Source organism: Lycium barbarum, chromosome 9 (genome assembly GCF_019175385.1).
Source record: "Lycium barbarum isolate Lr01 chromosome 9, ASM1917538v2, whole genome shotgun sequence".
Lineage (NCBI taxonomy): Eukaryota > Viridiplantae > Streptophyta > Magnoliopsida > Solanales > Solanaceae > Lycium > Lycium barbarum.
In genome coordinates this window covers 17,432,727-17,566,598 of record NC_083345.1, presented here as the reverse complement: position 1 = coordinate 17,566,598, position 133,872 = coordinate 17,432,727, and the positions used below count along the sequence as shown (strand labels likewise).

The following is a 133,872-nucleotide window of genomic DNA, read 5'->3' as shown; positions in this document are numbered from 1 at the left end:
GAATGTTGAAGTTGGGTTGTGTGTTTGGCATGTTGGCCGTGTAAGTGGGGGTGTGTTGTGTGGTATTGGATTGATAAATTTATTCTTGTATCATGTTAAATTGTTGTAGAATGGAGAACTTTGTGCATTGGACGAAATTCGTATATATAGGAATCCTTAACATATGTATATATGTGTGTTGTGGACGAATGTGAGTTTTATAATGGTGTCGAAGACCGCATTACTACCGCTTAGTAGGTTGGTTGTCGTCGTCATGAATTCTAGTCTTGAAATGAACATTTAATGACTTATGAGTGATGGGAGATTTCGCGGGCTGTTTTGAGGCTATCGTGCGTTAATGTAATTGGTATATTATATGAGAATAAGAACGTGATATTGTGGATTGTTGAGACGAAATATGACTTGAAAAATGAGAAATAAAAAAAAGGGGACTGTTTCGGCCAAACAGTGGAAAAAAAATGTTCGGGTCGTTGGAAATATTATGTGGGTTGTTTAGGATGCTCTTGAAGGTTGTTAGTATGGGTTCGGGTTAATAATCGAATGTATGAGCGATAGTGTGGCTTGAATATAAGCCGTCGAAACAAATAATTGGAAAGTTGTGGGAAGATGTAAAAGAAAGCTATAAATGTTGTTTTGCCTTTCGAATTGGTTATCGATGTTACTAGGATGGTTATTGTGGTTGTTGTTGTTGATTTTGAGCGAGATTAATTCTCGGGATGTCCTAATTGCAGGGGAAGTGCTGCCGAATTTTCTGTAGAATTTAATAATTAGCTGGAATGAATGGCTAAATGCCCTTATCTAATGTTGGTATTCGTTGGCGTATTTGTAGACCTTGGGGAGCCCGAGGCGTAGATTGGATATTTACTTAAGATTGGCTATCTTGAGTGCGCTCGAGGTATGTAAGGCAACTTCCTTTCTTTTTGGCATGTCTTAGTTTTTATAGGCTAAATTAGAGCCTTAAGGAAACTTCCAAATCCGAAATCCGAGCATGTTATGATCCGTGTACGTTCTTTGGCACTCTTATGTATGATCTGATGAAATATGAACCTTTATGTATTTGAAAAATCGCTTTTCGAACTTTGCGCAAAAAGGTTTCACTTTAAGGATTTTTCGTAATTCTTGAATGCCATTTCTTGCACATAAATGCTCGGATTACCTCAATACTTTTGTAGGAGCCTATATGGCATATGATATGTATGTTTTCTATAGGCGGGCCCGACTCGGGTAAATGACCATCCGTGGGCCCGCGACTTTCCTTTATGAAATTCGGAAACTTTTGAAAGAATTTGTTAAGACTATTATTTCGATTTCCAAATATGATCATTTTACTTATGTTTGAATGTATGATAATGATTTTATGCATATGACTACTCACAACTCTATTCGTGCATTCTGTTATTCTTTTCGCCGAGTCCCGGGCCGGTTATGTTATCGTGCGCATTTTGATATACTCCGGAGTTATGCTGTGTTTATGGTTCACCGAGCTACTCGCAAAAGAGGGTCGGGTTCCATCTATATTTGGTGTTATGCTGTGTATGGCGTTATGTTGTGATGTGATATGTGACGGGGATACGGAGATTTGAAATCTTTCTGGTGTTATGCTGTGTTATGGCGCTATCGACAGGCGGGCGACCATATTCTTCTGTACCCTATGCATGATTTACATATTTGAAACTGAATAATTTGATAAGATTGAATTTGCACTTATGTTTGATACTCCCATTTCGTTATGTCTCAGATTTGCTTTCTGTACATTCTGCTTTGCATACTCAGTACATATTTCGTACTGACCCCCTTTCTTCGGGGGGCTGCGTTTCATGCCCGCAGGTACAGACGCACAGTTCGGTGATCCCCCAGTGTAGGATACCCCTTTTGCTGTTGGAGTGCTCCCCTCCCTTCAGAGTACATCTTTTGGTATACACTTTTGTTCGCTATGTTGTATATATTCGTTCATGGGTACGGCGGGGCCCTGTTCCGCCATATGATTCGTTTGGTCTGCTTAGAGGTCTGTAGACTTATTTGTGGGTGTGTGTGCCTACTTCTGTACAGTTGTGTCCATATGACCTCCTTCGTTATGGCAGCCTTGTCGGCATGCATTTTGTATATGTTTATGGCAGCCTTGTCGGCTCGCACATGTATATGTTGTTCTGTTGGCCCTGTGTGGCCTTTGTTGGTATTTGTTGTGTACAGGGTATTTTGGATAGTCCGAAAAACAAAGGAGACTCTGCCGAAATTTTTCTGGAAATTGTCTAAATTTGAAATATAGCCTTGATGGCTTCTGCTATATACTTGAATGGTTTGATAAAAAAATTTGAGATAGCATTTGATAGATGTGTTTGGGTGCCCAGATCGGGTACTAGTCACGGCCTACGGGGTTGGGTCGTGACATGCTGAAACTGATATGAAATATAAGAGTTACATCCTCATCAAAGTTTATATTGGTTCATGAAATAATTTACTCTAGATATGAAAAGAACAAGAGCAACACCCCCCCCCCCCCCCCCGCCCCACCCCACGCACGCACGCACACCCACACAGGGGATTATGCTCTTATCTGGTACTCAGATCTGGTGGAATCTAATCCATAAGAGCACCAGCTGGAAAAAATATTCTTGTTCCAGTAAAAGTACTTTTCCTCCAGCTTTGTTATCTGGAATCCAATATCTTAAACAACTGGACAATTAAATTACCCAAATTGAGAGTTCGAACTTTACTATTTTGCCCAAACAGGCTAATATGACTAGTGATACGAGCAAGCTGATAAATACAGCATCCACATCCACAAACAAAAGGAATATATGCTTAATAAGTGGACTTATCGATCATAAATGCTTTCTGTAATGCTTCTCATTTCATGGATCTTTTTCTATAAATTTTGCTTGCACTTTGTCCTCAATTTATAAGAAGCTTCAATATAATAGGCAAGCTAAGAGAAGTATATAAATATTTCAACAGACCAAGTTATACAATGAAGCCTCACTATTTCCCTGAAGATGATAACTCTTTGATTCAAAAATCAAAGAGAACGAGGAATGAAAAGCTCTCGAGAGCTTGTGAAGTAGCTATGAAAGCAATTAATTCAAAAAAAACTTCCAAGGAATTAGGGAGTAGTGCAGCTGAGTGCTATAATATTTGCAGAGATAATCGAAGAAGAAAGAGTTCAAACATGGAAGATCCCATCAGAACTATCATGTTCTTGGGGTCTTGGAGCCATTCTTAACCCCCTACTCCCACCGAAAATTCCTATCCCCTGTACTTAAATCAGTTGTTCCACTTTCCCCTATTCCTATTTGAAGAATCAACCAAAATAGCCACCTACTCAACTGCTTAAAGAATGAATAGCCGACGGATGTATACTGTATGTATAATATGTGCATAATCTATGTATACCGTCTAAGAAATAAACCGTGAATCCGGCCAGCTATTTGTTAAAGAACCCTTCTATTTTGGCCGGGGTAGGTGAGAACTCTGTCCACTTCTTAAAAGAGAAACTCCTTCTCTATAGCTTTAAATACTTTTTATGTTTGAAAGTGGGTCTGCTGTATATATATTTTTATTGAAAGCTTCTTGAGTTTGCTTTTTCTGAAATAACTTCTATATGTAACTTCTATGTCACATGTTATGTACTCTTTCCAGTTCTCACAAGTTCAAAACAATGCAACGGCTATGTGGTGGAATCATACAACTAATTAAGAAACAAAAATTAGTCTTGTACTCGACAATAATTCTAAGTTTTCGACAAATGAAGTTACTATCTTGAAAACAATATGCTATTAACTCTGCTGTTTATAAAATAGGGAGTTTCCTGGACAAAACTCCAAGCTTGGACATGTAATCTTCCAGTTCTTTTACCACTTAAGCTTATTATGAACCCTCAACAATCATCCAAAGGCAAAGTATATTAGTAAGATTTTGCCCTCAAACACATACGTCTTCCGTAATGATAACACTGATAAAAGTAAATAAAATGTGCTAGTCATTTATTCTGGAATTGAAGAAACACAAAACCATCTCGAAGTTGCATAGTGCAATCACATGTACCAAGATGCATCTCAGACCCAAATTTCTATCTCAAACAAGTGAAAGAGCGTATAAAATCAGGAAGCACCAAAAAATCAATAGTGGGGATGGAATATACATAGCTCAGAAGATATCAACAGATAAAAAATAGAGCAACTAAAAGAGGGTAAGAAACCTTTGATTTTGCTAACACAAGTCAAAAACTAATACAAAAACATAATTATTCCACAAAACTAATGCAATACCACAAAAAGTATAACAATAAAATTGTCGCATGCTGTTGGCTTTTCATTGTATCAATTAAAGACTACCTGTTTCATTCTGATCACCATTGCAGTCATTTGCTCTGGGATCCTTTTGTCAACTTGTAGATCCATGCATGTGCGCTCCTTTACTAGCTTCCTTTGCAACTCAGCAGCCATTTGTTCTTCTTGCATTTGACACATACTTTCCACTGCACAAGTTATACTTGCCTCTAGGTCTACCTGTTGCACAAGTCTCTTTTTTGTGAAACTCTCTCTGTACCCTTTTCCATGAACATAGCCAGTTTGTTCGCCCAATACGATAGTTGATATCTCATCTATACTCACTGGATGCTCAGTTTCTTCGGATTGTTGTTGAACCACAATTTCCTCGAGCTTGCCCTATGATTAATCGATTATGCATAACAAATTTTTAAAACAAAATAGGAAACATGTAACAAAATAATAAAAATAATTTCAAGAAATTACATGAATTTGTTGCGATTGTGGATCCGACCACACCAATTCTCCTTTATCATCTTACCTCCAATATAACAAGAATGATAAAGGAGAATTGGTGTGGTCGGATCCACAATCGCAACAAATTCATGTAATTTTGTTGAAGTCATCTTTTTGGTACAAGTCTCCTATTTGATATTATAAATTGTTATTCATAATTGTAGGGCAAACTCCAAGAAATTGTGGCTCAACAACAATCGCAAGAAAATAAGCATCCAATGAGTGAAGATGAGATATCAACTAGTGTATTTGGAGAACAAACTGGCTATGTTCATGGAAAAGGGTACGGAAAGAGATCCACAAAAAAGAGTCGCGTGCAGCAGGTAGACTTAGAGGCAAGTATGGCTTCCGCAATGGTAAGTATGTGTCAAGATATTCGTCAATGCATCCATTGATTAGTTTCTCCAATGATTAAGGCAGACATAGCTGGCTTCTAAGCTCAAACAGTCTGCACAGTTCATGAAAGACTATCATATGTAAGTTAAACCAACATCACTGATACAATACTTTGCTCCAGAAAAACAGCCTGATTTAACATTTTCATCATGAATAGGATATTAGTCATGAGTAGGATGGTAAAAGAATATGGTTAGCCCTCCAATCTGACCCATTAGATATGGGTTGGATAACTAACTCTTTAAAAGTTGATCAAATATTGATATTATCCACTAAAAAACTGGATATCCAAATGGATAATATGGATATCAATACCCATTTGTATTCTTGTTATTTTTCTTGAGTTCTTGCTTTCTGGGAGCCTAAGCTTTTTAATTTTTCTTTTTTTTCTTTTCTGGGAGTCCATACTTATCTTGGATTTTAGCATGTGTTCTCACCTGACTATTCCTGAAGCCACGGATAATCTGTATAAAATATGGGTCGACTGGATTTATCCTTTTTTGTTTAACCCATTTTCAATCCGTCCATACCAGATCCGACCCGCCATGAGAAAGAAAATAGCCATACATCTATACTAGTAAAATCTCTTTCAACACTAGTTATAACTTATAACTGTAGTAATCATTATTTTGGACTAGTAAAATCTCTTTCAACAGTTACAGTTAGTCATAAACAATCAAACTATTCCCAATTTCCTTAGGAAGAAAATCTTGAACAGAGTACTGAAAAACTAGTCAAGAATATAAACCAATTAATCTGATGGATGTTTAGGCTATAAACTTCTGATGAAAGAACACAATCAATAAGAAAAACACTCCATGGATCGAATCTTCTCATTTTTTTTTTTGGATTTAGGGCTTTGTTTGTACTTGTTCATTGGTTGAATTTCCTTTATTTTTTTTTATTTTTAAACAGATGTTTTATAAATTATGCAATGCTTTAATACGCCAAATCAAACAGTGGATAAGAAATATTCCTAGCAGAACTAATACCAGTATTAGTTATACACCCTATTCAACATCATCAGGGCTGTTAATCACGCTCTATTCTAGTGGCCACGATTCATCCACCAGTTTCCTGTCTCCTTAGAACTCAAGGATTCAGTGAGCCTAGTTCAATTTTCAACTCACATATCATTCATAGATGGCTAGTTAAAAATAAACCCATAAAACAACACTAAGATCCGCCCTTTTGTTTGGGGTAGGTTTAAGATAGTTCAAGTGTGCTATGAACAGTTCCGGTCTTTTTAAGTTTATCAAAAGTGAGCATTTCTTGTTTCAATCAAATATTTAATAGATTCTGTTTGCTAATTTGAAGAGAATTGTGGAAAAAAAACAATTAAATCGTAAACATAAGGCCTAGAAACTACAACGGAAGAAATGTACTTACTAGGCATTAAAAACTAGACCAAAATAGCAAAAATTGCAAATAGAAAAGTTGTACCGAACTTTAGAAGTAAAACAAAAATAGCTAAAACTCCAAAAACCATACCTCCAAATATAAGTTTCCGCTAAATCATTTTTTTCTAGAGTTTCTGTCAAATCTAACGAGCAGAGTTTGTTAACTAATTGATGGAAATAACTGTCTAATTTAAAGAATTAAAACTATTCAAAATATATTTTAGGGACTATTTTGAACCTACCCAAAACATAAAGGACAATTTTTGTAGCGTACCTATGTCCATTTATGGCGGTAATGGAGGCATCATCTAATGCTACAACCAAAAAGCTGATTTCTTGCAGCGAATGAAGAACAGTCCCTCATTTCATCAAAAGTTAATTGTTGTTCAATCCTAGCAAAAGTTTTTGCTTTTCTTTAAAATAGAGTTGTTGATAAATTATATATTCAACAAAAAATATTTATATCGAGTAATTTTTATTAAAAAAATAATCAATTGTATCCATTGACCGTGCAATTATTTTGTATATAATTAGATTACTTATAGCGTAATTACAGATATAATGACATTCAGAAAATACTAAACTTTCATGCGCATCGGAGTTACTGAGTTATGCATCCAAATGTGGCAGTATATATTGGTTCATTCAAAATTTTAATAATTTATGCAATACCCTATATTTAAAATATTAATGGCAAATCCAACATGGATGTACATTTATGCTGATATATTTAATTTTTAATTATCTAGGTATTTACTACTAACTTAATTTAGTCTAAAATGATTAATATTAACTCTGAATGAAAAGAGAAATAGATAACCTAACTTGTACATTTGGGCAAAACTTTAAAAGAAGCAATATTGTCACTATAATCCTCTAGCGGGTTCATAAACTCACCATAGATTGATATAGCAACACTCTGCCTTTAATATTTAAAACGTCAGAAAATTTAGAAAAGATTTAGGACATCTAACCTGGTTAAAATAAAGAATAATTTAATAGCTTTCTTTAGATTTTTTTTTTCAAACTTATAAATATTAGGAAAATAATTGAATAACTATATCTAAATATTAGGGAAGTAATTGACTAACTATTCCTATATATTAGGAGAATAATTAAATTACTATTTTGTCTATTGTAAACTCTATTTTCAAAGAACAAAAAAGGCAAATGACATTCCGCTAATGAAAATTTGTAAATATTAGGAAAATAATTAAATGACTATTCATAAATATTAGGGAAGTAATTGACTAACTATTCCTATATATTAGGAAAAAAAAATTAAATTACTATTTTTCCAGTGTGAACTCTATTTTCAAAGGATAAAAAAGGCGAATGACATTTCGCTAAGGGAAATTTGTAAATATAAGGAAAATAATCAAATGATTATTCGTATATAATAGGGAAGTAATTGATTAACTATTCCTATATATTAGGAAAATAATTAAATTACTATTTTGTCTAGTGTGAACTCTTTTTCAAAGGATAGAAAATGTGAATGACATTTCGTTAGGGGCCTCCGTGCTTTTAATATAATATAGATAGATAATGAGATTTGATAAATAATGGTTGCTCACTAGGAAAAAAAAAGAAGAAAGCTAATAATTAAACTATTTATCGCACAATTTGATTGTGGGAAAAATATTTCAAGTTGCTAATTTTTTTCTTATAATTTTTCCCCCATCAAGTTTTACAAATTTAATTTATCCTTTCAACTGTTCAAATTTTGCCTATTGAATGACTCCTAAAGTACTCATATATATGACCAAAAGACTAATGTTAAAATGACAATTTGCATGGTTTAAACCTAAAATCATGTAAGGATGGAATTGTCCCTATCTCAACGGGGGGACACTGTGTGAATTCTTTTCGCCTGATTAAAGTTTATGCGGTTGAGTTATTCAATATTTATACTAGTAAAAAAGTTTGAGTACCCAATACACTAGACAAGGTCTGAAAAAATTAAACTCAACATAGTTATAAAAAATATTATTTATATCCGCAATATTGAGAAAGAAATTGTCATATGGTATGAGATATAATGTGAAAATGAAATACGAATTGTGAAAAAGAAAACAAAACTCTCCAAATAGAAGAAAAACATGTCAAGGACTTTCAAATTTGTTTGCAGAGCTGTCACTCCTAGTATCCAACGGTATAATTTATTCGTTACCATATACGTTTGGGATCCGTAAGTGAAGTTAATGGCGCCTATAAATTTTTCACGAAATTTATAGTATTGATGTGCAGAATTCAATATCATCCTCCTCGTGTTGAACAAGTCGGATAGGTAAACTAAATTTTCTTTTAGAAAAAGTTTCATGTTTTGCTTGATATCAAATATTTTTGTGTTTGACTTTGATCTCTTTTTTTCTTCTTCAGAATGCCGAGCTCTTACCCTATACCACTTTGATGCCGTATTCAAATCAATTGCACTTATAATGAGTTCATAAATCATGTTCTATCTCACCCAATACAACTACAACTAGAGATAAACATAACATTTCATAAGAGGTAACGGTGGTGGCCGGCGCGTGCAACCAAATCGTGAGAGACAAATGCCTCTGCCAACAAGAAGAAATCGTGTCCAAGTTTCAAATCCAACAATTATAAATTTGAATGAAATTCCTTCTGAACTCACAAGACCTTTCATAGATCAATTGGATGTTCCTATTCGACCTATATTTTACGATGATAATGAAAACAATGAGTTGGACCTAACTTTGAGGCTTTGAGGCCAAGAGTATCCATCTCTGGAGAGGAGTTCATTTGTTCTTCATATTATTTCTATATTGGACCAAACTGATAAATAGTGTAAATATGTAGTAAAAGAATATTTTGTAAATCTTCTATTTTAGGTTAGTATAGTTTGTATCCTAATAGAACATTGTAACTATGGTATATTTACCAACTCAATCAATGAGAATAATCACGGAATTAATCTCTTTCATGGTATCAGATACTAGGGTTTCTTTTCCTTCTCTTTCGCTGCCCTAATTCTCCGACGTCCTCTACCCACTTTTCCGACGTCTTCTTCTTCTTCTTCTTCTTCGATTTCCGTCCATTTTTTCTTGCCTTCCATCAATGGCAGACACCAAGTTCCATCCTGCTTTGGCTGTCTCCAACATCAAGAATCACATCCCAATCATTCTTGAGATGGAAACGGATCATTATTCGGCTTGGGCCGAATTATTCAAACTTCATGCCCGGTCTCACCGTGTCCTTTCCCACATTCTGCCAACCGGAAAGGAGAAGGCTCCTACCACTGACGACGAAAAGGAGTTGTGGTCCACTTTGGATGCCATGGTACTTCAATGGGTATATGCAACCATCTTCACGGACTTATTGCATACAATCATCGAAGAAGACCTATCGGCAAAGGAGGCCTGGGATCGCCTCCATAATCTTTTTCAAGACAACAAAAACTCCCGTGCCGTTGCTTTGGAACATGATTTCTCTCATGTCAAGATGCGGGATTTTCCAAACGCTTCGGCGTATTGCCAACGTCTCAAGACCTTGGCCGATCAACTTAAGAGTGTGGGGGCTCCGGTGACCGACAACCGCCTCGTTCTCCAGCTGGTGGCTGGACTCCCAGAGGCATACATGAATTTGGGTACCTACATCCGCCAAAGTAAGCCTCTTCCACCATTCTCCGAAGCTCGATCAAGTTTGTGCCTTGAGGAAAAGGCGTTGGCTGAAATGCACGATGACTCGCCCGCGGCTATGGTGGCTAATTCCAAACGTGATTTTGATGACTCTTCTCATCTGGAAAATTCTGGTCGTTCTCACCATCATCGGGGCAAAAATAACAACAAAACCCGCGACTCTAGCGGCGGGAATAATAACGGCGGTGGCCGTGGTTCGGGCGGCGGCAGTGGTAGCCGACGCCGTGGAGGACGCCCCTCGGGTGACCAGCAGCAGTGGCAACAGCCCTCCTCACCGTGGTAGTGGGGTTGGATGCCTCAGTGGCCCCCCCCCCCCCCCTTGCCCGTATCCTACCACGCAGTGGGCTCGGCCACAGCAGCAGTGGCAGCCGCCATCTTCTTCGTCTGGCCCGAGGTCGCTGGCCCAGCCTGGCATTTTGGGCTCGCGACCACAGCAACAGGCATATGCAGCCGCGGGCCCCCCGACGCAATGGACTCCGACGGATATTGAATCGGCCATGCACACGATGATGTTGAACCAACCCGATTCGAATTGGTATATGGATACCGGCGCCACGTCCCATATGACATCCACAAAAGGTACTCTCTCGTCTTATTTTAATTTGAGCAATCGTAATACTGGCATTGTTGTTGGTAATGGTAATTAAATTCCAATTCGAGGTTGTGGTCATGCTAAATTGCCTCCCCCGAACCCTCCTTTATTGTTAAACAATGTCCTTCATGCGCCAAAACTCATAAAGAATTTGATATCGGTTCGTAAATTTACTACTGATAACTATGTGAGTGTTGAATTTGATCCTTATGGGCTTTCTGTGAAGGATTTCCGGACGGGGATGGCTCTCATGAGATGTAATAGTAGGGGTGCTCTCTATCCATTGTCCACCTTCAAATTTTCCACCAATTCACCGTCGACTTTTGCTGCCTTGTCTTCTACCTGTTGGCATGATCGTTTGGGCCACTCGGAAGCTTCTATTTTGGATTTTCTTAGGCGTAATAAAAGCATTGAATGTAATAGTTCTAGTTCATCTAGTATTTGTCATTATTGCGTTCTTGGTAAACATGTTAAGTTGCCATTTGCTAGTTCTATTTTCGAAACTTTGTTTCCATTTGACATTATTCATAGTGATTTGTGGACTTCTCCAATTTTGAGTTCTATGGGCCATCGTTATTATGTTCTGTTTTTGGATGATTTTACCAACTATTTGTGGACTTTCCCTTTGGCTAGAAAATCTGATGTTTACTCAAAATTCATGGATTTTAAGACCCATACTCTTACTCAATTTGAACGTTCTATCAAGAATGTCCAATGTGATAATGGGAGGGAATATACTAATAGTCAATTCGGAAAATTTTGTGCATCCAATGGGATGTCTTTCCGTCTTTCGTGTCCTCATACATCCTCTCAAAATGGGAAAGCAGAAAGAAAAATTCGTTCACTAAATAATGTCATCCGGACTCTTCTTGCTCATGCCTCCATTCCTCCGTCTTTTTGGCATCATGCATTGCAAATGGTGACGTATCTCATTAATATTTTACCAAGTAAGCTATTGGGTCACAAATCACCTTTAGAGGTCTTTTACCAACGAAAACCATCTTATTCTCATCTCCGAGTCTTTGGGTGTTTATGTTATCCCCTTTTTCCGTCTACTACTATTCACAAGTTGCACCCTCGGTCAACTCCATGTGTCTTTTTAGGATATCCACCAAACCATCGTGGCTACAAATGTTTTGATTTATCCTCAAATAAAATCATTATTTGTCGTCACGTTTTATTTGATGAGACTCAATTTCCGTTTTCCAAAATCCATACTTCGGTTCCCATCTCTTATGACTTCCTTCATGATGGCCTCTCTCCTTACTTGATCCATCATATAGCCGACAGCCCTCCACCGCTGCCCTGTCCCCCTCCGTCGCTGCCCGTGACTCAGGACCACGCCGACCCCTCCCTACTTGGGCAGTAGCCTCCATCGTCCTCTACGCAGGACCAGTCCGCCCCTCTCCCCCACCAGCTTCCCACCACCCCGCAAAACTCGACCATTTCTCCACCTGTCCAGCCCAATACCCACACACGCATGGTCACTCGTAGTCAGCGCGGGATTTTCAAACCCAAGCACCCATTTAATCTACATGCGGCGGTTACCAAGTCCCCCATACCTCGTAAACCGTTGGATGCGCTACGTGACCCGAATTGAAAATTGGCCATGGATGATGAATATGATGCTCTTATTAAAAATAAGACGTGGGATTTGGTACCCCGTCCACCTAATGTGAATGTTATTCGGTCTATGTGGATTTTTACTCATAAAGAAAAGTCTAATGGTGATTTTGAGAGGCATAAAACCCGTCTTATAGGTGATGGCAAAACACAACAGGTTGGCATTGATTGTGGTGAGACTTTCAGTCCGGTCGTGAAGCCAGCAACGATCCGCACTGTCTTAAGTTTAGCTCTATCTAAACATTGGCCCATTCATCAGTTGGATGTCAAAAATGCATTTTTTCATGGCGAGCTCAAGGAGACGGTTTATATGCATCAGCCTATGGGTTTTAGATACCCATCACGTCCCGATTATGTGTGTTTTTTGCGCAAGTCCTTATATGGGCTTAAACAGGCACCGAGAGCTTGGTATAAAAGATTTGCTGACTTTGTTTCTTCCATTGGTTTTGCTAATAGCAGGTCTGACCACTCCTTGTTCATCTATCGCAAAGGGCACCACTTGGCTTACATTTTACTATATGTGGATGATATTATTCTTACTGCTTCTTCAAATGCTCTCCGCTATTCTATTATGGGCCTTCTTGGCTCAGAATTTGCTATGAAGGACTTAGGTCCTTTGAACTATTTTCTTGGCATTGCGGTGACCCGTCACAAGGGTGGTATGTTTCTATCACAATGAAGTTATGCTACGGACATTATTGAACGTGCAGGAATGTCCTCGTGTAAGCCTTCTTCTACTCCGGTTGACACTAAACCGAAGGTCAGTTCCTCTTCTGGCGATCTGTGTGACGATCCCACTCATTTTCGGAGCCTTGCAGGTGCTCTTCAGTATCTTACCTTCACCAGACCGGATATTTCTTATGCCGTACAACAGATTTGTCTTCATATGCATGCTCCACGAGATACGCATATGCTTGCTCTTAAGCGGATTATTCGGTATATTCAGGGTACTCTTGATCATGGTTTGCATCTCTACTCATCTTCAGTTACTGATTTGGTTTTATACACTGATGCTGATTGGGGGGGATGTCCAGACACCAGACGCTCGACGTCGGGTTATTGCGTGTTTTTGGGAGATAATTTGATATCCTGGTCATCTAAGCGCCAACCTACTCTTTCCCGCTCTAGTGCGGAAGCAGAATATAGGGGGGTTGCTAATGTTGTCTCTGAATCATGCTGGATACGTAACCTCTTCTTGGAACTACATTGTCCGATCCCTAAGGCTACTTTAGTTTATTGTGATAATGTCAGTGCCATTTACCTGTCAGGAAATCCAGTCCAACATCAGCGCACCAAGCACATTGAGATGGATATACATTTTGTTCGTGAAAAGGTGGCGCGCGGCCACGTCCGTGTCCTTCATGTTTCGTCCGATATCAGCTCGCCGATATTTTCACTAAAGGACTGCCACTGGTCTTATTTGAAGATTTTCGGGACAGTCTCAGCGTTCGTAAACCTCCCGTTTCGACTGCGGGGGTGTGATAAATAGTGTAAATATGTAGTAAAAGAATTTTTTGTAAATATTCTATTTTAGGTTAGTATAGTTTGTATCCTAATAGGACATTGTAACTATGGTATATTTACCAACTCAATCAATGAGAATAATCACGGAATTAATCTCTTTCACAAACGACAATTGTTTGAATACTTTTTTGGACAGTCTTTGTCATGCCCCGAACCATGGCCTAGGCGTAACACGATACTCGGTGCCTAACTACATGTGATCGAGTGAACCCATAGGCTGGCTGAATCAACATGTAATATCAAAACAAGCTAAAATAAGGAAATAAGACTAAAACATGCTGACCTACTAAAAAGTTTGGCTGAAATATATAAAATGCGAAAATATTGTTCAAGTCTAAAACATCTTAAATCAATGCCAACAAGGCTAAGTCTGCTAATATATGACTGACTAGACTATGTCTATGAAGCCTCCAATGGATACTAAAAAGATAACTATCTAAAACTGGAAAGACTGAAAGTAGGATATCGCCCCAAAGGAACTGGGCTCACCAAGCAGTTGATACGAGCAGTCCTAGCTAGCTGGATCGTCAACCAGGCCCCCAAGCAAATAAAAAGGGACATCAGCACATTTGAATTGTACTGGTATGTAAAGCAAACTGAAAGAAAGAACCGTAAGTACTGAAACTGAAACTGATAACCGAACTGAACATGTGAAGCAAAGATACGAATACTTCATGTTTCTGAATGAAGGATCACATGTATGACTGTAAATATAAACTGTGGCCTAGGGCCCAAGTAATGTGCACAAAAACTGTGGCCACAGGCCCAAGCAATACGTATGTATAAATTGTGGTCTAGGGCCCAAAAATACAGATATAGGTGATCAACGTTAAGCAATTTATGATACTGAGATTGAGCTATGCCAGATAGCATGATAACTGTTTCTGATTATGGAACTTAAGCCAATAACTGATTATACACTGACTGGGACTCAAATGATATCAATACACGAGTCTATAATGATTACGTACTGAGTTCATGATATTCAAAATGGTAACCGTGAACGAATTATAAAACTATAACCCTAGAAGATAACAGTTCTACAACTATTCAAGAAACTAGGGCTAAACTGTATTCTGAGTCAAATTACTGATAATCATGTAGAATGAGGCGTAGGAAAAATCACGAACATTCCCTAACGTAGTTAGTTAGCCCCACATACCTGAATATGCTTCAAAATTTGCAAGAAATGTTTGAACTTTGAGAAGAATCCCAAAAGCCTAAGTCTTGAACCCTTTAGATGGGTTTTCTTGAAAACCCTAGGTTAAGAACAATGAGTTCTTGCTTAATGTTCATAAATATATGTTAGAATCCATTTGGAATAGGTTAGGATTGCTTACTTTAGTGTTCTTGGTGATGGAGGAGGAGAGCAGGTCGTTCTAGGGTTCAAGGACTTGAAAATAAGAAAATAAAGCCAAGTCTGCATATTTATACTATTCACTGAAGCGGACGAAGTACGGGCACCAAGTACGTCTCGCACTTGGATTCCGTACTTTGAAGTACGGCCCGCACTTTACCCGCGAATTCCAATTTCCCGCTCCAACACTTCTGTCTGATTTTTTCTAAGTCTAGAATCATGGTCAAAGCTTAAGTTAAAGGTCTGAGGTATTACAATATCTCCCGCTTGGGATCATTCGTCCTCGAATGATGGGTTCTGGTAAGGAGTGACTACTGAGACATGTGTACACTAACTAACATGAACACATGAAAACTGAACCGAAAGCGATACTAAACTGATTAGCTTGTTGAACTGGATAGCTATGGAACTGACTGAATAAACGCTGGGCTGAGTCACTAATAAACTGACTGAATACTTGAAACAGGGAAACCATGAAAGGAAATCTGAATGGGATGATAAATTACCTTCAACGCTTTTTGCTAACTCTTCAAAGAGATGGGGATATCTGGACTTCATGTCCTCTTCTACTTCCCACGTAGCCTCCTCAACTTTCTGACTCACCTAAAGGACTTTCACTGAAGCAACTTCTTTCGTTCTCAACTTGCGAACCTGACGATCAAGGATTTTCACTGCGACTTCTTCGTAAGTCAAACTATCATTGACTGTTATGTGATTAGTTAGGACAACCAATGAGGGGTCTCCCACACACTTTCTCAACAAGGACACATGAAATACTGGGTGCACAGCAACCAAGTCTTGCGGCAACTCAAGTTCATAAGCCACTTGACCAACCCTCGCAGGATTCCGTATGGTCCAATATAGTGGGGACTAAGCTTCCCCTTCTAACCAAACCTCATAACTCCCTTCATAGGCGAAACTTTAAGAAATACCCAGTCGTTAACTTGAAACTCTAAATCCCTTCATCTCATATCTGTGCAAGACTTCTGGCGACTCTGAGCCGTTTTCAAACACTCTTGAATTAACTTGACTTTCTCCAAAGCCTGATAGACCAAGTCTGGTCCTAACAACTCTGCTTCACCAACCTCAAACCACCCAATGGGTGATCTACACCTTCGCCCATAAAGAGCTTCAAACGACGCCATTCCAATACTAGTATGATAATTGTTATTATAAGCAAACTCAATAAGAGGCAAGCGATCATCCCAATTACCTTTGAAATCAAAGACACATGCCCTCAACATATTCTCAAGGGTCTGAATAGTACGCTCTGCCTGGCCATCTATCTGAGGGTGAAAAATTGTATTGAGATTAACTTTTGTACCCAATCCTTTCTGAAAGGATCTCCAAAAATTTGCTGTGAACTGGACACCACGATCTGAAATAATGGACACTGGGTCCTATGAAGTCTAATAATTTCACGAATATACAACTTGGCATAGTCCTCCGCTGAATCTGTTGTCTTAACTTGCAAGAAGTGTGTTGACTTCGTAAGTCTGTCCACAATCACCCAAATCGAGTCAAGCCTCCTCGCTGAATAAGGTAGACCTGTTATGAAATACATGTTTATCATCTCCCACTTCCAAACAGGAATATCAATATTCTGAGCCAAGCTACCAGACCTCTGGTGTTCGGCTTTCACTTGCTGACAATTCGGACACTTAGCTACAAAATCTGTTACATTCTTTTTCATATAGTTCCACTAATAAATATCCTTAAGATCATGATACATTTTCGTGGAACTCAGGTGAATGGAATACCTGGAATGGTGGGCTTCTGACATAATTCGCTCTCTGAGCCCATCTACATCTGGAACGCATAATCTGCCTCTGTAGCTCAAGGTACCGCCATCTCCCCTTGTTCAAAAGCCGTCGTCTTATGCTTGTGAATCACCTCTTTCAGCTGCAACAAGTAGGGATCATTATACTTCTTCTTCTTAACTTCAACGACTAAGGAGGAAAGAGTTCTATTCTGAACAACCACACCGCCTCCTCGGAATCCAAAAGTCGAACTCCAAGACTGGCTAAGTGGTGAACTTCCTTGGTCATAACTCTCTTATCTGCATCAATGTGAGCTATACTTCCCATAGAATGTCGACTAAGATCATTGATACGCTCAAATTACACCTATTTATGGCGTAAAGCGGACGTTGTCAAATATAGTAACCCAAACAAGGTTGGGGTCGAATCCCACAGGGAATATGGAGAGAAAAGAGTACTAATTGTATGCGATACTAGTCTTTAAAGACTTTAATCCTATTTCGAATAATTTGAAATATTTGTTGAGTAATGTAATTGAATACTTTGACTTGAATTGTACTTAATGTGAGAGAGAGAATAAGGTTGTGTTCCCCATTTTGATTAGATATTATGCTTCAGGTTTCAATGTGATATACTTCTAATGGTTGTTCTAAGAGTATGCACTTGATCTCTTAAGGACTTCCTAATGTTTCCCAACAGTTAGGTCATATTTCCTCTTTATGATTTTTCCAAATGTAAAAGAGTTGAAATCGAAGAGCGACTAATAATGCCAATTAGACTTGTTCTTATCCCTAAGTTAGTCTATTAAATGAGGGTTAACGTCCCGAGTCATTTTTATTTAATCTTACCAATACTAACTCTCTTTTTCAAGAAAAGTTAGTATAATGGCTTAGGCTAATGCTTGCAATCATTACCCAACGCTAACGCACAAAGATAGAATAAATACCAACAACCATTATGCATATATCAACAGTAGAAACCCATTCACATAATACCCATCATGGGATCCACAACCTTAGAATTAAAATTAGCTACTCATCATTTTGGTTAACAAAGAAAGCTTAAAAGTTAACATAATATACTTACAATGCTAATACAATATGGAATGAAGGTGAAGTTGGTGCTTTAAATGCTCCAACCACTTCACAAATATTCAAGACTTAAAGTTAATGCTCCCAAAGAAAATCAGAATCTCAATTAAAACCCTAACTTTAAGTATTTATAGGGCCAAAATTCGCGCCAAATTTCTGGACAAAAACACCCTTTCGCGGCATCGTTACAGATCGTAACCCGTCCTTCGGTTTCATCCTTTGTCAGCTTGATATAGGTCAACCGTTACGGCTTCTTGCGATGGACCGTAACCCAGGTTACGGTCCGTATCTTCCAGCGGATCATGGCCTCAGTATTCAGCGGCCAATGCGTTACGCCATGACGTTACGCTCCGTAACCTGAGTTACGGACCGTCCTTCTAGGCATAATATGTGACACTGCTTAGGCTTCTTACTGGAAATTTACTTCAGCTTACAGTACACGTTACGGCCCGTAACATGAGTTACGGACCGTCCTTTATAGCGGCACGTATCTGGATCTTCCTCTCTGGTATGGATCACGTTACGGTCCGTAACTCGAGTTACGGATCGTCTTTTTGCTCCAAGTTGTCCGTTTTTCAGCAATTCTTATCATTTCCGTTCCTTAGTCAACCAACCCTACAAAACACCAAAATAGCATAAGAAACGATGTAAAAACACTTAAAAACAAACAACACTTCTAGTGACAAAGGCATAAAATGTGCCGAAATTCACGGCACATTAAGCATCAACCACTACATTCGCCTTTCCTGGATGATAGAGAATATCCACATCATAGTCCTTAAGCAATTCAAGCCATCTTCTCTGTCTAAGATTCAATTCGCGCTGCTTGAAAATATACTGCAGTCTTTTGCGGTCAATGAAAATATCCATATGCACTCCATATAAATAATGTCGCCATATCTTCGGTGCAAAAATGTCACATCCCAACCTTGGTGAGGCGTGACTGGCACCCGACACCTACTTAGGGCCAAGCGAACCAACTATGACTCGTATCATTTATGTCCCGAAAGACAAACAAGGCCAACCTGTGTACATGATGCTATCATATATAACAAACACTGGGCCATCTAGGCCAACATACGTTTCCATAACCAACAGCCCAAAGGCATACATATGTGTAAGTAGGAGGGCCTACGAGGCCAACATTACAACTGACACGATATAACTCACTGTGTGCATGACTTTGTCTGCAAAGCCTCTAAGAATACATAATTGTAGTATATACATATATAAGTTGGGACAGGGCCCTGATGTACCCATAACCTGAAATACATATACGACATACTGACTCAGCAATGCTGCAGAAAGAAGTGGAGCTCACCAATCCAATCTGATACTTGGAAAACCTCATCGGTACAATCCTCATGTCAACCTGTCTGAACCTGCGAGCATGAACGCAGCGTCCCCAGGCAAAGGGACATCAGTACAAAATAATATACCGAGTATGTAAGGCGGAATGAAACATAATAATAACAATATCATACTGTTGAATAAGAGGGATAAGAATCAACTTGTGAACCTTTGACTTACCACTGAGGACTGAAACCTGTGTGATACTATAACCTTTTAAGCACGATCATATGCATCTTTATGTATCTATAATATTACTCTACTGGTGAGAATCTAGCGTGTATGCCCCTCTACGACTCTCTTATGCATAACCACATCTGGATAACTGTGCACCTATGCGTATCATAGTCCATCCATAGGGCATACAACCTTTCTGAATACAATGAACGCGATGCAAATGCAATGCAATGTATGAATATAATATATGGATATATATATATATATATATATATATATATATATATATATATATATATATATGCCTTTACCCATTTGCTCCGTTGAGCATCATATCATATCAGCCCCTTCTGGCATCATAATCATCATATACCAGCTGATCAGGTGGTGGTGCGTATATAACGCCATAGCCCTTCCCATGCCCCATAATATCATGACGCATAAGTATATAAATATGTATGTATAGATGATGCATGACAAGACTTATGAAACTCGGAACTCCCTTCGGAGTAACTTTCTAGTCGTTACCTTCCTACCTTGTTAAGAACATCTTCTTATCATCATACGCCTCCTTCCGGACTTAGAATCCTTATGAAAATGTATACAAAATATGAAACCTTATATATATGCCCTTCGGGACTTAGGAACTCAAGACATGATCAATATCATCATATGGGAAACAAAGACATAAGCTCTTAACACTTCTAGGAATAGAAACATTATGAGGAACATTTGGTTACATTTTGTTTCCATATAGGCCATGCCAAAAGAATGAAGGAAAGGTTAGCCTTAACATACCTCTTGTCTCCAATACACACTCAATAATGAATTCGCCTCAATCAGCCCTTCAATCTAAACAATGAGAATACATCCATTAACTCAATGAATACTAATATACTTATACGAGGTATATCAATTATAACTAGTCTCTAAAAAAGAGTCGGAAAACATTTCCCGTATTTCATAACCATCCCCAACTCAATAAATAACATCAACAACAACCTCCATTTACCTCCTTCTAACTTCCAAACACAAACAACACAATTATAAACTCAAACCAGCCCAATATACATACGTATACCAATGCTTATATACACTTCTTTATTTTCGTATATACATAGTACGATAGCAACAATAACAACTATAACCACAGCCAATTCTCATGATATTCAAGCCCACAAAATAACTCATAACAATCACCAAACAACCCACATGATACCAACAACAACAACTTATTCGATTTCTGTCATTAATTCTGTAGCTCTCATCTCACAATTTAGCTATGACCTGGACGAACTTTAAACATATCTAGGAGAGAAGAATTCTTACCTTATATGCCAACAACAAGTCTTTCTCCACCTTACTTCACTACGAAGGAATCTCCAATTTGCTATCATCCGGAGAAAACCGATGTGAGTATAACATTTATGTCGTTTTTCATGTTTACCTCAATTGTAGAACTTAATACCCTTTTTGTTGAGAAGGAATATAAGTCATGGGCCTTTACACACAAAAGTGAAAGTCACGTTGATGTCTCCATCCAAGACCTTTGTACCAATTATCAAGAATAATAATCCTCCGATCCTAAAATTGTAATACACAATTGCTACCTAGCTGAATTGTTGCTGCCCCTCATGATAACTAAAGTAGTATCTCACTTAAATGAGATAAAGAATTGTACTCCACCATAATGGACTGTGGGTCCCTATTAGTAATTTATTTACTATAAATCACTCATCTCCCAAATGTGCCACCTAAAGGCATTTATGCCTCAGTCACTAAATTGTGCCACCACGTGGAAGAGCCAACATTAGTGATTATCCACAATTCATTAATTATATTTATTACTCTCCGACTAAAATCAAGAACTTAACCGATTATCCACATATAATAAATTTTTTCATCTCAATTCACTTAAATATTAGCTACTTTTAACACTCATTATCATAATCACGTCATATAACACTAGTCCATAGCCTTTTTTGGCAGACACAACAATATTATTTCCATCACCGTCCTCCCACTTTCAAGTCCTAAATAATTTTGAGACTTCGTCCTTTTATATACCGAGTTTTTGATCTGCATACATGAATATGACCAAAATTTCATACAGTCTGTATAACTTGTTCAACATTCCAAACTTTGACGAAACTTATTTTCTCCGATTCATTTGATCTCTAATCTCCACGACACTTACTTATCACTTGCTAAACATAGCATAATTACTTATAACCTCAAAAATAATCTTGTCCTTGAACTTATGTCGATTAACTTATAACAAATCCAACGTACAAAAGTACGAGATGTAACAAAAAACCACAGCTTCCAATTCTAGATCATGAGTCAGGTAGTTCTTTTCATGAGCCTTAAGCTGCCTGGATGCATGAGTTATGACTTTCCCGTGCTGCATTAGGACACATCCGAGACCAACTCCCGAAGCATCACAATAAACCATGAACCTTTCGGTTCCTTCTGGTAGCGTCAAAACTGGAGCAGAAGTCAATCTCTTCTTCAACTCTGTTCGCATGCATCAGACCATTGAAACTTAACCTTTTTCTGAGTCAACTTCGTCAATGGAGCTGAGATAGAGGAAAATCCCTCCATGAACCGCCTGTAATAGCCTGTCAAACCCAAGAAACTTCTGATATTTGATGTTGAGGTGGGTTTGGGCTAATTCTTAATAGCATCAATTTTCTGAAAATCAACTTTAACACCTTCGCCTGAAATCACATGGCCTAAGAATACCACTGCCTTGAGATAAAACTCACACTTGGAGAATTTAGCGAAAAGTTTGCGATCCTTAAGTGTCTGCAACACTATTATGAGATATTCTGCATGATCAACCTCACTACGAGAATACACCAATATGTCATTAATAAACACAATGACAAATAAGTTTAGATAAGGCTTGAAGACTCTGTTCATAAGGTCCATGAAGGTTGCTGGTGCATTCGTCAACCCAAACGACATGACAAGAAATTCAAAATGGCCATAGTGGGTTCTGAAAGATGTTTTAGGAACATCAACTTCCTTAACCTTTAACTGATGGTAGCATGATCTGAGGTCAATCTTGGAGTAACACTGAGCACCCTGAAGTTGGTCAAATAGATCATCAATTCTGGGAAGAGGGTATTTATTCTTAATAGTGACCTTATTCAACTGGCGATAATCTATACACATACGCAAAGATCCATCCTTCTTTCGGACAAACAAGACCAGTGCGCCCCAAGGTGAGATACTTAACCTTATAAATCTTGTCAAGAAGATCTTTCAACTAAACTTTTAACTCTTTCAATTCTGTCGGGGCCATTCTATACTGCGAAATATATATCGGCTTAGTGTCCGGAAGTAGGTCAATCCCAAAGTCAATTTTCCTATCGGGAGGAACTCCGGGTAGATCATCTGGAAATACTTCTGGAAACACACTGACAACTAGTACTGACTGGAGAGTTGGAGGCTGGATATCTATATTTCTGACTCGAACTAAGTGGTAATTATACCCCTTGGAAATCATCTTTCTGGCTCTAAAATAGGAAATAAATCTACCCCTAGGTATTGCCGAATTACCTTCCATTTTATAAGCTCATCGGGAAAATCAAAGGTTACTGTTTTGGTTCTACAACTCACTGAGGCATAGCGGGACTATAACCAATTCATACCCATGATTACATCGAAGTCTACCATCTCTAATTCTACTAAGCTTACTGTGGTAATGCGGTGGTAGATTAACACTAGACAACCCCTATAGATATGTCTAGATATAAGTGATTACCCAACTGGTGTGGCTACTTCAAAGGGTTCATGAAACTTTTCGGGTTCTATCCCATATTTCTTAGCAATATAAGGGGTTACATAAAATAGAGTAGATTCTGGGTCCATAAGAGAAAAACATCGAAGGTGAAGACTGTTAGCATACATGTGACAATATCTCCACGGGTATCTGTATCCTGACGTCCTGACAGTGCATACAAACGGTATTGACCACCGCCCGTATTTCTAAACTTTGCTGCCCCACGCCCCTGCAGGGCTTGAGAATTTTGAGGAGCTGCTGAATTGGTGGATTGAGCTACATTACCTCCGATATTCTGCCTTGCTAACGAACAATCCCGCAGAAAGTGACCTGGCTGACCACACCCAAAACAACCATCAATGCCCGAATGGCATACTCCTGAGTGCTTCTTACCATAAGTGTTGCAAGTAGGGTGTTGGAAACCACGGTCGGTCATGCTGGCATGTGACTGTGAGCCTGCTGTTCTGAAGTTTCGTCCTTTCTGATTAAACTTGGACCTCTGAGATGGAGCGCTAGCTGTAGAGAGAGTAGGTCCTGATGACCTATTCTTAAAGAACTGACGGTTTCCACCTCCTTGAGATCCTCCGTGACTGAAATTACCGGTAGACTTGGCTCTTTTGTTGAATTCCTTATCATCTGTTTCTGCAGGGCTTCTTCTTCCTTCAACCTAGTCTCGTTACCTTGGACAAATGCCAGTATCTTGGAAATAGTCATCTTGTCATTCTGAACTGCTGTATTGGCATCCCTATGCAGTTCGGGTTTAAGCCCAAGCACAAACCTTCTAACCACGACCCTCATATCAGGAACCATGTGAGGAGCATGTCTGGACAATGACACGAACTTGAGATAGTAATCCTGGACAGTCATGTCATTCTGCCTAAGGTTCTCAAACTCAGTAGCCTTTGCTTCCCTGACTTCGATTGGCATGAAGTGCTCAATGAAAGCGTCTGCAAATTCCACCCAAGTAGCAGAAAGTGCATCCTTCCTTCGGGACTGTTCCCATGTCTCATACCAAATATGGGCCATATCTTGCAACTGGAAAGCTCCAAATTCCGTTGCCTCTGTATTAGTAGCATGCATCACACGAAATAATTTCTGGAGTCCATCAACGAAATTCCTCGGGTCCTTATCCTTCTTAGACCCTGTGAACACTGACGGCTTCATCCGCAGAAACTCTTGAGTCCTAGAACTGTTCGACCCTCTACTAGCACCTGTGCTAGGGGCCGTTTCTTGTCGCTGGGCCTGGTTTGCCAAAATCTGAGACAAGTGATCAACATTAAGCAATTTATGATATTGAGACTAAGCTATAACTGATAGCATGATAACTGTTTCTGATTATGGAGCTTAAGACAATAACTGATTATACACTGATTGAGACTCATGTGATGTCAATACATGAGTCTATAATGATTACGTACTGAGTTCATGATATTCAAAATGGTAACCATGAACGAATTATGAAACTATAAACCTAAAAGATAATAGTTATACAACTATTCAAGAAACTAGGGCTAAACTGTATTCTGAGTCAAATTATTGATAAACATGTCTAATGAGGCGTAGGGAGAATCATGAACATTCCCTAACGTAGTTAGTTAGCCCCACATACCTGAATATGCTCCAAAATTTGCATGAAAGGTTTGAACTTTGAGAAGAATCCCAAAAGCCTAAGTCTTGAACCCTTTAGATGGGTTTTCTTGAAAACCCTAGGTTAAGAACAATGAATTCTTGCTTAATGATCATAAATATATGTTAGAATTCATTTGGAATAGGTTAGGATTGCTTACCTTAGTGTTCTTGGTGATGGAGGAAGAGAGCAGGTCATTCTAGGGTTCAAGAACTTGAAAATAAGAAAATAAAGCTGAGTCTGCATATTTATACTGTTCACTGAAGCGGATGAAGTATGGTTGCCAAGTACGTCCCGTACTTTGAAGTACGGGCCGCACCTTGTGGCCCGTACCTGGAATGTCAAATTCCAGTGAGTAACTAATTTTCCTGGCAAAGTATGGGACAGAAGTACGTCCCGTCCTTCCAAGTGCATCCCGCACTTGGATTCCGTACTTTGAAGTACGGCCCACACTTTACCCGCGAATTCCAATTTCCCACTCCAACACTTCTGTCTGATTTTTTCTAAGTCTAGAATCATGATCAAAGCTTAAGTTAAAGGTCTGAGGTGTTATAGTCTTATTTTTCTTGAGGTGTTACAGTCTTATATTTCTTCTTCATTTCAGTTTTACTTTATTTTTAGAGTGTTATTCACATGGCAATCGAAAGTTCAGATTTTAATTTAATCTTTCTTACAATAATAAAATTTCTTGTTTATCATCAGAAACTCATATAATAATATATGAATAAACTAAAAATTAGTACAAACACATTGGTACTTATCATCCAATAAATACTTCCACGCGTTACATTTTTGCCTAAAATAATTAAATTACATTTCATTCGGTGTAAGTCGCCGGAGAGTCAAAATTCTTGACAAAGATTAATCTAAAACTGATTCTGCAAATTTGATCGAATATTTACTCGATTCTGATGAACAACCAGTTACGATTGCATTCAAACACTCCATGGGTCGAACCTTCTCAATTTTTCTTTTTAGGGCTTTGTTTGTACTTCTTCATTGGTTGAATTTCCCAAGTGTGGAATTGGGAAAAACCTAATTCAATTTTCAACTCACCCATTTCATAGATGGCTTACTAAAAGAATAGATGAAAAAAAGCAATGAACCCAAAATGACACTAACATACACAGAGAAACTAACGCAGTGTATAGGTTTTGTGTTTTTCCCCGGGAAAGAGAAATTTACTCTTATAGTTGCACATAGAGAAAAATGACAAATGGTCCCTTTTGTTTGGAGTAGGTTAAAAATAGTCCCTACAGTATGGCTATGACAATTTTGATCTTTTCAGTTTGCCAAAAGTAAGCATATTTGGTTTTCGTCAGATATTTAACAAATTCTTTTGGATAGATATGATGAACTATAGAAAGATTAAACCATAAACACCTGAAAAGTCTCAACAAAACCTAGAAATTGCAACAACAAAAATTTTATTGATCCAATGATGAATTTCCCTTAGCCCTTAGGTTCAAGCTAGACTATAAAATAGACCAAATATAACAGAAATTGGACATAAAAATGTTGTAACATACTTTAGAAATAAAGCAAAAATAGCAGTAACTGAAAAAACTATTGTAACACCCCGTACCTTTAACCTAAGCTTTGACCATGATCCTAAACTTAGAAAACCAGATAAAGAATGTGGGAATTGGAAATTTCCTCTTCAGCTGTAAGATGGTGGTTTACGCCCATGAACAGTGACCGTATTTCAGTTTACGGGTCGTAAATCAAATCGTAAACTGGTAGTTGAATGTCATATGGTTAAATACGGACCGTATTTCACAATACGGCCCATATTTCAAATCGTAAACTGAAACCAAGGATTTCTGAGCATTCTGGAATTTGTCAATTTGATGTCAAAGGGTTAAATACGGACCGTATTTCAAAATACGGCCCGTATTTCAAAATTTATTTGTAATTTGGGAAAACTTCCTTCATGAAAGTTGTAGAGCTTTGAAATACCTTTCCAACGGTATATTATGGGGGTCAAACGGACATCTGTGCAAAGAGTTATGGCCATTTTACTGAAGAGACGCAGTGCAGTCCATATGTCAAAATACGGCCCGTATTTCAAAATACGGCCCGTATTTCAAAATACGGCCCGTATTTCAAAATACGGCCAGTATTTAACTGGGCCGAAAATCTAATTTTTCCAGAACAGTATATATTCATCCATATCAGTTCAAATCATTATTTTTCATTCCTTCAAGCCCTAGAACGACCTCCTACCCTCTTCCATTATCAAGAACATCAAGGTAAGCCTACTCTAATTATTCCAACTCAATTCTAATACCTATCCTTGTAATCTAAACAAGAAATTATCATTCCTAAACTAGGGTTTTCAAGAAAACCCATCTCAAGGTTCAAGAATTCAAGATTTTGGAAATCTTCTTCAAAGCTCAAGTCTTTAATTCAAGTTTTGGAGCAATTAAGGTATGTAGAACTTCCATCCACATGTGGGAATCTCTACGTTCTTCCCCATGCTCCGTTTCTTGATATCCATGAAGTTCAAACCCTAGGGCATTAAACCCAACATATTGGTAGCCCGTATTTATGTATTTATGTACATGAATTTTGTATCTATATTCGTTATTGTATTCCTAATCTTCCATTACGGTTATTAGGAACCCTAGCTTAATCCATGAATCATGAATTCTTCCTCATGTATTCTCATTATGTTTATATGAAACTTTATGATTTTATGTAGCAAGTTACAAGCATGTTTTCAAGTCAATTATATATATATATATATATATATATATATATATATATATATATATATATATATATATATATATAATTATGAACTATTGTTATTACACATGAATCAAGAACATGTTTGCAAAACTATGACAAGTTATCTCATGAAACCATATTACAAGATATTTCATGAAACCATGTTTACAAGTTATTTCATGAAATCATGATTACAAGTTATTTACAAGTTATTTCACGAAATCATGGGCTTCTTAGCCAACTATATCATGTTCATATTTTTGGGAATTGCTTAGTTAACCGAGAAGGCTCAGATAGCCTGAAACTAAGTTGCCACCGTAGGATAAGGGTTGTCAGCAAGGAGGCAACACCTTCGTTATGCAGTTTGGATCCTTACATGCTTATTATTACTTAAATCTCGTATCCCTGGCAAGGTTGTGAGTGTTCTGCTGGTAGGACGCAAGTACCAGACCATGTTGTCGGTTATACTATAGCATTCCCCACGTTACAAGCAGTTTTACATACATGTATTTCCATTGATTTATTGTTTTCAGACTTTACTCACGTTTTATGCTCATGTCCAAGTTGCATTCAGTTTCAGTTCATGTCCTATACCTATACTGTGCCATGTTTTTCATTTCAGCAGGTTTTACATACTAGTACTATTCACCATGTACTAACGTCCCTTTTGCCCGGGGCCTGCACTTCACGGTGCAGATACCGATTTTCAGGAGCATACACCTGCGCAGTAGGATCACTTCAGTTATCAGCTTATTGGTGAGCCCCACTTCTTTCGGGGTTCAACATGGAGTCTGCATTAATATTCAGTTTATGGTAGTCCAGGGCCATGTCCTGATAGTTAGTATTCAGACATGTTTTAGAGGTTTCATAGACAGATGTTAGTTCACAGAGTCAGTTGTGCTTTCATGTTTGCAGACTATTATGTTTTCATGCTATGAGAAAATTTCAAGACTTTATTCCGCAAATTACATTTTCTTGATTCATTTAAATTGCATCATATAGATTATGTTGTTTTGATGCCCATGTTGACAAGCAAGCCATGAGGTTCGCTCGGACACATGCAAGCAAGGACCGAGTGCCGTATTACTCCCAGGCCATGGTTCAGGGCGTGACAACTATACTTTCCAAATATGAGTTCCCGCTAAATCATTTTTTCGAGAGTTCCATTAAATCTAATAAACAGAGTTTTTTGAATATTTGATAGAGATAAAAAAGTGCTCACTTTAGCGAACTTAAAAGACCAAAACTGTTCAAAATATACTTTACGGACTATTTTGAACCTACCCAAAACATAAGGGATCATTTTTATAGCACACTTATATTCTTTTGTGGCGAGTAATGGAGGCGTCATCTAATGCTATCACCAAAAAACCTCTCATTTCATCAAAGTTAATTGTTGTTCAATCCTATCTTGATATGAAAGGCACGAGAGATTTTGCTTTTCTTGAAGTAAAATTGTTAATGAATTATATATTAACAATAAAATTTAGTAATTTGCTAAAAAAAATCAATTTTATCCACTGGCGGTTCAATTTTTTCTTTTTTATATAATAAAATTACTTATAACGGAATTACAAATAAACCTCTATCGAAAAGATGGTTTGTTAACACGGGCCTTTAGAAACTTTATTATATTTTTCATAAAAAGATAAATAAGATAAACTTAGAGCTAGTTAGATTAAAGTTAGAAGTAGCAAGGAGTTGAGCATCCAACATCAATTAGAGCTCGATGATGCTCCACCTAAATTAAGATCGAAGGAAGCTTCCTCTAAAACATGAAAACACTAGTAATACAAGAGAAATGCACACTATTTATCAGTGAGACTTCTAATGTAAACTCTAGTGACATGAACAATATTATTTAATGTCCTATAACTAATTTTATCCTGTTTAAGTTGAAGCATAAGAATATACGATTTGTATCAATGTGTCCGGCCTGTGATCTCAACCGATACCATATGTTTTATTCAACTCATATATATAGAAAAATAATTTTTTCCACTACCAGATTTAGGAGTGGCAAAATTAACCCATAAAAGTATGATCTATCCAAGTTTGTACGAGTTAATGACCCGCCAATCCTTCATTAATTCATTTCATTTTGACCCGCACAATACAACACGGCAATTCGCACGATTGCCCCAATTTTGGGGTGGTCTTTAAATTTTGCTCCTCAAATTGTTGGTCTTTAATTCTTTCCCTTCGCCACTTTAAGTAATAAAAAAATGACCGAAAATATCCCTGAGATTCTGGCTTCGAACCCTGGCAAAGTATCAAAAACAAAAAAAATCGCAAGGCAAGATTTCATAGCAAATTATGCCTATTCGGGTAAAGTTATGCCTTAAGGCATAATTTTTATGTAATGTATGCCTTGTCCGGCTTCTGTAGTGATTAAGTTATCCTACAGTACTATGCCACAAGGCATAGTTTCTATATAGTTACATAAAAACTATACCTTGTCCGGCATAATTTTGTAGAAATTAAGCTATACTACAAAACTTTGCCAGAAAAAGAACTACATATAAATTATGCCTTAAGGCATAACTTTTGGATCGAATAGGCATAGTTGCTATGAGTCTTACCTTGAGTTTGTTTGTTTGTTTTTTTTTTTTTTTTTTTTTTTTTTGCCTATGTTGGGGTTTGAACTCGAATCTCTAGTTTCATAGACCAGCTAATAAGTATACTTTGGCCTAAAAAATTTCATTAAATGAGAAATAAGGGCAAAAACTAAAGAGCACCGATTTGAGGGGGGAAAATTAAAGAATGGTCCATATGAAGGGCAATCTGCGCAATTTTTTTTATACAAGACATCTAAAATGGTGGGTTGATATGTCGTAGCCCAGATAACTTATGAGTAATCTTGTCAAAATATTTTAAAGATGACTTCTTTTTGCTTGACATGTAAATATCCGCATCATAAAAAAAGAGATAATTAAACAAATTATGAAAAAAAATAAAGAAAATAAATTGTGGCAAAAATTAGAAGGGTTGATCTATGACCCATTGTTTTGCCCATTTTAACCTTATCCATTTCAACCCAAGTAACATTTGAACGAGTCATTCTCATTTATTGATTCAAACAAATTTAATCCATCCAAATATGATTCAATCCGTTCATTTGACACCTTTACTATCAGCGTTATTTAACATATTGAGCATGGTAGTTGTCTTATTTTCTATAGCTCAACTAATCCCGTGTACTAAAGTTTAAATTTTTTTATTTACACCATCCAGTTTAATTGACCTACAACAACCGATAATTTTGTGAATCAATTCTGATAGGATAACTTTAAAAGGGAAAAAAAAGAAATTACTTGCTATATCCGGTAAAAGCAATAACTGTTGTATCTACTGTGTCTAGAAATTTAGAAATATGTAAGCAAATTGTTCCATAAATTGTTTTACATAATCTCATCAGCTAATATAATAATGGAGGAACACAATTTAAAATCTTTCCAGTTAATCCAAAACCATCTAGCACTTGATCAATTTTCACATGGAAATAGGTAACATTCAATATTACGGAATTAGTACTGATCTAGGTGAAAAATAAAGAACAAAGAGGTACAACATTGCTAGTGTGGTAAAAAACGCAAAAAAGATGATCGTTGACTAGGTCGTTCATACAAAGGGTGTTGCATCTTCCAAATACGTTTCTGCTTAGCCCTATAAATAGAAGCCTAGCTATACTGCTACCTTGGCAGTAAAAGCAAGTCAGCTACTATTTCAATTTCTTTGTCAGAGGTGTTTCTCCAAAAAAAAAAAAAAAAACCTTTTAGCGGGCAGTAATTTGTGTTTGGGTGATCAAATTGAAAATCATTTTTCTAAATATACCCTACAAACTTTCATTGATCTCACAGAATCGGATCCAAACATTGACATGGCATCTAAACGCTTTGGATATGATGCTGTGAAGATCAATGAAAGTTTGTAGGGTATATTTAGGAAAGTGGTTTTTCAAATTTTCACCCCCCAATTTTACTTTAAAATCAAACTCTCCCCTCAACTATGAACAATAGACATTTTGCCCCATTTATCTTATGCAATGTCTATTTTACCCTTGACATTTTCAATCCTCCATCTATATAATACATTTTTATATTATATAAGGTATTTATAGATTTTTATTTAAATTCATATTATAAGTAGAATAATTCTTTTATGAATTTATCACAAAATCTAATGTTACTTTTTATGATTGATATATATATATATACACACACACACATCACATCACATATTACCTGTTATTTTTACATACATATATGTAGATTTAGGTTTCACTTCTCTCTTATTCTCGATTGTCAATATATAAATGAGTTTTGATTGTCATTAATGGAATATTTTCAATTATAATTTAAAATTCATTTAGATAATCTTTTAGGAATTTGTTATAGACTATAACTCTATTTTTATTAATTATTTTGTATTACCTGCACTAAAAGATATATATAAAGCTATTATTACCTGTTATTTTTACTTGTATAAATAGATATCAGAGTTTTGATAATTATTAATAAAAAGAAATTCTTTTTCTTCTCATGTATTTCATTACAGAACGGCATTAAATTATACTAGTATACGTACCAGCGCGATGCGCGGATCGTTTCAAAGAAAAAAGAGGGAGAGAAGAAATACAAATTAAAGGAAATGTATATGAACCGTGTGTGATGTATTGCATATTTTATTTTCTCATTTTTTGGATTAGTCTCAGTACAGACTAACATTTTCTTATGGTATATGTAGCTGCTACTACTTCATTACTGACCATTTCTTCAAATATTATACAGTCTTCTATACTCCAGCAGCCAATAAAATGAAGACACCTCTGGAAAACGATATTGTTCATTGTCTTGCTTCCGAAGGAATTTATGAAAGCAAATAACATTTGTATCTTCTAGATCCCTGTACGCAACATCAAAACTTAGTTCTATCATGCCCTATTTCATAAAAAGTATGAATATTTTTGGCACCAATAATACAATCAAATAACGGTTAGCATTTCACCTGTAACAAAATAAAGCCACCATCAAAATAACAGATAAGCATAACCATTCCATCACCCACAAGGGGGGAAAGGAAAAAAAATAGAACATAACAAAACAACATGGTTATTGTGACAGCCTAACAGCTGAAAAAGATCAATGTTAAATCATAACTACACCACCTTTAACATAAACAAACTCGATTACGAAATATATACTGAAGTACTGTAAAATATAAACCTTGTATTCCAATGGCAAAGGTAGGAAGAAATCAACATATAGGAGTAAGACATTAACTCAGTTCACTTCTTTATTTGTGCAAGATTTATATTTTTCATCATAATTTATCCTTTTCTTCCCTTAAAATTTGTTTTTCTAGAGAGTAAAATAACAATTCACTTCTTCATTATAGTAAGCTAGACTTAGTGATTTTAGTAATTAGTACTCACTATTTAATATTCGTGCAATTAGAAATTAAATCTTTCTCTTCACATTTCAACATAAAATTTCAAGTTTTAATTTCAGTAATTGAAATTATGTACATAAAGATTATTAGAGTTTTGATCTCAATAATATCATTTAAACGTTCTCTTTTTCATATTGAAGATTAGATATCTCAAAGATGAACCCTGAAAACAAAAGACTATTTGCACCTATATGAAGATTATCTTGATTGGCAGTACACACTTGGCCAGCCAGATAAGATTAAAGGCTTCACAAGTCCAACAACAATATTTGTATAATAGGATTCTACAAAATATTTATTCACAATCTGACAATACCAATTGAAATATTAAGCAATATCAAATGAAAGTATTTTAATAACCTATGACTGCAAACAAAATAGTTCTTTTATCTATCCTCATCTATTTAAAACTCAAACACTATTTAGTATTGAATTTTGAACCTAAAGGAAAAGAAACTTTTCTATTCAACTTACATTACACTCTCCAGAACATATAAGCATCAAAAATTACAACTGAGGCTTAACCCAAACACCAACTACAGCTGAAAAAAACTCATTTGCTATTCAGAAACACCTGAAAAATCTTGTAGCCTAATGATCAGAATTAGAATAAAGCCATCAACTCTCAATATTAGATACAATATTATACACATACATTCTCTATAAATATTTACCACTTCACATGAAAGCAATCCCCACTATGTAATGGTCATTTGCATAACAATGACAAAATTTATTATCGCTCAGTTTTGATATTTATAAAAAGCTAAATCACAATAATGGCATAATTAGATACTTAGAGAACAACATGCTATTATCTATAAATAAATTAAGTATGAACATTGTACCATATATGTACTTAATTCTTTTAGGATTTCTTATACTTGATGTAGACATGCTTACCATATCTTAAGTTAAGGCTGTAACGTTTCTGCTCGAACGAATAAAGATTGTTACATTTTGAAATGCTTTAAATTTTTGGAAAACCCTTTGTTATAGCATTATTTTATATACTTCCTACTGATGTTTCCATATTTTGCGTAAATGTTAAAGTGCAATTAGAACACTCGTCTTTATTTAATATCTACAACCTGAAACTAATGCCTATCTTCAATTTAGATTCCAACATTTTATTTAACCTGATGACTATTTGATACTTTAACCCGATAGAAACTTCCTAAATCTCCTTCTCCGTGCCTTTTTTTTTCTTTTCAGTGAACTGATTTGCTGCTGCATATAACTCTTTGTATGTTGATATTTGCTAAGAGTTGCCACTAACACTTATTTTTTTGACCTAAAAAATTCCAATCAATTAACTTTTTACTTATATAACATTTTAGTTGTGATAAATATTTAAAATACACAAACACAAAAGAAAAAGGAAAAAAAAAAGGATAGAGAAGAAACATAAACGTAAAATAGTGTTGGGTTTGCTTCTATAAATGAAAAATAGGTTATCAAAACATAAGAACTTTAAAATTTAGTGTGATTCGTATAAAAATATTTCCCAGTACTAATAGGCAAAAAAATAGGTCTCTTGCTATGAACAAAGAAAAACTATAATTATTGGATCAAGAAGTTAAATATGAAAAACACGCACAATTAAACTTATTTAATTGTGGCGTGAGATTGTTGATATAAATCAAAATGGGAGAACCGTGATAAGCGATAAATAGACCACCCACAATCCTGCCAACAACTGTTCCTTCCTGATACTAAAAAAAGAATAAACACAAACAATAAAATTTCTTGGGAAAAGATGAAACATAAACATACCGTCTAATAATTGATGAAGGAGCCTCCCTTATGTACAAATGACTAACCAAAACTGCCAAGTCTCAAGCCGATAAGGAACTGTATTTCCATATCCAGTATATACCTGCACACAGAAATCATATGAATAATCTATAAACTAAATTAAATAGACTGGAAAAATTAAATAAATTCACATTGACCTTTTAAATGTACAGTAAAATCTATCAGAAAATCTATCTACTGCTATTTTCAATGAAGATAAAGATATCCCCTTATCTGTTGATTTCTTCATTGCCTTCCCACTTCCCCACCTTCGTGTTAATTTCCACTTCCCCACCTTCATGTCCCCGTTTATTTCTCATTTCTCCGTTTTACAGTTGGTTTTGTCTAGAATGTGGCTATATAAATGTTTTAAAAATAAATATTAATTCGGATAGATTTTTTAAGATATTCCAATCAGTTAGTTTAATTTACAAAACCAAAAAAAAAAAAAATCAAAGTTTGAAGGAAATGCACAAACGTGGTCTTCAAGACCACTACATAAAAACCAACTGTTCAGTTTTTTTTCCCCCATTTTATCAAGACCACTTTCTTTAAAAATATATAAATATTTATTTAATTATTTTTTAATTCAAAAACACTAACTAAATTAACTAATTAATAACTAATGTAACCACTTTTTATCCTAAAACTATTCTGTTTTTAATAATATATAGATATAGATACTCAACTAGTATTTCCCACTTTTCTTTTGCAGTCTCGAAAGTAATATTTTTTTTTATACGAAAGTTGTTACATAGATGAAAGAGATAAAAAATAAAAAAATAAAAAAAAAAACATGATTTTAAAGAAGTAAAAAAGACAAGTTGATAATGTAAGGGTAAAATAGGAATTTAAAAATAAAGGGGGGAGAATGACTAGTGTTCAAAGTTGGGGAGGGCGGGGGGGAGGTTTGATTTTTAAAGTAAAGTTGGGAGTGAAAATGATTTTCACCCTTTTTCAAATTGATTACCCAAACACAAAGATGGGAGTTATGTGAATGATGAAGCTAGGGAGATTGGGGTAAGTATTAGCTGACTGAATACATGTGAATTGAGTTAAATTTTCGAATTTCAGATTTTCAACGGATATAAATTTCTTGAAATCTGTTGAGGTCTTTCTTTTTTCTGTAGAATTGTACTCCTCTTTTTATAAATCATATCCTTGTTTAATTAATTACACAGTTTTAGTATTGCTCAAAAGTTTAAGGCATTTGATATGAACAAAATTGTTGGTATTAGTTGGTAAATGGTCCTTTGATTTGATTCACCCATAGTAAAGATTCACTTAGGGAGTGACTAAAAGTTTGAGAATTGTGATCCACAAGTTAATTCTTGTACCTATTTTATTACCTGGATTTAAGTTATTACATCAGTAGTGTAAAGATTTCGTTCAAGTTGCTCTATGGATCTTGTTTTTCTGCTGTGATAAGTAAAAATGATATCTTTTAAGGGTCAGAGCCAATTAGTACGTACACTTTTACAATGAATACTTAATACAGTTTTTTACCAGAAAAGATATTCTTATTTTGTTATTATTTTGTCTTTTGTGTAGGAGAGAATCCAAGAAATCCGAAGTCAAAGATCAGAAGGTCTCGCAGAAATTTCGCCTAATGATGCACTTGGTGTGGTCTTCGGTCCCAAGCACCCTAACTGTGTTCGAGGGTTAGGCATGGGTGTTGTTCCAACTGTGGCATTCAATCAAACATCAAGGCGAGGTGGTCGTTTTTATATGGGTTCATCTTGTGCTAGCGCTCCACCTCCACAATGGCGACAAGAGATGACGGATATGATATCACAATTAAATGCGCTAACAAACTTATATACTATGAACATAGTGAATATCCTCAAGGAGTTTAATCACTTATTTCCGACTCCTCCACAGGTACAAGTACTTATTTTATCTTTGTCATAGATTTAAAGTATTATGATGCTTTGAAAATCACAATATAAATGCTGCTAGATTTTCTCAACAATTTGAAGAATAATGCACATTTATATGATGTCTTTATCTCTAGACAAAATCACTTGAATCGCTGATTTAGTTAAGTGTTTGAAAAATCAGAAACATTTCTCAAGGTCTAGTTCTCTGTTAAGTTGATCAAATCCACCATTTAGTAGAATAGATTTAACTGCACTTGAGGTTTAAAAACGAGCATTTGGAATAAGGGATAGATGATTTTTTATGACTGACTGAAGTTTGATGTTGCTGCAATCTCTTTGTGCTAAAGGTTCATAACGCAATCAGATAATGCTTTCCATTTCCCTATTTTATTGCTCGAAAAAATGTTCGTGAGATCTTCCTTTTCTCTTTATTATTTCTTTCTTATTTCTTCACTAGTCAGCTGGTTAAACAATTAAAAAACCTCTTAGACATCTTCAAGGTTGGACTCATGTGGTAGACTTGGTAATTATATATGTATACTGACATAGGAATTGAAAGAGCCGCATGACATGATCTTCCATCATTTGACGAGTTGTATTGCTTGCTGGCTGAAAGTTTGAACTTATTTCCTATTCTTTTAGTAGGCACAAGATTTAGGAAGCTCTCCGTCACCAATTGGACCAAGAAGATCCTCCAATAGAAGTAACAACGGAGATAGAACGAGTGGCAATTGTTGATGAAGAACTTTGGAACTCTAATTTGAATCTGGATGTAATTTTGGGACTCTTTTGTTTTAGATATTGAATATTTTGCTCATTTAATCCTTCAAGTGTTAAAATTATTATGAATGGTTTTTATCATAAAAGGTGCAGAAATAGGATCTAATTAATTTGGTAATACAAAATAGTTAACTGCTTAGGGTGGTCTAAACTGTAAAAATATTATTTTATACAATTATATAAGCCAGTATAAAAAGTGTATTTTCTAGGTTTAAGAAGTATTTTAAGTGTCACCTAAAAATAACTGCGGTTAACGTGCATTTTATGGCGGTTTTGGCATCATATTACGGCAGTTTGCCCGAACCGCCGTAATAGTATTAGTGGCAGCAGATATTGTGGCGATGTTGAAAACCGCCATTTTAACTGGTTACGGCAGTTACAAACTGCCGTTAAACGTAATTTTAACATCAATTGCACGATTGTCATACATCAGTTGTTACAAAATTTATCACATTTTAAATTATAATGTTAGAACAAAATATTTTTCCCAAAAGATACGTACAAATAATTAAGCTGTAAAAGTATAAACTAAACACTATCAAATACCTAAATGCTATTAAGGAGCCATTTATTGTGAGAATAAAATGAAGAAAAGGACAATGTCCCATAGTAAAAAGTAATCAAGTACTCAATGTTACAAAGTCTGGGTCCTAGGAAAAAAGAAATTCAAAGCTCAGGTCAAAATACCGCACCATTTATAATGACATTCAGAAAATTCTAAACTTTCATGCGCGCATAGGAGTTACCTAGTTGGAAGGTGAAAACTTAAAACATGTAAACTCTAAATCTTTACGCTTCCAAAAGTGGCAATATATACTATATATATTAGCTCATTCAAAATTTTAATAATTTATTGCAATATCTGATATTTAAAATATTAATGGCAAATCCAACATGGATGTATATTTATGCTAATATATTTAATTTTTAATTTTGGAAATTAAAAATTAAATATATTAGCATAAATATACATCCATGTTGGATTTGCCATTAATATTTTTTTTAATAAATTAAAAATTAAATATATTAGCATAAATATACATCCATGTTGGATTTGCCATTAATATTTTTTTTAATTTTGTAGGTATTTATTGCCTGGGGAGAGGTGATTCGGCAGGACATGGCGTTACTCCAGCTTACCGAGGACATGACCGGTGATAGGAGGGGGTGGAGGTCGAGTATCAGGGTAGAGGGCTAGTGGGGGGCCGCGAGGTTTCCTTTCTCGTATTAGGAGTATTTTTATCCTGCTTCTATGTGTTGGTCTTGTCTATCTTTGTTTTTATCATGACTTCGTTGCTCTTGTTATTTCTCATTTTCACATGGTTTTGATTTGCTTGTCCGTATCTGACTCTTTTCCCTTGTTTTCCTTATTTTCTTCTGGATCGAGGGTCTTTCGGAAACAGCCTCCCTACCTTCCAAGGTGGGGGTAAGGTCTGCGTACACTTTACCCTCCCCAGACCTCACGTTGTGGGATCCAACTGGGTATGTTGTTGTTGTTGTTGTAGGTATTTATTACTAACCTAATTTTAGTCTAAAATGATTAATAGTAACTCTGAATGAAAAGAGAAATAGATAATCTAACTTGTACATCTGGACAAAACTTTAAAAGAAGCAATATTGTCAGTATAATCCTCTAGTGTACGTGTACATAAACTCACCATAGATTCACATAACATTCTGCTTTTATTAATTAAAAATGTCAGAAAATTTAGAAGAGATTCGGGGACCTCTATAGTTCAAATAAAGAGTAATATAATATCTTTCTTTAGGTAATTTCCAATTTATAAATATTAGGAAAATAATTAAATGATTCTAAATATTAGGGAAGTAATTGAATGACTATCCCTACATATTAGAAAATAATTATAATACTACTTTGTCTAGCGTTTTTTTTTTTTTTTTGTGTGTGTGTGTCTAGTGTGAACTCTATTTTCAAAGGTAAACTTTATTTGTCTAGTGTGAATCCAATTTTCAAAGGGTAAAAAACGCAAATAATATTTCGTTAAGGGTGTTCGTGCTTTTAATATAGATAATGAGATATATATAGATATAGATAATGAGATATAATACAATAATGGCTACTCACTGAAGAAAAAAATGAATAGAGTTAATACTTAAACTATTTATCCCGCAATTTGATTGTTGGGAAAAATATTTCAATTTGCTAAAAAAAAAAATCATAATTTTTTCCTGCATCAAATTTTACAAATTTAATTTATCCTTTCAACTATTCAAATTTTGACTATTGCAATGTCCAACTTGCATATTAAAATACTCCTAAATGACCAAAAGACTAATGTTAAAATGACAATTTTGCATGGTTTAAACCTAAAATCATATGAGAATGGAATTGTCGTTATCTCAACGGGCAGACACTGTGTGAATTTTTTCCATCGTATTAATAAAATAAACATTGACGAGGCTCGGAAACGATCAATAATGGAAAAATCACGCTAACGAACAAACGGGTCGTTACATCAGATACCAATTAAATAGGCTCGAGTTACCCAATATTTATATTAGTAAAAAAAGTTTGAGTACCCAGTATATTAGACGAGGTCTGAATATATTAAACCCAGATAAACATATTTATAAAAACATATTATTTAATATCCGTAATATTAAGAAGAAATTATCATATGATGTTCAATATAATGCGAAAATGAAATATGTATTGTGAAAAGAAAAAAAAAACCCTCCAAATAGAAGGAAAAAATGTCAAGAACTTTCAAATTTGTTTGCACAGTTGTCACTAGGGCTGTTCACGGTTTTGATTAAAACCAAAACCAAACCGAAAATTTAACCAAACCGAATAAAAATACCGACATTTGGTTTGGTTTGGTTTGATTTGGTTTTAAATTTTAAAAATTGATAATATTTGATTTGGTTATGGTTCTATTAAAAAATAACCGAATAAATAACCGAACCAAACCGATAAATTATATACATAAATCTTATAATTATTTATACGTATAATATTAATTTTTCATAAATAATTATAAATATTTTATACCTTTTAATCATTAATTTGATTTTTGGTCTACTTATTTCACATGATTGTTTAAGGCCCATGTTTTTAAGAATATGTCCAAGCCCATGTCTTGAAGTCTTTTTAACTCTTTAAGTGTTAAGTGTAAACCTACTAACAGAAGCTCACGTTAGAGTCTAATGTTTTTAACTTAAATTTTTAGCCTTTCTTTGTCAGCCATTTGATTTTAAGTTGTTTCTTCTTTTCTTTTCTTTTTTCCCCGAATTTATACCTTTCTTTTTTCTTGTCTATATGGGTCCTAAACTTCTAATATTTTTCATATGAAAAGGACAGAGGTCGTAGATTTGGAGGTTCCTATAGAAAATACTTCAGTAACATCAGCATTTACTGCAACTCAAGCACATGGTAATGCCCTAATACTTCTTCCGTGGGTAATCCTCCTAAAAAGCAGAAAAGAACAACTCCTTGTAGTCGAGACCCCAGCCTTGGGGATAATGATAGAAAAACATCTAAAGTTTGGGATCATTACACAAAGTTTTTTTAATAAAATGGGAGAATTGAGGGTAAAATGCAAGTATTGCCCCAAAGTTTGGGATCATTACACAAAAAAAAATTATTTCATATATTTTCATTTTAATTTTAGGTAGTCTTTATGTTTAATTAATATGTATGTTTGTAACAACAACTAAAAGCTCCTATGCTCTACTTTATTTTCAGGTATGTGTATTAAGATGACAAAAATGGTGCAGCCACTACTAAGTTAGTTTTTAGCTCTATATGTAATAGTTTAGCAACTTTGGGTAACTTGAGTACTACACTGTCACTATTAGTGAAAATGTTTCTATGATGTATGTTCCATCTTAAACTATAAATAAAAGTTATCGTTTGAACAAAAAAAAACATGTCTTTTTCAACTTTTTAATGTTTTACTGATAAGTCTCATGGCTGCTAGTCATAAACTGAAAAATCGAACCAAACCGAACCAAACCGACAATAACTAAACCGGTGGTTATTACTTTATTTGGTTTGATTATGGTTTTAGACATTTAAAAACCGACTAAATTGGTTTGGTTATGATTTTAATCAATAACCGACCCAAACCGAACCATGAACACTCCTAGTTGTCACGTTCCCAACACCAACGGTACAATTTGTTTTAACAAACTTACCATATATGATATCACGTCTGCGATCCATAAGTGAAGTGAGTAGCGCCTATAAATTCTTCAAAAAATTCTTAATATTGATGTGCAGAATTCAATTTCATCATCCTCGTGTTGAATAAGTCATATAGGTAAAACTAAATTTCCTTGTGGAAAAAATTTCAGGTTTTACTTGATATCAAATATTTTTGTGTTTGACATTGATTTCTTTTTCTTGTTCTTCAGAATGCCGAGTTCTTACCCTACACGGCTTCGATGCTATTTTTGTATCCAAATCAATTTCACTTATCATGAGTTCATGAATCATGTTCTGTCTCACCCAATACAGCTACAACTAGAGATAAATAACATTCATAAGAGGTAACGGTGATGGCCGGCGCGTTCAAAACCAAATCGTGAGGCACAAATGCCTCTGCCAACAATAAGAAATCGTGTCCAGGTTTCAAATCCAACGATTATAAACTTGAATGAAATTCCTTCTGAATTCACAAGACCTTTCATAGATCAATTGGATGTTCCTATTCAACCTATAATTTATGATGATAACGAGAACAATGAATTGGACCTAACCTTGAGGCTTTGAGGCCAAGAATATCCATTCCCGGAGATTGAAGTTCCTTTTTTCCTATATTGGACCGGGTGGCAGTTGTTTGAATGCTTTCTCATATAGTCTTATTTTTTCGTCTTCATTTCAGTTTTAGTTTATTTTTAAACTGTTATTTACATGGCAATATAAAGTCCAGATTTTAATTTAATCTTTCTTACAATTATAAAAATTCCTTTATAAAGTCCAAATTTTAATTTAATCTCTCTTACAATTATAAAAATTCCTTTTTATCATCACAAACTCATACGATAATACATGAATAAACCAAAAATTAGTACAAACAATATTAGTACTTATCATTCAATACTTCCACGCGTTACATTTTTTCCTTAAAATAATGAAATTGCAGTTCACTCGATGTAAGTCAGCGGAGGGTCAAAATTCCTGACTAATATGGATCTAAAACAGATTCTGCAAATTTGATTGAATATTCACTTGAATCTCGAATATATATTACGGACTCGATCAGTCAAAATGCCAAATTAAATATTAAGAAAGTCGTGAAGTAAGTACACTGAATTATTTAAATTTGAACAAGTAACCAGAAAGAAGCAATTCCAAAAAAACCTTATTATCCTCTTGTTTTATTCCTTGCTTCATTTATCCAAAGTAAACTTGATTTTTTTAAATTTTTATAGATGCTAAACCATTTTCAATAACTTTTTGAAAACCTCTTTAGATTTTTATCAGTTTTAAAAAATAATTTATAGGTTTGAGATATTCATATATAATAGATATAATGTGGCATTTCAATTTTTTTTTTTTAAATATTTTTAATTAAGGTTGTGAAATATTTTAGTCTGAAGCATAAGATTTGACTATTGAAATGGAAAAAAAAAAAAAAAAAACCAACCAATATCTCAAATCGTTCAAAATCCCACACTGAATTATCTACACATTTACTTAATATGGTGAATTATTAATTATTATATAATACAAAGCATATGTTACAGCGCAAACTGTTCACGTCCTATCTTAAATTAAATTCAAACGTTTTAGAAGATAAAGTTACACGATTCGCTTCGACTAAGAATCCGAGGTAACTGCGGGAAACCAAAGTTACATAAAAGTAGCGGCTCTACATGCGATTTTTTTGACCTGTGCAAGCTTCAAGTTGTTCGCTCATACATTCTAAAAACAATATTGGCACAATTTACACCTTTAATAGTCCTTCCTATAGTAGACGTATGTTAACCTTCATCTACGTCTCTATGAATAGCCATGGATGGAGGAAGAGAGAGAACATGTGATCGACCCTGAAAGAATCCTATTCCTACAATGGTAACAAAGCAGCTTCAGATAAGTGAGAAGCAGCTAAATGAAGCTGGAGACACAACTATGAATCCTAAACAACAGCCGAATTCAACTACTGAGACTTTGCGTGGTCCAACCAATGAAACGGTGCATGATGGAGCTACTGATAAACCACCTGAAGCACTGTGGAAGAATTTTTTATTTTTTTTTGGTGGTAAAAGGATTAATATTAAAACTCACTTAAAGTGCACACAAACTGAGGCATCGCCCATAACAACCACTGAGTTGCTTCATCATGATGAAGGTTATTATGTGTTTGAAGTTCAAAAATATGGAGGATATCGATGATATATTTTACGGAAAAGGGCCAAAATTACCCCTGAACTTTGGGAAATAGTTCATCCATATCCTTCGTTATACTTTAGGCCAATTATACCCTTACCATTATATTATGGGGTCAATTATACCCTTATGTCTAACAGCTGTCACGTGACATCATCCCAGCCCTTCAAAATTATTTTCCCCTCAAATAACTTTTTACCCACTAAAATAACCCAACACGACCCGATTTTTTTTTCCAGCCAAGGGGTAATGGGTTGGTCTGTATCACTTTGGCTGGAAAAAAAAAATTGGATCGGGTTGGATTATTTTAGTGGATAAAAAATTATTTGAGGGGAAAATAATTTTTAAGGGCTGGGATGATGCCACGTGACAACTATTAGACATAAGGGTATAATTAACCCCATAGTATAACTGTAAGGTTATAATTGGCCCTAAAGTATAACGAAGGGTATGGATGAACTATTTCCCAAAGTTCAGGGGTAATTTTGGCCCTTTTCCGTATATTTTATTCTAGACCATATAGGGTGAATAACAAGTCAATTATAACTAAGTCGTGGTCATCAGACTTTAATTTGAAGTTTGAATTCTTACAGAAGTACCACTGGGAGTGAAATTTTTCAAGTTGTCTGTCAGTGTTCGAGTAGTGATTTACTAAGTCGAATTGCAAGTGCACTATCCAGTTTTTGCTGATGAGTGTACTGCAAAACAATTCAGGATCTCATATGAAAAGAGGCAAATAAAACTAAATGTGACTAAACCTCTTCCTACTGAAATAACTGCTGTCATGGATCCTTATGGAGTAATGTTTCAACAAGTATGAATAGACACCTGAGTTCTGTACTAAATGTCTCAAAGTGAGGCATGACTTTGTTAAACAAGAGAGAGCAGCTGAAAAACATGATCAACTAACTCAAAGAGGAAGCAACTAAAGATAGAACATAAATGATTACTTAGAGAACTTGCTTAGAAGATAGTTGCTAGTGATGCTACTGCTGATCAACAGAATGAGCAAAGGGTGAAAACAACTGATTGCTAAGATTTAGAAGTGACCTCACATCAGGGCAGTGATGTTTTCAAGCAAAATGAGGATATGGAGAATGAGCTTAACATAGAAAAGACACATTGGAGGTGTTATTTTAAAAATTAGTGATTTTTATAGCAAAATCAGGAAACAGGGCGCTCATTTAACAGTGCAGAAAGAACAAAATCTGGGAATAACATCAGAGGGATTTTCAATCATTTGAACAAATGAAAGTGTGCACAAAATTTAACCCGCAAGTGTCCTTTATTAATCACTTTTTAAGATGTGCACAGTACAAAATTTTCCATGCGGCAACCAAGTTGATTTAAGAAATGCAACAATGAAAAAACAAGATAAAATCGCAATGGATTAAATTATATCCTTGTTACTTGAGTTTCTCAAACAGCTTCGGGGCAACCTGTGAAAACAGTTTCAGGAAAAGATTAAAATCAACAAACAAAGAAAAAACCAACCAGAAAACTATAATAAGGGCAAAAAACAAAAACAGAGAAGAAACAAGAGGCATTGCCATAATCAAGGGAGTGTAGATAAAAAGAACTTACACATTTGTCAATGCATTGCCAATAATCAAAATACTGTCCAGTGCAATGCTTGCTACCTGATTCATCGCCTTCTATCCTTCTACTACATGCCTGTAGGATGCAGATTTCCAAATTAGAGCCACAAAGGGAGAAAACCACTATAAACTTTGAAGGCATTTGCAAAAACTCGGGCAACTATTTGGAAATCCATCTATGTTCAGCAATAACGCACAAGATTAGATGCAATTATTCTGAAGATCAAATGAATGCTACTGTATTGCTATCTTAGGTGGAAGTTAGCACAAGTGAACGAGACGTCATTGTTCAGGAATGATACAGAAACCCAAAAAAAAAAAAAACCTTCCACTTTCAACAGAAAAAAATAAGTTAGAAACCCATATTCCCATGTCCAAAGCACATTCTTTACCCAAATAATTAAGTTGGTCACACAGATGAATAACAAGAAGTCAAAATCCAAAAACTAACTTGGAAAAGGTTCGGCATCAAAATTATACTCAAGTTTTGGATGAAGAAAATCTTACAGCACACAGTTCTTCATCAAGAACTGTTACAGCAAACTGTTGGCAATACAAAGAACAATGGACCCATAGAAAGCTATGATACAGAAAATTGAGCAGGGTTAAAGTTCAAACTTCAAACTGAATAAAAGTTTGCAGTTCCTCTTTGATCTAAGAACATGCTACACAGGAAAGAAAAAGAACATACAAATAAATACTAGCATTCTGCTGAGTGCTGACCAGCTGAAATCTGGAGTGCCAACATGAGGGGGGTACTTGAAGGCCCATATACGTGCTTTTTTGGCTACTTGGAAAGACCGGTCAGTTACAGATTCAGCCCCTAAGTCACATGTTGGTTCATCCCATCAGAGTAACATATCAAGAAAATTCTCCTGACTTACTCTATTAGTTGTTGATTTGGTAATTCGAGTAGCTGATAGTTGAATTGTTACATGCTATGTTAGGTCATATGTCAGCGATAATATTTGATATTTTCCGAATTTTCAGGTTTAACATGCTCATCCAAGATATTTTGTGTCACTCTGAGTTCTTGTGGAGAGTGGAGACCATACATGATAATGTTAACAATTATAAAAATTAGCCTTCCACTAACATAAACAATCAAGTCTAGGTTACAGATCATCCCAATATTTGGTTTAATCAGCAGAACACCCAAACAAGGACATAACTATTAGTTCCAATAATTGTATAAGAGTAAAAAAAAAAAGCCTTTGAAATAACTGAAAGGCTGTTTCATTATGATGGGAATCACCTGATACTCCTTTAGTTGTCTGACACACTTAGGCTTGCAAGTTACTTCCATTGTAGCCTTTGGGTCAACAACTTCCTCCTCCGACCTGAACAAAGAAAACCATCAGCAATGCATCTTCTAAGAGATGGCAATATTAGCACAAGCTCACTCTTGGAAGAAAATATCCTGCATGTAAATCATAATATACACCAAGACAAAGAGAGTGACGCATACTTCAAAAAGTTCTTACGTTACACATACAAATTTTACAAATACAACTAGTGAACTAGAGAAGTGGTACTATGGGAGTGTGGACTCCCCACATTTGCATTTCCTTTTTTTTTTTTTCACGTATCACACCAAAACAAACTCAATAATCACTGAATTGTCACTTGTCATTAATTACAACAGTCCAATTCCGTGCTTGTAACATGAGCTTACTATTTGTAAGTCATGGAGATGATTATCGTCTAAGAATAATATCAGATGTTCTGGCATAATAGTTATTAGGAAAAACAGCATGAAAATGTCTCTCCGCCTATTGATCTGCAAGGAAAACAAGAAAACGTTGCTTCACAGTAAAAACAAATCTATAATACTATCTACTACGGGCTAATAAATGGATAGAAGTGTGAACTCTAACAGAGCAGAATAATATGCAGTTGCATACTTGCATGTAAAATATTAGAATTGACACATGAAAGTATTCTTTAATACATAAAGTTGCACCAAAGAAAGGATAAGATTAAATAATAAGCTGTTGCATCAGAGAAAGGTTAAGGATTGTGTCAAAACAATTTTGATTAACACATAAAATTAAGTGTGCATTTGCTCGGCATTGCGCCATGAACATGGTAATCACCTAGGGTATACACACACACATATATATGTGTGTTGGAACCTGTGCCACACTTGGTCTGTGCATATTATTAAAAAACTTTTAAGTATTTTTCATTTTTAAAGATAAATAGCTAAGATTTAGAGAGAATTGAAATTATAAAATGTTTTATGCAACAAAAGAAATAGAAAATAGCACGGCTAGAATGGTTGAAAGATTTTAGCCCCGTGACATTGATGTTGCAAGTTGAAAAAAGTTTCCACTTTAAACATTTATAGATAACACCAAGTTAGGTATGCAATGGAGGGCCTTTTCTTAGAAGTTTAGATGTATAGTCAACATAGTATAAACTGATAAGTTTAGATGATGGTAAAGTAAGGCAAGCATCTAATTGTTGAAGGATAAGGTGAGTACCAAAACTAGTAACTGAATCCAAATATAACAGGATAGACTTGGTTCTAGGACACTCGCATCCACTCTCCAATCAAGCCTCGTGAAGGTATTCTTAAATATGACGTACTGCTTCTCGGAGAGATACATAATTCATCCGTCTACTTGGGAATACTAAGTCGCTAGTCAATGTGTTTCAAATAGATGTGTAAATTGTAATTCTTTGCATATTAAAAAACTAACAACATTTTGAGTATAAATCAAACTATTTCTTTTTTCTTATAACAGCAAGTATAATCGAACTACTGGTATTTCTACATTATATAAACAATGGAAAAAAATCACAAAAAAATATTTTATGATGGAATTTCCATTAACTTCACTTCTCTCAACAACCAACATCAAGTTGGTTTTGTCAAAGAGATGATGATCCTGTGACCTTTTTATTGACAAAATAAAGATGATGATCAAAATTTTCTATAAATTAAATTTGGAATCGCAATTTTTAACAACCTATAGCCACAGATTATAATCGAAAAACTAATTAAGAATTACACCCACACATGTGGAATGGTGAACACCATCATCTATAGTAAGATTCAATGAATTACTCATAAATAATGACATCCTATTTGCAAATTAAAATTAAAGTAATTTGATTCTAGAAACGAAATGAGACACATAAATCACATCAAAAGTAAACCTAAAATTAAATTACTAATGAAGAGAGAAATAGTTTCATTATCAATAGATCAAACAGTACTCACATGGTAAAGATATATTGTAGACAAAGACTTTGATTCACCTGCAAATGTAATTTTTACACTAATCAATACAAAATTAATCACCTAATAAGTGGTAAAACGATAAAATGCGTAGAAGAGGAGCAACCTGACTTACTTTCTTCTTAGAATGAGGTACTAATGCCAAAGAGAAGACCGAACAGAGAGACTTTAAACAAACGCTTTTCTATTGGGCTTTTTGAATTGGTCTTCTAGCTTATGGCAGGTATGCAGGATGGATGAACATTTGCACTTTTGTTACTATTTTGTGTTGGCCTTTAATTTTCGTCCCTCAATACAGAAACTTTTTCGTCGAGCAGAAATTATATTTTTGCATCATAATATCTCATAAACGATGTCCCGGCCTTTAAAGAACTTAAAGCTCCTTTGGGCGTTGGGTATAAAGTCAATTTTGGAGCACAAAAATTAAAGACCAGCACATTTGAAGGGAAAACTGTACAATTTCTTCATTGCCCAAATTGTCCTTTAAATGGAATGGTCTTTTAATTGTTGCCTTTTAACGGTTGAATTTATGTTTACTGGGGCATTAGGTCTTTACGGGAAAAAGTCACATGGGAAATAATATGATACGAAAATTAATTGTTGCCTTTTAACGGTTGAATTTATGTTTACTGGGGCATTAGGTCTTTACGGGAAAAAGTCACATGGGAAATAATATGATACGAAAATATAATTTTTTGTGTGAAAAGTTATTTGGTAGGAGGACAAAAGTGTAAATGACCCTGAAGGTTACACTAGGTTTATGGCCCCAATGGTAGAATATGTAAGAAGAAAATTGAAATTTCTTTTTACTGAAATGTTAAAAAGAAAAAGGTTGGATGCACAAACGACTACCTTAACTTGACCACAATTGTCACTTAGCTACTTAACTGAAACTTGTACCTAAAGGTGTCAACCGGTTCATTGTAACCGGTTTTAACCGGTAACCGGACCGGTTAAACCGAAATCGGAACCGGTATAACCGGTTAACCGGATATTAGTTTATCGGTCCGGTTCCAAATTTTTTTTAACCGGAACCGGACCGGTTAAACCGGTTAAAATTAAAAAATAATTAAAAAAAAAAAAGGAAAGAGCCGTTGGGCTTCGGTAATGGACCGTTGGCAACGGTCCATTTGCAAAAATGGCCGTTGCCAAACGGTCATTTTCTTAATTTTTGGCCTCCAAATTTTTTTTTTTAACACTTTAACCCCTCCCCCACCCCTATATAAACCCTTCTTCATTTTCATTTCAATTCACTCTTCTTCATCTTTCTCTCAAATCTCAATCTCTAAATTATAGTTACTTTGCAATAATTAGCCACAAAGTCTTATTATAGTTTCAACTTTCAATTATTAATTTTGCAATTATAATATTGTTGGTGGAGTTGGTGATTTTGCAACAATCCGAAGTAGCTTTGGTGGATTTGCAATTCTAGCCGCCTTCGCTTTGTTGGAAATTAATCCGGCAATTTGGTACCTTCGTTCCAACTCTATCTTTAATTTTCGCAATTTAATTCTAGCAATTTATTTTTCGAAATTTAATTTACGCAATTTAATTCTAGCAATTTAATTTGTTGTAATTTATTTTCTTGTGATTTATTTGATTGTGATTTAAATTATTTCTATTTAATAATGTCAAAGAGATTAAGACGTGGTGCCGGTAGTAGTAGTCGTACTGTTAGGGGTGCGCTTAATGAGGAAACATTTGTGGAAGAAACACCTAATTTAGGTATTGATGTTGGTGGAAATAATCCACTTTTAGGTCATGAGGCAATGCAACAACATTTTACCGACACTTTTAATGAAGACTTAAATAATGATGATGATGAAACACAACCTCCCGAAAATCCCATAGGAGATACAGGTCCTGCACAATCACATACACAAGACAAACCGCCTAGAACTCGTAAGCCAACAGCTAAAGTTTGGAAATTTATGACTAAGGATAGGGAAAACCAATCAGTTACATGTACCCTATGTGGACAAGTATTTAGTTTTAAGCAAGGAACTGGTAAGGATGGTGGAACGGGTACACTAAATGCTCATATGAGAACCAAACATATGATGATTCTGTTCAAAAAGTTAGAAATGTTGTTGCGTTTCTTTTTTGTAATGCTAATTGGGGAAGAATTAGAGATTTTAAGAATGCTTGTGTGGAAAATAACCTTAGACCTAGGAAAATTCAAGTAGAAATTGAGACTAGGTGGAACTACACTTACATTATGCTACAACAAGCATATGAGTATAGGATTCCCATACAACAAGTTCACAACAAATATAATATTGATAGTGAGGATTGGTTAACTTTTAGGCATTGGGAAGATGTTAAAGAATGTATTGAACTCTTAGAAATTTTTTATAATGCAACTCTTGCTTTTTCTAGACAATTCTATCCCACGGTAACCGGAATTTTAGCCTACTTAGCGGAAATAGCTAGAGTTTTACAAGAGTATAAATATAAACCCGATTATCAAGTGGCTATTTTTGAAATGATAATCAAATTTAAGAAGTATTTTTTTCCCATCCCAACTTTATTTATATTGGGTTCCCTTTTAAATCCTTGTTTAAAAGTGTCTTATACTAAAAATTTGGTTAGTCAAATTTATACATTTTTAGAAATTGAAGAGGGAGTTCAACCATCTTTAGCTGAAGCCGATCTCGCTATTGATGATGAGTTTAGAAAAGTTTTTACTCATTATTCTAGTTTGGAAGAACGTGCTACACCCGTTGCTCCACGCCCTACTACTTCTCAGAGTAGCAAAAAGGGCTTGTCGGGTTTAAAAGTTTTACATTCACAGCCAACTTCTTCTTCTACTGCAAACTTTGATGAATTTAACTTTTATTTGATGCAGCCAAATGTGGATATCAAGGATGACTTGGACGTCTTAGCATGGTGGAAGAAGTACAAGGCAAGCTATCTGGTACTTTCAAGAATGGCTCGAGATATCCTTACGGTTCAAGTATCAACCGTGGCTTCGGAGAGCGCATTTAGCCAAGGAAGACAACAAATTGGAGACCATAGACATTCATTATCCGGCTTTAGCTTGCAAGTACTAGTGTGCATTCGAGATTGGATTAGATCGGAGCGACGCAACCAAAACTCAGAAGCGGAGCAAGGCGAAGAGGAAGAAATTGAAGATTTGATAGCTAGTGCACCGGACCAAATGGAAGACTTTGAAGATATTTCCATGACCGAATATGATGTGGGGGAAATTAACGAAATGGTTCAAAATTGGTGATTTTATTATTCTACTATTTTTGTATAACTCATGTATTATTTGCAAGTTAAAAAAAAATACAACTTGCAAATAAATGTTATCCAAGAATGAATAAAATATATGGCTCATTGAGCTTTCTTCTATTTACTTGTGTTCATATTTTTACTTTTATTAAGTTAGGAATATAAGTATATATGTAAGTATATATAGTATATAGTACATATATACAAGTATATATAGTATATATAGTATATAAGTAAGTATATATAGTATACAAGTATATATAGTATATAAGTAAGTGTATATAGTATATAAGTAAGTATATATGGTATATAGTACATATATATAAGTATATATAGTATATATACTATATATATTAAGTTATACACATATATAAGTATATATATTATATAAATATATATAGTATATATATTAAGTATATATTGTATATATAGTAGATATGTATATATAGTATATATATTAAGTTATATATACATATATATATAGTATATATGTAAGTTATACATATATATGTGTACGAAAAGCACTATTCTGTATTGCTGACTTGCTGTTAGGCTGTTAGTCAGTAAATATTTAAACTTTAATTATAAAGTTGTATAACATATGTAAATATACCTACAATATATAAATAAATACTATAATATATATATATATATAATACAAAAAATAAAAAATAAAATATTTTAACCAATCCAAACCGGATCGGTTCCGGTTTGGACTTTAAAACCGGTTAATCGGAACCGGTTAAACCGAAACCGGTTAGGCGGTTCCAGTTTTGGAACCGGAACCGGCCGGTTTCCTAACCGGTTCCCGGTCCGGTTCCGGTTGGAACCGGTTGACAGGCCTACTTGTACCTATGAAATACTTTAACCTCACTGAATGTGTCCTTATTAAATACAGAATGCTGACATAGCAAAAAAGTGTTTCTCACCTCTTTTAGGCGCGTGAGAAATTCACGCTTTTTCTTTTTAAAAACTGATCTTTTCCAAAAACCATCATATACACCATCCTATTGCATCTCCCCCATTATTATGTGGACTTGACATCAACCAGCAATGCTTGTATAACTAATCATCTATAATTGGCTTTTTTCTTGACGTGATGGCAAAAATAATTAAGATCGCTGAAATATGCACATTCGTTTTTTTTTTTTTTTTGGCTGCTTAATAATATCTAAAAGGAGATCATTTGCCTTGTCCAAATGTTGAATTATGTCTAATTGTCTTGTCAAAAGATTTAAATTATTAATTAGAGATGAGACAGTTTTATTTATTGATTCGCAACAATTGCATTTTAAAGCCTATCATGCGGTACCTTTACCGTAGCTCATTTTAGTAGCATATATGGTAATATCTTTGGTTGTAGGAAGAAGTTTCGCTTGAGGTTTCCGGTCCTGATCGTATGCTTTCATGGATCACTATTTTGAAAACAAGATATTAGTCTAATCTATTTACCACATGGCTATATTTTTAGCCATGTTGAAACAAGACTTGGTTTGTAGACTGAACTGATTCGTTTTGGATAAGATGTCTCTTTTCTCTCTCGTCTTTCTAAACTCTAATGGCTATACACCATCCCCAGCCTAGTGTTGGGATGAACACCCCATCGATCATTCACCCACTACTTAAAACCTCCCCATCAACCAACTAAGAAGGAACTTAAGGGTCGTTTGGTACGCTGACAAGCATAAATAATCCGGGGATAAATTAGTATCAGATTGGAAATAGTACCAGGATAAGTTACCCAGAATTTGTTATCCCTGAATAAAACAATGAAAATGACAAAAAATACCGCTGAGGTCCCTCACACCCTCCGACTAAATAAGGTGGAGAACATTTTTGCAAACAAACAATTACTTAAAAATTATGCAATGCATGTTATTTTTAATACAACAAACCAAACAGTCAATAAAAGATAATATCAACACAACTAATTTCAACATAACTAATCCTAATACCACTTCCAACATAACTTGCCCTAAAACCAAACGACCCCTTACAGTACATTGCGTAAGGTGCGAAAGGAAACCCACAAATACAGTGGGCAGAGCAAGCAGCTAACACTGGCAGCTGACTACGCTTGCACTTTACTTTACTTTACTTTCTAACTATTTAGAAGACTGAGTTTCCCCACTTCTTCGTCGTCCGTTTGTGGGCCTCAAAAAAAATTATGGGCCCATATATTTTAAACAATTACTAATATTTTAAAAAATATATATATGGCCCACATATTTTAAACAACTACTAATATTTAAAAAAAAATGTGGGTCTCATATTAAACACCAACCATTAATTAAAAAAAAAAAAGTGGAACCCACCACATCCAAACTCATGGGAAAAAAAAAGTGGATCTCATATTAACAAAATCAAGCAATATTTAAAAAAAAAAGTGAATCCCATATTAAAAAACAAACAATGTTAAAAAAAATGCTTAGAAAATCAAACAATTAAATCAATAATGATGGATTCATTGCCACATGCGTATCAACCCATTAGAGGGAGCAAATGAAATTATTGTACAGCAACATACTTAAAATACAAAAATGCTTAGAAAATTAAATAATTAAATCAATAATGATGGATTTATTGTCACATGCGTATCAACCCATTAGTGGAGCAAATGAAATTATTGTACAACAACGGAGTTTCCTCACTTCTTCGTCGTCAGGTTTCGTCGTCCGTTTGTGGGCCCGCATATTTTAAACAACTACTAATATTTTAAAAAACAATTATGGCCCACATATTTTAAACAACTACTAATATTTAAAAAAAAATTGTGGGCCTCATATTAAACACCAACCAGTAATTAAAAAAAAAAGTGAAACCCACCACATCCAAACTCACGGGAAAAAAAAAGTGGATCCCAAATTAACAAAATCAAGCAATATTTAAAAAAAAAAAAAGTGAATCCCATATTAAAAAATAAACAATGTTAAAAAAAAATGCTTAGAAAATCAAACAATTAAATCAATAATAATGGATTCATTGCCACATGCGTATCAACCCATTAGAGGGAGCAAATGAAATTATTGTACAACAACATACTTAAAATACAAAAATGCTTAGAAAATCAAACAATTAAATCAATAATGATGGATTTATTGTCACATGCGTATCAACCCATTAGTGGAGCAAATGAAATTATTGTACAACAACGGAGTTTCCTCACTTCTTCGTCGTCAGGTTTCGTCGTCTGTTTGTGGGCCCGCATATTTTAAACAACTACTAATATTTTAAAAAACAATTATGGCCCACATATTTTAAACAACTACTAATATTTAAAAAAAAATTGTGGGCCTCATATTAAACACCAACCAGTAATTAAAAAAAAAAAAGTGAAACCCACCACATCCAAACTCACGGGAAAAAAAAAGTGGATCCCAAATTAACAAAATCAAGCAATATTTAAAAAAAAAAAAAGTGAATCCCATATTAAAAAATAAACAATGTTAAAAAAAAAATGCTTAGAAAATCAAACAATTAAATCAATAATAATGGATTCATTGCCACATGCGTATCAACCCATTAGAGGGAGCAAATGAAATTATTGTACAACAACATACTTAAAATACAAAAATGCTTAGAAAATCAAACAATTAAATCAATAATGATGGATTTATTGCCACATGTGTATCAACCCATTAGTGGGAGCAAATGAAATTATTGTACAACAACATACTTAAAATACAAAAATGCTTAGAAAATCAAACAATTAAATCAATAATGATGGATTTATTGCCACATGCGTATCAACCCATTAGTGGGAGCAAATAAAATTATTGTACAGCAACATACTTAAAATACTTATACATATATATCCGTTTTCCAATTTTTGAAAAAAACTATTGTGGGCCCATACTAAATAACACCGAGCAATAAAAAAAAGGGAAGAAAAAAAATGGAACTCACCATCTCCAAACTCATGGGAAAAAAAAAGTGGACCCCATATTATCAAAATCAAGCAATATCAAAAAAAAAAAAAAAAAGTAAACCCCATATTTAAAAAAATATAATGTTAAAAAAAAAAAAAAGTGCAGACTTTATATTCGTAGCAAACACTAATATAATAAAGCTTTAGATATGGAGCACAAACTACAATGTTATAGTAATTGTGTTTTGAACATAGTATATGTATATATATTATATGCATAAAAATAGTACAAACTAATAATGTCCAAAAAAAAAGTGCACCCCATAAAGGGTCCATACTAAACGACATCAAGCAATATAAAAAAAAAAAAAAAAAAAGTGGATCCCACCATCTCCAAACTCACGGTAAAAAAAAGTGGACCCCATATTAACAAAATCAAGTAATATAAAAAAACAAGTGAACCCCATATTAAAAAAAAAAATGCAGACTTTGTATTAGTAGTAAACACTAATATAATAAAGTTTTAGATATGGAGTACAAACTACAATGTTATATTAATCGTGTTTTGAACATATATATATATATATATATATATATATATATATGCATAAAAATAGTGCAAATTAATAATGTCAAAAAAAAAAGTGCACTCCCTATTAAAAAATCAAACAATATTCATGTAATTTCCAATGTATCTCATTAAGTCAATAATGATGAATTCATTACCACGTGCGTGTCAATCCATGAAATTACTTTTCTTCAAAAGGTTAAGTAGTCAAACCATATAATTTTTTTTTTATATATTAGCCTGAGATCTAATCTAGATATTAAATTGTTGTATTTGCTATTCCGCCATATCATTTATTTGTTATGTTTACTAAAATAAATATACTTAAAATATTTATATTTTAAAATAAGATAGAATTTAATTACTTTTTTATTTTTATTCTTACTCTAATAAACGTGAAAAGAAATTAATGTCGTAAAAAAAAATATCAAATGTAGATCAAATAATAAATAAGGTAAATTAGTCAAATTATAATTATAATCGACGTTTTCTTAAAAAACCATGCAAAAGACAACATGACAAGTAAAATGAGCTAAACCGAGAATATTTACTAAAAATTAAAAAATAGTATTTCTTCGTTTAAATAAAAAATTAATTTCTACTTTGTTTCGTTTTAAACATGTAAAATTAATTTAATAATTTGAATTAGAATTGTCCAAATCAAAATTTGATAAAAAATAATAAGTATTTTACACCTTTAAATTAATCAAATTAAAATTGAAAGTATCAACTGATGCTTAAATATTGCTATTGTTTTATCTCAAAGAGAAGAAAATAGTTTCCTTTTAAACAAGTCTTCTCTTTTAAAAAATATTAATAAATTTGCGATTTTGTGTTCATAGCGAACATTAATATCATAAAATTTTAGATACGGAGCACAAACTACAATGTTATATTAATCATGTTTTGAACATAATATATATACACATAAATGCACTATAATCTAAAGTGTTGGGCCTGTGCGCAGCACGGGCATAGGCCGTCTAGTACTATTTAGAAGCACCAGTTGGGATGCTTCGTCGTCAACACAAAAATAAAAATAAAAAAATGTGGGCCCCACCTAAACATCAACTAACAAAAAAAGGTGTGGGCCCCAACTAAATACTAACCAATATTTTAAAAAAATAAAGGAAGAAAAAAAGTGAAACCACCGTCTCCAAACTCACGAAAAAAAAGTAGACCCCATATTAATAAAATCAAGCAATATTAAAAAAATGAATCCCATATTAAAAAAAAACAATGTCAAAAAAAAAAGTGCATCCCATATTAAAAAAAACAAATAATATTTATGTAATTTCTAAAGTATCTCATTAAATCAATAATGATGAATTAAAAAAGTGGACCCCATATTAACAAAATCAAGCAATATTAAAAAAATGAATCCCATATTAAAAAAATAAACAATTAATTTCTAAGGTATCTCATTAAATCAAAAATGATGGATTAAAAAAGTGGATACCATATTAACAAAATCAAGCAATATTAAAAAAAATGAATCCCATATTAAAAAAACAAACAATGTCAAAAACAAATGTGCATCTCGTATTAAAAGATCAAACAATATTTATGTAATTTTCAAAGTATCTCATTAAATCAATAATGATGGATTCATTGCCACATGCGTATCAATCCATTAGTGGGAGCAAATAAAATTATTGTACAGCAACATACTTAAGATACTTATATATTAAAATAAGATAAAATTAATTAATTTTTGATTTTTTCCTTATTCTAATAAATGTGAAAAGAGATTAATGTCATAAAAGAAAAAAAATATTAAAGTGTGGGCCCCACCTAAACATCAACCAACAAAAAAAGTGTGGGCCCAACTAAACATCAACCAACAAAAAAAAGGTGTAGCCCCTAACTAAATCAAGCAATATTAAAAAAATGAATCCCATAATTAAAAAAAAATGTCAAAAAAAAAGTGCATCCCATATTAAAAAAACAAACAATATTTATGTAATTTCTAAAGTATCTCATTAAATCAATAATGATAAATTAAAGAAGTGGACCCCATATTAACAAAATCAAGAAATATTAAAAAAATGAATCCCATATTAAAAAAATAAACAATTAATTTCTAAAGTATCTCATTAAATCAATAATGATGGATTAAAAAGTGGACATCATATTAACAAAATCAAGTAATATTAAAAAAATGAATCCCATATTACAAAAACAAACAATATAAAAAAAGAAGAAGTGCATCTCGTATTAAAAAATCAAACAATATTTATGTAATTTCCAAAGTATCTCATTAAATCAATAATGATGGATTCATTGCCACATGCGTATCAATCAATTAGTGGGAGCAAATGAAATTATTGTATAACAACATACTTAAAATACTTATATATTAAAATAAGATAAAATTAATTTCTTTTTGATTTTTTCCTTATTCGAATAAATGTGAAAAAAGATTAATGTCATAAAAGAAAAAATAATATTAAAGTGTGGGCCCCACCTAAACATCAACCAACAAAAAAAGTGTGGGCCCAACTAAACATCAACCAACAAAAAAAAGGTGTAGCCCCTAACTAAATCAAGCAATATTAAAAAAAAAATAATGTAAAAAAAAAAGTGCATCTCATATTAAAAAATCAAACAATATTATGTAATTTTTAAAGTATCTCATTAAATCAATAATGATGGATTCATTACCACAATTATTGTACAACAACATGCTTAAAATACTTATATATTAAAATAAGATAGAATTTAATTACTTTTTCATTTTTATCCTTACTCTAATAAATGTGAAAAGAGATTAATATCAAATGGAAATCAAATAATGAATAAGGTGAATTAGTCAAATTATAATTCTAATTCACGATCCTTAAAAAATCATGCAAAAGACAACATGACAAGTAAAATGAACTAAACCGAGAATATTTACCAAAAATTAAAAAATAACATTTCTTCGTTCAAATAGAAAATCAATTTCTACTTTGTTTCGTTTCAAACATGTAAAATTAATTTAATAATTTGAATTAGAATTATCCAAATCAAAATTTGACAAAAAATAATAAGTATTTTACACTTTTAAATTAATCGAATTAAAATTAAAAGTATCAATTGATGCTTAAATATTGCTATTGTTTTATCTCAAAGAGAGGAAAATAGTTTTGTTTTAAACAAGTCTTCTCTTTTAAAAAGTATTAATAAATTTTCGTAGCAAGCACGAATATAATAACGTTTTAGATACGGAGCACAAAACCCATGCTTCGTGTATATATATATATATATATATATATATATATATATATTATCACTATTTAAATACAACTACATATACATAGATACACTATAATCTAAAGTGCACGGGCATAGACCACCCATTCTTCGTCGTCCGTTTCCACTGAAGAAAAAGAAAAGTGTGGGCCCCACCTAAACATCAATCCAATATTAAAAAAAGTGTGGGCCCCAACTAAATACCAACCAATATTAAAAAAAATAAGTGGACCCTGTATTAACAAAATCAAGCAATATTAAAAAAATAAACAATGTCAAAAAAAAAAGTGCATCCCATATTAAAAAATTAAACAATATTTTTGTAATTTCCAAAGTATCTCATTAAAGCAATAATGATGGATTCATTGTCACATGCGTATCAATCCATTAGTGGGAGCAATAAAACTATTGTACAACAACATACTTAAAATATTTATATATTAAAATAAGATAGAATTAATTACTTTTTGATTTTTTCCTTATTCTAATAAATGTGAAAAGAGATTAATGTTACAAAAGAAAAAATAATATTAAATGGAGATCAAATAATTAATAAGGTAAATTAGTGAAATTCTAATTCTAATTGACGTTTCCTTAAAAAAACGTGCAAAAAAAACATGACAAGTAAAATGAGTTAAACAAAAAATATTTACCAAAAATTAAAAAATAGTAGTTCTTCATTTAAATAGAAAATCAAATTTCTACTTTGTTTCATTTAAAACATGTAAAATTAATATAATAATTTGAATTAGAATTATCCAAATCAAAATTTGAAAAAAAGTAATAGGTATTGTTTAGCCCAAATCTACATACATTAACAATAGAATATTTTATACTTTTAAATTATTGAATTAAAATTCAAAGTATCAACGGTTTCCTTTTGAATAAGTCTATTAGTACATTTTTGCCAACTTTGTATTCGTAGCAAACACTAATATAATAAAATTTTGGATACGAAGCACAAACTACAATGTTATATTAATCGTATTTTGAACAATATATATATATATATTACTTTACTACCATATAGAAGAGTCAGTTTATAAGCAAGATCGTCGTCCGTCCTTTGGTCCCACTTTTTTATTTAAGGGCAAAAAAATCCTTTGTCGTCCCACCCAATTTTTTATTTAAGGGCAAAAAAATGACATTTTATACTCTATATTACCAACTCCTTTAAAAACTAGATAGAAATACTTTATTATATTTCTATTTTTCTACTATATAGAAGCATCGGTTTACCCATGCTTTGTTGTCAGTCACTCTTAAAAAAAAAAAAAAAAACTTCTATAAAAAAAGTTTAAAAAAGGTGGACCCCACCCTCTCCAAACTCATTAAAAAAAGATTGATCCCACCCTCTCCAAACTCATAAAAAAAGTGAATCCCATATTAAAAAAAAAAAAACAATGTCAAAAAAAATACGTGCACCCCATATATTAAAAACTCAAACAATATTCATATAATTCCCAAAACATCCCCATCAAGTCAATAATAGTGGATTCATTGCTACATGCGTATTAACCCATTAGCGAGAGCAAATGAAATTATTGAACAGTAAAAAATATGAACCCCATATATTAGCCTGAGATCTAATTTAGATGTTTAATTGTTGTATTTGCTATTCCGCTATGTCATTTATTTGCTATGATTACTAAAATAAATATATTTAAAATATTTATATTTTAAAATAAGATAGAATTTAATTACATTTTCATTTTTATTCTTACTCTAATAAATGTGAAAAGAGATTAATATCAAATGGAGATCAAATAATGAATAAAGTAAATTAGTCAAATTATAATTCTAATTCACGTTTCCATAAAAAATCATGCAAAAGACAGCATGAAAGTAAAATAAACTAAACCGAGAATATTTACCAAAAATTAAAAAATAGTATTTCTTCGTTTAAATAGAAAATCAAGTTCTACTTTGTTTCGTTTCAAACATGTAAAATTAATTTAATAATTTGAATTAAAATTATCCAAATCAAAATTAGATAAAAAAAATAATAAGTACTTTACACCTTTAAATTAATCGAATTAAAATTGAAAGTATCAATTAATGCTTAAATATTGCTATTATTTTATCTCAAAGAGAGGAAAATAATTTTCTTTTAAACAAGTCTTCTCTTTTAAAAAGTATTAATAAATTTTCGTAGCAAACAAGAATATAATAAAGTTTTAGATACTGAGCACAAAACTCATGCTTTGTGTGTGTGTGTATATATATATATATATATTATCACTATCCAAATACAACTACATATACATAGATACACTATAATTTAAAATGCGCACGGGCATAGACCATCCAGTTTGTCTACTAAACGCTCAAAATAACACATCTATCAATATTCTCAACCTAAAAGGTCGCATGCAAATTTCAATGCAACTAATCCATGAATTAAACCATTAAACATTCAAAACTACAAAGAACTGCGCTTCAATAAATAATTGATTTATGACTTGCCCGTATAGGTGCAGGATTCAGTGGGCATCAGACGACATTTTCCCCATGAAGCCATCAGGAAATAGGGTGCATATATTACAGTACGGATAGAACAAAATCAGGGAATTGTTATCCGAGAGATTCTCACTCATTCGAACAAATAAAAGGGTCCACATAATAACCCACGAGTATAATACTTTATTAATCACTACTTTTAAGATGTGCATAGTTCAAAATTTTCCATGCAGCAACCAAGTTGATTGAAGGGATTGCAAGTCTGCAGCACAGGAAGGAATAACATGGTAATGTCAACAACGAAAAAGGAAGATAAAATCGCAATGGATTACCAACTTATATCCCTGTTACTTGAGGTGGTCAAATAGCTTCGCGGCAACCTGTATATAAAGTTTCATGAAAAGATTAGAAAACTAACATATAAATAAACTACAACCAGAAAACTAAAAAAAGGCAAAACACAGAGAGGATAGAAGAAACAAGAGGCAGCACATGGAGCACTGTCAGGCCCCAACCCCCCCCCCCCCCCCCCCAAAAGAACCCCTACCCAAAAAATGCTAAACAGAGAGCTTACACATTTGTCAATGCATTGCCAATAATCAAAATACTGTCCAGTGCAATGCTTGTTCCCTGATTCATCACCTTCTATCCGTTTAGTACATGCCTGTACGATGCAGATTCCAGAATTAGAGCCACAGAGTGAGAAACCACTATAAATTTTGAAGCAAGCATTTGCAAAAATTGAGACAACTGAAAAAAGCTGGCCTTCTTCAGATCTCATTCTAATCTACCCCCACCTCGAAACCCCGTAAAGGAACGAAAAAAAGGGAAGAAGGGGCTTATAACAAACAGAAGGAAGTTTGATGCTATCGATGTATAGGGCAGCAAAAACAATCAAAATATTGCAAGCCATAAATTATCGTGACCGCAATAAATCACAAATATTTGTTCCATTTAGGAAGCATTAATGTGGCATTCGCCCAAAAGAATTGTCACGTCAGATAAATAAAGCAGATCAACAGTTAACCATCATAGAACGGTAACAATGTGCACCCTACAAACAACAAACCCTAACTAAGCAAAGTCCTAATTGCCTTTAACGTTATTTTTTGGGTTAAAAATAGTTCACATACTAAGACATTACAATACGAAAATTAACATAGTAGGATTCTATAGATATTATATAAACGGACGTCAAATCTAATTAATGTCAAAGACTTTCTACAATTTGTAAAAGATATTGATCAGTACTAGGGGGATTTCCATCATAATGCCCTAACTAGATATGAAAAAGACAACTCATTTATTACTCCAACACATTTTCAAAAAATTACAGTCTATTAGCATAAAAATTTGAAGGTAAGTTTATTGATACTTGTACCACAATACATATAAAGTAGTCATAGCAAAAATTTCAATTTCCCTCCATTTACGCTCTATATAATGTTATTACATACACAAGCCTTGAATCATACATGCAATACTTTATACACTCAAAATCTCATTTCTGATATCACTTCCTTTAAGATATGGAACACACACCAAAAAGAAAGACAAGAAGGGGGTTGCTCAGATGGTAAGTGCCCTCCACTTTCAACCCGAAGGTTGCGAGTTCGAGTCACCAAGGGAGCAAATGGGGGGAAGGGGTAACAAAAAAAAAAAAAGAAAAGAAACATCTTCCACCCTAATGAAGATGCACCAATCCCAGCATCCCTGTCTACACTGCACAAAATGTACAAACGCCGAGGCGAATCGAAATGTTTAGGGAAGAACGTTGCCCATCTCATGGTGCGGTTGAAACAAGAGGTGGGAGATGAGGGACTAAAGGAGCTATTATTCCAAGATCCTCCGATATTGGTGTTGTATGAAATCTCCACTGCACCCAACTCCTTTAGTCCCTCATCTCCTACCTCTTGTTTCAACCTCACCATGAGATCAGCAACGTCCTCCTTTAAACTCTTCAATTCATTTTGGCTCCGCTTGTACATTTTGTGTAGCGTAGATAGGGACGTTAGAATTGGTGCATCTTCATTCGGGTGGAAGATGTTTCTTTGGGTGTGTATGTTATATCTTAAAGAGAAAAGTGACGTCAGAAATGAGATTTTGAGTGTATAAAGCATTGCAAGTGTGATTCAAGGCTTGTGCATATAACAACATTATATAGAGCGTAAATGAAGGAAAATTGAAATTTTTTATATGGCTACTTTGTATGTATAAAGTGTTTGGTAGGTGACTTCTTGTATGTACTTGAGTGGTTACGAGTAGAGGGGACAAAATTAGCCCAAATACATTTAACCCGCCCAAGTTTTAATGGGTTTGGTCTTAGAGTGATTTTGAAGATAGGCTGATTTGGGCTAGCCCAAGTTAATCCATCACAAATCACCCCCAAATCTAACCCATCAACTAACCTCACCTCAAAGTGTAACAACTACGAAACGTGGTTAACTTATTTTCTAATTATTTTAATTTTAAAATTTTTAAAATATTTTTATTATTTTTAGTTATTAAATTTTTATTTTTTATTTTTAAATTTTTATTTTTTAATATAAAAAAGTATTTAAATTTTATTTTCAGAACACCGTTTATTTGGAAAAACATGAGCGAGAGAAGTTTTGCAATCAAAGAAAATAATATCGATATTTTTAGTTTCTCAAAATGTTTAAACAGTGGGTTAATTTAGGCGGGTTGAGTTATGACCCATCATTTAATCCGACACAGCTCATCTTAGCCCAAACAAGCTTTGGGCAGGGTTGAGCATTGGCCCATCTATTGATTCAGCCCATCTTGACCCGCCAAACTTCAGTCCAAACGAACCATTTGCCACCCCTAGTTACGAGTATCAATAAACTTACTGTCAATTTTCTATTGTAATAGAGAGTGTAGCTGTTCTAAAATGTGTTGGGAGTAATAAGAGAGTTGCCTTTTCCTCTCTACTTAAGGCATTCTGGCGGAAATCTCCCCCTAGTACTGGTCAATAACTTTGGCAAATTGTAGAAAATCTCTGACATTAATTAGATTTGATATTTGTTTATAATTTTATATAATATCCATATATTCCTATTATGTTAATTTTCGTATTATAATGTCTTAGTAGGTGAAGTATTACTAATACAAGTGCATATAGTTAATAGCTTGTTTGGCCAAGCTTCTAAATCAGCTTATTTTGAAAAGTGCTTTTTAAAAAAGTACTTCTGACTTTTCAAAAAAGCACTTCTGGTGAGAAGCAGTTTGTGTTTGGCCAATTAATTTAAAACACTTTTGAGCAGTGTTTGGCCAAGCTTTTAAAAAGTACTTCTATGTGTATTTTCTCAAAAGTGCTTTTGGGAAAAGCAACTTTTTTTAGCTTCTCAAAAGCAACTTTTAGAACTACTGCTGCTACTCCCAGAAGCACTTATTTTCTCCCAAAAGCTTGGCCAAATACCTACACTTTTTAAAATTAAGCGCACACCGCAAAAAATAAGCACTTTTGGCCTCCCAAAAGCTTGGCCAAACAGGCTATAAGTCACTGAAAAAAGGGATATAGGAAATCAAGTTACAAAACTTGGAAGAAATTGAGTTACAAAACAAACCATCAGATTGCATTGGGAAGAAACATACCATTGCATTCCATTTAAAGGCTACTTATCACACTAGAATGACTCAAATTCTCAGACAAACAGAAGAATCAACCCATCTACGAAACAGTACATGATAATGCTAAAAGTTAAAAAAATTAGCCTTCCACAACAAAAACAACGTTATAGCTCATCCCGATAACTAGTTTAATCCGTAGAACACCAACAAAAAGGAGATAGTAACAGTTCCAACAATTATATAAGAACAAAAAAAAACTTTGAGATAACTGAAAGGCTGTTTCAATGTGATGGGAATCACCTGATACTCCTTTAGTTGCCTTACACACTTAGGCTTGCATTGTACTTCCAGTGTCGCCTTTGGGTCAACAACTTCCTCGTCCGACCTGACAAAGAAAACCATCAGTAATGCATCTTCTAACAGATGACAATATCAACAAAAGCTCACACTTGGAAGAAAAAAATCCTGCATGTATTCTTTTTTCATGCAGGATATTTTTTTTGGGGCGTATGTTAAAAAAACCTGCATGTACATCATAATATACACCAAGACTTAAAAAGGGAAGCATACTTCAAAAAATTTCTTACGCATATGAAATTACAGATACAACTAGAGAAGTGGTATTAGGGAATTGTGGACTAATGAAATTTGCATTTAAGCTTTTTTCACGTATATTACCAGAACAAATTCAAAAGTCTGAGTTGTCACTTGTCATTAATTACAACAGTCTAACTCCCAGTTTGTAACATGATCTTGCTATTGTAAATCACTTAGGTGATTATTGTCTAAGAATTGTGCCGAGGGTCTACCGGAAACAGTCCAGAGCCAATCTAATAGGGTAGAATAATATGCGACTGTATCCAAAATATTAGAATTGAGACATGAAAGTATTCTTTAATACATGAAGTTGCACCAAAGGAGGGATGAGGTTTAAAAATAAGCAGTTGCATCAGAGAAAGGATAAAGATTGAGTCAAAGCACTTGGGTTTAATACATGACATTAAGCAGAACTTGTCAAAGTTTTCAGTAAGTGTTGCATTTGCACAGCACTGGGCCATATTGCCTAATATGTGAATACATACACATACAGACGCGCGGGAATTTGTTGCACAATTCTGTACATATTTTTAAAAACTTTGCAAGTATTTTTCATGTTTAAAAATAAAAGCCTTTTTGTCCTGCTAAAAACAATAGCCTAATTATTTAGAATGAAATGAAATTTTAAAATGTTTTATGCAACAAAGGAAATAGGAGAAAGCAGACTAGCATGGTTGAAAGATTTTAGCACCATGACATTGATATTGAAAGTTGAAAAAGATTTGACTTAAGCATTTACAGATAAAACACCAAGTTAGTTATACAACGAAGCTGGGCCTGTATTTGTAGTTTAGACATACAGTCAACTAAGTAAGTTATTATAAATTAAGGTAAAGTAAGTTAAGTTCAAATTGTTGAAGGCTATGGTGAAGTCCTAAAACTAGTAACTAAATCCAAATATAACAGGACAGGTTCGGTTGTAGGACACTCACACCCACTCTCCACTCAAACCATTTCCAGCCAAGATGCAGTGCTTCTCCGAGAGAACATAATTCATCCATCTACTTAGGAATATTAGGTCACTAGCCAAGTGTCTTAAATAGATGTGTTAAATTGGTAATTATTTGCACATTAAAAAAACTAACAACAAATCAGTATTCAGTACAATCAAACTGTTATTTTTATATATATAATTGTGGTGTCGGGGCCAGCTTGCGCGCACCTCAACTAATTCCATGGGATACGTGCCACCTCCCACCAGCATCAGGTACCAGGTAATTGTGTCCAGCACAGACGGTAAGAAATTACCTAGTGTTTTGGTCTCCGGCTCTCCGCTGGATTCGAGAACCTGAGACCTCAAGGTTCTCCTCCCACTTCATTGACCACTAGGCCACAACCGTGGGTACAATCAAGCTATTGGTTTTGCATGCTATATTATATAAACGACGGGAAAAATTACAAAATATTACTATTATATATAGGATATCCATCAACTTCACCTCTCACAACATGTAGTTGCAATTAACAACCAACCTCAAGTTTGGGCTCTTTGGCAAAAACAAAAACAGAACTAAAGATGATGAGCCCATCTTTTAAATTGTTCCAGATCAAAATTTTCTATAAATTTTTTAATGAAATCCCAATTTTTAACAACCTACAGCCACAGTTTATAATTGAAAAAACTTAATTAAGAATAACACCAACACATATGGTGTAGAGAATACCGTCATCTAATAGTAAAGATTCAACTTTTACTATTAAAGTAATTTGACTGTACAAACGAATGAAACACATAAATAACAACAAAAGTAAATCTAAAATTAAATCACTAACGAAGAGAGAAATAGTTTCATTATCAGTAATTCAACAGCACTCACATGGCAAAGAGATATTGTAGACCAAACTTCGATTCTACAAATTCACCTGAAAAATGCAATTTTTATACTAATCAGTAAAAAATTAACCAGTGGAAACACCAATAATTAACCATATGTACGAAATAAACAAAAAAAAATGGAATAGTAAAACCTAAATATACAGATCGGATGATAGGTAAAGAGAAAACAGATCAAATGGGAGCAATGGGTAAACCTGAATCTTCTAGAATGAGCTGCGGATGGGGAAGAGGAGAAAGAACTGAGAGTTTTAAAAAGGCTTTTCCTATTGGGCTTTATGATTGATAGTTGGTCTTTTTTTTTGCGCGAATTGGCCTTCTTTCGGGATGGTCTTTAATTTTTGTCCCTCAAATTGGTGGTCTTTAATTGTTGTGTTTCGCCTAATATCTCAAGATTGTAGGTTCGAATTTTAGCTCAATAAAAAAAAAAATCGCAAGGTAAAAGTTTGGATTCGCAAAGCAGAATTTTGCCATTAAAACTCTGCCTCAAGACAGAATTATAAGGCAGAGTTTTGCCCGAAACTCTACCTTAAGGTAGAGTTTGGAACTCTGCCTGAAGCATGCAAACTTTACCTTACAAAACTCCACCTGCAAAAATCTGCCTTGCGATTTTTTTTTTAATTTTGTAGTGAGCGGGGTTTCAAACCCGAAACTGTTACACCCCATATCTTATAACTAATGTTAGACTCGTATCGTTAGAGTTTTAGTGGAAAAACTGAAGGTTTGAATGTTTTCCGAAAATGGTTGACAGGTCTACTTCGGGAAACCATAACCCCTTGATTAGCTGGGAATTTGGGAAAGCACCCTTAATGAAAGTTGTAGTACCTAGAAATATCTTTCCAACCATATAAGGAACAGGCCTATCAGAGATCGGAGCAGGGAGATATGATCGTCTCAACATGGCTAATAGTAAGGCGCTTAAGATTCGATAGAATCGGCTGAGTTTTCTATACGTCTTCCTTCCAAACCAATTCCATGAAAATCCGTTGAGAATTTGAGAAAACTTAAAACCATGAAATTTGTAGCCCTTTGAAATAGCTTTCCAACGGTATATTGTGGAGCCCAAACGGAGCTTTGTGCTAGGAGTTATGCCTATTTTACCAAATGCTGTTAGAAATGGCCTAGGGCACCGCACCAAGCCAAAATCACATAAAAATGTAAGTTTCATTACGTCATGTAATATAGGCCTAGTGCGCCACCCTGGGCGACGTACCATGCCAAATTATGCCTAAAACGACTTTTTTTCTAATTTTATATGTACCCAACTCCGAAAAACTTTTCTCATTTCTTCCTAAACTGTCTTATTGGAGAGAAAATACCCTAGGGCTTCCACAAAGCATCCAAGGTGAGTTCCTACTCAAACCCCATTGATTATTACATTAATCTAACAAAGATTAATGCTAGAATCCCCATCTATTCCATAGATTATTGATTGAATCGTCATCTTGGACAAAAGAACTCTAGAATTCGAATTCAAGAGGATTGAACTTCAAAAAGGTAATACTTCTACTCTCTAATCATTTATAGTTGTGAATTGATGAGTTATTGGGAGAATAGTAAATGGGTTTGATAAAGAGAATTATATGAACTATACTAGGGTTTTGGATTGTTGACTTGAGATTGTTGTAATCATGTGGGTGATGAACAATGATGTTTATTACATCTAATTGAGATTGTAGAATTAGCTAGAAGTAATAGAATGAGAATTGGGTGAAAAAAACACCATTAATGAAGGTTGTGGAGTTTCATTCCCACCAAGTGTTTGATAAAATGCTTAGATGACCAAAGCATGGATATTGTTGCTAATATAGAATCCCTTTGACTTGTATTGCTATAGATTAAAGTTGAAGGGTTTGACGAACATTGTGATACGCTCAAAAGCAGGAAGTTAAGGTATATGAGGCTAACTCTCTATGTTTGGGAATGTTAATGATTCTCCCCACGCCACGTTATTTTACAACGTGACCAATTGCCTCAGAAATATAGTTAAGCTTAGTTCCTTGAATAGTTGCAAAACTTCTATTCTTTAGTTTATAATTCATTCATGACTTTCATTCCGAATGTTGTGAGCTCAGTACGTAATCAATATAGACTTGTGTTTGATACCCATGAGTCTCAGTCTAGAATACTCAGAATGTTTATAAACAGTTAAAGCTTCAGTTCTCATAATCAGTTCATGAATACATGTCTGAGTGAATCATTGCCCAGTATGTCAGTGTTGTATCTTTTAGCATGATTCTCAGTTCTTTTATGTAAATTGTCTTATGATGAGAACCTGTGTTATTGGGCCTAAGGCCACAGTTATGCATACGTATACTTGGGCCTGAGACCGCTCCTTATGCACATATATATTAGGCTTGAGGCCGCAGATTATTTACTCAGATAAACAGGTGGTTCCTCATTCAGAACAGGGAGTATTCATATCTTTACTTCCTTATTTCAGTTCAGTTATTAGTTCAGTTTCAGTTTCAGTATTTACAGTTCTTTCTTTCAGTTGTTTTACATACCAGTGCAATTCAAATGTACTGACGTCCCTTTTTATTGCCCAGAGGCCTGCATTCACAATGCAAATACAAGTTTTACAGGACGACGGATCTGCTTGCCAGGATTTCCAGTATCAGCTGATTGGTGAGCCCCAGTCTTTCGGGATTATCATTACTTTACAGTCTTTCAGTATTTACAGACAGTCAGAGTTTAGCAGACTTTTGTGTCAACCGTGTTGGCTATGTATTTATACTCTCAGACTCATTCAGTATTTCCTCTCTTATGTTTATTTAGTCGGACATTTAGTAGATCAGCATGTGTTGAGCTTATTTTCGCATTCAGTATGTTTTAATACCACATGTTGATTTAGCCGGCCAGTTGGTTCGCTCGGTCACATGCAGTCACCGAGTTCCGTGTTACGCTCAGGCCATGATTCAGGGCGTGACAAAGCTTGGTATCAGAGCACTAGGTTCAAGTGTCCTAGGGAGTCTATGAAGCCGTGTCTAGTGGAGTTTCCTTTATATGTGTGTGCCGACCACGCATATAAACAGTTAGGTACCAAGACATTCAAGATTGTCTCATTTCTTTCTACTCTAGATCGTGCCATGAAGCTTAGAGCAATAAGTAACCTTTTCTTCCTATCGAATTACGTACTTATCGACTGCGCAAGCGATAAGGAGGAAATCATATGTCCAACTGAGGATGATTACCCCTACGGGTATAATTGTGAAGTACTTGCTGGTAACAAATGAGACTTGAGGTGATATTGAAAATGGAATAAAGCGTAAGTTGCCCGAGAAAAGATGTTCTATAATGAATTTGGAAGTTGAATGATAACGATGTACTTGAGGGAAGATAATGAGAAATTTCAAGAAAAGAAAGATAGAGAAATTAACAAAGGAGCTAAGTCTGCAGAAAACATAAATCGTGGAGGATCACAGGGAGGTGGAGGCAGACAATTTTCTATAGGAGGTCATCAGGACCCACTCCATCTGCAGCCAATACACCAGTCCCTAGGTCTAAACATGATCAGAAAGGTCAGTTCAGCCAGAAACAAAGTTACAGAGTAGCAGGCTCTCAGTCACAGTCCATTATGGGCCACATGCATTTTCAGGATCCTAGGCGCAACAAGTGTGATAAGAGGAGCCATAAGGCGTCATTTAATCAGGGATGTGTGTTTTGGGTACGGCAAGAAGGATCACTATCTAAAGGACTGCTCACCAGTGAAACAAATCTCCAGAGATAACGTGGCTCAGTCCATAAATTAAGTAGTTCTCCGTAATTCTCAATCCCAAGAAGGGCGCAGTGCAACTAAGGCTGGTGATACAAACAGAGGTTAGAACCACTTGTATGCTTTAGCAGGTCATCAGGACTCAGAAGCATCCAGAGATTTCGCCACAGGTATGATAATGATAACTCTAATGTCAGACCCTACAGGGCAACATGTTATGATCTTAGCCACTTCAGGAATAAATCAATTACCATGGTTTTGAATGGAGCCTAAGGGCTGAATACATAGGAGTCCGAAATGTTTTACAAAGATATGTTTTTCATACGAATCATGCACGTGACTAAGAAGATATAGTGTACGAAATAGTAACCAAGAGGAGACGATATTGAATAAGTTTAATTTGTTTAAGTTCATTATTCAGATTGGAACTAGAAAGTACTATATTAGTAAGTTACTACAAGAAGAAGATATTACTATGAGATAAAAGATATGGCAGTTCCCTCTTAGGTTATGTGACTAAGTGTTTACCCCAGATGTTTGTAGTCTGATATGGTTTTGAAGTGCATAGAAAGTTTAAGATTACTTGTTCCAAGTTTTCATTTAAGGCAGATGAAATTTCCTTAAGTGTAATCCATGTCTATAGTTCAGAAAGATAGTATACAACTGTAGAATAACGTCGGATGATGAGGGATGTTAGAAATAACCTTATGCTTCACTTTAGTATTCAGAGCAGAATTAGAGCATATGATGCTAGCAAGTGGTTAATAGAAGAATAGTTTTGAGTAGATACAGTGATTAGAAATTTTCAGCAGAATTAGTAAAAGTACGATTTGAGTTACTCAGTCAAGTTTACACTAGTGAGTGGGTAACCGTTTGAACAAACCAAAGGCGTGTTAGAACCCAAAGGGTTTAAGCTAAATTCGAGGTATAGAAATTGGTGAAAGAAGAAAACCATCTGAGCGGTAAGAGAGCAAGCTACAGAAGAAGAGCCTTTAAGAGTTATCAGAAAAGAGTTTCCCCAAGAGTGACAGGATGAGCAAAGTTAAGTCGTTAAGACAGAGTATGCTAGTTATGAATACATTAGCAATCCATTCGTGTAAGTAATTAAGTTTTCCCAGTAAGGAAGGTTTGCTCAGAAGTGAGTCGCCAGTGTTGTAGAGTACAAAAAAATTATAAAAGATAAGGAAAGTTAATTGGATCCCAACAAAAGAGAAGAATTCTCAAATATAAGACGTTAGCCTTGGTGTAAGGGGCATATGCATAAATAGTCAGTAAGTCTAGTGGGATAATTAAAAACCCGAAGGGTTAGTATGAGATATGAAGAACCTCAGTTCAGTTAGGATGGCATAATGAGATAGTCTTCATAAGGAACATGCCTCAATGTAGAAGAATACCAAAGTGTGTAGAATGATCGTCGATCGACTTGTGTTAAGTTCAGTTATTATTGATTAGGCGATCACAGAAAAGATATAAGATCATGCTCAGTTATATGTCAGAAGGGTAGTGCCATTACACGAGACTCTAATCTTTAGAGTGCTAATCAAAGACTTAGCGCACAACAGTACTATGAGTATTTTCAGAAAGAAATCAAGTAGGGGTAGTTAACTCATGTTGAGGCAGACAAGATAATCATGATGAGAGAAGTTCACCACTTAGCCAAGCTAGGATTTCGATTTTCGGACTCCGAAGATAGTGGAGTTGTTGTCCAGAACAGGGCTTATTCCTCCTTAGTAGCCGAAGTGAAGGAGAACATTGTGATGATCCCTACTTGTTGCAGCTGAAAGAGGGTATTCACGAGCATAAGATAATGTCTTTTGAACAAGGGGGAGATGATGGTACTTTGAGGTACCAAGACAAATTATGTGTCCCAGAAATAGATGGACTTAGAGAAAGAGGATCATGTTAGAAGCTTATAATTCTAGGTATTCTATCCATCCAAGTTCCACAAGGATGTATCATGATCTTAAGGAGATTTATTGGTAGAACGACATTTTAAAAAAAAAATAGCAGACTTTGTGGCCAAGTGTCCGAATTGTCAACAAGTGAAAATCGAGCACCAGAGGCCTGGTTGGTTGCCTCAGAACGTAGACATTCCCGTTTGGAAATGATAGATAATAAACATAGATTTCATAACAGGTTTACCTCGCTCTTTTCGAAAGCATGATTCGATTTGGGTGATTGTAGATTGACTTACCAAGTCAGCTCATTTCTTGCACTTACCAAGTCAGCTCATTTCTTGCACTTACCAAGTCAGCTCATTTCTTGCCAGTGAAGACTACAGATTCAACAGAAGATTATGCCAAGTTATATATTCAAGAAATCATCCGATTGCATGGGACTCCTTTGTCCATCATTTCAGATCGTCGTGCTCAGTTTACCGCGAACTTTTGGAAATCCTTTCAGAAAGGATTGGGCACAAGGGTGAACCTCAGCACAGCTTTTCATCCTCAGATAGATACTCAGGCAGAGCGTACTATTTAGACTCTTGAAGACATGTTGGGAGCATGTGTCCTAGATTTCAAAGGTAATTGGGATGACTATTTGCCTCTCATTGAGTTTCCTTATAATAACGTTTACTACTCTAGTATCTAGATGGCACCGTTTGAGGCCTTGTATGGGCGGAGATGTAGGTCGCAATTGGTTGGTTTAAGGTTGGTGAAGCAGAGTTGTTAGGGCCAGACTTGGTTTATCAGGCTATGGAGAAAATCAAGTTAATTCAAGAACGGTTGAAAACAGCTTAAAGTCATCAAAAGTCCTATTCGGGTGTGCGGCGTAGAGACTTAGAATTCCAAGTTGATGATTGGGTGTTTCTGAAAGTTTCGCCTATGAAAGGCGTTATGAGATTTGGAAAAAAGGGGAAGTTTATTCCCCGCTATATCTAGCCATATAGAATCCTGCGAAGGATCGAACAAGTGGCTTATGAATTAGAATTGCCACAAGAGTTAGCTGTTGTACACCCAGTGTTTCATGTGTCTATGTTGAAGAAATTCGTGAGAGACCCATCTCTTGTAGTTCCCACAGAGATTATAGAGGTTAAAGATAGCCTGTCTTATGAAGAGATCCCAGTGGCTATTCTTGATCGTCAAATCCGCATGTTGAGAACTAAAGAGATTGCTTCAGTGAATGTACTATGAAGAAATCAAAAAGTCGAAGAGGCTACGTGGGAGGCCAAAGAGGACATGAAGTCCAGATATCCCCATCTCTTTAGAGAGCAAGCAGAAAATATTGAAGGTAACTAACCTTTTCATTTAGATCCTTAGAGTATAATCTCCATGTTTTCAGTATTCACTCAGTCCAGTATTCAGTCAGCTCAGTATTCAGTCAGTTCAGTAGACATTCAGTTCAGTAATCATTTAATCATTCAGTTCAATAAGCATGTGTTCACGTCAATTTAGTGATCACGTGCCTCAGCTAATCAGTTTCATATATCTAAGTTACAGAGTAAACTCTGCCAAGCTTCCATAAAGTCTCAAATTAGCCACGATTATAGCCAAGACCATCATTCGAGGATGAATGATACTAAGGGGGAGATAATGTTACACCCCGTATCTTAGAACTGATGTTAAACTCGTATCGTTAGAGTTTTAGTGGAAAAACTAAAGGTTTGAATGTTTTCCGAAAATGGTTGATAGGCCTACTATGGGAAACCATAACCCCTTGATTAGTTGAGAATTTGGGAAAGTACCCTTAATAAAAGTTGTAGTACGTAGAAATATCTTTCCAACCATGGAAGGAACAGGCCTATCGGAGATCGGAGCAGGGAGATATGATCGTCTCAACATGGCTAATAGTAAGGCGCTTAAGATTCGATAGAATCGACTAAGTTTTCGATACGTCTGCCTTCCAGACTAATTTCATAAAAATCCGTTGAAAATTTGAGAAAACTTAAACCATGAAATTTGTATCCCTTTGAAATATCTTTCCAAAGGTATATTGTGGAGCCCAAACGGAGCTTTGTGCTAAGAGTTATGCCCATTTTACCGAATGCTGTTAGAAATGGCCTAAGGCACCGCGCCAAGCCAAAATCACATAAAAATGTAATTTTTATTACATCATGTAATATAGGCCTAGTGCGCCACCCTGGGAGACGTACCAGGCCAAATTATGCCTGAAACGACTTTTTTTCTAATTTTATATGTACCCAACTCCGAAAAACTTTTCTCATTTCTTCCTAAACCGTCTTATTGGAGAGAAAATACCCTAGGGATTCCACAAAGCATCCAAGGTGAGTTCCTACTCAAACCCCATTGATTATTACATCAATCTAACAAAGATTAATGCTAGAATCCCCATCTATTCTATAGATTATCGATTGAATCTTCGTCTTGGACAAAAGAACCCTAGAATCCGAATTCAAGAGGATTGAACTTCAAAAAGGTAATACTTCTACTCTCTAATCATTTATAGTTGTGAATTGATGATTTCTTGGGAGAATAGTAAATGGGTTTGATAAAGAGAATTACATGAACTATGCTAGAGTTTTGAGATTGTTGACTTGAGATTATTGTAATCATGTGGGTGATGAAAAATGATGTCAATTACATCTAATTGAGATTGTAGAATTATCTAGAAGTAATAGAATGGGAATTGGGTGAAAAAAACACCATTAATGAAGATTGTGGAGCTTCATTCGCACTAAGTATTTGATAAAATGCTTAGATGACCAAAGCATGGATATTGTTGCTAATATAGAATCCGAGGCTAACTCTATACGTTTGGAATGTTAATGATTCTCCCTACGCCACGTTATTTTACAACGTTACCAATTGCCTCAGAAATATAGTTAAGCTTAGTTCCTTGAATAGTTGCAGAACTTCTATTCTTTAGTTTATAATTCATTCATGACTTTTATTCCAAATGTTGTGAGCTTAGTACGTAATCAATATAGACTTGTGTTTAATACCCATGAGTCTCAGTCTAGAATACTCAGCATGTTTATAAATAGTTAAAGCTTCAGTTCTCATAATCAGTTTATGAATACATGTCTGAGTGAATCATTTCCCAGTATGTCAGTGTTGTATCTTTTAACATGATTCTCAGTTCTTTTATGTAAATTGTCTTATGATGAGAACCTGTGTTATTGGGCCTAAGGCCGCAGTTATGCATAAGTATACTTGGGCCTGAGGCCACAGCTTGTGCACATATATATTGGGCCTGAGGCTGCAGATTAATTACTCAGATAAACAGGTGGTTCCTCATTTAGACCAGGGAGTATTCATATGTTTACTTCCTTATTTCAGTTCAGTTATCAGTTCAGTTTCCGTTTCAGTATTTACAGTTCTTTCTTTCAGTTGCTTTACATACTAGTGTAATTCAAATGTACTGACGTCCCCTTTTATTGCCCGGAGGCCTGCATTTCCCAATGCATATACAGGTTTACAGGACGACGGATCTGCTTGCTAGGATTTCCAGTATCAGCTGATTGGTGAGCCCCAGTCTTTCGGGGCATTATCATTACTTTACAGTCTTTCAGTATTTACAGACAGTCAATGTTTTTTCAGTACTTCATAGAGGCTTCATAGACTATCGTTGCAGATAGTCAGAGTTTAGCAGACTTTTATGTTAGTTGTGTTGGCTATGTATTTATACTCTCAGACTCATTCAGTATTTCCGCTCTTATGTTTATTCAGTCGGACATTTAGTAGATCAGCATGTGTTGAGCTTATTTTCGCATTTAGTATGTTTTAATATCACATGTTGATTCAGCCAACCAGTTGGTTCACTCGGTCACATGCAGTCAGGCACCGAGTGCCGTGTTAAGCCCAGGCCATGGTTCGGGGCATGACAGAAACCAAGAGATTCTAACAAAGGGAAAAAATTAAAGACCACCAATTTAATGGACAAAAATTAAAGACCACCCCAAAATTAGGACATTCCTGCGAATTGCCCATAGTTGGTCTTCTAGCTTGTGGGCTGTGGCAGGTTACGTTGGGTTTGTGGCCCAATTGTGGGATATCTAACGAGACATTTAGCTCCCGTTTGGATATAGATTTTTTACTCTTTTTTTTTCAAAGAACAAAATGGGAAAAAAAATTTATATATACAACTCATGCATCTAGTTTGGACTCAATGTAGCTAACTGTATCATCGTTGTATGGATGATATATATGTAATGTATAGCTATATATAAGTTTCTCAACTTTTTGCAACTTTACATGTACATCCTTTTACATTACATAACATTCTTATACACTATTATACATAACATATACAAATCGTTATAAACAATAGAACACCATTAATGGAAGAACTCGCATTTTCCATTAGCTATGAAACAAGAAAAAACTCAACTGAATTTTCATTGAATAAACACAACATAGACAAGGAATTGTAAAAAAAAAAAAAAAAAAAAAAAAAAAAAAAAAAAAAAAAAAGAGAAAACATAACAACTGGAGAAAACATAACAACTGAATCTAATGTTAATTTACTGGGAAAACAAATCTATTAGGAAATAGTAGAAAGTTCAAGCTTTAAGTCTAGCTAATTATTTTAATTTCGGAAGATAAAACGAATAATGACAAAATTGACTATTAAAGTTCCTGAAAGTTTGATGAGTATTACTTTTTAGGGGAAATTGTATTCTTGTAAAAAGTTACACCAAAAAAATATAATTAATAAATTCAACAATTAAATTTTTTTGTTATTTTTAAAAGTTACTGGGCTAAAGATATAATTTCTTGTCTAATAATAGAAAAGATGAAAGAAGAAGGAAAAAAAAAGCACAAAAATTTTCTTCAAATTTCTCCCTCAATTATAATGAAATTTATTGGGGGGGGGGGGGGGGGGGATTTACAATTTTTGTAAAAGAAAGACAAGCAGGTTATATTAAAAAAAAAATGAAAAAGAAGGGGCTGAGAATTAAAAGAATCTCGTGGAAGACGCAAGAGGGGAATGAGAACCTAGCTCCTAATTAAAAAAATTGGTTTAAATGTTGAAATAAGACCATATAAGATAATAAACTAATAGTTTAGCTAAATTTAGTTAACTAGAGGGCCGAAAGGCACCTCTAGGTAATTATCTCCAAAAAAAAAAAAAAAAAATGAAATCGTTGTTGTACATGAAATTTGATCTGTCTTTGAAAAAACTTCAAGTTCCAAAAATTAATGAATTCTTCTTCCACTCGCTAACTTCAAATTTTTAGGTAAAATGCATATCCGAACACAAGCTAAACATTTGAAAAACGGAAAAGGGCCAAAATTACCCCTGAACTTTGGGAAATAGTTCATTTGTACCCTTCGTTATACTATAGGATCAATTATACCCTTACTATTATACTATAGGGCCAATTATACCCTTACCGTTATACTATAGGGCCAATTATACCCTTACCGTTATACTATGGTCCAGATATACCCTTATGTTAAACGGGCCTGACACGTGGCATCATCTTAGACACCCAGCCCATTTTCCCCCCCAAATAATTATTTACCCACCAACTTAACTCAACCCGACCCGGATATAATTTTTTCATCCAACCCATTTACCTTTTATTTCAAATAACCCTACACTCTATCGCCTACACACACTCTCTCTCTCTCTCTCTAATATCTGGAACCCAATGTTGAAGTTTCAAAGAAAGCAATGAGTATTCTACTACCATCAGGATCCTAAGCTGCTCCCATCACAAAACCATTTGTTGACGACCATGGTTCTGACATCCATGTATTAGTCTCCCACAGATAAAATGTCCCATCAAATTTCACAGACAAGAAATAGTCTCCCGATAGGGACCATCTCAACAAAGATATTCCCCCTAAGCCACGTCGAATTGGTGTTCTGACTCCTTAAGCAACATCCCAAATGATGAATGAAGAGCTCTCAAGTGAAGCTGATGCCAAATACTTTCCATTCGGGCTCCACAAAAGTGCAGTAATTTGTTCTTCTTCAGGACTTCGAAGGAAGTCCACGAGAGTCATTTAGTTCCCGACACTCTAGAGAGAGTGGCCAATGTGACACCTGATCTTACTGAAGCTGTGTTGCCTGGATATGAAGCAGCCCAAATGCAAATGCCACCCTTGCATAGGCGATAGAGTGGAGGGTTATTTGAAATAAGTGGGAAATGGGTTCGGTGAAAAAATTATATCCTGGTCGAGTCGGGTTAAGTTGGTGAGTAAAAAATTATTTGGGGGGGAAAATGGGCTGGGCGTCTAGGATGATGACACGTGTCAAGCCGCTTAACATAAGGGTATATCTGGACCATAGTATAACGATAAGAGTATAATTGGCCCTATAGTATAACGAAGTGTATGGATGAACTATTTCCCAAAGTTCAGGGGTAATTTTGGCCCTTTTCCGTTTAAAAAATTATTTTTCAACACAACATCAAAAACTCTTTTTTTTTTTTTCAAGTTTCAACCAAATCCATGTTCAAACGCTAGCTTGGAGAATAGCCTTGCAAGTTTGTGTCTTGCATTTTTTACCCGCTTATCTTGTAGCAAAATTTTAAGTTTAATAAGTTTTGTCCAATGGACAACACTGACTTTTAACGTTAAACGTTTATCCATGAAGGCAAGTGAGGGTCAAAAATTCAAGGCTATCTGTTCACGATGAATTTTGCTAGCAGAAAATAAATAACTGCAATCATAAAATAAATAAATATATAAAAAAATCATTTTATTGATTAGTTTGTGAGTACAACTCTGGATGTATCCCTTGATTCTAATCTCCGTGTTGTTCGCCTTGATTCGAGAGCCAATGTAGCGTCTTTCTCGAATGAAGGATGAACTTGTGTTGATGTGGTGAATCTTAGAAGAACTTTGAGCAGCACTTTGGATTGTTCTTGAGGAAAGATGTCTCTTGAACTCTCCTTCTTGTTGACGACCTTTGGAGAAGACTTATGTAGATGTCGTTGCTCTCCTTTGCCTCCAGTTAAGATGTTGTGCAACTTTCAAGATGTCTTCAAAAGGGGGTGTGAGACCCCTTTATATAGGTGTGAGCTAGAACTTGGGGGTATTTTGGTCTCCAACAAATTCTTGCGGACCTTGGGCTAGAAAGATGTGGGTTGGGCTCCTCTTGTAGAGACCCAACTTATTGGATTAACCCAGCTGTAATGTGGATTTCATTTAAGTCATATAATTTTGACTTAAATAATTAATCCGACTTTATTAACCAAAATTTGACTTGGTCAACATGAGCTTAAAACTTAATCCAAATTTTGTATGGATTAATTCAACTAAAATTTCGATGTCTACACTATCTATTTTGAAGATCATTTTATCTAATTTTCTGAGAAAATTGGGATATTTTCTTACTAAATTTGTTTTAAAGCAAAATGCAAATCACGTAGCGGCGTTTTTTAACTTGGCAATAATTAATATATTGTCATCTCAATAGAAACTTACATCTACTAAATACTCTAACCTTATATATATATACTAGTAAGTCGTTGAACATATTACAAAAAATTGGAGTTTTTAAGCAGAATCAAACCTGTTGCAGCAACTAAGTTATATGTTTGGTTTTTTTCCAACAAGTGGAGTGACTCAAGTTTTAATTATTGATTAGAGGGAATCAGCCACATTTAGTGATAAACAATGAAAATCAACAATATTTAGTGATAAACAATGGAAATCAAACAAGTGGAGTGACTTGTTACAGAAAATGGGTAACTTGTTGTGTTTTATCCAACAAGAGTAAGGACTTACTCAACAACTTACTCAGTTTGCTGCAACAGATACTACACTTGCTGCAATAAATACTACACTTGCTGCAATAGATACTACACTTGCTGCAACAGATACTACAACTGTTGCAACAGATACTACTTGGTTCACCCATATTTAGTGATCAATAAAGGGAATCAACCATATTTAGTGATAAACAATGGATATCAATCAAATTTAGTGATAAACAATGGAAATCAACCATATTTAGTGATAAACAATGAAAATCAAACAAGTGGAGTGACTTGTTACAGAAAATGGGTAACTTGTTGTGTTTTATCCAACAAGAGTAAGGACTTGTTTAACAACTTACTCAGTTTGCTGCAACAGATACTACACTTGCTGCAATAGATACAATAGCTGTTGCAACAGATACTACTTGGTTCACCCATATTTAGTGATCAATAAAGGGAATCAGCCATATTTAGTGATAAACAATGGATATCAACCACATTTAGTGATAAACAATGAAAATCAATTATATTTATTGATCAATATATATACTTAAGCAATTTGATGGTGTTTTGGGTCAGGATAGATGATCAACTAAGTCCAATATGCACTAAATGGAGTGATCATTGGAGTGAATTGATGTGAACTTCTTGATTCACCCATATTTAGTGATAAACAATGGAAATCAATCATATTTATTGATCAATATATATACTTAAGCAATTTGACGGTGTTTTGGGTCAGGATAGATGATCAACTAAGTCCAATACACACTAATTGGAGTGATCATTGGAGTGAATTAATGTGAACTTCTTGATTCACCCATATTTAGTGATAAACAATGGAAATCAATCATATTTATTGATCAATATATATACTTAAGCAATTTGATGGTATTTTGGGTCAGGATAGATGATCAACTAAGTCTAATACGCACTAAATGGAGTGATCATTGAAGTGAATTTATCACGATCCAGCTCCGTGGGCCGCGACTGATGTCCTATTTGGACACCCCAAACAGACTTACATACTGACTCGTCATATTTTTATCTAACTCAGACTTTCATATTAATCATCTCAAACAGATTGAAAGCAAATATTATCTTAAGCGGTCGTACATGCAAAAATTTTCATATCATAATCAGAAGGGGCGGCGGAATACACATCGCCGAATATATACACACATATACAAACATACAGGCCATTTAGGCCGCATCAAAATCTGATAGATTGGCGGAATGTACATCGCCAGATCTGTCTCAGACACATTTCAAACACAACCATATATGTACATATATATCAGAAGCCGACTAGGCTATCAAATGGCACAACGGCCCAAAACATATACAAATGCACGCCGACGAGGCTGCCATGGCGAGTGGGATCATACAAACACACCTGAACAGAAGTAGGCACAACCCACATATACGTCTACAGACCTCTAAACAGACCAACCGAATCATATGGCGGGATAGGGCCCCGCCTTACCCCTGAACAAATACATACATATGTAGCGAACGAAGATATATACCAAAATGTAGGCTCCGGAATAAGAGGAGCACTCCAAATAGCAAAATAGGGTGTCCTAAACTGGTGGATCACCAAACTGTGCGTTTGTACCTGCGGGCATGAAACGCAGCCCCCCCCCCCCCCCGAAGAAAGGGGGTCAGTACGAAAGATGTACTGAGTATGTAAAGCATAAAGTACAGAAATCCAAACCATAACTGAAGTGAAGGGTACAAAGAGAAAATACCGGATCAATATATCAAAACCTGTACTGAAGACATATATACATAATGCAAACATAAATCATGCATAAGGCTCAGGAACGTGGTCACCACTCCGACGCTGGTGCCACAACACAGCATAACTCCAGAAGGTTTCAAATCTCCGTACAACCCCGTACATAACACATCATCACAACATATCATAAGCCATATCACAGCATAACTCCATAAACGGAACCCGGCCCTATGGCGAGGTCTCGGGAACCGTAACACAGCATACTGCCGAATATATCATAGTGCGCACGATCACAAAAACCGGCCCGGGAACCGGCGAACGATATCATAGTAATGGGCACGAGCAGAGTAGTGCGGAAACCATATGCATATGCATAATTTAATTCCAAGACTCGACAAATAAATACACACACACACACACACACACACACACACACACACATATATATATATATATATATATATATATATATATATATATATATATATATATATATATATATATATATATATATATTGAGGTCAGAAGGTTCAAAATAAGTATCGAGTCTGTCAGAATTAGTATACAAAAATATGAGCCTTTAAATTTACAAAACTTTCGAAAAATACTTCATAAGCCATTTTCTGAAAATTTAGTGTCGTTCACATTTAGGAGCTTTCAAATAACTTATGGAACAAATCAAACGGAGCCTTAAATTCAAAGGCAAAGGTTCCATCTTTATATCATACGTAAGTAGATTAAGTAAGACAAACGAAAGAAGTCTCGGGGCTAGTGGGCCCACCTCGGGTCAAGTCGAGGTGGCGGACATAAATTACGAACATTAGACTCTATGGAGTCATCCATGTAAGTTTCAAAATGATTCTATCACATTTGTGCAAATTTTGGATGTTCGAATAGTTTTCCAACAAAACATAAGAATTATAATTCATTTACATTGAATGAATAGTGCCTAAAATCAGATTCGGATTTCTATGAACAGAATTGCCCCCGAGGCTCAAATCTCAACCTAGTATGTCTAGGACATGCCAAAAGAAGGAAAGGGATAGCTTTACATACCTTATTCGCTCCTTACGCCTCTCCAAATTCAAATCCCGTTTCGTCCAAAATCTACATTTGGTCACATTTACCAAATATTAATCATAAGGTTTAAAAGTTCAATCTTAACCAATACTTGTCTACAGGAATTTGGGCAGCATCTCCCCTATACATACAACATCCCCGAGATTCAACTCGACTCAAATAGCAACAACCATGTCAACAACAATTCCCACAACATCCACAATCGACTAGAAACGCAATTTAACATAAATAGTCTTCTTTTCCAAATAATGCAACAACTTCCAATTCAACTTTGCACTTTCAAGTCAATATCAATATTTCCATATTCATACACTAATTTAAGATCATTCAAACATAGGCCAAGAATATTTGATGAGTCGTGAAATTACGCGATATTCGACGCTAATTCCTTAAGCTTTTGTGACTCCTTAAGCACTTTTGTTGTTACTTTTTGTGTTTTTATGTTGTTTTGTAGGAAAAGATGCCCGGAGAGCATAAAAGAGCAAAATGGATCAAAATGGACCAAAATGGAACAAAATAGAGCAAAACAAGCCAAGTAGCTGAAATGAGTGATCGGAAGAAACCAAGTGAAAAGAAAGTCAAAAAGAGGTCAAACTGGACATTTTTGCAAAACTGTCAAAACTGGACAGTTTTCCAAAAACGGGACAGATTTGCAAAACTGTCAAAAGTGGACAGTTTTGCAAAAACGGGCAGAATTGCAAAAATAGAAATATGGGGGCAGATTTTGACATTTTTTGGACTTGAAAAAATTGGGGGAGCTACAAAAGAGAAGCTAGGGCAAAACATTATCATCTTTTGCCATTTTGCAAGCTTGGAGTCTAGGGTTCATCTACACCACACTTTGGGGTTGAAGATTTGAAGATTTGGTTGAGCATTTCTTAAACCTTTAATTCATTTCTTCAATCTCTTGCTTTGTATTGTATATCTAAGTGTGTAGTGTTTATTTTCTTCACTTGAATCTTGTTTATGGAAATATTCTAGGATTAAAGTGTTGGATGAAACTCTTGTTTTGCTTATGTATTGAATGATTTTTATTGCTATTGAAGTGGGTCTTTGTTGATTTAATTAATCTCGTTCTTGAATGTTTCCAAAGGGATTAGCTAACCCTAGGACTCACCCATTTACTTAGATTGAGCTTGGAAAAGGAAATCTAGGTTGGGAAAGATTAATTAACAAGAATTTGGGTCATTAAACTCATCTAATAACTTGAGCTCGGAAGAGGATATTTACTTGAGGTTAAATTGATTGTGCCTAATATCACACTCTAAGGCTTGGAAAAGCTTAGAGTGAAATTCATTGATTTGGTTGGAAGACTTTCAATGAGATTTTAGAAATCATTATCTATTGACATAAACCCGCTCTTAGTTGTAAAATTGTAAAATACATTGGATCGTTACTAGAGAGTAATTTCCCTTGTATCCATGCTTGTGGCCATTGATCATTTTACTTGCTTTCTAGGTTAGTTTATATTTCCGCATTAGTCATAAATTTCTCAAAAAAACCAAAATACCATTTATCGTTTGGCTTTAGCTTAGTTGGTGAAAGTTTCTTACTTTCTTAATCGCCTAGCATATTGTTCCCTGTGGGATCGACCCCGACTCATAGTTGGGTAAATATATTGCATACGACCGTGTACACTTTCTCTTTGAGGAGTGTATTTTGGACGTTATCAATATTCCAAGCCATATATCCAATATTCAACAATTCCATCAATTCCATATTCCATCCAAAACTCTTACATATACAACAAAACCATCACAACTCATTTTCTACTTACAAATTCATAACCAACAACAACAATCCACACTTTAACAACTTCATTTTCATAATAGCATAAAATCACACTAAGATGGCATAAACTTCTACAATCAATTTCAATGCCAACTTAAACCATTTAACCTTCATTTACATTATAAGGATCACAACAACACAACTAACATACTAAACAAAATTAATCCATTTCCATTCCACTTCCCTACACCACACGGCCAACACCTTATATTTCCAACTTCAACCAAATTCATTCAACTTCCATTTCCAATATAAATTCCACCATAACCACAAATAAAATACAACATAAAATTCAACTCATCATATTTATACAACACCACACACACACGACTACATACCTACACACACACCCACTTTGCAAACTTCCATATTTCCATAATTTCTACTCATTTCCACATACTACAACATAAACAAACCTTCATAACATAATAAAAAGGAATTGATTCTTACCTTTTTCTACAATCTTCTTCACTTAACCAAGTTGTCAACTTGATGAAACAAGTGCCCTTTCTTCCAAAATAGCTACACCAAGTTGTAAAGGACCCTTGAATTAGTGGAAATACCACAAGAAAATAATTTTTGGAGGAAGATTTCAAAGGCTAGAATTTTAAGGGGCATGGCCGAATACCTTGTTCCCTTAGCTCTTATTGTTCTTGTTTTCTCCCTTTCTAATTTATCTTGAAACTTCTATGAGTTATGACTCATATAAGGCCCCTTTATATTAATTAGCACATGGGAAATATTAGAATCATGGGTTGGGCCTTAGGATTGGCCGGCCACCCTTCTCTCTTTGGGCCTAAATTTTTCTTTTCATTTTTTTTGGGCCAACCCGGTTGGTCCCGAGTTGGGCCTAGCCCACTGACCTTTCGACCTTAAAACGTTCATATCTCCTTGCACCGACGTCACCGGAGAACCCACGACCTATGGTTGGAAAGATACTTCAATTATCTACAACTTCTATTTCTTGGTACTTTTCCAAATTCCAAACTTATAATACCGTTTTTTTCCTCGAAGTCAGGTCACCCGAAAACGTTTTCTTAAAAATATTCGTTTGGAGGACTTCCACTTTGATTTGGCCCAAGTGCCCTTCATGAGTTGTGTTTAACTTTACATATGTGATTCATATAACTTTTCACGTGTTCCAAAAAAAAAATCTTGACGTGTGGGCCCCACCTCAGCCTACAAACAATCCGACGTTCAAAAATACGGGATATAACAGAATTGATGTGAACTACTTGATTCACCCATATTTAGTGATAAAAAAATGAAAATCAACCATATTTATTGATCAATATATCTATCTACTAAAATCATTAGTAATTTGTTGCAACTTCTTCCACAACTGTAAGATCTGTTGCAACAAATTAGTAACTTGTTTAAACAGATTAATTACTTGTTGGAATGGATTAGTAACTATTTGAAACAGATTAGTAATTTGTTGCAACTTATTCCACAATTGTATGATCTGTTGCAATAGATTAATAACTTGTTTAAACAGATTAGTTGGAACGGATTAGTAACTTGTTGAAATAGATTAGTAATTTATTGCAACTTCTTCCACAACTGTAAGATCTGTTGCACCAGGTTAGTAACTTGTTTAAACAGATTAGTTACTTGTTGGAACGGATTAGTAACTTGTTGAAACAGATTAGCAATTTGTTGCAACTTCTTCCACAACTGTGTGATCTAATGCAACAGATTAGTAACTTATTTAAACAAATTAGTTACTTGTTGGAACGGAGTAGTAACTTGTTGAACAGATTAGTAATTTGTTGCAACTTCTTCAACAACTGTATGATCTGTTGCAATCATTTAGGCAACTTGTCTAAATAGATTAGTAGATTAGTAATTTTTTGCAACTTTTTCAACAACTGTACTATCTGTTGCATTTGTTGCAACAACATTCATAAATAATAACAAGGACAAAAAAATAATTGTTCAAGTAGTAATTTGTTAAACAGCCAGCTCAGGGCTCCAAAACTTTATCTATCACACCCACTGCCCACCGCCACTGCATCCTCGCCACTGAGTTGTCGTACAATAGAGTCTCGGGCTTCATCATGTTAGTGCCGGTAAGCAAGTGCTCAATAAAAGCAAGTGAATACGATCTGTATGCCATCGCAGTTTCATTGCGGGGGAGATTCTCCTTCCGCACAAATTCCCAAGCTTCGTTGAGCAGCTTTTCAAGCAAGTGTTCGAACATGCCACTCTGCTTCAGTAGCTTCGGCCATAATTCAATGACTAGTTGGATGTGGATGATGAACTCATCATCTTGGATTTTTGGGAGGTTGCACTCATAAACATTTATCACCCTCTCCTCAATTATGAATTTGAGGGTGACAAACTGTCTAACATTTATGTTCATGATAGTAAGCACTCTTTTGGCACCAACTCACTCGCGACCACCTCTAGCTGGTATAGTACCTCTAGAATAAGTGATAACAGCATCATCCCATATAAAATCATCAAGTTTTTGCTTGAATGGAATAACTTCCGGCTGTGTGCTTTCATTTGACAACTCTGTGTACCGCTTGAGCATGATATTATAGAAGTCGAGATCCAAGATTATATCTGTGGAAGCATAGTGCTCAGTGAAAGTGCTTTGCCTCACACGCATTAGGAGCATAATTTCATCTACATACTGCATTAAAAGTATAAGAAATGTCAGTCACCTGAACAACTAAATCAGATACTACATCATGCTAGAATTTATACTATATTGTGCCAGAATTTATACTTCAATATCTAAATCAGTAAACCAATTGACCATAAGGAGAGAATCTGGAAAAGAGTGGATGTGGGAAAAGGATCATTTCTTGTGCGTTATTATGCATTGTTACCTCCTTACTTATGATGTCTTTGTGACTATTTAGAGTAACCATACTTAGAGTCCATAAAATGACTTTTCAATAAGTCAGTAAGTAATTATGGACAGGGGTGGAGGGAGGAAGGCGGAAAATTACATGTATGTATACATAGTAGACGTTGAACTCCCTTTGATTTCTTCGTGTGTTTACTTTTTCATTTTTGAACGGCCGCTTACTGAAAATCCTGGCTCCACCACTTATTATGGACCACAAACCTCCATAGTTAACCAAAAGTTTAGAGTTCGAAATATGGAAATGAAATCGCTTTGGTAGAGAGCGTTCTAATTAACTCCGAAATTACTTATTCCAAGTTGACAAATAACAAATTAATGTATTTATCAAACTTTTATATCACCTTTCACGAGTAATGGCTGAAATAGCTTACATATGATTTCATAATTCTTATTTGCTAGTATAAAATAGAGGTACCTACTTTATCACCGCCACTGTATCCCAAAAAGATTTTTTAAAAGAAAAACTCAAAGTATGAAGAAAAAAAGAGAAGAAAACCAAAAATACAAAATTGGAAAAAGAAGAAATTAACACTAGGGGTGGTCTTGACTTTGGTTTTGGTTCAACTTTTACAAAAATATTTTTTGAAAAAAAGGCTTTATTTTGATTATTCTTCTTTCTTTGTTGGGAAAAACATGTTGACCTGACTTTCAGAAATTAAAATTTGCTTCTCAAGCCAAAAGGCATTGGTTCTTTAATTCAAAAAAACAGTACTTTAAACCCACTTTCAACCATTGGGACCTACAATGTGACACTTCTTTTCGTCAAATCTACCATTTGCTCTATCATTGCTATATTCCCTTTAGCTTTTCACGACCGGAGGGCCATTATATAAAGCTCACAAACCATTACCAGCCAAAGCCTCATAGAAGAACATTTCTTTCTCCAAAACAACACATTGTCAATTTGCCGCATTTCAATTCATAAGGTACTTCCCTCCGTACCCATTTTGCCATAGCCACAAAATTTTACTGGCATCCTGACTTAATTGAGATTGAAGCATAGTTATTACAATTATTATCTTATTGTGATCGGTATGATGAACTCTTTTGCACTAATGTGCAAACAAGCATGGCCAAATTTGCTAAACTTGCGAAATTTGCCTCAGAAGGACAAGGTTGTGGTGGTCATGGGAGTACTGGTGCCGGAAAATCAAGACTCTCCATCGACTTAGCCACTCAATTCAGAGGAGAATAATAAATTCCGACAAAATACAAGTGTACAAAGGCTTCGATATTGCTACGAACAAAATCACACATGAAGAACGTTGCGGTGTACCTCATAATCTCCTAGGTGGCGGATTGCCATCCCCATTTTACGGAAGTTCAGTGAGGAGTATAGGTTTTCAAATGCGTTCTCGAATGTATTTACTAGGCATTCGGGGTTGTTTTATGTGTCGTTGAAGGGTGGGATTAAAACTGCAATGCTTAGAGAAGCTAAGAATGTCCATACAAATTTGTGAAACTGTTTAACAATTACTTCTTGTCCCAAAAAGTTGAAAGATGTAGTTGCAAAGCAACATCAGTGTCTAGTAGATCATAAGTGTTCTGCTAATTTCAACTGAAAGTGAGCAGTGGCACAATTCCCGTAACTCTCTGCTATGCTAGTCAGTAATCACCATTATAACAAGAATCCGCAAAAGCATGGGGTGAAATCCAGCGCAATGAACCCTTGCCCCGAGGCAAGCATAGGTTTGCAGAAAAAAGAATGACTTGATACGAACAACAAAATCGTATGCAAGGCATCTTCAGCTTCTTTTATCAAAAGAAAAATCCACTCTGAAATGTAGCATCTTTAAAATGAAAAATCCCACACACACTGAACCCAGGATATTATTGGGCTTTGGCTTGCGAAGTTACACAACAGGACTCCTCGTTCTTACATCACTAACAATTATACCTTTCAAGATGAAGCTAGAGTTGAAAGCTTGGCATCTTCCTCCTCTCCCAGTAACTCCTCTTCGCATTTGTGATCGTCTAGTCCAGCATTGCTAACTGCCATCATTTTCATGTCCTCCCGAACCATCTCTCTCTGTAACTTCAATTGCTCAGCTCTCTGTCTGTGGCCCTCATCAAGTAACTTAATAAATTTGTCTTTAATCTCAAGAAGTGGGTCTCGATCTATCAACTCACCATCCTTGTATGCTTCTCTAAGCATTGCAGTTTTAATCCAACCCTTCAATGACACATAAAACAACCCCGAATGCCTAGTAAATACATTCGAGAACGCATTTGAAAACCTATATTCATCACTGAACTTCCCTAAAATGGGGATGGCAACCCGCCACCTAGGATATGATGAGGTACACCGCAACGTTCTTCATGTGTGATTTTGTTCGTAGCAATATCGAAGCCTTTGTACACTTGTATTTTGTCGGAATTTATTATTTCTCCTCTGAATTGAGTGGCTAAGTCGATGGAGAGTCTTGATTTTCCGGCACCAGTACTCCCATGACCACCCCAACCTTGTCCTTCTGAGGCAAATTTCGCAAGTTTAGCAAATTTGGCCATGCTTGTTTGCACATTAGTGCAGAAGAGTTCATCATACCGATCATAGTGATAGTGAAACCTGCACTTATATTGTGTAACAAAATCTCTGCAACTAATATTATTTTGTGATGTCCAATCACAAAAAAGAAGAGATATTTTGTTTTGGTTTTTGAATACTAGCAATTCCATCCAACTAATTAAGATGCGATGAATCTTATCCCTTTTGATGTAACAAATTGAAAAGCTACCTCATATGTGTGGCTATGTGTGTACACGGTACACATTATAATTTTATGAATCTTTTTACGGCTCACTTCTTTTTAATTTAACTAGATGGCCTATGCCCGTGCTGCGCATGGGCCCAACACTTTAGATTATAGTATATCTATGTATAAGTAGTTGTATTTGGATAGTGATATTATATATATATATACACGAACCATGGGTTTTTGTGCTCCGTATCTAAAACTTTATTATATTCGTGTTTGCTACGAAAATTTATTAATACTTTTTAAAAGAGAAGACTTGTTTAAAAGAAAACTATTTTCCTCTCTTTGAGATAAAACAATAGCAATATTTAAGCATCAATTGATACTTTCAATTTTAATTCGATTAATTTAAAGGTGTAAAATACTTATTATTTTTTGTCAAATTTTGATTTGAATAATTCTAATTCAAATTATTAAATTAATTTTACATGTTTGAAACGAAACAAAGTAGAAATTGATTTTCTATTTAAACGAAGAAATGCTATTTTTTAATTTTTGGTAAATATTCTCGGTTTAGTTTATTTTATTTGTCATGCTGTCTTTTGCATGGTTTTTTTAAGGAAACGTGAATTAGAATTATAGTTTGACTAATTTACCTTATTCATTATTTGATCTCCATTTGATATTAATCTCTTTTCACATTTATTAGAGTAAGAATAAAAATGAAAAAAGTAATTAAATTCTATCTTATTTTAAAATATAAATATTTTAAGTATATTTATTTTAGAAATCATAATAAATAAATGACATGGCGGAATAGCAAATACAACAATTATATATCTAGATTAGATCTCAGGCTAATATAAGAAAAAGAAAAAGAAAATTGTATGTATTTGCCTACTAAACCTTTTGAAGAAAAACAATAATATGGGGTCCATGTTTTTTGCTGTGCAATAATTTCATTTGCTCCCACTAATGGGTTAATACGCATGTAGCAATGAATCCACTATTATTGACTTGATGGGGCTGCTTTGGGAATTACATGAATATTGTTTGATTTTTTAATATATGGGGTGCACATATTTTTTTTTTACATTGCTTTTTTTTTAAATATGAGATTCACTTTTTTAATGAGTTTGGAGAGGGCGGGATCAATTTTTTTTTTAATGAGTTTGGAGAGGGTGGGGTCAATTTTTTTTTTTTTTGACTATATAGAAGCACTTTTTTTATAGAAGCATTTTTTTTTTAAGAGTGACTGACGACAAAGCATGGGTAAACCGATGCTTCTATATAGTAGAAAAATAGAAATATAATAATGCATTTCTATCTACTTTTTAAAAGAGTTGGTAATATAAAGTATAAAATGTCATTTTTTTTGCCTTAAATAAAAAAGTGGGTGGGACTACAAAAGATTTTTTTTCCCTTAAATAAAAAAGTGGGACCAAAGGACAAACGACGATCTTGCTTATAAACTGGCTCTTCTATATAGTAGTAAAGTAATATATATATTGTTCAAAACACGATTAATATAACATTGTAGTTTGTGCTTCGTATCCAAAACTTTATTATATTAGTGTTTACTACGAATACAAAGTTGGCAAAAATTTACTAATAGACTTATCCAAAAGGAAACCGTTGATACTTTCAATTTTAATTCGATTAATTTAAAAGTGTAAAATATTCTATTGTTAATGTATGTAGATTGAGCCTAAACAATACCTATTATTTTTTATCAAATTTTGATTTGGATAATTCTAATTCAAATTATTATATTAATTTTACATGTTTAAAATGAAACAAAGTAGAAATTTGATTTTCTATTTAAATGAAGAACTACTATTTTTAAATTTTTGGTAAATATTTTTGGTTTAACTCATTTTACTTGTCATGTTTTCTTTTGCACGATTTTTTAAGGAAACGTCAATTAAAATTATAATTTCACTAATTTACCTTATTAATTATTTGATCTCTATTTAATATTATTTTTTCTTTTATGAAATTAATCTCTTTTCACATTTATGAAAGTAATTAATTCTATCTTATTTTAATATATAAGTATTTTAAGTATGTTGTTGTACAATAATTTCATTTGCTCCCACTAATGCATTGATACGCATGTGGCAATGAATCCATCATTATTGATTTAATGAGATACTTTGAAAATTACATAAATATTGTTTGATTTTTTAATATGAGATGCACTTTTTTTTTTGACATTGTTTGTTTTTTTAATATGGGATTCAATTTTTTAATATTGCTTGATTTTGTTAATATGTGGTCTACGTTTTTAATCCATCATTATTGATTTAATGAGATACTTTAGAAATTAATTATTTATTTTTTTAATATGGGATTCATTTTTTTAATATTGCTTGATTTTGTTAATATGGGGTCTACTTTTTTAATCCATCATTATTGATTTAATGAGATACTTTAGAAATTACATAAATATTGTTTGATTTTTTAATATGGGATTCATTTTTTTTAATATTGCTTGATTTTGTTAATATGGGATCCACTTTTTTTTCCGTGAGTTTGGAGATAGCGGTTCCACTTTTTTTTTTTTTTTTTTTTTTTTAATATTGGTTGGTATTTAGTTGGGGCCCACACTTTTTTTTAATATTGGTTGATGTTTAGGTGGGGCCCACACTTTTTTTTCCAGTGGAAACGGACGACGAAGCATGGGTGGTCTATGCCCGTGTTGCGCACGGGCCCAACACTTTAGATTATAGTGTATCTATGTATATGTAGTTGTATTTGGATAGTGATAATATATATATATATATATATATATATATATATATATATATATATATATATATATATATATATTTATACACACACACACACACACACGAAGCATGGGTTTTGTGCTCCGTATCTAAAACTTTATTACATTCGTGTTTGCTACGAAAATTTATTAATACTTTTTAAAAGAGAAGACTTGTTTAAAAGAAAACTATTTTCCTCTCTTTGAGATAAAACAATAACAATATTTAAGCATCAATTGATACTTTCAATTTTAATTCGATTAATTTAAAGGTGTAAAATACTTATTATTTTTTGTCAAATTTTGATTTGAATAATTCTAATTCAAATTATTAAATTAACTTTACATGTTTGAAACGAAACAAAGTAGAAATTGATTTTCTATTTAAATAAAGAAATGCTATTTTTTAATTTTTGGTAAATATTTTCGGTTTAATTCATTTTACTTTGTCATGTTGTGTTTTGCATGATTTTTTAAGAAAACGTGAATTAGAATTATAATTTGACTAATTTACCTTATTCATTATTTGATCTCCATTTGATATTAATCTCTTTTCACATTTATTACAGTAAAGATAAAAATGAAAAAGTAATTAAATTCTATTTATTACAGTAAAGATAAAAATGAAAAAGTAATTAAATTCTATCTTATTTTAATATATAAGTATTTTAAGTATGTTGCTGTACAATAATTTCATTTGCTCCCACTAATGGATTGATACACATGTGGCAATGAATCTATTATTATTGATTTAATGAGATACTTTGGAAATTACATAAATATTGTTTGTTTTTTTAATATGAGATGCACCTTTTTTTTTGACATTGTTTGTTTTTTTAATATGGGATTCATTTTTTTAATATTGTTTGATTTAGTTGGGGCCCACACTTTTTTTTAATATTGATTGATGTTTAGGTGGGGCCCACATTTTTTTTTTTTTTTTTGTGTTTGTTTGTTGACGACGAAGCACGAAGCAGACGACCAAAATGGCCCCAACTCGTGCTTCTAAATAGTTAGAAATATATCAGCTGCGCGAAAGAAGGATTTGATAGATGTATTTGTAAATTCTGAAAACGTTGATTCAATGGTGAATGAAGAGGAATACAATCTAAATAGTTGAATTGGTGACAATATACACTCAAATGAACTCAATGCAGCAATATTTTGTATCGATGAAGCTTTTTTCAGGAGACTTGAATGGATTTCTTTCCAGCTTATTTACAACTTTCACAATCGATTTTGGCTGGATATATGCTTTATTTGTCGTAGATTGATGAATATTGAAATCACATCTTCTAATTATGGATAATGAAAGAGTCGTGTTCCATTTTTGAAAGATAAGATCTTCCAAGTGTGATACACGCTCAATTGTAGCGTTGTCCATTTTTTAGAAGATATGCTCCTGCAATTTTAGCATATTGATGAGTCGTGAAATTACGCGATATTCGACGCTAATTCCTTAAGCTTTTGTGACTCCTTAAGCACTTTTGTTGTTACTTTTTGTGTTTTTATGTTGTTTTGTAGGAAAAGATGCCCGAAGAGCATAAAAGAGCAAAATGGATCAAAATGGACCAAAATGGAACAAAATAGAGCAAAACAAGCCAAGTAGCTGAAATGAGTGATCGGAAGATACCAAGTGAAAAGAAAGTCAAAAAGAGGTCAAACTGGACATTTTTGCAAAACTGTCAAAACTGGACAGTTTTGCAAAAACGGGACAGATTTGCAAAACTGTCAAAAAGTGGACAGTTTTGCAAAAACGGGCAGAATTGCAAAAACGGAAATATGGGGGCAGATTTTGACATTTTTTGGACTTGGAAAAATTGGGGGGAGCTACAAAAGAGAGGCTAGGGCAAAACATTTTCTATCTTTTGCCATTTTGCAAGTTTTGGAGGCTAGGGTTTTCACCTACACCATTGGAGGAGAAGATTGGAGCACTTTAATGAGATAATTCTTAAACCTTTCTTCAATTCCTTGTTTTGTATTGAATATTTTAGTGTGTAGTATTTCATTTCTAGACTTGAATCTTGTTTATGAAAATATTCTTGATTAAAGTTTGGATTGAAACTCTTGTTTTGCTTATGTATTGAATGATTCTTATTGCTATTGAAGTGGGTCTTTGTTAATTTAATTAATCTCGTTCTTGAATGTTTCCAAAGGGATTAGCTAACCCTAGGACTCACCCATTTACTTAGATTGAGCTTGGAAAAGGAAATCTAGGTTGGGAAAGATTAATTAACAAGAATTTGGGTCATTAAACTCATCTAATAACTTGAGCTCGGAAGAGGATAGTTACTTGAGGTTAAATTGATTGTGCCTAATATCACACTCTAAGGCTTGGAAAAGCTTAGAGTGAAATTCATTGATTTGGTTGGAAGACTTTCAATGAGATTTTAGATATCATTATCTATTGACATAAACCCGTTCTTAGTTGTAAAATCGTGAAATACATTGGATCGTTACTTGAGTGTAATTTCCTTTGTATCCAAACTTGTGGCCATTGATCATTTTACTTGCTTTCTAGGTTAGTTTATATTTCCGCTTTAGTCATATTTTTCTCAAACAAAAACCAAAATACCATTTATCGTTTGGCTTTAGCTTAGTTGGTGAAAGTTCCTTACTTTCTTAATCGCCTAGCACATTGTTCCCTGTGGGATCGACCCCGACTCATAGTTGGGTAAATATATTGCATACGACCGTGTACACTTTCTCTTTGAGGAGTGTATTTGGACGTTATCACATATCCATCGAGATTGTATTCGTTAATACTCATACAACCATTTAAGGTAAATAAATACAAGTGGTACAACTGGGTAACAATTAAACATTAGCTACGAATTGTAATTAGTCAAACTATAGCTGAGATGATAATTAAGGCTAAAACTATAGTGCTTTAGGAAATTTTCGTAATTTAAAAAATATTTGTAGCCTGTTTGGCCAAGCTTCTAAAATTAGCTTATTTTGAAATGTGCTTTTCAAAAAAGTACTTTTGACGAAAAGCAGCTTGCGTTTGGCCAATTAAGTTAACAAGCAGTTTTGAGTAACAATTAGTGCTTGACCAAGATTTTAAAAAATATTTCTACATGTATTTTCTCAAAAGTGTTTTTCACAAAAGTGCTTTTGGGGAAAAACTATTTTTTTTTAGCTTCTGAAAAACAACTTTCAAAACAACTTCAACTACTCCCCAGAAACACTTATTTTCTCTCTCTCCCATAATCTTGGTCAAACACCTACACTTTTTAAAATTAAGAACTATTTGAAAAAAATAAGCACTTTTGGTATTTTGGGCAAAAACTATTTTTTTAGCTTCTAAAAAACTGCTTCTACTACTTTCCAGAAGTACTTATTTTCTCCCAAAAGCTTGACTAAACAACTCACTTTTTTAAAATAAGCACTTATTGAAAAGAAGAGCAAATAGCATTTTTGGTCCCTGAGTTATGGCCTTATTCCAATTTTAATCCTTATGTTATTTAGCTAAGCAAATTAAACCTTCAATTAAGTTGAATGTGTGATTTTGGTCCTTTAAGCTAACGGATGTTAAATAGTTAACAGAATACATATTAAAAATATACTTAAAGACAAGTAATTTAAAAAAGAAACCTAAATCTATTAGTAGTATTATTTTTCGCCTCTACTTTACCGAGCAACAAGCACCATGGTTGATCTTTGAGAAGCATAAACCCAGAAAACTATTTTTCACTTAAACCATTTAATTATTTTTCTGAATTTATGCTTGTGAAAGTCAGCAATAGCGGGTGACCAGACGATTGAAGAAAATGGATTCTAGTATCCCTTTTAGTTTGTTTCTTTTTCTTCTTTATTTATTGTTAGAATAGTACATTTTTAATTATGAATTTTGTTAACTATTTAACATCCGTTAGTCTAAAGGATCAAAATCGCACATTTAGCTTAACTGAAGGTTTAATGTGTTAAGCCGAATAATACAAGGATCAAAATCGGAGTAAGACAATAACTCAGGGACCAAAAGTGCTATTAGCCCTAGAAAAAAATTTAGCACTTTTGGGAGAAAATAAGCTTGGCCAAATAGGCTATTGATCTTATTCAACCAAATAGGATGTTTGCTTAAATATTTGTATTTACTTTACTCCCGCAAGGCTTGATAGGACAAATTAAAAGACCATCCCTGTGTGAATGATGAGAATTTACATCTAATAATATTTTGTAGAATGTGTATAATAACGCATGCAGTCAAATGGTAATTCTTTCATTTAAATTCAAAGTCTTGGACAAAAATCATACATTGTTTATCTCTTTAATAGTATATATTTTAAACAAATGAAAACTCTTAAAATATTTCTAAACTCTTTCAAAGTTGTAACTTTTTAGTTAGATTGTTGACATGTTAGATTTATCTCGAACGTTGGCATATTAATTCAACATATATTAATTGGACTATCAATAACATTAACATAATTGCTAAAGCATAAAAGTAATAATGGCGGGGTTAATTCCACTTGCATATGGTGGACAATATGAAAAGAAAGGCACAATAAATGTTTTGAATGTATGTGTAATTCCATTTGGTTAAAGAGAAATGCATTATAACTTTTTACGTGGGGCCCACGTAGGTCGTAAAATAAAACATAAAAGCGGATCTACCTTTTGTCCATGGCAAAGGTACAAACACTACAACTGTTGGAACATCATAACTAAAGCACAAAAATTATTGAAATACCAAAGATGCCTTTCGGAGCAAGCAGGCATGTTGACCTGCTGCCTGCTAACTCCCTCTTATTAGAAAGTAGAAAGTAGAATATACATATGTCTATTCCTAATTAATTGAGTGCAAAATAACTTAGAGACTACAACAAAATTAATGCATTATATATGCAGAATACAATTTTTTTTAAGGGTTTTAGTTTTGTGTGCTACCGATCCATATATATTTTAAAAAAAATTACGTGACGTGGCAAACATTCAGACTGTATTTACAACGCGTAGCTATAATTTTAAGAAATTACGAAACATAACTCTTTCGTGCTATTTCCGGTCGGGAAATTTTATTTTGTGAGTCACATAACCATCACTACTTATGTGAGACTACTTTACTACTTGACAAGTGGACACTTGCTTGTTTTAAGCATAAACAAGAACGGTAACGATAATCTTTCCCTTAATTAAAATGCTTAGCTTAAAAAAGGAAAAAGAAAACTTAAAATATCTTCAAAATCAACGATTAGAGAATGATATATATATATATATATATAATCAATTTCCATTATACTAATGGAGGAATGAACTTCTCTAATTAATTAGTGTTAAAATTCCAGAATTTTGATCATATAAAATGCTATTTCTTCTTCTTTCATTTTTTCTTTTCTTAAAATAAATGAATAGAGTTCTAATTAAGGACCAGATGCACTTGTGCATAAACGGATAAATAGATTTAACTGTAATGACTTAAAATTTTTATAATTGAATATTGTAATATTTAGATAAACAATTTGTTTTAGATCTTCAATAACAAAAATATATTACGTATAGCAATGGTTTTGGAAACACTACAATTTAAAATTTTGGCAACGCCAATGTTGTTACCATTCTCTATTTGCCGAGTTTGAAGATATTTTCATTTTTTTAATTTTTTTTTTCTAGCTATGCAATTTATTAATTATGAAAATGTGAACTTTAATGATATTGCCTTTTTTGATATGCTTAAACCAAGCAGGTGTCCACTTGTCAAGTAGTACATTAGTCTCACAAAAGTAGTGTTTATTATGTGACTCGAAAAATAAAAAAATTCTTTGCAGTAGATACAGTATACATTGATACAACTGATATTTGCTTGATACAGCTTGATACTCGCTTTGATGTTATTCGCTTTACAACTCTTTCGGTGATACAACTGATACGCGTCTGATAGTGCTTTTCCGCCTAATATATCAACTATAACTACGTTTCTTAATTATATATAAATTGTAGTTACATTGCGTAATTACGCTCTAAACTATAGATATTTATAAAATTTTCACAAATTCTTTTACATCACTTAAATTATAAAACAGGTGATTATGTATAGTAGCATAATTACTTGAAAATTAGAGTAATAATTCGTAACTAGTGGAATTTTAACTGATGTATAAAATCCATATTTTAAGCCTTTTTATGAAGGCCACACGAAGTAAAGGCGTGGTGCGAATGGATAAACTGTGTCGTGGGCTATGGTTATGAAATTTGGACATGGCCACTGCAACTCTTCACTCTCACCATCTCCATTTCTGCTTCTTCTCTTCATCTTCCAATTTTGCAATTACTAGACAACAAGTATGGCTAAATTATACAAAAAGAAATGGTGTTTCACTAGTCTTTTCTTCTTCTTCTTCTTCTTCTTCTAATTCTACTTCGCCCCAAGTGAGTGAAGCCACTCCTCCCACTGCTGAGTCTTGCGTCAATGTTGGCCTTGATCTCTTTTCTAAAGGACGGGTATTTTCCTAATTCTTTTTCAGTTAAATGGTATCAATTCTATAATTGTTATTGTTATTGTTGTATACATCAGGTAAATAAATTAAAGGGCTTTCTAACAGTTTAATCAGAGCCAGAGACATGATTTCAACTTTATGGTTCTGGATTTTAGAACGACGACTTCAAGTATTGAGTAATAACTGAGTTCTAAACTTAACATCTGTACATATAATATAATGAATTTCTTAACACAAATACACTTTGAGAACAAAAGCTACGGGGTTTAGCCGAACCTGTATCCGGGCTTCTAGGTCCGCCCATGAGTGTAATAGCCTTTGACCTAGCTTCTAAAATTTGCTCATTTTGAAAGTGTTTTTTGTCAAAAGTGCTTTTCGAAAAAGTATTTTTTGGAGTTAGCAGTTTGTGTTTGACTAATTTATGCTTGACCAAAGTTTCAAAAACAGTTACAACAACAACATACCCAGTGAATTCCCACAAAGTGGGGTCTGCGGAGGGTAGAGTACCTGCCTTGGGAGGTAGAGAGGCTGTTTCAAAGTTTCAAAAGCGCTTATGGGGAGAATTTATTGTTTTCACCTTCTGAAAAAACAACTTCTGCTACTACTCAAAAACACTTATTTTTTCCCTAAAAGCTTGGCCAAGCACTTGAACTCTCTAAAATAACCACTTTTGGCTTCGCAGAGCTTGGCAAATAGGTTATGAATCTAAATGCATGCAATTAAATTTGATAATGGAGCTTTTGATTTCGAGTTTTACCATCCCCATTACTTGATCGTCTGAATTCCTACGATTCCGTTGTACCTGTTAGTTAATTTTCCTGAGTTGTGCTCCAAGGGCTGGAAATGAATGTAACATTGTACTGTTACTCGAGATAGTTTACTAGTTTGTCATGTATTTTCGATTTTTATCCATTCGGAGCAATCTTATGGTAACAGTTGTACTTGTGTAGAACTCAGCCAATACTTAATATCCACCCTCATGAAGTTTGTAGGTTGAATTGCCGTTTATTTCTGGAAAAAAATTGTCAATTATTTGATCGAATTTCATTTTTCCTTTAATCATTTTTTTTTTTTGTGAATTTACTAATTTAAAACCTGTTAAGTCGGCTTTTCTTGTTATTTCCCACTTAATTGTGTTTTCAATGTTATTTGTTTGGGTTCGTGTAACAAACTTCCTGCAAGTTGCTTACAGACTCCTGTGGTTTGGATTTCAATCTGCAATATGGGCAACATTTGCCATCTTTGTTCATTAAATTTGAATTTTCCAGGTGAAAGATGCTCTTGCACTGTTTGACACAGCACTCACTTTAAATCCCAACCCTGTGGAGGCTCAAGCTGCATTTTATAACAAAGCATGCTGCCATGCCTACAGGTATATTTCTCCTTTGCCTCTTTCATGGTTAAATTGATTAAGCTGGTTAAAGAGTAACTTGTCTGGAACCATGTCTAGGAGAAACATATTTGTGACTTTCTTCTCTTATAAACTGCAAGTAAAGGAATCTAAAATTTCTTAATCACAGTTTAACTTTGTGAACAGCAAGTAAAAGAACCTACAGTTTCTTAATCACAGTTCTTAGCTTAATTGTTTCATTGGAAGGATCACTAAGAACAATATTGAAACTTCAATGAGCGTCGCAAAGGAGATTCCCTTTTTTATTCTTCTTCACTCTTTTATTATTTATATATTTATTTATTTATTTATTGATTGATTTCCTTTGTTTACTTAAGGGGGGAAGGAAAGAAAGCTGCTGAGTGTTTACGCACTGCTTTGAAAGAGTATAACCTAAAGTTTGGCACAATCCTTAATGATCCAGATTTGGCTTCCTTCAGAGCATTGCCTGAATTTAAGGAACTACAGGAAGAGGTTTGTTTCCCACTGATGGATATGGTTCTTTAGTTTTCGTCATGCTTGGATGTATGAACTATTGCCTGTTTGGCCAAGCTTGTGGGAAGTCAAAAGTGTTTTTTTTAAAAGAATAAAAAATGAAGTGCTTATTGTCGAAAGTTGAGGTGTTTGCCCAAGCTTTTAAAGAAAAAAAAAAGTGTTTTTGAGTAAAAGTAGAAGCTATTTTTCAGAAGCTAAAAAAAAGTAGCTTTTCCTCGGAAGCACTTTGGGAATCTTAGTCAAGCACAAAATTACTGCTATAATATTGGCAAAAGTGTTTTTTAAATTGATTCGCCAAAAACGAACGGCTACTCTTCAAAAGGCACTTTTCCGAAAAGCACTTCTGACAGAAAGTACTTTTCAACATAAGCAGATTTTGGAAGCTTGGCCCAACAGGGTATTAGTTTCAGTTCCTTACCACATCGATTATGTTACAGTATCTTCAGAACTTAGCAGGCTCTAGCTTTGCTTCATTGTTTCTGAATCTCATAATCTTCTATTATCTCACAGGCTAGGTTAGGAGGGGAAGACATAGGATACAGTTTCCGTAGAGACCTTAAGCTCATCAGTGAGGTACAAGCACCATTTAGGGGGGTCAGAAGATTCTTCTACGTGGCATTCATCGCTGCTGCTGGAATTTCTACATTTTTCACTATACCTAGGTTAATCCTTGCAATTCAAGGTGGAGATGGTGCTCCTGATATTGGGGCGACTGCAGGAAATGCTGCTATAAATGTCGTTGGTAAATATCGACTACCTTTGATTATGAATCATTTAGTTCAGTTCTGAAGTTCTGTAAATGATATTTGCTTAACACTTTTAAACTGTTCGTCAAAAATGATTAAGCTCTTGAACCAGCACTCTGCAGGTATCGTTGTTTTTGTGGCTTTGTTGGTTTGGGACAACAAAAAAGAGGAGGAACAGCTTGCACAAATATTGCGTGATGAAACACTATCAAGGCTCCCTTTGCGCCTTTCAACTAATAGGATTGTTGAACTCGTCCAGCTAAGAGACACCGTGAGGCCTGTTAGTGAGACAACTTCCCCTTTACTCATCCTGTTTTCAATTTCAAGAAGTTGAGTGGAAAACATAGTCCTTCAAGTTTTCACTTAAAGAATGAGAAGTCCCGTATAACACATGTCTAGTTTACCTCCCTCGTCACATCAAGAAGAAACCTTTTTTTTAATCACATTTACATTGTCGGAAGGATGATGAAGACAGAAAAGTTAGTTCCATGTTTTGCTAGGTTTGCAGCAAATACCTTTGTTTCATGAGCAAAAATATTTCCTTTTACGTATTTGTTCTCTTTTTTTTTTTTTTTTCTCTTCTGAAATACCTGACTCGAACATATGGTCTCCTCTTAGTTTGACCAGTTGCTTGTTATTAGGTTATTTTGGCTGGAAAAAAGGAGACAGTATCTCTGGCTACGAGAAATGCTGAGAGATTCCGCACGGAGCTTCTTAAACGTGGAGTCCTTCTAGTTCCTGTTATTTGGGGTGAAGGTAGGGAAACAAAAATAGAGAAGAAAGGTTTTGGTCTTTCTCAAAAGGCAGTCGCTTCCCTCCCATCCATAGGGGTAAGATTGAAGATTTTTAATAGCAATTAATGATCATTTTAAACAACATGATGCTATAGCATGCACATCAAGTTCATGATTCTGCTTTTCTCTTTGCTCAAAGAACAAAAGAATATTATTTACATGCTACTGATTATTCAAAGTCGTTTCTTGTTGCTCAAATAAGCATAAGATAATAATCTTAATGGTGCATGTATCTCGTTAAGGTTTTCTTATTTTTCTCCCATTGCTACTGCAGGAAGATTTTGACCAAAGAACTCAGTCAGTAATTGCAAAATCAAAATTGAAGTCAGAGATCCGGTTCAAAGCAGAGGTTGTTTCACCTGCAGAGTGGGAAAGGTATCAACCTGTTCCTAATACACTTGAAACTACTCACCACATCATCTTTATGGGCATTTATGTTTGTGCCATATTTATCTTAAGGACATCTAGTCGCACAGTTTGATCGACTGATTTTTTTTCCTTATTGAGATGTATTGTTCAACCTCAATCTGTTTCAGGTGGATAAAGGATCAACAGAAGTCTGAAGGTGTTACTCCTGGTGAAGATGTTTACATTATACTTCGTCTAGATGGTCGTGTTCGACGGTCAGGAAAGGTCAGTGCTTGTAAAATTCTTTGTGCTGCAATTCTCTTCTCTGCTCCATTAATATGCATATGTAATTAGCATATAAATTGCTCAAGACATGACATAGATGACTGTAAAATCCACAAGTCAAGTAAGACGCCTTTGAGGTGGCGTACAAATATTCGTGTTTGTGTTGCTTTATGCTTTACTTTTTTTTTTATGGGTTCATTCATTGTGGAGTTTTAATATTGACCAACTCTGCAGGGGATGCCCGACTGGGCTCAAATTCTGAAGGAGCTGCCTCCAATGGAAGCAATATTAAGCAAGCTAGAAAGATAATACAAGTTTCTCTGGTTGTGTGCTAAAAGCTTTTAACTACATGGTGTATTTTTGGTCAGCCTCCTTTCTTCAAATAGATAAGGCACTAACTGATGCCTGTCGAGCTCTTGTCCGCATTACATTCCATTCTTTTACGAACATATGCTGTACTATAAATTGACATTTGCCAAATGAATATCAGAGAAAATGAAATCTAAACTTACTCTTGTATGATCTATACCGTCAATATTGATATAGTTATTCATCTATTGTTGAAGCAAGAGGTGGATCCATGATTTTAATTCAATCTACACGAATTGCCACTGTACTCCTCACTATATCATGACAGTGAATCTGAACTTAGCGAATGTATATATATATGTAGTTTCAGTAGTACTTTTGTCATACAAGCAGTGCATAGCTACGTATGCCAAAGCATGGTCAGTTGAACAACCTTCGCTGGAAAATTAAACTACATGTATAGGTCAGAGAGTCTTGGTTTTTATTTCCTTGTTAAATGTTGGGACAATCAACTGAACAAAGAAGAAAAATAAGAGAAGCATTTCTAAGGAGTAGGGGAAGTAATTTCTGCTATGGTAGTTGACTTATCTGAGAAATATTATTATTTTCTTGCAGACGTTCAAACTGAGCTTTGGTTCATTATTTGATAATGGATCGATCTGTTTTTAATATTAACTAAGTCTTTGTTTTAATCAAAACGAGAAAGAAAAATATTTAAGCTGGAATGGTTCCAACAAAAAGATAGTCTAAACCTACTTCAATAAAAAATAACAACTCTGCCGGGAAGACTTCTGCATCAAACTATAAGGTGAAGGAACCAAGATCATTGCAGATTTTATTATTCCTCAGAAAATTTGCGTCCCTACTTTGCCTGCACGGTCACTCTGCTTGATGCATTTTTATAGAACTTGTGTACTCAAAATTGAGCAATTTCTATTGGATTATGAAAAAATTATTGTCTACTTTATAAAATAATTAACACAATATTCTAGTTAAAACCTCAAGGATGATTGACTTCTATGTGACGATTTACTAGTGTACAAAGCACCTAGACATATTTTCTTTCAAGTATTTCCCCGTGTGACCAGTGGCGGACCTAGTAGTAAGAGCCCGGGGGTTCATCCGAATCCTCTTCGGCGAAAAATTGCACTGTATATACAAGGTGAAAAATATTTTTTATGTGTATATTGTAGACGTTGAACCCCCTTAGCTTCTTCATTTATGGCTTCTTTATATTTTTTAACCCCCTTGGCATTAATCCTGGCTCCGCCACTGCGTGTGACTATGTCCTAAAGAGAAACTCTGCTATCATTTTGCTTGAACTAATCAACTAATATTTCACATATTTTAAACCTACACAAAAAAGTTAATATTAATCACGACATTATTATTTAAAATATGTTTAAAGTTGGTCTGAGAAAAAATTGTTGACTCCGTAAACAATATAGTGTCATATAATGACAGTTCAAACTAATAGGAAAAAAAGGTTAAATTTGCCCTAGAACTATAGAAATTGAGCAACTTCGTCCTCCATTAGCTATTTGGTTTAATTTTACTCCCATTATTAGGGTAAAGTTTCATTTTTTGCCTTGACTCTTGACGGAGCTCTATAATTTTAAATCATAATCAAAAGTTGAGGGGGTTAATTTGGACATTTCTTCTTGAAGAATTTGGACATATTGAGTCTACCCATATCGCGCTGGAGCCAGGGGCTGAGGTACAATATTAGGGATGAATTCGGACAAACTCAGTGGCTTTTACTTCGATCCTGTATTTATATTAGAAAATTTATTAAATAAATGTAAATATTTAATTCTGAACCAATGAGTAATAGGTTGGGTGACAAGTTTAAAACCATAAACTTTAAATTTTGCCTTCTCTTCTGCCTGAGCCCCATTAATAATCATGACAGAGACAATTTACTAACGACATCCGTATAAATAAACCAAACAACTCTTGTAGAAGAAGAAGATTAGATGACAAGATGACACCGAGTAGCTTTTTATAATAATATAGAAGGATTGACATCATTTTCTTTGGTAGGTTTTGAAAGGTTCATCTGTTTGAGGATATGACTAAACCTTCCAACAGCAATGAGGACGCGTTTGAACTGGTAAAAAGGAAATCCATTAGGAAAGAAGGTTCGTTTGAATATATACACAATGTCTCATTATCATATCCTTACGTCAATTGAAATATTATTTCTTCTCCAACCACAATCCTTGATTTGGTTTAATTCGAACATCATTATTATGATTGGGTCTAAGATTAGGACAACTAAACTGTTGTACTAAATCAACATGACGATAATATAATCTCTACTTTCCCCGAAATACCCTTTTTTTATTTTTCAAATTATAATCGAAATAACTTTAGATACAAAGAAATTGTTCACATTCAACGTGTATACGAAATCGCATAAATATACCATGGTTATGGATAAATAGGAATGAGAATACACATTATTTAACTAATGTTTAATTGATAAATATTTGTGCAAAAAGTATACGCGATTTCTTTCATTTGCCTAAGTCTCGAGGGACAGAGTTACCCGATAGTAATGTGTTAGTGCGAGCTTGGGAGGTACCAAATACTCGATGAAATAATCGAGTGCGCACAAGTGTGAACATCACCACCATAAAAAAATTGTACCGAAGACATGATATGTGTAAAAAATGTGTGCAGAAGACATATGAGTTCATTAGTTGGTGCAGAACCAATAACCCTCTGTTTGGATGGTTGTTTCCTGTGGTTCATTAATGTAAAGTATGGTATGGTACAGTATGGTGTTATATTGTATTGTACTGTATTAATGAATACAATGTTTGGATAGACTGTATCGTTTGTTGTGGTTTAATAACATTTGTATTGTTTGGTTTGACTGTATGGTACTGTATAATAACTTGTAAGTTTACTAAAATACCATTAACTCTTAATTAGAAATAATTTATATATATATTAATAAAACTCAGGTAAAGAATAAAATAGGAACTTCAAAAAATAAGTAGGTAGTGAGCGGGGGAGGGGTGAATGGTGTGAGGTGGGTGATTGTGAGATGAGAGTGGGGGTAGTGGGTAGTAGGGTGGGGGTGAGTGGTTGTGGGGTTGGGTGGTGGTGAGGGGTAGTGGGTAGGGGTGGCGGAGGGGTGGGTAGTGTGGGATGAGGGTGGGGGTGAGTTGTTGTGGGGGGGGGGGTTGGGCGGTGGTGAGGGGTAGTGGGTGATGGTTGGGGTGGTGGGGGTGGGTGGCAGAGGAGTGGGGTAGTTGAGCGTGGGAGTGGGTGGTAGGGCGGGGGTGGGGTTGTTGAGTGGTGGGGGGTGGGTGGGGTGAGTGGTAGCGTGGGGCAGGGGTGGGGGTGGAGGTGAGTGGTAGGGTAGGGTGGGGTGGGGTGGGGTGGAGTGGATGGTGGAGGGTGGAGGGTGTAATGGAGAAATGAAATACGTAACTACAGAAAAATCACCAAATCCGTGGTTTAAAAAATTGGGACTTTTCATGGTTATATAACCATGGAATGAATCACGGGTTTACAACACCATACCACATAATTTTAAGAATAATGGAAACAAACATGGTTTCCTAGAAAACCATACATTAATGAACCACGGAAAACCACCATCCAAACAGGGGGTAAAGATTTCTTTTTTATTCATTCCTGGACACTAAATGTGGATAAATGATTTCTTTCATGTACCCTTAATCCCTGATTTGTTTTTGTAATTAGCAACACGTTGTTGATACAAATGGTCCATGTGCATCCTCAGAGTGAAATTGTTTTCGAGAATGTTGGGATTATAACTACGACGGTGTAGCCTTTGGATCAGAACTATTAACAATTTTGTCACCACATGTTGTTTAAAAATAATCTGTATAAGTCTAAATAAAGTTTGTGAATCTATAAAACACTTAGTAAAAGCAGATTACACAATCTGTAAAAACTAAAAACCAGTAAATTACAGAAAATGGACAAATGAACAGAAACAGTGTTAGAAAAAAAAAATATATTCAGAACATAATCGAGCCCACTTAGTTCAAAGTGTGTCCTTAAGGAAATTATTCCCCTCACAGTACTCGAGGTTGATGGAATATCCCCTCCCAGGATAGAACGATTATCTTACCAAAATAGTAGTACTCCAAATTCTGGTAGCGGCGAACCACTCAATGGTAGTATATCACACAGAAAAGAAAACTTGTAAGAAGAGTAGAAGAATAGAGGATTTCAGAAAAATTCGTAAGTAATAATCTGAATATTAACTGAAATTTATAGCCATTAACGCACTGGTTGGGAAAAGGTTTGCACCTTTTCAGAAAGGTTTGCAACCTTTCAGAAAATGTACGTTTTTTAAAAAAAAAACGGAGGGAAATTTAAATTAATCCGGGGAGAAACGGGTCGCGGGTCAGACACGCGGATCCGGGTCACTAACGGGTCAGAATATGGAAATAATTAATTAATTAATAAATAATTAAATTAAAATTTAAAAGAATTTTGGTCCAAAAAGATTATCAATCAATCAGATCATTTGACAAAATCCAAAATCCAAAATCCAAATCCAAAGCCCAAGCCGAAGCCGAGCCGAGCGAGCGACGACGACGGCGCGTGGGGTCCTTTCCCCCTCAACCCTTTTAGCAACTAGAGAAGGTGTAATGTAATATGTACACCTCTCTTTTTCTCTCTTTTTCCTATGTGGGACAGATGCTTTAACCAAAGCACAAGGAACCTTTTACATTTCCCAAAGCAAAAAGGGACCTTTTATATTCCCTTCACTTTTCATCCCATCATTTCCCATTCACCAATATCAAAAAACCCAACAATCCCCCACATGAATGGGGAATGGCCATAATATAAAAGAATGCGCGGACAAGTGTGATATACAAGCGAAGATTGACTGCATCTGGATAAGTAGGTTTCCCTTTGAACTTTCCGTAGTGAACTTACATCGGATATACTCGATCAATCGGTAGATTTGATATCTTTGAACTGTCGAACTCTGTTGTATACCTAGACAACATAAATCACACAATCAACCTTCAACCATTTATGGTTCTCACGGTTGTGTTCGTTTCAGCCATGAACACCGCCTGGTTTCATGAGTGCATAGAGAATGGGCCTTCACTATCATTCCCTTTTAAAGCGTCTTACACTTAACACTCACATAGGTGATTTCTAAACATGTGGTCTTATAGCCACATTATCTGGTCATACACTGCCAGATTTAGATAATCATTAAAAATTTTAATGCTTTATTAACTCATTAACAAGCCATAAAGTTTTATCCTTATTTCTGAACATTGTCTTCATCCGAGAATGGGTTGAGTTGTTTGACAATGTTGAACCGTCAGTCATAACTTTGTTTGATCTCTTTGAACCTAGTTCTTGGGATCTCCAGTCTGCTAGGTAGAGTTACCGCCATGATGACTTGTCCTCGGCCTTAACCCCATTCCCATTGATGATCTACTAACTCCCTCTCTAGATAAGCCTTTTGTAAGCGGATCCGCTACGTTATCTCTTGACTTTACATAGTCAATCGTGATAACGCCACTAGAGAGGAGTTGTCTAACGGTATTGTGTCTTCGTCGTATGTGACGAGATTTTCCGTTATACATTACGCTCCCTGCCCTTCCTATTGCTGCTTGACTGTCACAATGTATACATATAGGAGCCAAAGGTTTGGGCCAGAATGGAATATCTTCTAAGAAATTCCGGAGCCATTCAGCTTCTTCACCGGCCTTGTCTAAAGCTATGAATTCAGATTCCATAGTGGAACGGGCGATGCAAGTCTGTTTGGATGATTTCCAAGACACTGCTCCACTCCCAATTGTGAAAACATACCCACTCGTGGATTTAACTTCAGACGATCCAGTGATCCAATTTGCATCACTATATCCCTCAATCACTTCGGGATATTTATTATAATGCAAAGCATAGTCTTGAGTATGTTTCAGATACCCCAAAACTCGTTTCATTGCCATCCAATGTGTGTAATTGGGATTACTTGTAAACCGACTCAGTTTGCTAATGGCACATGCTATACCTGGTCGTGTACAATTCATGATATACATCAGACTTCCCAACACTCTCGCATAGTCCCCTTGTGATTTACTTTCACCTTCATTCTTTTGAAGTGCGTAACTCACATCAATTGGAGTTCTGGCAATCTTGAAATCCAAGTACTTGAACTTGTCAAGTACTTTCTCTATGTAGTGAGACTGTGATAATGCTATACCTTGTGGAGTTCTATGAATTCTGACTCCTAAGATTACCTCAGCAACTCCTAAGTCTTTCATATCAAATTTGCTAGCCAGCATGCGCTTTGTAGCATTTATATCTGCCATTTCTTTGCTCATTATCAGCATGTCATCAACATACAAACAAACAATGACTTCGTGACCTGGAGTGTTTTTAATGTAAACACATTTATCACACTCATTGATTTTAAAGCCATTTGCCAACATGGTTTGGTCAAATTTAGCATGCCATTGTTTGGGTGCTTGTTTAAGTCCATAAAGCGACTTTACAAGTTTGCACACTTACTTTTCTTTACCAGGAACCACAAAACCCTCGGGTTGTTCCATGTAAATTTCTTCCTCCAAATCACCATTTAAGAAAGCTGTTTTAACATCCATTTGGTGAATTTCAAGACCATACACGGCTGCCAGAGCCACTAACACCCGAATGGACGTTATTCTTGTTACAGGCGAGTATGTGTCAAAATAATCAAGGCCTTCTTTTTGTCTATAACCTTTGACTACAAGTCTTGCCTTATATTTGTCAATAGTGCCATCAGCTTTCATTTTCCTTTTAAAAATCCATTTAGAACCTAAAGGCTTGTTTCCAGGAGGAAGATCAACCACTTCCCATGTGTGGTTATCTAAGATTGATTGAATCTCACTATTGACTGCCTCTTTCCAAAATGCTGAATCAGAAGAAGACATCGCTGCTTTAAATGTTTGAGGCTCATTTTCAAGCAAGAATGTCACAAAATCTGGTCCAAAGGAAGTAGATGTCCTTTGACGTTTGCTACGCCTTGGATCCTTTTCACTTGGTGTACTTTCCTTTGGTTCTTCCCGCGGTCGTTTAGATCTTTCACTTGACGACTCACATTCAATTTTATACGGATAAATATTTTCAAAGAATTCAGCATTATCTGATTCAATTACCGTATTAACATGAATTTCGGGATTGTCGGATTTGTGAACCAAAAACCGACAAGCTTTGCTGTTTGTAGCATATCCAATAAAAACACAATCTACAGTTTTTGGTCCGATGTTTACCCTTTTAGGTAAAGGAACTTGTACTTTTGCTAAACACCCCCACACTTTGAAATATTTCAAGTTGGGTTTTCTTCCTTTCCATAGTTTATATGGAATGGATTGTGTTTTGCTGTGGGGCACTCTGTTGAGTATTCGGTTAGCTGTAAGGATAGCTTCCCCCCACAAGCTCAGCGGTAAACCGGAACTTATTAGTAAAGCATTCATCATTTCTTTCAATGTCCGATTTTTCCTTTCCGCAACTCCATTGGATTGTGGTGTGTAGGGGGCAGTGGTTTGATGAATAATTCCATATTCTAAACATATCTCTGCAAAAGGAGATTCGTATTCTCCACCCCTATCACTTCTAATCATTTTTATCTTTTTATTTAGTTGATTTTCGACTTCATTCTTATATTGCTTAAATGCTTCTATTGCTTCATCCTTACTGTTTAGCAAGTAAACATAACAATATCGAGTGCAATCGTCAATAAAAGTTATGAAATACTTTTTCCCACCGCGAGATGGTATTGACTTCATATCACAAATGTCAGTGTGTATTAAGTCTAAAGGATTTGAATTCTTTTGAACGGACTTATACGAATGCTTAACAAACTTTGATTCAACACATATTTGACATTTAGATATATTACACTCAAATTTAGGCAATATTTCAAGATTAATCATTTTCCGCAAGGTTTTGTAATTGACATGTCCTAAACGAACATGCCATAAATTATTTGACTCCAATAAGTAAGAAGAAGCAGATTTTCCATTAATACTGGCAACAACCATTACATTAAGTTTGAAAAGGCCCTCGGTGAGGTAGCCCTTTCCTACAAACATATCATTCTTACTAAGTACAAATTTATCACTAACCAGCACGCACTTAAACCCATTTTTCACGAGTAGTGCGGCTGAAACTAGGTTCTTCTTAATTGATGGAACATGCATGACGTTGTTGAGAGTCAGCACTTTGCCGGATGTCATCTTCAACAGAACCTTTCCATATCCTTCAACTTTGGCTGTTGCAGTATTTCCCATGTATAGCTCCTCGTCAGGTCCAGCGGGAGTGTAAGTTGTAAATGCTTCCTTAACGGCACACACATGTCGAGTGGCGCCAGAATCAAGCCACCACTCCTTTGGGTTGCCAACCAGGTTGCACTCGGACAGCATTGCACATAGGTCATCAACATCTTCCACCATGTTTGCCTGACCCTTGTTTTTCTCTTTGTCCTTCTTGGGGGCACGACAGTCGGGAGCTTTATGGCCTGCTTTACCACAATTGTAACAATTGCCCTTGAACTTTTTCTTGTTAGGATACTTCTCCTTTCCAGAACGCCTCTTCCTTTTATTGTTCTTTTTCGGAGCAGCATCTTCAACGACACTTGCCCCTTCAATTGGTGAACTCTTACGGTACCTCTTATCAGCGGTTTTGTTATCTTCCTCGATCTTGAGACGAATCACAAGATCCTCCAATTTCATTTCCTTTCTCTTGTGCTTAAGATAATTCTTGAAATCTTTCCATGAGGGTGGCAACTTCTCAATCATTGCAGCCACTTGGAATGCTTCATTCACTACCATACCTTCAGCAATAAGGTCATGAAAGATAAGTTGAAGCTCTTGAACTTGGGTTCCAACAGTTTTTCCATCCATTTTGTAGTCTAGGAATTTGGCAACCACAAACTTCTTCAAGCAAGCATCTTCAATTTTGTACTTATTTTCCAGTGCACTCCATAATTCTTTGGAGGTCTCTACTGCACTGTAGACGTTGTACAAATCATCTTCTAAGGCACTCAAAATGTAGCCTTTGCACAAAAAATCAGCCTGTTTCCAAGCCTCAGTAACCATGAACTTCTGATTGTCAGGCATGTCGGCGGCAGGCACGGGAGGGTCCTCACTGGTGAACTTTTGCATACCAAGGGTGGTAAGCCAAAAGAACATTCTCTGCTGCCATCCTTTAAAGTTGGCACCGGTGAACTTCGCAGGTTTCTCAGCCGGTGGCACAGCGGCACCGGTGGCACAGCGTCACGCGACCGCTGGTGCAATGTTCACAGAGTTCCAGTCGCAGAGGACAAATGAACAGAAACTAAAAAGCAGATTACACAATCTGTAAAAACTAAAAAGCAGATTATCAATCAATCAGATCATTTGACCAAAGCCAAAGCCGAGCGAGCGACGACGACGGCGCGTGGGGTCCTTTCCCCCTCAACCCTTTTAGCAACTAGAGAAGGTGTAATGTAATATGTACACCTCTCTTTTTCTCTCTTTTTCCTATGTGAGACAGATGCTTTAACCAAAGCACAAGGAACCTTTTACATTTCCCAAAGCAAAAAGGGACCTTTTATATTCCCTTCACTTTTCATTCCATCATTTCTCATTCACCAATATCAAAAAACCCAATACCACATTTCTTCAATTTTTCCCCCGTTCTCCTGCTTCTGCCATTCTCAAAAACTCAAATAACCACTTTTTTTTTCCTTTTTTGGTACCAACCTCGAAGCAAAACGACTTTGAGAAGCTAAGCATCAGAACTCAACATTACACTTCAAACCCTTCCCACATAATTATACCTTGCTTTTCCCCCATACTATATTCTTATATTTTTCGCTCGATGTCAGGAATTCATTTTTGCTACCCCAATTAATCCAAATTTGCATGGACCGCGCATAAGATTTGTTAAAAGGGAATACTTCTTATAAAAAGAAAACTCATTTTCAGGGCTCGAGCCTTGGACCTCCTTCCAGTATACTGTATTACATATTCCATCACTAAAAGAAAGTACAGAAATGACAACTCTTTGACAACAAAAATAATATTGTTGGCAAAATTCAATATTTGACAAAACTTAATTTTATTGTTGGCATATATGATGAAACTTTTAAAAATGCACTTTTTTTTTTGTTGCCAAAAAACTTAATTATGTTGCCATATATTGACTATTGTTGTAAAAAGTACTTTTGGCAACAACAAAAAAGTTGTTGCACGTGTAACAATCAATGAGAAAAGTTTATGCAACAACAAAAAAATGTTATTGCCAAAAGTATTTTTTGCAACAATAGTCAATACTATGAGTCTATGACAACAAAAGAATTTTGTTGGAAATGCCTTCTTTCTTGTAGTGCATGTCAAAGTATATATTACAGAACTTGGATATGGGGTTCAAATTTCGTCAAAAGTAATTTATTCTTCCTTCTTTATCTCCCCTTGTTAAAAGCATTTCTACTCACAAAACCATCTAAAGAAAAAAAGAAGAACGAATAAAAATAAGGGAATGTAAACTATTTTTTTGTATTCCAAAAAGAATTATCTGCCTTAGAATAAGTTGGACGCCAATCTTTCTAAATAAAATTATATGTGAAAAGTGACATAAAAAGTACTATATATAAAATATTTTACTTTAATCGTTTAAAATACATATAGTTAAATTTGAATACATTTATAATCTGAGAATGGCAGTTCGGTAATTACTGGCAACATGGACACTGTTTCACCAAAAAAGCCAAAAAATACTTTAAAACGCACAGTGTCCCCGATCCCGCCCTATTGTCGTTGAACTAAAACAGTGACATTGTATCACTAGTAGCAGTAGTAGTTAGAACTTACTACAAAAAAATAATCAACTTGTTAATTATTTCTATATATATATATATATTTGTACTGAGAGGAAAATAAAGATAACACGTACCAATTATCATTAACAAATTGTAGAGGCAATGGCAAAGTCCTCTTGCTCCAGTTTCATCATCTTTTCACTATTAATCGCAGCGTCGATTATCTCCGGCGATGCTACCGACTTCGACATGAACGGCTGGATTCCCATGAAATCCGCCGACAGCTGTCAAGGTTCGATAGTCAAATGGCCTGAATTTTCTACCTTATTTGAATTCTGACTTAATTGTGTTTTACTTCAAAAAATAATTTTTTGGTAGAAAATGTTTTCTTTGTGAAAGGACTCTACCATATTTATCATTTTCTTGGAATTTAAGTAGTTTTGGTCTTCTATAAACAGAAGATCTTTTTTTTTTTTTTTTTTTTCATACAACAGTCGTTTAAAGAGTATGGGAAGATTATTCTATTAATAGTTTTTATGCTTTTATATTAATTTTCATACGTAAATCAATTGATCAAACCATATTATTTCATTATTATGAGCCCGTTTGGATTTATAAGTTGCTTATAAGCTGTTTTAAGTTTTTTTGAGTGTTTGGCTAGCCAGCTTAAAGTCATTTTGTGCTTAAAATAAGCTCAAAAAAATAATTGAGCCCATTTGACTTGGCTTATCTAAAACAGCTTATAAGCCAAAAAAAAAAAAAAAAAGTTAGACTACCCAACTTATTTTTTTTAGTTTATAAGCTATTTGCAGCTTATAGGCATAAACCCATCCAAACAGGCTGTATATCTCTTTTAACAGTATGTTTTTCTTTTGTTCCTAATTTATAGTCGCTAAAATTTACAATTATTAGCTTCCGCTTGACGCTCTTATTGTTTCGATCCCAACAGGTTCAATAGCGGAGTGCATGACCGCTGGTGAATTTGAAATGGATTCAGAGAGCAACAGGCGCATTTTAGCAACTACTGATTACATAACCTATGGTGCACTGCAGAGGAACAAGGTTCCGTGTTCTAGAAGAGGTGCTCCATATTATAACTGCGAGACAGGTGCGGAAGCTAATCCGTATACTCGTGGTTGCAGTGCTATTACTCGTTGCCGGAGTTAATTACGATTTATCTTGTCTTTGTTAATTAGTAAGTACTGTAATTGTTTTTGATTAATTTGCTGTTTGAATAAGTGGCAGTGTTTTGTGGTTTTTGGTTAGAATAAATCTGGTTTGAATCCTGTGTTGTTGGGATTACATAAATTCAGTATTGGACCCGAGCCCAGCTGCTCTATTATTTTATGTGGATCAGTTTTAGTTTAGGCCCAAGTTTTAGTTTAGGCCCAATTTTTTATGTACTGGGTAGTATTTTGTACAGATGTTTTTTTTTGTTTTGTTCAGTGAATAAAGAATGAAAAGGAGAACCTTCTCTCTCTCTCTCTCTCTCTTCGTTGTAAAATGATGAATAAACCCTAGTTGCTTTCTTCCGCAAATTCAGATCATTGTTGATCTTAACATGGTATCAGAGCGAGGGATTTGACAGATCTGGGCGAGACCTTTCGATCGATGTTACCCTCGTGTTTTAGTTCGAAGATTTTGTTGATGTTCTTCTTTGGCGATATGGATTTTTGTTGACGAAGCATTTATGTTCGTATTTTGAGTGCAATTCGTAGTTGTTTCAAGGCTTTTCTCCTTCGAGTAAGAGAAGAAGTGCGGTAACTCTAATTTCTCTAATTTTCTGTGTTGATTTTGGTGGTTTTTTTGTGACTCCAGAGGTGCGGTAATCGCGGTTTCACCTCTGTATTGATTTGTAGTTGTTTTTCTGTATATTTGTTTCATTCTCATTGAACAAAAATGGTGCACACTAGTAATGATAGTAATAATGCTACGATTTACGCCCCCGATTCTACAAGTCCTCTTTTCATCCATTCTTCTGATATTCCTGGTACATGCCTTGTTGGTACTCCATTTTCTGGGTCGGGTTATGGCGGTTGGAAGAGAGGTATGACAGTGTCTCTCTCTGCTAAAAATAAGATTGGACTGGTGGACGGTTCATGTCCTAAACCATCTTCTGATGATAATCCGGCTAAGATTCGTCAATGGGATAGAGTTAATAATATGGTAATATCATGGTTGACAAGTTCTATCTCACCAACCATTGTTGAGAGTGTCCAGTACTCAGAGACTGCTGAGAGTATATGGAAACAATTAGAGCGTCGATATGGAACTGTAAATGGAACTAAAATCTTTGAAATAAAAAAGGAATTGTCTTCTATACAGCAGGGTTCTCTTGACATTGCTTCCTATTTTAACAAACTTAAAAAGTCTTGGGATGAACTGGGGGCAATGCGTAAGAGTCATGGGAAGGAATGCACTTGTGCTGCTAAATCTGGGATTGAAAAAGATGATGAAGAGGATAAACTTTACCAATTTCTCATGGGTTTGAATGACGTATACGTGGGTGTTAGAAGTAATATGCTTATGATGCATCCTCTCCCTTCTCTTGATGATGCTTATAATATTCTTCTCCAAGATGAGAACCAAAGACAAGTGCACTTCACTCCTATGCTGAATCCTGATTCTGCTTCCTTTAATGCAAATCTCAATACTAAATCAAATTTCAACACTAGATCACCACAACCTCCCTATCAACCACCTATTCCACCTAGGCAATATAATCAGAAGGTCGACTTCAACCTCACTTGTCGGTATTGCAAAAAACCTGGTCATACAATTGATAGGTGCTATAAACTCCATGGTTATCCACAAAACCATAAGTTTTTTAAAGGGAGAAAGGTGGCTGCAAATGTGAGTGGTGATGTTGAGTCTCCAGATCCTCTTCAGAGATGGGGTTGGTTGCCTCATGCTGATACTGCTCCTAAAGCTACAACCAGTTCTGCTGGTGCTTCAGGAGAGATGGGCTCTTCCATACCTGGACTGTCTATGAATCAGTTTTCTCAACTCATGAACCTGTTCCAACAAGCTCAAATTTCACATCCTGCTGCTCAACCTGATTCTCAACCCAACCTGATGGGCTCTGCTAACTTTGCTGGTAGTGTATTGTCTTTACCTGTTTATATTAATAATGATTCTCATGCTTGTATGTTGTCTGGTCATAGTAGAGTTGTGTGGATTATAGATAGTGGAGCTACTGACCATATGACCTCTAATAAGGATATTTTATTTGACCTTACCCCTCTCTCTACCCCTTATTTGGTAACCTTGCCTAATGGTTATAAAGCCAAAGTCACATCCATTGGGTCTGTTTCTGTGCATTCCTCCTTGACTCTCCATCATGTATTATACATTCCTTCTTTTCAATACAACTTGATTTCTGTGCACAAGTTGATACAGCAATATCACTGCATGGTTTTGTTTACTTCTTGCTCATGTCTTCTGATACAGGACCTTTCCATGAGGAAGCTTCTGGATCTTGGTAGACTTGACCAAGGGCTATACAAACTCCTTCATGAACAACAATGCTCTTCCAAGTCTGTTTTTCCTGTTTCTGTTTTTCAAAAGAATGTACAACCATCATGCACTCCCCAACCCATTGTTCCTACTACTGTTTATAATAAGACTGTAGCTCCTATGCATGGTAGTGATCAACACAAATCTGCTTTACATTCTGTTCCCTTACTTCCTTGTAAAGATGGGCACCACATTAATAAGAATGATGTACTTTGGCACCATAGACTAGGCCACATTCCTTTTACCAAAATGAAAACAATTTCTTCCATATCTGCTGATTTGTCTTCTAAACAGTCCTTTGTCTGTCCTGTTTGCCCACTGGCTAGGCAAGGTAGATTGCCTTTTGCTCATAGCAACACAATTTCTAAGTCTTTATTTGAACTCATTCATGTCGATACCTGGGGACCTTACCACACTCAAACATATTCTGGGGCAAAATATTTTCTTACCATTGTAGATGACCATAGTAGGGCAACCTGGACACATTTGATGCACTCCAAAAGTAATGCTTTTCCTTTACTAAAAGCCTTCATTTCTATGATCAAGAACCATTTTAACCTCCCTGTAAAAACTATTAGGAGTGACAATGCATTAGAAATTGGTCTCTCCACCACTGCCTTACAATTTTTCTCAGATAATGGCATTGTACACCAAACTACTTGTTCATACACACCACAACAAAATGGTGTTGTTGAAAGAAAACACAAGCACCTTCTTGAAACTGCCAGATCTTTACTTTTTCAGTCTAAATTACCTACAAGGTTTTGGGGGGATTGCATTTTGACTGCCACTTACTTAATAAATAGGTTCCCTTCCACTGTTCTACAAAATAAAACCCCTTTCCAGGTCCTATATGGCACATTACCCTCTTATTCTCACTTAAAACCTTTTGGATGTCTATGCTATGCCACTGTACCTAAATGTGATAGATCAAAGTTTGATCCGAAATCTGTTCCATGTGTTTTCATTGGTTACCCTTTTGGCAAGAAGGGTTATAAACTTTATAATCTAGCTGCCAAATATGTTTTTACTTCCAGAGATGTCACATTTCAAGAGTCAATTTTTCCTTTTCATCTTCCTGAATTCTCCAACACACCCTCTTTTGCACCCACTCATGTTTTTAGTGATGACTCTTCGTTTACCCTTCCTGTTGACCATGTCTCTGCACCCTCTCCTCCTGCTACCTCCTCATCTGGGTGTTCCTCTCCCTCTGTCCCTCCTTCCTCTGTTGTTCCACCTGTTACAGATACTAGGAGAAGCAATAGGCAACACTCTCTTCCTTCCCATCTCTCTGATTTTATTGTCCAACTTCCTCCTTCCCTTTCCAGCTCCACTACTACTTCCCTGACTGCTGCTCATTCAGCTGCAACTGAGCCTCATTCTTATACTCAGGCTGCTGCCAACATTGCCTGGCAAGAGGCTATGAGGAAGGAATTTGAGGCATTAGAATTAAATCGGACTTGGACTATTGTTGAATTACCTAAAGGCAAAAAGCCTATTGGATGTAAATGGGTTTATAAAATTAAATACAAAGCTGATGGTAGTGTAGAAAGGTATAAAGCTAGGTTGGTTGTTAGGGGTGACACACAAGTTGAGGGCATTGATTTCCATGAGACCTTCTCCCCTGTTGTTAAGATGTGCACCGTTAGGTGTTTAGTCGCCTTTGCTGTAAAACAGGGGTGGTCTTTATTCCAACTAGATGTTAATAACGCTTTTCTTCATGGTGATTTGGATGAGGAAGTTTACATGAAACTCCCTCAAGGGCTCTCGGTTTCTACTTTCTCACAGTCCACTTCTCCCCTTGTATGTAAACTACAAAAGTCTCTTTATGGTCTTCGACAAGCTTCCAGGCAATGGTATGCCAAGCTATCTCATGCTCTTTGCTCTAGGGGTTATACTCACTCATTGAATGATTATTCCCTCTTTACTAAGAAATCTGCATCATCTGTTGTGTTCCTTGCGGTCTATGTGGACGATATTATACTTACTGGTGATGATCCTGCTGAAATTAATGCCCTTAAACTGTTTTTAGATGACCAATTCAAGATCAAGGATTTAGGATTGCTTAATTATTTTCTGGGCATCGAGATCCTGTATGTTTCACATGGTGTTTTGTTACATCAAAAGAAGTTTATTTCAGATTTACTAGTTGAATTTGGGTGTTCTGATGTGTCACCCGTGGTCTCCCCTCTTGAGTTGTGTGTTAAGCTTAAATCAGACCATGGAGACTTGTTGCCTAATCCTGAATCTTATCGGAGCTTAGTTGGTAAACTGAACTTTCTCACTCACACCCGGCCTGATTTGTGTTTTGCCGTTCAACACCTTAGCCAGTTCCTTAAATGTCCTCGGGTTCCCCACATGGATGCTGCATTGCATATCTTGAGATATTTACGTAGGACTTCTGATGTTGGTATTTTCCTGAATAATGCTCCTGATTTCTCTATCCGAGGTTACTGCGACAGTGATTGGGCCTCCTGTCCAGACTCTCGTCGATCTGTTTCTGGTTTCTGCATTTCTTTGGGGGGGGGGGGGGGGGGGTAGCCTGATTAGTTGGAAGTCCAAAAAGCAGTCGGTTGTATCCTTATCTTCAGCCGAAGCAGAATATCGTGCTATGAGTAAAGTGGTGGCTGAATTAGTCTGGTTAGTTCGTTTGTTAGCAGATTTTGGGCTTTGTTTGTCCTCCCCTGTCCCTGTATTTTGTGACAATTTGGCTGCTCTCCATATTGCCAAAAATCCAGTATTTCATGAGCGAACGAAGCATATTGAGGTTGACTGTCATTTTATCCGCACTAAATTGGCTGATGGCCTTATCTCTCTTCACCATATTTCCACTGGTTCTCAGTTGGCTGATGTGTTTACCAAGTGTTTAACAGGTGGGCAGCATCGTTTCTTACTTAGCAAGTTGGATGTGCTATCACCCTCCAACTTGAGGGGGGATGTTGGGATTACATAAATTCAGTATTGGACCCGAGCCCAGCTGCTCTATTATTTTATGTGGATCAGTTTTAGTTTAGGCCCAAGTTTTAGTTTAGGCCCAATTTTTTATGTACTGGGTAGTATTTTGTACAGATGGTTTTTTTTGTTTTGTTCAGTGAATAAAGAATGAAAAGGAGAACCTTCTCTCTCTCTCTTCGTTGTAAAATGATGAATAAACCCTAGTTGCTTTGTTCCGCAAATTCAGATCATTGTTGATCTTAACATGTGTTTATATATACTACAGTAGTACTATTTTCTTTTCAGTTGCTTCTAAAAAAGTGGTAGTGGTGCTCAGGATGTATTATTTCTGTTTAATACAATGTTTATTGTTACTAACTTGTTAAGTTCATGTTTGAATTGAATGCTTTTGAGTTGTCTATCAAAATCAGATTCTAATTGGTATGATACTTTGCTTCAGCTTTTGGTTTAGAGGGAGAGATGCATGAATTATTCTCTTCTAGAAAATTAGTATAAAAAGATATGTGGCAAACTCTATACCCTTCTCGAAATGAATGGCACCATTAAAATTAAGCAATCAAATATTTTTTTCTTCAACTACGATTTTCCCGATACTTTTGAACTAATTAAATTTTCATAGTATCTTTTATGTAGTTACAAATATAAAGGAAAAATAAAGAAACATCATTCACAATTTAAACGAAATTAGATACATTAGTTTATCAATTGAGATGGATTTTTATAGGATTTTCGACTTCTTACCTATTTACTTCTATTTGAACCGTTGGACAAACGTCACGTAACCATCTAAAAAAAATCTTCTCGTCCAACACTAGTCAACTTGTCAGCCGTTACTCAGCATTCAAGCATCGGGTCAAAGCCAAAAAAAAATCCGATGAATAAAAGAAAAGATCATAGAGATAGGCAAATATAGGTGGAATATTTTGATTAGTAGTTTTACACATCAAATGGTCAAAGGGTAACTGAAGAGAACATTAAGCAGCAGAATAAGGGTTAGGCGCCACATCTGTTTGCTTTCTCGCCGATCTTTTTATGGTAGCTTACCGTCATAAATAAAAAAGGGTAGTGAAGCTGTCAGCTGAAAATTAGAAGTAATATGAGTTATCAGGAAACATAGCTTAGCAAGGAGGGGAACCTTTTTTTTTTTTTAAGGGTCGTCAAACTTCCTAATTTTATAGCTCGCTCAGCTTAATCAATTGAAAATAATTGATAAGCAGCAACTGTTAAAAAGTAGTTTCAAATACAAAATTTAAAAGTTTTTATTCAATTGGATAAAGAAATTCATTTTACAAACCCAATTTATTCTTTTCTCAAAATTGGCGAGGAGGTTATAGCAAGCAAACACTTGCATTCATTATAACTGAAAAACTTGCTGAACATGACGAGAAAGTTGAAGAACAGAACTATTTAGCAGGAATTTCTATCCACATGCTTTGATTAGCTTGTTTTGAAGAGATATATATGACAGTCCCACCGCAAAGAGAGATTCAGTTGCATCAAAGAATTACAACACCATGCTATAAGTATTCAAAAGCTGAGCTTGATAATGAACACACCATACACATTTAAAGTGGACAAAAAACCTGACCTAAATATCCAATTCCAATTCAGATTTATGGAACTCCTTAATTGTTGAAATATTTCATCCGTGGGGATGATCAATGAGGGGTAGTTTGAAGAGCTTTTAATTCGAATCTAAGGTGGTTGTGACCAGCTTGCTGGCTTTGTATACTACCTAAACAATGTAAGTATTAAACTATGAATAAAAACAGAAAAACAAAAAACTCCTCAGTATAACCAAACGACGCCTCAGGTCAGAGCATCAGGGTTTAAAACTGGCGGTCAGAGACGAGGGCAGGTAATTTCGCATAAGCACTTCTCGGAGGAGAGAAAACTAGTGCTCATCTGGCTTTCTTCTTAGATGTGGATTTATCAGTTGTTTTTTCTACATATGGATATTCTGGTGAACTTATCCATAGACCACCTAGTATGATTAAATGGGCACAGAGGAGGAGGACTGATGAGTAAGAGTTGGACGGAAAGACATTCCAGCAAAATTCCACAACTGCGAACAACAGTAAGCTGCAGAAGAGAACAATAACTTGTTCATACCTGGAACAGGAAATACCATACAACAAAGCAAATAAAGAGGCTTGAATATCAGATAGAGTACCGTAGGAGCGTCGGAAATGGTGTTTTCCACAATAAATATGGTAAGCAATAGAAGTACCTGCAAACCAAATATAGGTCAAACACTAATAGTCTTTTCTTAATTCAATTGAAACTTTGACAGAGAATACAGGAAAACAATGAAAGAGCGAGTAATTTTCCAACTTTCCATCTGCTTGGAAAATGTAGTCGAGGCTTTTCATGCCTTGCTTTAGTGCCATGCTAGCAGGGGAGAGAGGGGGCTGACCTTGTGATATTCTCTTCCTGTAGAACTTTGTGCGTCTGTCTCACTGGAAGAGAAGTCCACAAAACAGGTGCTCAACTACTCAATGAGCAGTGGATAAATAATATATTTCTCCCTTTAAGTAAATGCTGCAGTCCTGTGAAGTGTGAACTCATAACAAAATGTATCCCATGACGATGTCGACACATCTGAAGTTATTACTATGACGATCTGAAACACTCTATACATTTTAGTATGTCGCACTGATTAAATTAGAAAGAAATCATTAAAATAAAATCTGATAATACATTTCAGTTAGTGTTTGGTTCCTCATAAAAGGATGTTCCTATTGAATTATGTCCTCTTGAAATATGTAATGTTTATGAGCAGTTTCGTCAGACCAGAGCGCAATACAAACATGAGATCATAAAAGCATGCATCTATCACAAGCTGAATATTATGTTAACTATTCCAACAATCAAACTAAATTATCATTTACTAAAGCTTTTCAAATATTTAAAGATATGAAAAGTTGCAAATTTAAATACTTTCTGTAGTTTATTTATTTTGAACAAACAATTTAATCTGCTTTTAATTCACTCCAAAAATTAGATTAGTTAACCCTTAATAACCGCATCTAGACATTTACTTTAAGAGGTACGAAGTATGAGATAGAATCCATGACCTAAAGAAAAAAAATGAGCTGCAAAACTTACCAAGAGTAAAATTGGTAATGGAGGGATCGGGCACATATAATGCCAATGAAATTCCCCACAAACATTGTTGTCACAATATCTGAAAATGAAATAGACATAGACCCAATTAAGGAACCATAAATCATGCCAATTCAAGATAAAACTATTGACACTAACAAACTTGACGGCCTTTAAGTATAGAAAAACCCAAAACAGATTGGGCATGTTGCTTACGGTCAGCTTGAAGGACTTTGTTGGTTGGAGAAGGATTACTCTGAGTAACTCTAAGCTTCAACTGAATGAGTTTAGAATGCACAACAGCAAACAGTCCCCCTTCATGCCTGCAAAAGATGAAAAAGGATAAATGCAGTCCAATGGCCGCTAACTTATACCTATGTGTGTAGAGAAGAAAAAGTCACCTGCACCATCTGTAGTGAGCAAAAACCAATAGCAGACTTAGATGAGCAACTAGCAACGAGAGAGCAAAAGCTTTAGAAACAAAGATGTCTTCAGGAACAAATTTGAAGTTAACAGACCTGCAACAAAGCAGAGAGTTGCAATAAACATGTATTTTCTCAACGGATAGGAGTAAAGCATGAAATGAGCATAATGTTACAGTAGCACAGATGGTAGCTATGCAGTTCTCAACTGTCAGATTATTCTAAAAGGCATGCCGAAGACGAATTAAAATCCAAAAGGATCAGAAACTTCCTTTGAAGATCACAGTAGGCTTAGGGTGAGAAGTGGCCTATTTAAGGGAAATGGGGAAAAATAATTTTGCTGTCTGCGTCCAGTGAAATAAAATGAGCCCACTACCCACCCAAACTACAAAGGGATGAGATAGAGAACAAACTACAGCCAGCGAGTAAGACCATGCATCTCCCACATTTAGCAGACACCACCAATGTGTTGTTTAATGGCATTTCAGGGAAAATAGTGCATGAATAATACAACAATGTTGTTTTATAATGCTAACGTGCGTTTATACAACAGCGTGTCAAGTTGATAGTTACGCAATCTCTTATCCCCATATATGCTATTTGTCTTGCACAGTCAAATAATTTTACCAAAATATAAATAAATCAAGAAAGAAGGAAGACAGCGACGTTAAAGTTGCATGAAATTTTCGACATGGTGCCTCAGAGCACCAATTTTGCATGTATTGCGTTTAAGGAAGTACCAGAAGTGGATGAAAACACGACCAAGATTGAAAGCTTTTGATATATATGAAGCTGGATGCGACAGGATAAAAGGAAGCCCTATGAGAATCTGCACCAATCATCATGGTCATCGGTATACAATTTGATCAGAAAAAGCTCCATTCAACAGAATTATACTTGTCACCTGACTCACCTATGCATATGAACCACAAACTCATCAGTGGATCTCTGAGGAAAGAATACAAAAAATATTGTAACAATTAAAAAAAAATGCCCAAGAGCATCAAGGATGGAACATATAGATCAAGCAAAAAGTTAAAACATCATGTGCCGTTCATGAGTAAGCAGAAGAAAGTGATGCCTTGATCCTGGAGCAAAAACAAGCCGTCCTTACTAAAATAACAGGACATGCTAAAACTATTTTTCCAAACAACGTTCACAAAGAACACAACTGCAGTAATGAAGACAATAACAAAAGTAAAGATGAGAAACATCATGCTGCCCGCTGAACATGATTGCATTAGGAATTAGAAAGGGAACTTGGGAAAACCCACCTGCACTAATGCAGCACCTGCAAAGGCAGACATCACTCCAACAATATCCATTGCCTGTATTTCAAGTTTCCACCATATACACAAAAGGTAACTCAGAAATGCAGTTCAATGTCCTACTGAGATTATTAATAACCTAAATTGTCCCAGTAGTATACCTTCACCATCAGCAGCAACAGAGGTGGTGCATAGAGGAGCACATTCATCTTTATAGAAACAGCTCCTCTGTACTAAAGAGAAGACCATTGATCAATCTTAACTGATGGCTTTTAATCAATGATATAAAGTGAAATCAATCCAAAAATAAAAATGTCAAAGCAAGTAAGAATATACCTGAAAATTACCAACCCTAGATGCCATTTTTGGTAAATAATTGAGACCAATGCAGCATGGAGGAGAGTAGTGGCAAAACAATCATTAAATAATCGAAGAACAAAGATAGAGTGAACTCTTTTAGACAGAGAAAGCAAGGAGAGGGCCCACCAAGGTACCTGCAGTGCAGTTTAATCGTCAACTATGTTGCCAATTACTCATAGCAAATCTCAACTCCAAAGAAAAGCGGTTTGTCCATTTAAAAGATTTCCGACTTAGTACACAAAGTGGACGAATTCTGAATATTTACTGAAAGAACGTAAATAAAATGTTTTAACGAAAAAGCTAAATCAGAAAAAGAGAGAAAAAAGGTAAGCAGAAGAAAGTAAGACATATTGCAGACATTTTCCTCTCACTAGAGTTGAAACTCAATCCTGATTCAGTGTGAAAAGACATTTATTCCCAAAACTTCAGTCAAGACTCCGCTTCACTGAATGATATTAATTGTGGAAATAACTTGAGCAAAAGCTATTGATCTCCTTGGCATAAGATTTGAATGATATTGATAAATGATCTAACTACAGTCTCAGTTTTCTTCTTCTTTTTTCAGAAATACCTCCCAGGAAGGGGAGCCTTGGCGTAGAAGGGGAGCCTTGACGTAACTGGTAAAGTTGCTGCCATGTGACCAGGAGGTCACGGGTTCGAGCCGTGGAAACAGCCTCTTGCAGAAATGCAAGGGAAGGCTGCGTACAATAGACCCTTGTGGTCCGGCCCTTCCTCCGGACCCCGCGCATAGCGGGAGCTTAGTGCACCGGGCTGCCCTTTACCTCCCAGAAACATAATAACTTCTCGGCTTCATCATATTTTTCCTCCATAAATCCCGTTGAAGTCCAACTTTGATTTATTGTTTACCAAGATACCTCCTTCAAAAAAAAATCATCTGTGACTGCAGTAAATTCAACTTAAAGAAGATGCATTCTGTCACCAGGTCTCAAATTGATGTCTAGAAACTCATTCTCTTTTTTCCTTTTTGAAATGATAAGGTTTAATTGATACGAGCACTAAGATTTTGCTGGAGATCAGTCTATTGTGGCAAAAGTGAGAAGACACACAAAAGTACACCCCTGTCTAAAACTGTAGGGACCTAGAAACTCAATCTTTTGAAAGTGCAATTTCAATGACATGAATAAAAATAGACAGTCAACACTAACAAATTTCACCAGTGGTTCCAGTCTTATAAGAGTCACAACACAACTCTTTTCAGGAATATATTAGCTTGAAAGATTATCCACAAAACTCAGAAGAGCCACTCATATGAAGAGGACGCCTACCACATCAGTCTTCAAGTAGATGAACACGACAATTGCTAGATCCAACATGTAGAGAAAGCCAAAAAGAATCTGCACTGACAAGGAAAGATAGAAATCAACGAAGTGGTCATCTTATATTGAAGGCATAATAGAGTGTGGATTATCCAATGACAAGACAAATATGCCCACATTATTTCAAGAGTCACTACTAGTTAAATAAACCAGTGCCTACAATTATTCTGTATAGTGAGAACTATTGAGAACACGCAAAACCCAGCAGAAGGTCAGTAATTTTTTTCTCATTCTAGAATCTACTTTTAGAGTCCACCATGCATATAAGCATCGAAAGTCTGTCATTGCATTTTTTTTCTGAATAGCATACAGTAGGAAAAACAACTATTTGCTTCAGATTGTCATTGTCAGGAAAAGAAACACCCCAGCAGATTGTATACCGCCCAAATTAACAGAAGCCTCAAAGAAAAGTGCATCACGATTCACAAGCATGAAGAGCTAGCTGGAGCTCCAAATATTATGAAACAGGGTTGAAGGTAAGCAAGAGTTTAGCCTGTTAAAATAATTGCTAACAAATCAGGGCCAACTCTGGAAGACACCTCCTCAGGATCTATTGTTAGGATTTGAATCCCAAATCCGACCTTTGTAAGCAGGTTCGCAGGAAAGATTGGAGGGTCACAGCTGGACCACTTAAATACCAACCTCCTTAGACAGAACCTACTTACGCCGTGATGTAAGCGAAGAATAAATAGCACACACAGATTTATAGTGGTTCACCCTCAATGTGAGAGCTACGTCCACGTTGCTACTGCAGATCTTATTAAAGAAGAAATATTACAAGTGTTTACAACACTCAACCTCACAACCCCAATCCCAATTCTACTCAAGAATTTTATCACAGAAAATTCTCTCAAAGACCTTCTCTTACTTAGGCCTTTCACTAAGAGTATTTCTCTTAGATTTTTTTTCTCTCTCTTTGGGATGTGTTTAGCAAATGATCTTGATGTTTTACAAATGAACCATAAGCTGCCTATTTATAGGAATGAATTTCCTATGATGAGGTAAGCGCTTACATCACGACTATCATGAGGTAAGCGCTTACATCACGATTAAGATGAGATAAGCGCTTACATCACGACTAAGATGAGGTAAGCGCTTACATCACCACTATGTGAGACCCAACAAATCTCCCACTTGAAGACTAATTTTAATTTGTCTTCACACTTTGATCGATGCAGCAGCTCTTTCCTAGTTTCATACTTCGTGCAGGCCAACTAAAGCTGAGCATAACTCAGTTTGTCTATCGTCACTGCCTTTGTCAGCATGTCTGCTGGATTCTGACTCCCTGCGTTCTTCTCAAGCACTAGCGCTCCATCTTCCAAAGCTGATCTAATGAAATGGTACCGGAGTTGTATGTGCTTCGTTCGAGCATGGTAGACCGGGTTCTTTGCCAAATGAATGGCACTTTGGCTATCACAATATAGCACACTTCCCTCGTGGTCCTGATCCAATTCCCGCAGAAAAGATTGTAGCCACATCATTTCCTTTGTGGCCTCCGTCACGGCAACGTACTCAGCCTCATAACTAGAGAGAGCTACTATCTTTTGCAACTTGAAAACCCAAGAGATTGCAGTACCTCCGAATGTGTAAACATACCCGAATGTGCTCTTTCTGCTATCAATATCACCACCGTTGTCAGCATCAACATACCCTTGCAATCCTGTTTTTGATTTTCGGAAATACAGAGCTGAACTCGAGCTGCCTTTCAGATATCTGAATATCCACTTCACAGCCTCCCAGTGTTGCTTTCCCGGATTGCTCATAAATCGGCTGACAACTCCCACTGCATGTGCAATGTCTGGCCTTGTACATATCATTGCATACATAAGACTACCGATTGCAGATGCATAAGGTATCTTGTCCATCTGCTTCTTCTCATCCTCGGTTGTCGGCGACTGATCCTTTGACAACCGAAAGTGTCCAGCCAAGGGAGTGCTGACTGGCTTGGCATCATGCATGTTAAACCTTTTGATAACTTTCCTCACATATTCTTCTTGTGAGAGTTTGATGCCCTCCTTGCTTCGGTTGATTCTCATCCCAAGGATTTGCTTTGCAGCTCCCAAATCCTTCATTGCAAACTCTTCCGATAACCCTTTTTTCAACCGATCAATCTCCTGTAGGTTTGCTCCTACGATTAGCATGTCGTCGACATAGAGTAGCAGTATCATGTACGAGTCTTCAAATTTTTTGAAGTAACAGCAGTGATCTGCCTCGCACCTTGAAAAATCAGCTTTCTTCATAAAGCTGTCAAACTTTAAATACCACTGTCTTGGAGCCTGTTTTAGTCCGTACAGACTCTTTTGAAGTTTGCACACCAGGTTCTCCTTTCCTTTGACTTTGAATCCCTCCGGCTGTCGCATGTAGATTTCCTCGTCTAGATCACCGTGAAGAAATGCAGTTTTCACGTCCATCTGTTGCAGATGTAGATTTTCCTTTGCTACCAGTCCAAGAACAGTTCTGATAGTCACCATCTTGACTACGGGAGAGAAGATCTTCGTATAGTCGATGCCTTCTTTCTGTTGAAATCCCTTTGCAACCAGCCTTGCTTTATAACGCATACTTCCATTGGGTTCTTCCTTTATCCGATAAACCCATTTGTTTTGCAATGCCCTCTTATCCTTTGGCAACTCGGCTAACTCCCATGTATGATTTGCCGATAGTGAATCCATCTCATCTTTCATTGCCAGCTCCCACTTAGTCGATTCATCGACTTGCATTTCTTCTTCATAACATTCCGGCTCCCCTCTATCAGTAAGTAGAATGTAGTTGAGGGATGGAGAGTACCTGTGAATCGGCTTCCTGATTCTGGATAATCTAGGCAGTTCTGTGATTGGCGTCAGTTGATTTGTTTCAGAATCAGCACTTTCATCAGCACCTTCTCGGATTGTTTGTTCCTCTGCCTCGGCTGTACCTGGCTGCGGCTCAGGTGTCGGGAAGTCTCTCAAATCGACTATTTCCGATTCCTTGTCCTGACATTCTGAATTTTTTTGCAACTTGTCTTTGTACAGTACCTCTTCGTTGAAGACAACATTCCTGCTTCGGATGATCTTCCGATTTTGTTCATCCCAAAATCGGTAACCAAGCTCGGTGTCACTATAGCCAATAAAGTAACACTTCTTTGATTTTGGATCAAGCTTGCTTCTAGCCGTATCATCATTATGAACATATGATAAGCAGCCGAACACTTTCAGAAATGAAAGATTTACCTTCTTGCCACTCCAGACTTCTTCTGGAATTCTGAAATCCAAAGGAACTGACGGTCTTCGGTTAATTAAGAAGGCCGCGGTATTGACTGCATCTGCCCAGAATGTCTTGGGCAGTCCAGAGTGTATTCTCATACTCCGAGCACGCTCGTTCAACGTTCGGTTCATTCTTTCGGCTATTCCATTTTGTTGCGGCGTTCCAGGAATAGTCTTCATCATCTTGATCCCATTATCGGCACAGTACCGTTTGAAATCACCATCAGTGTATTCTTCGCCGTTGTCGGACCTCAAACACTTCAACTTGAGGTTTGTTTCATTCTCAACCATGGCTTTCCATCTTTTGAATACACTAAACACATCAGATTTATTTTTCATAAAGTAAACCCACACCTTCCTAGTTGAATCATCAATGAAGGTCACGTAGTAGTGTGATCCTCCAAGAGAGGGGACAGTGGTAGGTCCCCACACGTCTGTGTGCACCAATTCCAGCTTCTCGACCTTCAACTCCCTGCCTGCATTTGAGAAGCTTACTCGCTTTTGTGTTCCGAGAATGCAGCTCTCACACGTATGAAGGTCCACCGTCTTCAGCTCCGGAATTAAGCCATTTGTCACCAACAGCTTTATCCCCTTCTGGCTGATATGTCCCAGCCGACAATGCCACAAATCTGTCTTCTTTGTGTTGTCAACCACAACAACAGTATCACGACAGCTAGTCGTCATGTAGAGAGTGCCAATCTTCTTTCCTTGGCCAACTACCATAGCACCTTTCGCCACCTTCCAAGACCCATTACCAAAATTGAGATCATATCCCTCATCATCAAGCTGACCTACTGAGATCAGGTTTCGCATCAGCTTTGGAACATGTCTAACTTTTGTAATCTTCCACGAGGATCCATTTAACATCTTCAAATTAATGTCTCCCGTGCCAACAACGTCTAGCGGCTCTCCATCGGCTAAATAAACTTTGCCGATATTCTCAGCCATGTAGTTTGTCATTATATCATGATGTGGGGTGGTATGAAAGGACGCTCCTGAGTCAAGCACCCAAGAGTCTATCGGGCTGTCAACCGATAGCAACAACGCATCGCCAATGTCTTCCGTAGCAGCGTTGATTCCAGCCCCCTTGTTGTCCTCCTTCTTCGGCGCCCTGCAGTTCTTCTTGAAGTGACCTGGTTTTCCACAGTTCCAACACTCAAATGTTCGTCCTGGTATGGATTGACCCCTGCCATTTCTTGACTTCGATCTGCCCCTATTTCGGTTGTAGTTTCTGTCATAATTTCTGCTTCTGTTTTCAACATTAAAAGCAGAACTCGTCGATGCCTCTCCAGAATCTGTCCTGCGCACTTCCTCAGCAAGGATACGATCCCTAACATCGTTGAACTTTAGTTTGCCACTGCCGATAGAATTACTAACCGCTGCTCTCATTGGCTCCCAGCTATTTGGTAGGGATGCCAACAAAATTAGAGCTT

General features: G+C 35.2%; 4 protein-coding genes across 9 annotated transcripts; 2 read left to right on the top strand and 2 right to left on the bottom strand.

Moving 5' to 3' along the window:
• Positions 1-45,395: 45,395 nt before the first annotated feature.
• On the bottom strand, positions 45,396-129,223 carry LOC132608987 (cytochrome b-c1 complex subunit 6-like). Of its 5 annotated transcripts, XM_060322818.1 has the most exons (14): positions 129,150-129,223; positions 127,840-127,997; positions 127,665-127,731; positions 127,510-127,563; positions 126,976-127,064; positions 126,215-126,331; positions 126,030-126,136; positions 125,817-125,895; positions 124,882-124,938; positions 124,619-124,790; positions 48,957-48,994; positions 46,983-47,067; positions 45,714-45,803; positions 45,396-45,568 (listed from the first exon to the last, which is right to left on the bottom strand). In XM_060322818.1, exons 1-14 carry the CDS (start codon positions 129,195-129,197, stop codon positions 45,536-45,538), a joined length of 1,194 nt encoding a protein of 397 aa, XP_060178801.1. In that variant the 5' UTR covers positions 129,198-129,223; the 3' UTR covers positions 45,396-45,535. The 5 variants fall into 5 exon arrangements, with proteins under 5 accessions (XP_060178801.1, XP_060178802.1, XP_060178805.1 ...); XM_060322819.1 differs by lacking the exon at positions 129,150-129,223 and having other exon boundaries at positions 127,665-127,736; positions 127,840-127,994; XM_060322822.1 differs by lacking the exons at positions 124,619-124,790; positions 124,882-124,938; positions 125,817-125,895; ... (5 more) ...; positions 127,840-127,997; positions 129,150-129,223 and adding an exon at positions 68,364-68,380 and having other exon boundaries at positions 48,957-48,992.
• LOC132608988 (cytochrome b-c1 complex subunit 6) lies at positions 62,305-68,650 on the bottom strand. Of its 2 annotated transcripts, none has more exons than XM_060322823.1 (5): positions 68,543-68,650; positions 68,329-68,374; positions 66,215-66,299; positions 62,916-63,005; positions 62,305-62,721 (listed from the first exon to the last, which is right to left on the bottom strand). In XM_060322823.1, coding segments are annotated over exons 2-5 (210 nt in total). In that variant the 5' UTR covers positions 68,331-68,374; positions 68,543-68,650; the 3' UTR covers positions 62,305-62,688. The 2 variants fall into 2 exon arrangements, with proteins under 2 accessions (XP_060178806.1, XP_060178807.1); XM_060322824.1 differs by having other exon boundaries at positions 68,480-68,583.
• Positions 100,764-105,654, top strand: LOC132610564 (protein LOW PSII ACCUMULATION 1, chloroplastic). Its single transcript, XM_060324885.1, has 9 exons — positions 100,764-101,076; positions 102,341-102,444; positions 102,801-102,936; positions 103,468-103,699; positions 103,826-103,983; positions 104,345-104,533; positions 104,772-104,872; positions 105,034-105,130; positions 105,365-105,654. The coding sequence occupies exons 1-9, from the start codon at positions 100,834-100,836 to the stop codon at positions 105,437-105,439; spliced, it is 1,335 nt and encodes a 444-aa protein (XP_060180868.1). The 5' UTR covers positions 100,764-100,833; the 3' UTR covers positions 105,440-105,654.
• On the top strand, positions 116,360-117,715 carry LOC132610537 (rapid alkalinization factor-like). The gene is made up of 2 exons (XM_060324857.1): positions 116,360-116,529; positions 117,187-117,715. The coding sequence occupies exons 1-2, from the start codon at positions 116,400-116,402 to the stop codon at positions 117,402-117,404; spliced, it is 348 nt and encodes a 115-aa protein (XP_060180840.1). The 5' UTR covers positions 116,360-116,399; the 3' UTR covers positions 117,405-117,715.
• Positions 129,224-133,872: the final 4,649 nt, after the last annotated feature.

What these genes read in the sequence shown, in the direction of transcription:
- LOC132608988 (XM_060322823.1), bottom strand. An exon ending in GGCAACTAAAGGAGTATCAG is followed by an intron (nt 63,006 to 66,214) that starts GTGATTCCCATC and finishes TGCATCGTACAG; the next exon opens with GCATGTACTAAACGGATAGA. An exon ending in GGCAATGCATTGACAAATGT is followed by an intron (nt 62,722 to 62,915) that starts GTAAGCTCTCTG and finishes CTTTATATACAG; the next exon opens with GTTGCCGCGAAGCTATTTGA.
- LOC132610564 (XM_060324885.1), top strand. Translation starts at nt 100,834, where the DNA reads ATGGCCACTGCAACTCTTCACTCTCACCATCTCCATTTCTGCTTCTTC. An exon ending in GCATGCTGCCATGCCTACAG is followed by an intron (nt 102,445 to 102,800) that starts GTATATTTCTCC and finishes TGTTTACTTAAG; the next exon opens with GGGGGAAGGAAAGAAAGCTG. An exon ending in TAAGAGACACCGTGAGGCCT is followed by an intron (nt 103,984 to 104,344) that starts GTTAGTGAGACA and finishes GCTTGTTATTAG; the next exon opens with GTTATTTTGGCTGGAAAAAA.
- LOC132610537 (XM_060324857.1), top strand. Translation starts at nt 116,400, where the DNA reads ATGGCAAAGTCCTCTTGCTCCAGTTTCATCATCTTTTCACTATTAATC. An exon ending in ATCCGCCGACAGCTGTCAAG is followed by an intron (nt 116,530 to 117,186) that starts GTTCGATAGTCA and finishes CGATCCCAACAG; the next exon opens with GTTCAATAGCGGAGTGCATG.
- LOC132608987 (XM_060322818.1), bottom strand. Translation starts at nt 129,197, where the DNA reads ATGTTGGATCTAGCAATTGTCGTGTTCATCTACTTGAAGACTGATGTG. An exon ending in TGTTGCTGCTGATGGTGAAG is followed by an intron (nt 127,564 to 127,664) that starts GTATACTACTGG and finishes CTTGAAATACAG; the next exon opens with GCAATGGATATTGTTGGAGT. An exon ending in CATTACCAATTTTACTCTTG is followed by an intron (nt 124,939 to 125,816) that starts GTAAGTTTTGCA and finishes TTTGGTTTGCAG; the next exon opens with GTACTTCTATTGCTTACCAT.